This window comes from Natator depressus, chromosome 4 (assembly GCF_965152275.1).
Source record: "Natator depressus isolate rNatDep1 chromosome 4, rNatDep2.hap1, whole genome shotgun sequence".
Classification (NCBI taxonomy): Eukaryota; Metazoa; Chordata; order Testudines; family Cheloniidae; genus Natator; species Natator depressus.
In genome coordinates, this window is record NC_134237.1 from 50,041,303 (window position 1) to 50,185,481 (window position 144,179).

At 41.2% G+C, this 144,179-nt stretch overlaps 3 long non-coding RNA genes across 3 annotated transcripts in view; 1 reads left to right on the forward strand and 2 right to left on the reverse strand.

Annotated features, from left to right (window-relative positions):
* The first annotated feature begins 49,224 nt into the window (after nt 1-49,224).
* Nucleotides 49,225-101,572, forward strand: LOC141986415 (uncharacterized). The gene is made up of 3 exons (XR_012639276.1): nt 49,225-49,308; nt 81,517-81,625; nt 101,379-101,572. It is a non-coding gene; the product is annotated as an uncharacterized LOC141986415 (long non-coding RNA).
* Nucleotides 55,014-62,773, reverse strand: LOC141986414 (uncharacterized). The gene is made up of 3 exons (XR_012639275.1): nt 62,495-62,773; nt 56,312-56,714; nt 55,014-55,663 (listed from the first exon to the last, which is right to left on the reverse strand). It is a non-coding gene; the product is annotated as an uncharacterized LOC141986414 (long non-coding RNA).
* Nucleotides 101,573-128,473: 26,901 nt separating the features above from the next.
* LOC141986416 (uncharacterized) overlaps nt 128,474-144,179 on the reverse strand; it is a 16,451-nt gene continuing 745 nt past the window's right edge. Inside the window, exons 2-3 of the long non-coding RNA XR_012639277.1 lie at nt 136,440-136,529; nt 128,474-128,651 (exon numbers count right to left, since the gene is read on the reverse strand). This is a non-coding gene — a long non-coding RNA (uncharacterized LOC141986416). The remainder of the gene's footprint in view (nt 128,652-136,439; nt 136,530-144,179) is intronic.

Below are 144,179 nucleotides of genomic sequence, written 5' to 3' on the forward strand. Positions count from 1 at the left end.
ACACAAGATGTAGCAAGATAAAATGTGATTTAACACCTTTGTAACGTATGCAAAAGACAGTCTTGCCAAACAAGAGTACAATTTGAAAGGATATTTCCATCATAACGAGGGCAGAGTTTCTTTCTTTCCTTCTTTTATGAACAACATTTCCCAAAGTAAAAACAGTAGGAGTGTTTTCACATTGCCTTCTGCCTTGCATTTGCACCTGTGTGGGCTGTAAGGTGCTATTACCTCTGTAAGCAAGGCCATCATTCTGATTTGGTAATGATATACAGCCATTCACTCACTTTGCTCTGGTGCAAATGATGACACATGGTGCAAGGCGGGGCATAGCAGGCTTCATGGTTTTCCAATCATAAACTACTTTTTGTAATGTGACCTGTGTGGCGTGACACTCCATATTCTTCATAAAAATATGCTTAAGATATGAATATGGCATTACTAATATGAGGCCTCCAATGGCTCCACTTCCTCTCTACCACTACTTGGTGTGGCAGCATCAGGGAAGGCCCCAGCATCGCCTCCCAGAGAAGCAGAGTCACTAACATGGGGCCCTGTAGCACCCACTCAAGCCCAAGGGCAGCGGCCCCCTCTCCCTTTGGTGGCAGCAGCAGAAAGCCACTCATCCCTCCAGAAGGTCAAGGATGGCAATAAGAAGGCCTCCCAGGTCTTATCCCAGAAGCTGCTTAGGTGAATGGGATGAACTTACTGTATGTTTCTCCTGTGCCATGTACAGTCCTTATCTGTAGCAGTCTTGGTGGAGCTGCCCAGAGCAGTGGTTCTTGGAGTTAACACCCCAAAGAGATACAACAGCACTGAGAGGTGTGTGCTGACACATGTATCAGGCTGTCTGCAGACTCTGGTGACACTTGATGCTTTATGGTGTGCGATCATTTCCAATGTGCCTACAGCCTCAACACCCCTCCCACAGTTATTTCCATAGAAGAGGATGCTCTGGGCCTGTGTCTTTATTGTATCAAATTTCCTTTTCACCAGAGACTAACTCTTATTATTTCAATGGATTTACAGGAATAAGAGCAGAATTTGTACTATAACATATGTATATACACACATAACTACATGGTGGGTTTTTTTTAAAAATGCTAGCACAATGCAGAGCTTCAGCTGTGCAAGGAGAAGGTGGCATGATGCCACTTGAATCCTGGCACTACCCAGAGGCTGATTTGACTCCCAATGCAATATACAGTAGCCTTAGGACTGGTCTATATTATGCTCAGCTTCGTCTGGCAGACAGGAGTCTCTGGAGTACAGTGGGTTTTGGACATGTTCCTGACATGTTCTTTACAGCTTGATGTGGTAGCCAAGAGTAATTATGCTGGCTCTCTCCTCCTTGGGGAGCTAAATAGCATGGAGCAGAAGGATCTATAGCAGCCCCCACTATTCCTTTACAAGCAATATGTGAAAGATCTGTTGTGGTTAATTCTCATGTAGTCATTTACCACCTGTGGGAAATGAGTGCAACATGCTGTCACCAGTGAGAATGGGTCTGGAATAAGGCATAGGCACTGTTGGCCCATTTCTAAAGGCCCAGCTCCTGAGTCATATGAGTGCATAAGAATCCATGCTTCCTTTTAAAACAACAAAAGTATATTTCTAACCTGCAACCAAAAGATTGAAAATGTGACCCAACCGTAACTGACACATACCCTACTCACTAGTAAACCTTACTTCCCACTAATTTTGACTACACTTCTTTGGGATCTCAGAAGAGAGAAAAGGTGCCGCAGACCCAACTGGAGCTCACTGCCATGCAAGCCATAATTGATCTGCATGATGGGCCTCGCTACCTGTAGCTCTCATGGATATAAACTGGCCCATAGTAAATATTTTATTTTAGTCAAGACCAAGTCTCAGATTGGCAGAGGCATAAATGAAGAGATACAGAGCTTTTCAGAGTACTGGTTCAAACGTCCACATTAAAAAAAATCATAGTTAATATCGTAAGTGGAAGATTTAATGTCAGAAAGATGAAAGAGTAAAAAGATTAAATTTGTCAAGAACAAATCGTGTCAAACCAACCTAACAGCTTTCTTTGACAGGACGACAAAACTTCAGGGAAGTGGTAGATGTGGTATATCTTGACTTCATTAAGGCTTTTGATACTGTCTCACATAACCTTTTCAGAAACAAACTAGGAAAATACAACCTAGATGGTGCTACTATAAGGTGACTACTAGTGGTTCACAGTCATGCTGGAAGGGCATATTTAGTGGCGTCCCACAGGGATCAATTCTGTGTCAGGTTCTGCTCAATACCTTCATCAATGATTTAGATAATGCATAGAGAGTACACGTATAAGTTTGTGGATGGTATCAAGCTGGGAGAGGTTGGAGGATAGGATTTAAATTCAAAATGATCTGGACAAACTGGAGAAATAATCTGAAGTGAATACAATGAAATTCAATAAGGACAAACGCAAAGTACTCCAAACAGTTGCACGCATACAAAATGGGAACTGACTGCCTAAGAAGGAGTAGTGCGAAAAGGGATCTGGGGGTCATACTGGATCAGAAGCTAACTGAATCAACAATGTAACGCTGTTGAAAAAAAGCAATCATCATTCTGGGATGTATCTGTAGAACTTTTGTAAGCAAGACACAAGCAGTAATTCTTCCACTCTATTCCATGCTGATTTGGCCTCAGCTAGAGTATTGTGGAGTTCTGGGTGCCACATTTCAGGAAAGATGTGAACAAATTGGAGAAAGTCCAGAGAAGAGCAACAAAAATGATTAAAGGTCTAGAAAACATGACCTCTGAGGAAAGACTGAAAAAAATGTGTTTGCTTAGTCTGGAGAAGGGAAGACTGGTATAAATTGCCAAGAGAGGTTGTGGAATCTCCATCACTGGAGATTTTTAAAAGCAGGTTAGACAAACACCTGTCAGGGGTGGTCTAGATAATACTTAGTCCTGCCATGAGTGCAGGGGACTGGACTAGATGACCTCTCAAGGTCCCTTCCAGTCCTATAATTCTATGACACTGAGACTGAACTTGTTTTTGATAGTTAGAAATAGTAATTCATGTTCAGGATTGAGGTATATCACAGGGTAGTAGGCTGGGTAACTTTTCTGTGTCTTTTACCTCCCCTGCCATTAATCCACACATTTCACTTTCTCTAGTGTCACCTAAAAAAAATCTAGTTTTTTATTAAATTATATCACACTTGCAAAATCCTACTATCCACCTGCCCATAAGTGAGAAATTTTGTTGACAGGTGACTTAAAATATTACTTTTTTCATTATCATCAATCATCACATTAAAGGGTGAGTAAGCAGATTTTTCTGCTGCGTGAGTAAGTTTTCATCGCCATTTTGCAAGGCTGCATTAAAGAACAAGTTAAACCTTTACATATTTCACATGTGATAAATACTGTACCTAGATATTTTGGGGCAAGAAAATGGGCAGGAAAATGCCTGCTTGGGCAATATCTCTCAAAGTTTTACCAAACTGCAAGAGAGGAAAATACATTGGACTTGTAGTTTACCAAGCCTTTATTAAAAACAAATGCCTATATCTTTGGGCACCTCTGCATTGTCTGCAGGAATAGTTCAGCTAGCACAGAACATAATGGGAGTTGCACTGTTTGATCACTCTAAAACCAATTGTAATATTATTTGCTTATTTCCTTGTACAGACTAGAATATCATCTCCTAACTCTTTTCATCCACAATTACTTTTAAGAACAGGGAATGCCTTTTAGCACAATCAGTTTCTGTGTTTAGAAGCAAATTATTTTAACAATATATGCTTGGCTTATTTATAAAGGCATTTATATGAAGAATGGTTGCAAATTTCTATTCCGTAATGCTTAAAGAAGCAAGACCCCATTAGGAAAATCGAGTGACTACCTCTTTTTATTTCCCTTTTTCATTTTCCTCCCCCATCAACCTCAAAAAATCGTGAGGATTGGGTTTCTCCCCAGCATAACATCTGAACATTTCTGTCTAAAATGTGACTATAGAGGTCACAGAAGTCGTCATGGTTCTATCTAAAAAAATTTGTTTGAAGCACTAATAATATCTCTGCTCCATGTGTGGGATGACACTGTGGTAGCATACCAGCATTCAAGTTTCCCACATCTGGTCTCATACATGCAAGACAGCAGAGCCCACCCAAAAGTGGGGGGGAAGGGGACAGGAGCCAGGCCTCCCCGCCCCTCCTCTTCCACCCGAGGCCCCACTCCCAGCCAAGCCAGAAGCTGGAGCGGGATGGGAGCCGGGGACCCTCCACCTGCCTGGTGTGAGGGGTTTGAGCACAGCCACCAGTCCATGTCCCACCCTGCAGACCCCCCCTCCCCAGCCCAGGGCAGGTGGAGGGTGTATGGTGCGGCTCCCCACAGCTGCCAGCACAGCTCTTACCATGGCCGGGCTGTGTCCCCCCTCCCCCGGGTCCAGGTAAGAGCCATGCGCAGCGCACTAGCAGCTATGAGAAGCTTCAAACCCTACTGCCTGGAGTGGGTGGAGGTTGCGCAGGGTAGGGACTTGGTCTGGGGGCTTCTCTCAACCCCCCGACCCTGGGCAGGTGGAGGGTCCATGGTGTGGCGCCACATAGCTGCCTGGTCTCCCCAGCTGGGCTCCAGCCGCTGGCCTGGCTGGGAGGAGGTGAGGCCCCAAGGGGAAGAGTGGACAGGACAAGCCCATCCACTTTCAAAAAGTGGAAGGGCCATGCCCCCCCTATTGTGGCAGCACTGCATACATGTAAACACAAATCCCAGCACCTAAAAAATTAACATGTTCCTCATGTTTCCTTCAAGTACTTTATTACCCTAAATTCAAAAGGTTTCGGTTAGGGTTGTATTGTCGGTATCCTAGTGTTAACTACTTGTGTGGCATTAACATATTGTCCTTTCACATCCTGCTTCCCAGTAACTGACTCACAATTGTGTCCGCAAGAGCCAAATACAGATCTTTCTTGCCCTACACAAAAAGGAGACTGTAGCAGTTTTTATGGCACCTGCTTCCTAGGAACAAGTAGAGCCCTCCCCACAGGGATTGGGATCAGTGCATAGAGAGTGGGTAAGAACTGGTCAGGCCAATGCTGATCTGAGCAGTATCCCATTCCATGGGATCTGGGGGAACACATATGGGCAACCCACGAGCTCCACAGAGATTTCCAGGGAAAGATATTGCAGGCCAAAACTGTATTAGTTTTTCCAGAGTCCCTTCCACAGTGGGGAAAGTTTCCCACTTTGAACTGGGGATCCAGTGGGCAGCCATGGATAGAACAGCTTCACTGTAGCCTCACATTTAGGGACCAGAAAGGAAAAGCCAGAGGCTCAGAGGCAACATAGCACAGTGTCTCTGCATGGGTGGTCTTGGCCTCTTGTGTATCATATAAATCATAGTAATGTAGAACTGGAAAGATCTCGAGTATACCTAGGGACCAAGTATACCAAGACCATTCCTGATGGGTGTTTGTCTTATCTGTTCTTAAAAAAACTCCAGTGACAGGGATTCCACAACCTCTCTTGGATCCTATCCCAGAGCTTAACTATCCCTATAGTTAGAAAACTTTTCCTAATATCAAACCTAAATCTCCCTTGCTGCAGATTAAGCCAATTTGTTGTCCTACCTTCGGTGGACCTGGAGAACGACTGATTGCCATCTTCATTATTACAGCCCTTAACATATTTGAAGACGATTACCAGGTCCCCCCTCGGTCTTGTTTAGTCAAGACTAAACATGTCCTCTTTTAACTTTTCCTCATAAGTCAGGCTTTCTAAACCTTATATAATTTTTGGAGCGCTCCTCTATATCTCATCAATTTGTCCACATCTTTCCTAAAGCGTGGCTCCTAGAATGGACACAATACTCCAGCTGAGGCCTCACCAGTGCTGATTACAGCAGGACAACTACAGCCCATGTCTTACATATGACACTCCTGCTAATACAGCACAGAATTACATTTACCAGTTTTGCCATATCATGGGACCAAAAGGATGCGGGGGGCATGCATCCATAGCATGTTCCACAGGGAGAAGAAACCTTCCCCCCTTCCTAATGGAATAATTTGGCAGTTTTCCTTCCCCTTAACACCTTTCTATGAAAGTTTTACCATGGAAGAGCACAATCTGTACTTCAGATTCTTCAGACCAGATGAAATACATGTTGGACCATCTATACAGCAAATACCAAAGGCCTCAGACACTCTCACCTGCATGAGTTACCATGCAACTAATGCAAGGGTTTCTGCAGCTCACATCATCTAGCACGTTCTCATAAAACTTCAGACAATTATAGGTTAAATTAAAAAGACAGCTCCTCAAGCAGTTTCAGAGCCCTGCTTAATGCTGCTGGAGGACAGTGAGGGCTGATAGGAGCCACTCCAGACCCTGGAGTGATTTTGAGCAGCCTCCGGGTTACTTTTAATTATGTTCAATTGTGTCAGCCTGAAAGGAGTTCAAAAGAACTATACTAGAGCCAAAGATCTGGCCCCAAATTTTGCTGCACAGAGGACTCTTGATTCTGCTTCCTCATACACAGACAAATGGATTTTCACAGGCAAAGGCAAGCTGGCAGAATCTGGACATCTCACCACTGTGGCTTTTAGCAAATGTGCTTTACAAAGGATTGTCATGAGGGGAATAACTGTATCAAAGGCCTTCCTCCCTTCCAAAATACATAGATCAATAAATAAATAAAAATCCCAGCCTTGCTTTGAGAATTAGGACCAAAACTGTGGGGGGCTGGGTTCGGGTTTGTTTTAAAAGTAATGCATATTTGTACAGCACCACAATGAGATCGTCTGCATTTTTTATTCTTAATATTTCCGGAGAAAGAAATATGTTCTGCTGTTTTGATGTCATGGGAAAACATGTGGAAATGTAAACCTGTGGTAGGAAGCAGGCTCAGTGGGAGTTATAGGACGGAAAATTCAGGCATGGTTTATCAGCAGAATATGCAACCTATACCAAACATCCGGCTTTCTAAGTAAGTTGTTAACAGTGCTTGATACAAATGTTTCTCTTTAAAGAATCAGATGTTCCTTCTTTTTTCAATCGCTCCAATATGGTAAAACTGGTGCCATAAAGTCATTGCAAGAGACAGCAAACAACTTTGTTATCGTAATAGGCTTTTTTTTTCTTTTTTCTTTTTTAAACAATGGATCTAGCAGGTGGCATGTGGCACAGACTGGGTCTATCACTATCTCCAGGGTGCCAAGACGTCCCTCAAAGTTTCTGTGGGAGGAATTTGTTGGTGGGATTTGGATTGTAAAGGCACGCGAGCATCTGCTGCCTGCTCAGTCTCATTACCATTCACACAATTAACTCCTGCAGCTCTCAGCCCAGCAGCAAGGGCCAGGGACTCAATGTTACTGCCTTTTGACAATGCTCATTATCATTCATCTGAACTTAAGAGTTCCACTGCTTTAAACTCAGAGCAAAGTTTTCTGTGAAAACAGATCACACAGAGAACAGCTCCAGTAATGAAGAGAGAATTGACATAATAGATGCTAACAGCTTAAAATCAACTTCCCTAAACACAATGCTACAGATACAAATTCAACCTTCATAGTAGTGGCATTTATCTCTGCAATATAAATGTGTTAAGAACAGCTTTGTACATTTTATGCTCATATAGTTAGCCTTCCATAAGCATTTTTAACATTTCCCAGTGATTATATAGCTATTTTGCAGGCACACGTAGCATAGTGTTTTTGCTCCTCTCCCCAACACCCATCCAAGGGGAATGTTACCTCAAAGTGTCCTCCTCTGCATTTTGTACAGGATAAAAGTCTGTTTTCACAATCATTGTGAGATAATTTTGAGCACAGATTAAGTAGTGTTTTTTTTTGGGGGGGGGGTAAAGAAAAAGATGTAAAAGGAGGTAGTTATGACATATTCCTCTGACAGCCCCAACAGATTCAGAAATTCAGCAGGTTTGATTTGTCCATGCTAAATTACATAAACAGCTGAAAATAAATGCTGTACATTCCTTTAAGTGCTGCAACATCTGATAAATATTCAGAAAACTGCAATTAGTACCATTTTGTGTTAAATTGCAATGAGGAGATGCATGGCTCGTCCTTTCTGGTCTAACGTGCTTTTTATTAGTATGTAGTGCTATGAAGATGTGGAACCCATCTTCCTGTCAGTAAATAGAGGTTCAGAAAAGCCACACCTTTTTAAAACAGAATCATTCAGATAAAAAAAGAGGAGATTTAACCTAATCTGTCTCCAGTGTGAAAAAGGCTTCTGTATTTGGCAAACAAAGAAAACATTATGCAGCCAGGCCTGAAGTTGTGATAATCCAGTCACATTTTGAATGCTCTGCAGATGATCATTTGGGACCTCACTGAAGAATATTAAGCATAGAGGAAAAGATATTTACTTCAATGTGTCTACTAGAGACAACTGTTTATCTCAGTTTAGTATTAGAAATATTATATTTTAAGCAGAGTCAGGCAAATGTATAATATTTTCAAAAGTGTTTAAGGCTCAAGGAGATTTTATCCTTTCCATAAACCATTACAATAGGTTTACTTTCCTCAAACCTGCCACTCTCTTGTTAGAAGAATATCTCTTTGCTCCTTATCATAGTTCAAATCTTAAAAAAAAAGGGGGGGGGCTTCCAAAAACGGCACTTGTCAGAATTTGAATCTCATGGGGGTGGTGCACCTTGGCAGTATTTTAGTTTTGCAAAATTGGAGTAATTAAGAGAGGAATGATACCTGCCATTATGCAATAGTAAGTACTTTCTTTGTAGCACTGTCCCAGCCCTGGTTGTTTGTCATGGAAATATGAACTTTCAAAGAGCAGTCTATCATGTCAAATTACAATGTATATGATTGGATTTTAAGTAATTCTTTGTTTATTGTTTTCATGTTCATGTGGTTTGTTCAAAGATGATATAGCTCTTTTGGTAAAATGCTTTTAGCCAGAATGAAAACAAACCAGACAGGGTTGACTCTTAAATTAGCCATCATGGTGGTTCGTGTCATATAATTAGAGAGAAAAAATGTATAGGCAACCATCAAAATTAATTTGTATAGTGGCCGCCCCCTGAAGTAGTATATTATGTTTTAACATTATGAAATGTGTTACCTATGCATCATTAATTTATTCTAAGTTCATTAAAGCCCTATTAGTTCAAACTGAAAGTCTTGTGTTGGTTTGCCACCAGACTGCCTACCATTTTTTAAGAATAGGAAAAGATATAAAAAGTACATTGACATTGAGAATTTTTGCTGTTATTTTTTTCTATTGTCATTTAAATAAAATTTTCGTCCCCCCAAGATTTTTGTCTGAGTCATATGTCAAGTCAGAGTTATTTGTCTTTTTGTTTAAAGTCTTAATTGCAAACTCATTCCAAAATATCATTAACTTAGTGGAATGTGTTTCCTGTCCACGGTCTGTAAGTATGAAAATGTTTTCTAAAATGCTGTGCTTCCAAACATGTAACTCAAATGCTGGAATAGTTTCAGTATGATGTAATGAGGCAGCTGGCACCAGCTCCTCATAAATTCAGGAATACAGAAAACGTTACTACTTCTGTGATAGGTACTTAAAGCATGATCCTGATAACACAAACTTTCCATACACAAATGACAGATACTCATTGAGCTATATGGATGCATGGCCCTTTCACTTTGAAATATTATCTCTTTTTTGACACAAACAAAATTAGTTGGGTGGACACAACTTCTGGGCTAAACCTTTATAAGTCTCCTTCATATTACTTTACAGTTTTAAAATATTTATAATTTTTTGATGCTGAGTGCTTTTGCTTAGGCCATCCTTATTATCAAGATATTGTTCATCTGCTTTGTCCCTACAAAGTCAACTTAAATCACGAAATGAAGCCATTAAGCAAATGCAGAATAAGTCAAGCATGCACAGTATGGCATATGGGTAATTTCCATTAAAGAAGTTCAATATGTGGATAAAAGTAAAACTTGATAAAAAGAAATGCCAGAGTCTAAATGGATTTGGTATATAGCTATTGTGATTAAGTGTTGCACAAGCTAAGCTCCATGGGAATGCTTAATATCATTGCTAGGGATTGTTCCCCTTTCTTTACCACATTGTTTAAATACTAATGCTGTAGAAAATTTATATCTATATATATATCTGTGTGTGTGTGTGTTATATACTACACATACATTTATATTCTATACTTTAAAATATTCTTTTGGTTTGCATATTATTCTAACAAATGATTCAGCTGTTAACAAGAGAATGTCCTGATGGTCTCATTTGTTTTGCAAAAGCTATAAAACCAAGTGGTAAAATGGACAAAGGATGTGTCAGGAAAAGAAAGCTCATCAGCTTATTGACAGGTTTGGAGGTTTTCTTATTGTTAGCTTTGTTTTCAGATCACTTTAGATAAAAATCTACATTGTCTTTATGCCTATTAGTCAATATTTAATCAGTCATTTGTTCTCAATATAGAAAAATGAAAAGATATAGCAGAAAACAGTATCTATCTCTCTAGGTTTGTTTTGATTCAGAGTGAAACATGGGGTGACTCGCTTTTTTTTTTTAATTGAAAAGCTGTTTTTATCAAGAGGATTTTATTTCCATGAGAGATTATGTCGATTTATTTGGGGTTTGCAAAACAGCATTTATTATTTGCTGAGATAATTTTCATATTGCAAATGCTGCCACAATGGTAACATGTACTAGCTGTTTGTTTACAAATGATGAAGATACAACTCAACATTCCCTACTGTGATAATTGTAGAAAGGAAGAAATCTAGCTTGTGCTGTGCATAGACATATTAATGGATTTCCCTCAGTCAAAGCCTATATTACTGACTGACTGACTGTTCGAAAAAAGTTTTAAAAACTATAACTTCCATATTGCATATATGTCAAAAAGAAAATGCACAACCAAAATACTTTAAAATGTGTGTAAGTAAGATTTATATACCCTTTTTACCTTAAAACTCTATGAGACCAATACCAAACACCCACCTCAGTCAGACGTCACTCAATCACAAAGAGCAGATTATTAATTAGCTGATCAATCAGTCATTTAACATGGTTACAGCACTGACTTCAAGAAGGCTTCACTCTCATAACTATGCTATTCTGGTCTCAGTGCTTGAATATCTTACATATTGAAATGGCAGTTTGATGAGCCCACGTAACATGAGAGTTTGGTGGGTTGCCTCTGGCATTGATGGGTAGCAACTATTGCCTCTTTTATATCAGTTAATTATAGCAAAATGGAACTTGGAGGACTACTGAAGAAAGAGGGAGTTGGATGGTTGGGTTTAAGGGACATCTGAAGTGTGCACATGATTAACTATGATGGCTCTCTTACATGTCTAGCCTTCTTTTGAAACATGCAGCCCGTGGGCCAAATTCCATTCTTGTATGAATGATTTTAAATGAAATATATATCCTACAAGTAAAATCAGATTAAAAGAATAAATTATACATTGCAGGAGCCTACGTGACTCCTAATGTGGGCAACATTCTGATCTCAATTACTGTAAACTGGGGTAAACATGGAGTAATTATTTATTGCAATGGAGTTACTCTACTTAAACTGGTTACACAGATTAGATTTTGGCCCTGTATAGGCAGCAACAGCCCATCTGAAGGAAGTTTTATTCTAATCCATATGGAAATCTGAGAGAAATGACTGACTTTTGTTCTCAACTGTGATATTGCCATAAAGAATTTTATTATTCGCAGATTCGTAAAATGAGAAGGAGACTTCACAGACATTTGCCTTTGAAAATGACTGGTTCTGATCTTTTTTACTTTTCATGTTTCTGGGTCTGGGCTTTGGTGCCCCCATATCACAACAGAGGAACAGTGAACTATTTATTATGGATCCTCCATAATGGATGAGATGTGAAATGAGTTTCATGGAAGTGGAGCACCCTGGAGATTATTAGTTTTGCCACTATATATATATATATATATATATATATATATATATATATATATGCTTCTCAGACATCACATCATTAGCATTATTATTTTGTAGGGCAACCAACCTACTGTAAAATCTATTTGCAAAATCCAATCATTTTATCATTTATGGATCTTAATATAATGTATAGGCTTTTTCTTTAAAATTGTAAAACCATGAAAGGCTGGCATATTTTAAGTCAAATACATGCACTACATATTTAAAATAAGAATCTGACTTCTATCTTAGAAGGAAAAAAATGAAAGTAGGTCATGAGATAAAGACCCACAAAACAGTTTTATATAAATCCTGGTAAAGTACAAATCCAAAGTGAGTTTGTTAGAAGAAAAGGACTGTATACCTCTTTTCCTCAACCTCCCAGTCAAAAAGTTCCTAAAGTAAAATCACTTCTTCCCAGGAAGTGAATATTGATCTTCACTAATTGTAACTGACAGTACTGGGCCTCCAGCTGGGTGCGGCTAGCTTGATAAATATTTTGTGTAATTTTTGACATTGGACCAATGTGAATAAGACTAAATCATTTCCGTCCTATGTTAATAATCGTATAAATGATTTATCAGGAATACAAGGAAAATACTCATGGAAGGACAGACATCCCAGGAAATTCCCAGAGGTTCAACTCCCAGAATCTCTCTCTAATGTTAATGTCGATAAATGCAAAGTAATGCACACTGGAAAACATAATCCCAACTATGCGTACAAAATAATGGGAGATAAATTAGCGGTTACCACTTAAGAAAGAGATCTTGGAGTCATTGTGGGTAGTTCTCTGAAAACATCTGCTCAATGTGCAGCAGCAGTCAAAAAAGCGATCAGAATGTTACAAACCATTAGGAAAGAGCTAGATAATAAGACAGAAAATATAATGCCACTGTATAAATCCATGGCATATCTACACCTTGAATAGTGCATGAAGTTCTGGTCACCCCATCTCAAAAATGATATCTTAGAATTGGAAAAGATACAGAGAAGGGCAACAAAAATGATCAGGCGTATGGAACAGCTTTCAAATGAAGGAGGAGAGATTAAAAAGACTGGAACATTTCATCTTGGAAAAAGAGACAACTACGGGGCGGGGAATCTATAAAATCATGAATAGTGTGGAGAAAGTGAATAAGGAATTTTTTTTTTTACATCTTCACATAACACATGAACTAGGGATCACCTAATAAAATTAATAGGTAGCAGGTTTAAAACAAACATAAGGAAGTAATTCTTCACACAATGCATAGACCAACTGTGGAACTCATTGCCAGGAGATGTTGTGAAGGGACAAAAAAAAAATCAACAGCTTCTGAGGGCCTAGCCTCTGATTGCCAGATGGTGGGAGTGGACGACAGTGGATGGATCGCTCAATGATTGCCTGTTCTGTTCATTCCCTCTGAAGCGTTAACCACTATCAGAAGACAGGGTACTGGGCTAGATGGATCATTGGTCTGACCCAGTATGGCTGTTTTTATGAGTGATTTGGGGGAACAGTAAAAGGAGCAGGGTATGTAGGTCTCCAAACCTGATGATCCTGGGGATCTGTGGGTAACTTTCTTCCCAGCCCTGAGATGATGAAGTATCCTCAAAGAGGGCCTCCCCCTATGTGCTGCTCAGTAGACCTCTTCCCAGTTGCAGCACAGCTCCACCAGGAGCCATGCTGCCATTAGAGGTCCGCCTTCCCCACTCCACACTTACTCAATACAAACAGTGGGGAGGCGACCATTCAGAAAACAATATTGACTGGAAATGTGTTAACTCCCACATGGTTATCTGGAGTCCAGAGGAGATCATGCTGTAGAGTGCTCTATATACTACATGCCCTTCTCAATCAGTGCAACCTTTACCCCATGGGGTTGTGGTAGAGGCAAAAGGAGAGTATGCCATGGAGAAACTGCTCCCCCCAATGCACAGCCAGTATGCAAATCTGTCACACAATACCCTTCACTCTCCCCCATCACCACTACCCCCTGGATGGGCTAGCAGTTGCAGCCACTCTACTTCTTTATGTGAGGCACTGGGGCATAAGCACAGATCCTCAAACTCTCCACTTTCCTGCAATGAATTACTCCCCAACCTCCTCTTCAGGTAACTTTTCCCACTAGCCCTACATAGGCTGGCATGAAAACCAGTTCTGCCCTGTACAGAGGGTACATCTCTGTCTGGCTTCTCAGCTGCCAACCTGGCCTTCCATTTCACTAACAACTACCACAATCGCATAGGCGGTCATGGTCACTGAATGTGCAAATGACTCAGTACATGTCCAGCTTGTCCCCTTTTCTGAAAATCTGAAAACCAATATATTAAATGATGTTAAAGTGAAAAGCGAATAGCCAAGACATTCTTAGCTCCATCATATATGATCCTTTACAAAAGAAAAGAGATAGGAATTACCAGTATGCAGGACATCATTAAATGTAATAATGAGAATTTTAAAGCAAAAGCACAGGTGGGTAGGAAGTTAACGAACTAAAATGAAAAAAAGAGAGATGGGAGGAGGTGTCAATTTGAACAGCAAAGCAAAGCAAAAATTAGAAGTGCAACATAGTTTTGAAATGGCTGAAGAGAGAAGATTGAAAGACCAGGATTGATAGCACTGCAGAAATCTAAATGATAAATCACACACATTGATCATGATTTCTGGTAGAGTAAAGCCTGAAATCTGCCAAGACGAACCTGGGTAAATGGCAACAAGCTGAACTATTTAGAAGGTGATATCTGCAAGATTTAATAGTCTGAGTAATAACAGTGGGGAGAGGAAGATCCTGATAAAAGAACAATGCTGAAGATTCCTAAAACCAACAACCAGAATAATGAAAGTATCGTCGACCATAATAAAAGTTGGCAAGTGGAAAGGATGAAAGAAAGCTGGGATAGGGAAAATAATTTGTGGCTTGGTCATTTTAAAATTGAGAACAGGTTTTCATCCAAGAAATAACAGGGTAGAAACAGATATATTTATTAATGGGGAAGGGAAAAGAAGAAGAAATACAACTGAGTGTAATCAACTTACCTATGATATTGGATACTTTGAGCATAGATGACATCATCAAGTAGGCAATCACTTGAAAGAAAAAGAAAAGTTTAGGGAACTAAGAAGCCCTTTGGGACATCTACAGAGACAGCAATGAGATGTGAAAGAAAGGTTGTTATCCCAAGATATCCTCTTAGACACACGGAGGGTTGGGGGGAAGCTATCGTATTGGAGTGTAACTAGAAAAAACAAACATGCCTTGTCAATAAAGAAGTGTCAAAATCTGTTGATAAGTCAATAAGGATAAAAAGAAAAGGAGTATTTGTGGCACCTTAGAGACTAAGGTGCCACAAGTACTCCTTTTCTTTTTACATATACAGACTAACACGGCTGCTACTCTGAAACCTGTCAATAAGGATAAAAGCCAAAATGAAATCTCTTGATTTAGTCAAAAGCAAAGTACTGATAGGGCTGCCTTGGTACAATGACCAGAATAAAAGTGGATTGGAGAGGATTAAGAAAAGAATGGTAAGTGGAGTGAGAAACAATTTGAGACTTAAGCCTCCCATTCTAAAGGTTTAGAGCAGCACAGGAGATGAGAAATAGTGCAATTGCAATAACTGGAATTTTGGAACAGAAAGAAGTACCTAGAGAAGCATATTTTCGCTTTTTCAAAGGAGGAAGGGACTGATCTTGAGATAAGGGAGGAACTGATCTAGTAAGGAGTAAGTATGAGACCATAGCTTTTGAGACAATGAGTCTGTTGAAAGACCTAAACAAAGGCCAAATTGTGGCAAGAGAATGAAAGAAAGGAAAGAAACATCAAAGAAAGGTGGAGACAGTGGATGAGGAAGGTAAAGGAAAGGATCTGTTTTGGTGCCCTCCCTGCAGCTTCTCTCCTACTGGTTCATCTCCTTAGGAAAACCAGATGTTCAACTAGAATAGCCATTGAGTTAATAGGACACCATAGATGTTGCTACATGATTCTGTTTTAAGTAGTTTGCATTGGTTATGTCCCAATTTCTGGAGGCTAAGAGGGTGGTGCCTGTACAAGCTAAACAGGAGATATCAAAGACTCAAAGGTGAGACTTTTGAAAAGTTTTCAGTCAATGACTAGTGTATTTGTTTAGACGACCAAAGGCTGTTGCTCTTGCAAGTTCTGATTTGTGACCTGAGAAAACAGAAGACCAACTTTATGTTTCTGAGTACCTAATGTTTGTATACTACAAGAATTTATTATTGAAAACCAAAAAAAGGAAAAAAAAACTGCTACCAGCAACCCAGTCAAAGCAGCTTTTCTGGACTTGAAGCTCTAGCTTCAGCTATCCAACACTTTCTACCTGGGGACATTTTTGAAACCCAAATTCAAAATTTAGTGTGAGCCTCCAAGTTAATGAAAAATTTAGAGTGCAGAATACAGAGCAAATATCAGCATTTAGATTTAAAGTAAGAGATGTCAAAAAGTTGCTTAATGTATATGCTACTTTTTCCATTTTATTATATAAGAAAATTATGGTTATTTGTCTCTTTAACTAGAATATGTGAAGTAATTTCATGATGATCTGTATTCATCACTGAGTGCTTCCTGGTTCCTTTTTCCCTGAAGAAAAATAACTTTAATTACTTTGGTATGAGGCAACCTTCATGCTCAATGTCTAGAATAATTAGGACTTCACCTCTTTTATTTAAGTATACTGAAAAGGGTGGTTTTTTCTCATTTTTGATGAGTGTCCATGATCAGTATTAACTAAAGGTAAATTAATTTGCAAAAGAGACAAAGGACATGAAAACTATAACAAGTCAGCTGCTGCTCTCAGTCACTCATGCAACCTCGTTGACTTAAATAGGATGCACTGGAGTGCCCATATTCTAATAGTCTGAACAGGAAAAAAGGACTGCCTGAGGAGTAAATTAAATAATTATAAATATATAATATATATATTTATATGCAAGATACATACTGGGCCAAAAACTGCTTGCCTTATTCACATACTCCTATTTAAGTTAACAGGGCAACTCAATCTGTGTTTTAGGATTTTTTATAGTGGCCATCATCACAGTATCTAACCAACTACTTCCATAAGCAGTTCAGGTAGGAGTTGGCCAATATTTTGTGTGTGCATGTACCCATACACATATTTTTGGGAGAGAGAGGTAATAATTGGTATCAATATGGAAGTAATGTTTTTAGTTTTGGGAAAAAGTTAAAAAGGTGAGATCTTCACACCTACTCTGACCTCTTTACATCTTGTAAAAGGGACAGAGTGGCATAAAAGAGCCCTAAAAGTCCTGTTTCCATGCAGGGGAGGATTTCCCCAACACAGACACAGCGGAGGACAGCTATAAGGATACCTCCTGAGTATCCTCTCACAAGCTCTCATATAGGAGACATTAGGGTTTTCCTGGGTAGGGGAGACATATCGGTGGCAGGGCCACAGCAAAAGTTCTGTGGAGATTCCAGGCAATGTGACAGCTCATAGGGCCCCGGCCTGTCTAAGCTATGAGGGGGGCCTCTGAAGCCCCTGGAACAGCTTAGGATCAGCAGGATGCAGAGATGGCTTAAAGCCACCATAGCTCTCCCTCCTCCAGACTGGGAGTTCTAGGGTGCACCTGTTAGAGGTGGAGCACAGAATCTCAACCCTAGTATGAAATGTTTTTCTACCTGATGTAATGGACAGTGAGGTAGGATCAGAGGGCTTGGTTCTGGATGGTCTTTCATTACCTTTTCAGTACCTCTTTCTGGACTACTGGGAAGTGTGGGGAATGAGTACGTGTACAGGAAAGATGTCTTGATGAAAATACATTCCTTCCCATCATATTCTTGGGAATACCTTCAATTTTGCAGTTGTAAGGGCTGGCAAAAAAATTCAATTCCCCATTCATCCCACAGGGTTAAAGATATCTCCCAGGTCTGGGAGGTTCCTTTTGAACTCAAATTCACTGTACCAGGAGCATAGTGCACCGATTGTGCTACTTGCTCTGGCATAGCTTCCAGAATGCATGTCTGAGTTGGTCATCTACTCCTCACTTATTCTGCCTAGTTCAGGAAGGTAAGATAACAGTGTTTGTTATATCCCACTTATTCTCTAAATACCAAAAAGATCTCCAGCCTTCCCTTACTGTACCCATCTCCATAAGTACAGGAGTAGTCAAATCTACAAAGGAGATAGATTAAATTTGATTAACATTATACTCCTACTTTGTGACATTTGGTCTAGCCAAACAGCCATGACAGTGAATGCTTCTTTCTAAATTGATCCGGTTTGCTTGAATCCAATGTGCACCCCTACATTTTCCTTTGCAATATACAAAACAGTAACCAAAGCCATTGGAAACCCCCATTGCCTTGTTACTTTTCTTCAGGCCTAGTCTACACTAGAAAATTAGGTTGATTTAACTACATCAGTCAGGCATGTGAAAAATCCAGATCCCTGAATGGCATAGTTAAGGCAACCTAAATCCCCATGTAGACAGCGCTAGGCTGACAGAAGAATTCTTCCATCAATCTATACACTGCCTTTTGGGGAAGTGGATTACCTACACCAACAAGAGAATCCCTCCCGTCAGTGTAGGTAGTGTCTACACTGAAGTGCTGCGCCGGCTCAGCTACAGCGTTTTAAATGTAAATAAGTACTCAGTGACACACATCACCTGCTGGTACGTGTCTTCTAGGTTTCTTCTTGACAAGCAGCAGAAGAGAGGGTTATGTGGGGTAGAAGGCCAAAACTGGGTGGAGCTAGGCTTAGATTGATCTTAAACTAGTGCAAGTAGAGCTAGAAAATATTAATTTGTGAAAAACCTCAGCCTCTATATAACAATCCAGAATGTCTCATAAGTTTGAGTAGCCTAATTATAATCAATAACTCATTTTAGAGGCAAGAAAGACTATGGATCAGATTTGCCTCTCCCTTACCCCAGCTTAATTCCAGAATAATTCCTGGACTTCAGCAAAATTATTCTGGATGGACACCATTGTTATTGAGAACAGAATCTGATCTGATGAGACTAAATAAATAAATAATAATAATCGTCACTATCATGACTCAAAGGTAGATATAACTAACTAGCGTTGTCACTAATGAACTACCTCAGACTTATAATTTTATAGCATTATTTCAGATTCCATCTTTTGCTACTTAAATCTTTGTAAAAATCCTATTTCTATTTCTATCTCATATAAAATAACCCAATTTCACTTTGTGCAGGGAATATATTTATCCTCAAGAGATTAACTTTTCTGAAAGAAACACACATCCTCTTCCTTGTCAAAAATGCAAACTCCATAAGATTTAATATCTATTACTGATATGGTCTTGCCCAGAATCACTTGGAGTCTGATGACAAGAGATTCAAACAACTTTTGATATTGTGCAGATACAACTATATAATTTACATGAAAGTTACATATACATTTAGTTACTGCAATTTTCAAGCTAAACTTTTCAACATCACTTTATTGATTGCTAAAAGATATACCTCATGTGAAAATCCACATTGATCCTATGTGAATGAGATGAATGGCAGATTTAAAAGCAATCATTTCCTTTGAGAAAAATATATGGAGAATTTCTTGCGGATTTGGAAAACTTTCTTCAACTTTCTCATCAAAAAAGAGCTTATGAGACAATCAAAAGAATATAACAAATGAGTAATAAGCTGGACTTGAGGTGTTTTGCCAGCACTGACTGCATTTGAAATTGTTTCATCAGGCTGGATCCTCTCCAGCACACTTGCTAGTAAATATTATCTTCACTCTTTGTGTTGTGTTGTATTTTAAAACGTCTCAGTGACACCTTGTTAAAAGGAATGCCAGAGTTTAAGTTAAATATTTTGTTTTTACCTGTTATATAGCAAATCAAACACACCATAGAAAATTATAATAATCTTTTTTTTTAAGAAATGAAAGTGCAATGAATCAGTGTTGTTGTTGTTGTTGTTTAATATTTAGAGCCCTACAGGACAGTGAACTTGTCTTCTAAACATCCTAATTCACTTGCCCTACTGCATATAAATTGCATTTCTCCTTTTAGTTGAATTACATTAATTTTACTATTTGTAAATTTGATAACACAAAATAAAATTAGCAATATATTTTAATGTAAACATATATGATCATTTTAAACCTATGTTTCATCACCACTACATTTAATTATTGTTGTTGTTTATTATTATTAAAACGGGGGGAAATCGTGGCACGGGTTTACGAGAAAATCTTTCCAGACTATGTATCCCTTTCAGGAATCTGATTTGTCTTGTGTACCCCAAGTTTCAACTCACTTTAAAGCTGCGTGCTTACAAAATCAGACATAAAAATACAAAAGTGTCACAGTACACTATTACTGAAAAATTGCTTACTTTCTCATTTTTACCATATAATTATAAAATAAATCAATCAATTTGAATATAAATATTGTACTTACATATCAGTGCATAGTATATAGAGCAGTATAAACAAATCATTGTTTGTATGAAATTTTAGTTTGTAATGACTTCAGTAGTGCTTTTCATGTAGCCTGTTGTAAAACTAGGAAAATATCTAGATGAGTTGATGTACCTACTGGAAGACTTCTGCATACCCCCAGGGGAACACATACCCCTGGTTGAGAACCACTGCTATAGAACACCAAATTAGGAGGAGGATGTGGATGAGGCATTTCGAGAACTACTAACAAACATATCTAAAACATGAGACCTGGTATGAATGGGGACCTTAATTGCCCAGGCTACATACAACAAAACACAAGATGTCCAATACATTCTTGGAATACATTGGGGACAGCATGTTGTTTCAACAGGTAGAGGAAGTAACCAGAAGCACAGGCATTTTCGACTTGATTCTGACTAACAGAGAGGAATTGATTGGGAATCTGAAGGTTGAAGGCAATTTGGGTGAATGTGATAGATTTCATGATTGTAAGGAAAGGAAGGCGTGAGCACAGCAGAATAAGGACAATAGACTTCAAAAAAGCAGAAATCAACAGCAAGAGACAATATTAAATGGCACTACAGCAAACTATCCTGATGAGAATGAACGACATGATGCATAGTAAGAGGCCAATATGGCTCCATCAGGAGCTCTTTAATGACCTGAAAATAAAAAAAAAGGAATCCTACAAAAAGTGGAAACATGGACAAATTGCTAAGGATGAGTACAAAAGTATAGTGCAAGGATGTAGGAACAAAATCAAAATGCTAAGTCACAAAATGAATGACACCTAGCAGGGACATAAAAGTCAATAAGAAGAGGTTCTATAAATACATTAAGAGCAAGAGAAAGAAGAAGGAAAATACAAGTCCACTAGTTAGCAGGGAAGAAGTGTTAATAATGGATAACATCAAGACATCTGAGGTGTTTAATGTCTATTTTGCATCAGTCTTCACTAAAAAAGGTTAATTGTAACTACATACTTAATATAATTAATATTAAAAACAAGGAAGACACAAGACAGAATAGGGAAAGAACAGGTTAAAGAATATTTTACTAAGTTAGATGTATTCAAGTTGGCAGGGCCTGGTGAAGTTCATCCTTGCATACGTAAGGAACTAGCTGAAGCAATCTCAGAACCACTAGCAAGTGTCTTCAAGAACTCATGGAGAACTGGTGAGATCCCAGAGGACTGGAGAACAACAAACATAGGGCCTATCTTTACAAAAAGGATCCAGAGACATATAGACCAGTCAGTCTAACTTCAATACCTGGAAAGATACGGGACCAAATTATTAAACAATCAAGTTGTAAGCACCTGGAGGATACCATGGTAATAAGTAATAGCCAACATGGATGTTTCAAGAACAAATCATGCCAAACCAATCTAATTTCTTTGTTTGGCAAGGTTACTAGTGTGGTGGATGGGGAAAGCAGTAGACATGATATATATATTGATTTTAGTAAGGCTTTTGACACAGCCACAGATGACATTATCATAAAGAAACTAGAGACATATGGACAAGATGAAATACTATAAGGTTTGTGTACAACTTGTTGAAACACCACAATCAAAGGGTAGTTATCAATGGTTCACTGTCAAACTGGGAGGGTGTATCAACTGGGGTTCCACAGCAGTAAATTCTGGGTCCCCTACTATTGAACACTTTCATTAATGACTTGGATAATGGATTGGAGTGTATGCTTATAAAATGTACAGGTAATACCAAGATGGGAGGGGTTGCAAGAACTTTGGAGGGCAGGATTAGAAGTCAAAATGACTTGAACAAATTTGAGAATTGGTCTGAAATCAGTAAGATGAAATCAATAAAAATAAGTGCAAAGTACTACACTTAGGGAAAATTCAAATGCACAAATACAAAATGTAGACTAAATGGTTAGGCACTAGTATTGCTGACAAGGATGAGAGTGTTATAGTTGATGGCAAATTGAATATGAATCAACAATGTGATGCAGTTGCAAAAAAGGCTAATATCATTTTGGGGTGCATTAACAAGAGTGTTGTATGTGAGATACAGGAAGTCGTTGTCCCACTCAGCTTGACAAAGTCCTGGCTGGGATGATTTAGTTGGAGTTGGTACTCCTTTGAGCAGGGGGTTGGACTAGACGACCTCCTGAGGTCTCTTCCAACCCTAATCTTCTATGATTCTACTTGGCACAGGCGAGGCCTGACTTGGAACATTTTATCCAGTTTTGGGTGCCACACTTTAAGAAAGATGTGGACAAACTGGAAAGAGTCAAGAAGAGAGCAACAAAATGATAAAAGTTAAGAAAACCTATGACGAAAGGTGAAAAAACCTGGACATGTTTAGTCTTGAGAAAAAAAAGATGGAGGGGGGATCGGATAACTGCCTTGAGATATTTTAAGGGCTGTTACGAAGAGGACTATGATCAGTTGTTCTCCACCATGTCCACTAAAGGTAGGACAAGAAGTAATTGGCTTAATCTACAGCAAGGGAGATTTAGATTAGATATTAGGAAAACCTTTCTAACTATAAGAATAGTTAAGCACTGGAACAGGTTTCCAAGGGAGGGTGTGGAATGCCTGTCAATGAAGGTTTTAAAGAACAGGTTAGACAAACACCTATCAGGGATGGTCTAGGTATACTTGATCTTTCCTCAGTACAAGAACTGGACTAGATGACCTCTCAAGGTCTCTTCCAGTCCTTCATTTCTATGATTCTGTGATTATTTGTTTATGGTGGTGTCCACAATATGCTAGCCACTGTCTGGAAAGTCACGAAAGGATGGACCCTGTCTTGAAAAACTCACAGTCTAAGGATTATTTGCTTAAACAAATTGGCACATACTTTAGGGGTACACATAGGAATTAGTGTGGCTAAATCAATATTTGCATGCACAAATGCTAAGTTTGTTTGTGTTTTGACAAATTGGTCCTGAACCTAACAATTTTGAACAAGTCAGAAGGTTCTGCTTTTGGCATATGTAGATATGTGACTTATAGTTTTGCTCTCTGGGTACTCTATGTTTATATTTCTAGGAATCTGCTGGAGGCATCAGCTATTTGTCTTCAGTTCTGGTTCAGCTTGTTACAGAAAACATACATATTATGCTCTCTTATGGAGAGCTTGACCTTTGTTTTTTTCCCCCTTCATCTAAAATGAATGTCATTCATAGTGTTTGAAAGTTTTTATAAATATGAGAGATATTTCCTATACATATAATAAGGAACACTCAACCAGAAAAAAATGTTCCATGGTAGAAACTAATGAAGTTAGTTAGGTATGTACCTATCAGAAACAATATAGAGGTACAACTGGCTCGGAGTATTGTCCTAACTCAGCAAAGCAATTAAAACACAAACTACTTGGTACCATATAAAACAATTTCTATTGTAATTTCTATTGAGTTTACCAGACTGATGGAAATGACCACATGGAGCCTAAATTTCAAATGTCCATTTCCCAGTTTAGAAAATCATTGCATGTCTTATAAGTGTAAAAGTTCATTGTGTTACAGAAACCACATTTGAAAACTAGATTTATATTATGGTTTAGTAAGTGGTGTTTTTAAAAATGTAAATTATTACTAAGGATCATCTGAACCTCACTGATCTTTCTCACAACTCAAGATATAAAAGTAATTTGGACGTAAGTTCAAAAACTTTACAGAGTAGAAGCAATGCTTCAAGGTGAACTGTGGATGGGATCATGATTTTTCAAGTTCCAGACCAGTGAAAGCTATTTGTCACTGAGCTGATAGGTAGTTTCAAGAGCAAGGATTTAGTTCACCAGTTGCTTTGCTCTTTCTAGCAATGGGCTATGAAGTGGCATTGTTAGCAGCAGTAATCTACCTACCCACTCTCATAGCCCAAAGGCTAGAAAAGAAATTCCCCCACTGCAATCAGAGAAGGAAATACAAGATGTGAAAAGAGAATGAAAAAACCAAACAAACGAGCGGGTAGGTAAACCTTTCAAAATTCATACAACTTTCATACAGTATATTTGACTTACCTCAGTGGAGTGTGCACTGTAGGAAAAAAACATGTCACTGCTCTAAAACTGTCTTTTCTAATTCAGTGCACCCATGTATTGTTATAAATCTGTTTCCCAGTCACTAAAAGATACGAAGACAAGAGTACAAGTTAGACTGTTAGCTATCATCTCAGATAATGAAAACTTTCAGTATTCAGCAGCCAATGTAAAAAAAGACAGAATTTAGATGAGTCTTTCCTAATTAACAGTTGCAAGCACCCAGTAGAAGAAGGATTCTTTTACTCATGTCTGTATGCCCACAGAAAGTGGCAATTTTCAGTAGCTCCAGTTCTGCTCAGTGAGGTAATGAGTCTTCATGAAAAAATAAAAGAAAAAGAATCTTAAAACCTGTGTTACAACTTACAAGATATGTGGGGTGCTCATCAGTTCAAGTGTCATGACATGCAATGCTAACCTTCAACCAAAACTCAGTGACCCTTCTTTTCTGAGGTACAGAAACGTTTAAATAATATTTATATTTCATAGTTATGTGACTCCATACTTCTGAGTGCCAGCTAGGACTAAGGGCAGGAAATGTGGAGTTCTCATGGGAAAAGATAGTCTTGTGAAATATGAAGCCTCAGAACTGGATCTGAATCCAGATCTGAAGTTTCCCTCGGTGAGGGATGTTTGGAATTGAGGTTTTGGTTGAGGCCCATCTCTAGAGATTTCCAGTTCATTTTGCCCACTCAGGAGTTTCAGATAAATTTGGATAATCATCAAGATTTCAGGTGATTATTCAAATGGAAGTGAAGTTCAGTCTTCGGAGTTTCAGACATCATTATTTTATAATTAAATAAATGGAGTAATATTTGTTTAGTATAATTTCAAGTGGATGGTTCAGTATTATGGCAGCTCTCTAAAAATGTCTTTTGCCATTCTTTAACAAACCAAAGGGAGCAAGAGAATCAAAATGTTTATGATGCTTCATATCTTTGGTTACTAGGAAAGCATTTCAACTGTGTTGAGACTTGAAAAATTTATTTGCAATTGGGAATAGAGCAGAAAGTAATTTCTAGTGCAATGAACAAGTTTAACATTATCAACATTCACCATTGGAATCTCAGAGTCTGTCTCACTTCTTTAGTTTACACAAAGGATCCAGATGAACCACATCTGGAGTCCTGTAAAAAAGGTTAAAGCTAGAGTTTCCAACTATAATTCATGGATTGAAAGTAACCTAGTTAATGGAAATTGCTTGGGCTGATCCCACAACTGAATACTGCAAAAGCAGGGAAGAAAGGTAAGCAGCAGGATACGGACCCTGGACTTCAGGAAAGCAGACTTCGACTCCCTCAGGGAACAGATGGGTAGGATCCCCTGGGGGACTAACATGATGGGGAAAGGAGTCCAGAAGAGCTGGCTGTATTTCAAGGAATCCCTGTTGAGGTTACAGGGACAAACCATCCCGATGAGTTGAAAGAATAGTAAATATGGCAGGTGACCAGCTTGGCTTAACGGTGAAATCCTAGCGGATCTTAAACATAAAAAAGAAGCTTACAAGAAGTGGAAGATTGGACATATGACCAGGGAAGAGTATAAAAATATTGCTCGGGCATGTAGGAATGAAATCAGGAGGGCCAAATCGCACCTGGAGCTGCAGCTAGCAAGAGATGTCAAGAGTAACAAGAAGGGTTTCTTCAGGTATGTTGGCAACAAGAAGAAAGCCAAGGAAAATGTGGGCCCCTTACTGAATGAGGGAGGCAACCTAGTGACAGAGGATGTGGAAAAAGCTAATGTACTCAATGCTTTTTTTGCCTCTGTCTTCACGAACAAGGTCAGCTCCCAGACTGCTGCGCTGGGCATCACAGCATGGGGAGTAGATGGCCAGCCCTCAGTGGAGAAAGAGGTGGTTAGGGACTATTTAGAAAAGCTGGACGTGCACAAGTCCATGGGGCCGGACGAGTTGCATCCGAGAGTGCTAAAGGAATTGGCGGCTGTGATTGCAGAGCCATTGGCCATTATCTTTGAAAACTCGTGGCGAACGGGGGAAGTCCCGGATGACTGGAAAAAGGCTAATGTAGTGCCAATCTTTAAAAAAGGGAAGAAGGAGGATCCTGGGAACTACAGGCCAGTCAGCCTCACCTCAGTCCCCGGAAAAATCATGGAGCAGGTCCTCAAAGAATCAATCCTGAAGCACTTACATGAGAGGAAATTGATCAGGAACAGTCAGCATGGATTCACCAAGGGAAGGTCATGCCTGATTAATCTAATCGCCTTCTATGATGAGATTATTGGTTCTGTGGATGAAGGGAAAGCTGTGGATGTATTGTTTCTTGACTTTAGCAAAGCTTTTGACACGGTCTCCCACAGTATTCTTGTCAGCAAGTTAAAGAAGTATGGGCTGGATGAATGCAGTATAAGGTGGAGGGAAAGCTGGCTAGATTGTCGGGCTCAACGGGTAGTGGTCAATGGCTCCATGTCTAGTTGGCAGCCGGTATCAAGTGGAGTGCCCCAGGGGTCGGTCCTGGGGCCGGTTTTGTTCAATATCTTCATAAATGATCTGGAGGATGGTGTGGATTGCACCCTCAGCAAATTTGCGGATGATACTAAACTAGGAGGAGTGGTAGATACGCTGGAGGGCAGGGATAGGATACAGAGGGACCTAGACAAATTGGAGGATTGGGCCAAAAGAAATCTGATGAGGTTCAATAAGGATAAGTGCAGGGTCCTGCACTTTGGACGGAAGAACCCAATGCACCGCTACAGACTAGGGACCAAATGGCTAGGAAGCAGTTCTGCGGAAAAGGACCTAGGGGTGATAGTGGACGAGAAGCTGGATATGAGTCATCAGTGTGCCCTTGTTGCCAAGAAGGCCAATGGCATTTTGGGATGTATAAGTAGGGGCATAGCCAGCAGATCGAGGGACGTGATCGTTCCCCTCTATTCGACATTGGTGAGGCCTCATCTGGAATACTGTGTCCAGTTTTGGGCCCCACACTACAAGAAGGATGTGGATAAATTGGAGAGAGTCCAGCGAAGGGCAACAAAAATGATTAGGGGTCTGGAACACATGACTTATGAGGAGAGGCTGAGGGAACTGGGATTGTTTAGTCTGCAGAAGAGAAGAATGAGGCGGGATTTGATAGCTACTTTCAACTACCTGAGGTGGTTCCAGAGAGGATGGTTCTAGACTATTCTCAGTGGTAGAAGAGGACAGGACAAGGAGTAATGGTCTCAAGTTGCAGTGGGGGAGGTTTAGGTTGGATATTAGGAAAAACTTTTTCACCAAGCGGGTGGTGAAGCACTGGAATGTGTTGCCTAGGGAGGTGGTGGAGTCTCCTTCCGTAGAGGTTTTTAAGGTCAGGCTTGACAAAGCCCTGGCTGGGATGATTTAATTGGGGATCTGTCCTGCTTTGAGCAGGGTGTTGGACTAGATGACCTCCTGAGGTCCCTTCCAACCCTGATATTCTATGATTCTATGATTCTATGAAAAGCTTGTGTAAAAAATATTTCACACATTGTTAAATTTAGCTTGATTTGTTCTTACTGTGTTTTTGTTTGGACCATCTAATGGTTTAACTAAATACATTAATGAGTTTTAAATAAATTTCTTATTGTTTTAATCTGGAAAAAAGTTAAATGTAATTGTAGGTAATGTCTTCACGTTATATATAGTAGATATGTTGTCCCACTTTGTATCTCATGCTTGTTTATTCCCTATGTACCTTCTCTCTCCACAGTTACATATATGACTATGGTGTACATATACTGTACTTGGTCTGCTAATATTGTACCATATTTAAGCAAAACTCCACATGAGCTTCATTGTGGAACTTTGCTTAAAAATAGTGATATAATATGTTCCATGTGTTTCTTCAGTTAATATTACACATAATGCCTCATGTATATTTAATTAGAGGACAATTAATACAGATTCACAGATTTTAAGGCCAGAAGGGGATGATTATGATCACGTAGTCTGAACCTCCTGCATGACACAGACTATACAACTGCACGGAGTAAATCCTGTATCAATCCTAGTAACATGGGGCTGAAAATATGTGTCAGTTTATTTCAAGAGCTGTTATAAACATTATTATGGAACAGCTTTGAGATATATACCACAATGTGGTAGAGTATCATCAACTGCAGGATAAGTCAAAGCTGTGGGGCAATTAGGATAACTGTGTGATGTTTATTCTTGTTATCTGTATTACGGCAGTGCCATAGGGCCACACTGTGCTAGCTGTGGTACAAACGTATAGGAAGAGATGGTACCTACTTCAAAAAGTTTATATTAAGCAAGACAGGCAAACAGGAGGAGGAAGCCATCCAGAAGTGCTCAAGGCCAGACAGCAGGTCAGGACAGAACTGGGAATAGAATCCAAGTCTCCACGTATACCTTAGTCACTAGACAACATGGTGTATGACTCTAAGGCTATGTCTACACTCCTCAAGGTAGGGGTGTGATTCCCCTGCTCATGTACACACACTTGCACTAGCTCATATCAACCGAGCAGGAGTATAAACAGCAGCGTAGCTGTGGCAGCATGGGTAGCAGCAGCAGAGGCGGGGCTGAGCCGTGCCAAGTGCACAGCAGCCTGAAACCGGCGGGTCTGTACCTGGCACAAACAGGCTGTGCCCCCGCTGCCAGTGCTACCATAGCTCTGCACTGCTATGCGTGCAGTGCGTGCACTAGCTCAGGGACAGCTAGCGCCAGTATGTGTATCCGAGCAGGGGAATCGCACCCTTAGCTTGTAGTGTAGACACAACCTAACGGAAATGCGTTCATTTTGCTTAGAAACGTCGAGTTACATGTCCTACCCTGAAGCTGTGTTCAGCCAGTGAGAGTGTTCTGCCCTGTAGCAGTGCCCGGCGGGGGAAATACATAAAGTCAATCTGACTTTAAAAATCCATGTAATCTGATCGGGGTCCAAAGATACTAATATGCTTTAATCATAGTGGTGTGATTATTGTGTAGCGCCCCTAAAGGGCAGTTAAGGTACTTGAGTACCTTAATTGTGCATATATTATTGTAACTTGTTTGGATTTCTTTTAAGTGTAACCTTAAATCAAAATTTCCTGGGTTTATTATGCTTGGCTTTGGGATAATTACATCTCTGTAAAGGTTTCTACCTTTCAATTACTGAGATATGCAGTACTGTTAACCTTGTCTCCATCTTAACATATTTTTTATATGGACTAAGTGCTTCGTATATAACGTTTTTGAATACAGTAAAATGCTTTAGTATGAAAGATAATATATAAATGTAAAATATTAATATTAATCATTTTTATGCCTTTCTTACAAATGACAGACAACTGTATAGTAATATAACTCCACAATGAAAGCTCCTTTCCCATTTGCATACAATATGAACTTTGTAGTGAATGTTTATGTTTTGTTTATGAAGGGTTATAATTCTATGGAATGAGCTATATAGTCCACTGGATGTGGGGCACTACAATAAACAATGTAACTATCCATAAGCAGTCCACCAAAGAAGAAGAAACTATTTTCATATTAACATTTCTGCATCTGACAGCAGAGAAATGCATTTTTGCCTAATGACTAGGTCACTGAAGAGAGAGCTTATTTATACAACCTTGGCTTACCAGTTTCCTGCATAAATTGTAATCTTTTGACCTCTAAATGCCCAGTGATTTATAGTGCCACAAAGACAGCACACTATACTTAAAAGTTTTAAGTCACCATTTAAATGGAACTTTTAAAGTGTAGCTGCACTTCTAATAATATACTTGAAATTCCAAGTTCAGTCAGTTCGCTGAATCAAGAAGCACTTTTTTTATATGTTTTGAAATGAAGAATTTACCTTTGTTATAAATAAAATTTATTCAAACTTGTGGGAAACAGCTGTCAAAATACAGCTCCAACTTCATCACAGTTGGTCTTAAAACAATGAGAAGTGAAAAGAGAGAGGGAGAGATAGTGTGCAACAGATACGTGAAAGTCTGATGGGAAATGGAATGACATATCTGATGCAAAAGTACTCTAACAATGCAAACTAGGCTGATGTGCATAACCATCCTAGTGTAATGGACATCGTTTTCACTTGGACAGATAAGATGTTATTTAGATTCTGTCATGAAATGTAAGTCTTCATTTTCGTTATATGTTAAAGTAACTAGACTTTCTACTCAAAAACAGCACAGCTGGGTAAGTTAAGGCCACAGCATCAGATGCTCTAAGTTTAAATATCCTTTCTTTTGTAGGGTTGTGTTATACCTGATTTAGGCAGCTTCTTGTAGCTAATTTATCTCTATACATCTTATAAATAAGGAATTTCCCCCCTCATTCATTTATAGGTAAAACTGCTCCATGCTCCACAGTCAGAAGGGCTCCCGCTTGTATGTAGTGGCACCTGAGTGGTTCTTCTGTACGGTGGTGGGAAGGATGACTGGATTGCACACAGGCCAATCACTATGTGCTAGAATCCAGTTCTGTACTGGTTACTTCTGTGCTGCTGAGAAAGGGAGTTTAAATTTAGGTGAAACAGAATAAAAGTGGAGCCAATTACTACATGTAATCTACTATTTATTCTCCTTGCATCATTAGAGACCTGATCCAAAATATCTTTAAGTCAATGGGAGTCTTTCCATTGTTTTCAGTAGGATTTGCATCAGTCTTATAGGATGGGGGCACCAGAGTGGATGGTAATACAGGTCTGTGGCTTGGGAAGGAATTGTACCACCCCACCCAATGAAGAGTTTTCCTTTGCCATGCCCTAAACCCAGATTTGGTATAGGGGATGTTTTTACTGTTTAGCATATAGCCTTCCTTCGCAGTTGCACATTGTGAACATTGCCAGAGAGAGCCCAGGTACCCTCTTCTCTCCTCTGGCTTTCAAAGTATTTAACTGCTTTGAATGTCTATAAATTAGAAATTTCATTTGAAAGTGTTGCATTTGTTTCTACAATCCTGGGATCAAATGACTCATGAACCTCAGAGGGCAAGAGATTTCTGCAAACTTCTATGACAAGCTAATGTTATACACAGGGTATTCAGATCCATAAGTGATATGATTTTAAAAATGTATAACAGAGCAATGGATATCAGGTCACCTTCCTGTGTTAGACATGTGTTATGAATTATTGCTTACAAGCTCCAAAATCATCTTTTGAGAATTGGGAATATATTAATAGATGAAAGGAAACGGTATTCACCACCAGTTGGACAGTTACACTAGATGCATTTCTAGGTTGAACTGCTTGAACTGAGAGTACACTGGGTTCAAGACAAGAGCAGGTATGGGGAGAGAAGGGAGCCTTTGCTGGGGCCAGACTGGGTTGTGGGCATCTCCAAGAATTTACAACTGGCTGTGCAGTAAAACTGTCAGGAGAGGGTGGGGCTAGAAGGCCAGGAAGCTTTGCCAGTATACTAGCAGATTGAACACATGAGGAGATAGGGCTCTGGGGGTAAAGTATTCAGGGGCAGTGAACAGGCATGAGAGGAAGCATGGAGGAATAAAGGGATGGGGTCAAATAGCAGGCAGGACAAGCATGAGAAACAACCTGGAGGGAGAATACAAACAAAGAAAACTTCAGGCAGCAGGAGAGAAGAGTCAATCATCAAGCAGGAAAAGGGGAAGAAGATTTGAAGAGAAACCACAACTGCTCCCTGCTTCCTACCTATTGGTGACGTGAGCCTGACATAGGGTCATTCTTCTTACCCAGACGCTCAAACTCCTTTGCCATACAGTGCTTGATAGTGCTGCCCGACTACCACCCTAACAAAAGGCTGTAATTTTAGTATTCCCATTATAGATGGTCAGAACATTTTTGACTAAATGTAATTTCACTGATATATGCTATTTTGTTGAAGCTGAAATGATTCACAGAGAGGGATCACTATCAATTAAGTTTTACATGCAAAGGTTACTGACATTCAGGGCTCTCTGGTCTCTTTTGCCCAGACAGAGAGTCAAATAGCTCAGGTTTGCTAAGTGAAAACAGCCAATTGGACACATATCCATTTCATAAAGAGACAGAGACTCAAATAGCTGAGGTTTGCAAAGTGAAAACAGCCAATTGGACACACATCCGTTTCATAAACATGTTTGAAAGGATTTCATCCCATTCACCAAAGGACTAGATTATAAATAGAAGATAGGATTGCTCTTCTAGTGGGTAATCCACTATGCTTTACTCAGACAGAATTCCCATCTGCACTGAGGATGTGCAATTGTGCAGCTGCACTGGAGCAATCTACGTATGTAGACAAGCCTGTGGCCTCACTCTGCATGCAGCAGAACTACTCACAAATAATGATGAAACTTAGATATATATAAGTAATTTTTCCCATTAGTCCTTCTCTAGCTCCAGATGACTAATTGTAAAGTCAACTAAGAGAAATTAACCGTTAAAATAAAGTGTTTTCATTGATTAATTAGTTAAAACTAAATTAATAACATTTAAAATCCCCAGAAAGGGAGAAGTGCCACAGACCCCATTAAGTCCACCAGGGATTTCACTATTACTGCTGATTTCACATGAAAGGTACTCAGTTACTGTGAAGATAGGCAGACAGACAGACTTTATGAAGAGATTTGGCTGAAGGAAGATTATAGGATCAGGTCCATTTTTGTGACTTTCACAAGACTCTTCAATGAGTAAACATATAAAAGAAAAAAAATCAAAATAATATGAAAACAGAATAATAGAATCACAGGACTGTGGACCTTGAAATATCATCTAGTCCGGTCCTCTGACCTCATGGCAGGACTAAGTATTATCTAGACCAGTGGTGAATCGGAAAGAGCGAACCGCAGCCACTGGGAGCTGCAAGTGGCCATGCCTACAGATGGTCAATGTGAACAAAATGTCTCGTGGCCCGCCAGCAGATTACCCTGACAGTTGCCCACCACTGGCTTACATTCTTAAGTAAATAAAGATGAAGAGACAGATTCTTGTCCTCTTTTCCCAGCCCAGAGGTGTAAATGGGACTTAACACTCCCCCCTGACTGGTCTAACAAGCTTGAATGGGATTCAGGGAGAGAGAGAGCTATTCATATACTGCATCATGTGGAGAATAATTTCTACTGTTACCACTCTTTACTTATTCATCCTGAGATCGGGATGCACCTTTTTAGCTATAACTGAATATGCCTCATTCAGAGAACAAATAAAAAAAATTGAAGATGAAAAAGCTGAAGGAAATTGGCAGTAGCAAGGAGAACTGTAAAGTCAGATGATGCTATTAAGATAGGAGAACAGGATTATAAATGAGACACGAGACACTTCTGTAGGTTGAAACAAATACAAAAAAGAGGACTATTTTTCAAGTTTGGCAATGCAATTGTGCATGTAAGTTGCGGCTGAATAACAGATGTGTGCGCAAGTAAGGTGTCAGAGTTTACATATGAGCATTGGTTATCTGAACCCATACATCAGGAATGCACAGATGGATGTGTGCAATTGCGCATGTCTAACTTTAAATACTTGGCCCTAATTTGGACACAAACCTATGAAAGTCCACCCATCCCCAAGAAGCAGTTCTGTTCACAGAATCACAAACAGCTGGGAAGAAGCTAGTGGGACCACTGGGGTGGGGGAGAACAAGCAGGATGTCAGTGACAGATGAGTGATATTGCTGAGAGAGAGAATTAATTCTTGCTTTAGTATTTCCAAAGGAAGTTGAAGGTCACATCCTGGAGACTATAGAGGTGAAATGTTAAAAGGCCGTATGATAATGCAGATAGTTGGACAATTAAACTACCAGACATTGACTAGGCATTATAAACTCAAATGAATTAAATCCCAAAATTGTAAAGTAAACAGCATGGGGACCTTCTGATAGTTTTCTAATCCCCAGGTTGGGGAAGTCCAATAAGACTTGAGGGGAGGTAATGTTAATTCCATATTTGAGAAGGGATCCTGAGAGGATACTGGTGACCTATATACTTGATTATGTTAAAGGAGAAATATCAGTAAGAAATGAGATTATAACACATAACTTAGAAGTGTTTGAAATTGCTTCAGGCAGCATGGATTCAGGAAATCAACTGTTCCTTGAGTAAAGTGCTTCGTGGGCAGACAGCAGGAAGAATCTAGTTGGATTAAGGGGGCAGACGCATAAGAACAACACTTCAAAGGATTGAGAGGGATTGCCGCTTATCCCAACCGAGACAAATCAAGCCTCTGAACTTTTTGAAGATCACACATCACTATCTGTGATGCAAGGTTTGGAATAATTTCTGGTAGATGAATAAGGGGATGCAGTGGGAATTCTGACTTGAAACCAAGCATGACTCAGCACTCTGGTGTGCAAGCAATTCAGATAGCAATGTAGCTTTCCCAAAGGCCTTTAATTTCATTTTGCACTTTATCATACCACAGAACAGAGCCATGAAGGTTATCTGAATCTGTGTGAGCAAACAAAGTCAGATAAGCTTTATCAGTGCTGTGCCTATGAATGCTCATTTAAGATACTGTCGTTCCATATTCCTCCAAGATTATATTATGATGCGCCACTGAAAGATAACACTTCACACGCTCTCCAAAAAGTTTGCCATTGCCTTATTAAACTCAAAGTTGTCAGTTTCCATGACTTTTCTTCTTTGCAGCTTAGATCATTTCTACACAAAATACCTCTCTGAAACTGAAGAATTGGTAATACTGCAGGTGGTAAATACTAATGCCTTGCCATTATAGGGGGCCTTTCACCAGACATTCCAAGAACACTTTACAGATCCTAATGAATTAATCCTCACAACATCTTTGTGGATAAGTATTTTCCTTACTTAGAGACAGGAGAAACTGGGGAACAGAGAAGTTAAGTGACTCACCTAAAGCGATGTAATCACACAACTGAAAGTTCATAACTACACATTGTCCCAGTTTTCCTGCAGATTTTTGTAGGCATCCTAGCAGAAGAGAATTTTAAGGAGGGATTTGATGGAGAACAATGAGATAGCTTTGTGGATGTTTACAAGGAGCTACAGAGGTATGGAAACCACTCTAATGTGCACAGCCTTAATATACATAAACTAAAAAGGATTTTACTAAACACCATTCAATGGCATTATCATGTTGGCCAGCTAATGGGAAATAACAATCTGATTATCTTCCTTTTGTCTCTAGAAGTCCAGTGAGGCAGAGTTTGGACTTCCAGGATGAAATTCTCTGTTTGCAGAACTTTTAACCCAGGGGCATGTGGCAAAAATGGGGTACTTTGTGGGCTGAAGAGGCCCCCAACATAATTTAGACAGTCCTAGGAGCCTGCATGAGTTACAGCAGCCTCCCAAGGCTGCAGGATGGACTGCAGTGCTATCCAGAATCTTCTCAGTACTTCATGCTGTACCCCCACCCCATACCTCCAACTGGGGATTGTTATGGGGTCCTCAAAGACAGCCATATGGCTGTATTCCTCAGGGTCTGCACTGGAAGCTACACTGACAGAATCAGGACTTTTAGACCCCTTTACACTTTCTCAGTCTACATAGGAACACAGAAATTGCTTATCATTGAATGGGGTGAATGACAAGAACAGTTATCCATCTAGTCCAGTGGTTCCCAAACTTGTTCCGCCGCTTGTGCAGGGAAAGCCCCTGGCAGGCCAGGCCGGTTTGTTTACCTGCCGCGTCCGCAGGTTCGGCCGATCGCGGCTCCCACTGGCCGTGGTTCGCTGCTCCAGGCCAATGGGAGCTGTGGGAAGCGGCGCGGGCCGAGGGACGTACTGGCCGCCACTTCCAGCAGCTCCCATTGGCCTGGAGCAGCGAACCGTGGCCACTGGGAGCTGCGATCGGCCGAACCTGCGGACGCGGCAGGTAAACAAACCGGCCCGGCCCGCCAGGGGCTTTCCCTGCACAAGGAGCGGAACAAGTTTGGGAACCACTGGACTAGTCTAATATCTTGTTTGACAGTGGTCAGTAGCAGAAACTTCCGGGAAAAATGAAAGAATCCATGCAGTAGATAATTTTGGCATATTTTTATTGGCATTATAATACATAATATTTGTTATTACTTTGACCTAGGATGGAGAAAAATAGAAATAAAAGAAAAGATTGTTCAGATGTTCTACCAGCTCTAGCTAGAAATCCAGCAAAATATCTCTGAGTTCAAACCTTCAACCAGCCAGATTCAGTTTCTCTGTGGCATCCCTTTATCTTTCTCAAACACATAGCCTTAAAATCATATGCCTAACTGTCACGCTAAAGGACCCATCTCTGGTACCAAAGGAAACCCAATTAAAAAGTCCTACAACACAGCTGAAATAGATTTCTGCCTTCCTATGTGAGGAGGATCAGGCCACATTTTAGCTGTGTTTGCAGACTGTGTGTTTTAAAGCCATAGGACTAACTTCTCTATTCATATCAAGGTAAAACTAGGAGTAATTCCACTGAAGTCAGTGGAGCCAGGCTACTGTACAGTCATGGTAAGTGAAAAGAAAATCCGGTTCTTTGACCTTAATTTGGGATTAGAATACTAGAACTGTCTTTTAAATATGTCAGACTCCCATGCTGCAAATGAGCCTCTCACTGAAATTTGGTATTATAGTGTAGATGGGTCAAAAAATAACAGACACTTCTAAGAGCCATTGAATTATAAGAACCAACATATTATATTGAAAGGAGCTGCTAACTGGGACAGAATGGACCAAGTTTTCAAAGCACTGAACCTTTAGATCAGGTTGTTGCACAAATTGTATTTGTAACCACTGCACATTTTAAGAAGGCCACACAAGTGTCTTGTTGATGCAAGAAGTGAGAGTAGCAGGGCCAAGAAATATGCATTCACAATGGAAGTCTCAAAGGAGTACGCTTGGGGGCAAATAGTCATAGGGGAGCAAATTTATTGTACCTGAGAATGCTCCTGAATGGGTCAGCAGCAGGAAAGGAGCTTGCATTAGAACAGCTATTTTATACAAGCTAAGCCCAGAAACAAATAGACTCACCATCTGCAGCTGGTTTTGATTGGTTTGCCGAGCAGCTAATGCTTCCTGTTCAGATTTTGGCTAAACTAAGGTACAGAAAGAAACAAGGTTAATTGGCCCAGTAGCTGGTGCAGAGCCTGACTGTTTCTCCACATATGGATTTAAAGGTCATGTGTTAGCTTCCTCGATTTGCTATCACAGTAAGTGTTGGACAGGTGCAGGTCTGACACACATCCATCCTGAATTTTTATGTGGAGTTACAAGGGTTCTGCAGGAATGGGCTGCTTGGGTCACAGGCCTGAATACTATGTTACAAACACAGGCCGCAGTGAGCATGTCTCTTCCCTAGAACAAGCAGACAACCATCCTCATCACCCACCCATTAATATAGGCAAACAGCCACGCTCCTCTGTTGAGTGCAGGCAGAGACCCACCTTAAATACTGGTTAATGCTGCATTAAAGCACAGATTGAGGAACCTTACTTGTCTGTTTTTTTTTCTCCAGTGTTAATTAGGTTAGACCCTGAGCACTAGCACTAATATTGTATTTATGTCCTCTCTACCGTGGCTCTTGGGAAGGAGGGCTCTTACTTGTTAAAAGTATTTGCATGTTTTAAGTACATGCTGGACTTCAGGGGATTTGGAATTAATGAAGTAACCTCACAGCAGAGAGGTGTTAGCCTCAAAACAGTGTTTTATTTAGAAGTATGTTTCTGAAGATATCGGATCAGCTGTAGTTTTCCACAATTGTCTCTCATAGACTTAGGTGTCATGTTTTTGTCTATAAAATATGGAAATTGCTTCCAGGTTCTGAGCTGAAAATAATACCCGGGTGATATATTCAGGAGGGTGTCTGCACTTGTCACTTAGCTAGTAATCATGTTTATAAGGCTGTCATTATTCCTCTTGGTTTGAGCCCTGTTAATATACGTGTATTCATCACGAGAGAAGAATAAAAGAACATTTTCAAGTTTTACAAAGTAAACTAGCACCCATTGCCTCAGTGCTAGGAAAGGAAGAGCGAACAACTAAAAGGCAGAACAGTTTTTCATTAACTACAGTAAAATGTCAGCAGGATTATTGTGTCAGAAGAAAGAAAGATGAAGAAAAGAATTACTTAGCAAATGGGCATAAATGAATATAAAATGTGAATGGAGGATCCCAGTTCCATCTAAGGGTAAAGACAGTATATGAAACATTATATTGTGCTATAGGATTGAAATGAGTTACCTGATCCACTTGATTATGCCCTCTATACTCAGAGGTTATCACCTATAAGGTGGTATTGATGGGAGGGAATGTTGCCAGATAGCCCACTGGGGAGAGCCAATACTGGGAACTAATTTCTGGGAGCATCACTTTCATAGCCATTATTCCTGGGGAGAAATGGACATTCAAAGAGCCTTTAACATAATTAAATTTACTCTTTCCTGCAAATGTTTGCGGAATTGCCTGTTGAAAACCATTTCAGGTAACACTGTTGTACTAACTAATGCTGTTCATATTGTCTGCAAAAAATTAACAAAAACAGCGGCTGAAAAGTGTTCTGTTATGTAACACTTACCTTCTATAATCTGGGAAAAGATGGGAAACACCACCTAACCCCAAGAATAATCATTATTATAGCACCCAGAGAAAGAAAGAAAGAAAGAAAGAAAGAAAGAAAGAAAGAAAGAAAGAAAGAAAGAAAGAAAGAAAGAAAGAAAGACAAACAAACAAACAGGTTTGACTGGTCCCCACAGTTGGCCCCACTGAGTATAACTGTTACTTGAAACCTTTCCAGGAAATGATCATTTGCCTTTCGTAGGTTAGGCCCCAAATATGATTGACACTGTTTCTACTTGGTAGGCAGTCATGATTTTATCCCAAAGTTGCCTCCCTGAGCCTCAAAACCCCTCACTTTAAAGGCACCTACATTTTTCCAATCTAGACTTTTCCACTAAAGACTTGTTTCCAAACATCTCACAGGTTTTACTTAAATTGGGTTAAAAATGAGTGTAGTTAAATCCAAGCAAACCGTTTCGTGAACATCTTATATTGATTAAAAATTAGATCAGTGTAGACAGTGACTGTAAGTTTACTAACAACTTTGCCAATGACTGAAAGAATGATGTTATTCTATCTTTGTTCAGAAAAGATGATAAGGCTGAGTGTAGCAACTACAGAAGTGTTACACTGTTCTCAGACCCAGGGAAAGTCTTTGCTTCAATGTTAATGTCTCGAATCTGTGAATCACTTCACAGCAAAGGCCAGGATACTATAAGTACAGCTGTAGACCTGGTCATTCCACTCTCAACTAGATCTTTACTTTGAGATATATTTTTTAGAAGTTTGCTGAATTTAAGAAGCCATGCACAGCACTTTTTAATAACTTTCTTCAGGTCCTTAAGTGCATCAAGCACATTTGTGGGATCTGATGAGGCCACTCTACATCTCTGGGTAAGTATTGTCATTGATAGAAGAGTTTGATAATGGAACGAAAGCTTCATTTCAGTCAATGGCAGATACACAGCATGGTTTCCAATCTCCATAGAAGTTTTAGTAAGGCTCAGATCTGTTACCATTGTTGTTCAAATATCTGCATTGATTGGTTGATGGATAAGCTTGAGGAGGCACCTGTTGATGATGTTTTTAGTACACTGATAATGTTGTAGTGTTGGCTCATTTTGGTGAAGAGCCACAGCTAAAGTGGTTGAGCAAGAAGCAGCATACGTTTGTCTGGTTATTAATCCAGATAAAAGTAAGTCCTGGCCATTATCACCAAGCAGCCTCTTGCTCCAAATTACAACCAACTCAGTATTAGCCAGTCTAGATGGGACATTGATCAGGTGGTAACTGTCAAATACTTGGGAAGTGTCAGAGAAAGTGCTGGAGGATGCTTGAAAGATGTGGACATTCATGTGTCAACAGCCGCTGCCATGTTTGGGGAGATTCAGTGGCCTCTGCGGGGATGTCACGAGTCATGATGTCAATTTTGCTATAAAGCTGTGGATCTATAGAAGTCTGGTAATACCAACTCTGTTGTATAGCAGCAAAATGAGGGTGCTGAGGAAAGATGAAGAACACCAGACTGACATTTTTGATTCTTCGTCTTCCTCAGCTGCTCCATATGAAATGGTAGGACAAGATCAAAATGAGATTATTCAAAGCTGAATTCAGCAACTGCCTTCATTAGCACTGGTTTGCTTTCAGTAGCTTTCTTGGTACATATATATTATTAGGAAGGAAGGCCAACAAATTCCAAAGTGGGTGTATCAAGGAATGCTGCAAGGAATCATGTGGTCACCAAAAGCCTTGGTGGCATAATAAAATCACCAGGGACAGATATAAACCAAATATGTAGCCAGACCATCGTAGGGACCTTGCCAGGGATCCATGCACGTGGTGCTCAATCTGCTAGGAGGATACATCCCTTTGGCATGTATCATGATGATGTAAATTTTCTGAGACAAGCAAAGCCAATTGAACCAGCTGAAACCAATGTAAAAGGGTCCACACACAAAGTTGCACTTGTTTCACTAAATTGGTATAAAATCATACCTTTCATTAAACTGGTACACACAATGTGTGTAGATCAGGTCTAAAACTGTATTACATGTGGGGTGATACAGTATGCTGTGTAGCTGCTCAACAGTCTTGGAGACTGCATTGACAGAAAAACAGAGGATTGATTTTGCTGTATAAGATTATGGCTCTTTCTTATGCACATTGTGTGTTTTGTGATTTTTTTTTGATTGTTTGTTTGTTTTGGAAACATATCTCCAGTGCATTGAAAACCCTCATTCTATTATGCCTGTCTGCTGTCACGAAAGATCAGTTACAGAACATTAGTGGAAAACATGAGGCTTTTCGCCACAGTTTCTCTAAAATCCATTTTGTAGATCACATTTATATTAAAATGAGTCAGTTTTCATCAGTTTTTGAACCAAACCTTTATGCTCTCCCCATGGCTCTTTTCAATAGTTTAAGAGGAGGATTGGGAAACAGATCTGTGGCTTGTAATGATAGTTTTCCAGTATAGATGCCAATACATCAAAAATAGATCTCTTTGGATATGAACAGTTTGTCATTTTTATCTGAAATAACCCTGCCTTGTGAATTTCACCTACTCAGTTGCGTATTTCAATCTGGTCACTACACTGGTTGCCTTAAATGGCCCAACTTGATGATCACTTTAGATAAGCTATTACCAGCAGGAGAGTGGGGTGGGAGGAGGTATTGTTTCATGGTGTCTGTGTATATAATGTCTTCTGCAATTTCCACAGTATGCATCCGATGAAGTGAGCTGTAGCTCACGAAAGCTCATGCTCAAATAAATTGGTTAGTCTCTAAGATGCCACAAGTATTCCTTTTCTTTTTGCAAATACAGACTAACACGGCTGTTACTCTGAAACTTAATCCAGTATGTAGTTAAAAAAAAAAGTGGGTAAACAAACTAAACTCTACAATCCCTAAATGAGAAGAGGGTAAACTCAATATACCTGCATTGTACACTGCTGCCTTTGTCTCTCTGACCACGGGGTTAATCGCAGAACTTTGCCACCACATTTTCCAGTTTACAGAGGGAAACTTTCCTATTTTTTGCCTGGAAACTGACACACTGGCTGATCTGTTGACCTCTCAGCTGTCAGAGAAACAAAAAGATCTTAGGACTTGTCTACACTTAAAACACTGCAGTGGTGCAGCTTCACAGCTGCAGCTGTAGCACTGTAATGCTTCAGTGTAGCCGCTACTTATGCCGACAGAAGGGCTTTTCCCGTCCGTGTAGGTAATCCACCTCCCCAAGAGGCAGTAGCTAGGTCAGCAGAAGAATTCTTTGGTTGACCTAGCACTGGTTTACACTAAGGGTTGGTAGCTTTGTCTCTCAGGGTGTAGATTTTTCAGCTCCTGAGAGATGTAACTACACGGAAGTAAATTCCTGGTATAGGCCAGGCCTTAGCAGCAGAAGGACCAGCCAGAGAGGAGCACATCTCATCAGACAAAAACCTAACTTGATCCTTAATCATTTTGTGAATATCTACTTTATCCAGAGGTGCTATAAACACACAAATTTGCCACATCTAAATTGGTTAACGGCTCGTTATCTATCCTATGCTCCTCAAATGCATAGAATTCATGGATCCAGGTATCAGTTGGGTACATTCTGAATTTTCTTTGTTTTTTTGTTTTTTTATATATGATTATTATATGTGACTGCACCAATTTATCAAGCCACATACTGTACTGCACAGAAACACTTTGCATTTCTCAGCGCATACTTTGCAGATGTATTAGTCCTCTCACTGACATTAGCAGATATGTATGTAGAGATGATCGAATAATGAGAAAACTTTGTTGACATTAAAAAGCAAACTTCATTTCAACCATGGCTGTGATCGTTTCACTTTTACTTCCACAAACATTTAAGGGCAGAAGCTATACTGCAGTGAAAATTCACTCAAAACAAAATTTTAGTTAAGCTAATTCATTGAAAATGAATTCATTTGTAAAAGTGAAATTCAAAATTTTCACAGTATGGGTTAATTATCTAGGTCACAAGATGCTTTTTGTGTTCCCATAGTAGACACTTATGAAACTAACCAGTCCAGCACATATTGCTGATTTCACAATCAAATAGACACTGTGTTGATAAGTTATGATACATGAATTAGTCATGAACCCCTATTATAAAATATTTATGTATGAAATGTGTTGCAAATTGTACATTTATTTATATTCTTAGCAGTTCAAGAGATCAGCACTACTTACTGAAGAAATAAAACAATAATTCTGAATTCAAGAATTGTACATGTTGGTGGACAATATGTGATTAAATGTGTCAAATGATTAGTTATGACTATTTTGTTCATCTCTAGTAAGAATGATTGCATTAGCACTTAAAATTTCAACTAATTTTTCCTAATTTTTTTCAAAATTCTACATTTTGATGAAATTTCATCAGGAAGTTGAACTTCTGAAAATTATAACAGCAATAAAAAGTAAGGGAAAATATTTCATCAGTTCATATGCAATAAATTAATAATATAAATTACTTCGTCCTTACAGGTAAGTTACAGTGGAGCCAGAAGAATCTATCTAGTTCCACTATATAAGTTTATGTGGGAAGGGTTCTGAGAAAGACATCTGCTCACAAGATGATCTGAAAATCGCCAGCCCCCATATTCTCAGGACAGAGATGGGGAGTGGACCAGATTATTGTTCTTTGAAACTGTCAGAGAAATAGTAAGCCACAAGGCATCTCACTAGAAGACAATTTAAAATAAGCAGGGTCAGGTTATGGTATAGCTACTATAGGCTTGTACCTGCAGCCTTAGCTCGTGAAGTCACATGATTACATCAAAATCTCGGCTTTCATTTCAAAACAAAATTTCTAAACTTCATGGTTGTTAGGAAAAGTTTGAAAATGTTAAATGAATGTAATCAAAGCAGTGAAATCTGCCTTAGCATGCAGACATCCTGAAACAACAGCTATTAACGGTGTTAATTGTTTCATACACCTTAACAATGTGCTAATACCAAGACTCCCTGCTGTGGGACTGGTAGCGGTGGGGTCCCCCCACAAAAATCACCCTAGAAATGGATTCTGGGTGAAATCCTGGCCCCAATTAAGTCAAGTACAAAACTCCCATTGACTTAAGTGGGGCCAGGATTATTTCACCCTCTATGTGGCAGGAAAGGAAGAGTGCAGGAAGCCTACCCATCCCAGTAGATATATCACAACAGCTGATACAAGTACTGGAAGATCTTCCTGCAGCCATCCCTGCCTCTCTGGGAGGGGAAGTGGGCCCAACAATCACTGTTCCAAGTGAGGGGGTGAGGCCACAATGGTGGAAACATGGAAGGGCCCTGTCATAAATATAAAGGGAAGGGTAACCACCTTTCTGTATACAGTGCTATAAAATCCCTCCTGGCCAGAGGCAAAATCCTTTCACCTGTAAAGGGTTAAGAAGCTAAGGTAACCCCGCTGGCACCTGCCCCAAAATGGCCAATGAGGGGACAAGATTCTTTCAAATCTGGAGGTGTGGGGGGGCAAAGGGTTTGGTCTGTCTGTGTGATGCTTTTTCCAGGAACAGATCAGGAATGCAAGCCTTACTACTCCTGTAAAGTTAGTAAGTAACCTAGCTAGAAAATGCATTAGATTTTCTTTTGTTTAATGGCTTGTAAAATATGTTGTGCTGGAGAGAATGTGTATTCCTGTTTTTGTGCCTTTTTGTAACTTAAGGCTTTGCCTAGAGGGATTCTCTATGTTTTGAATCTCATTTCCCTGTAAAAAGAAAAGGAGTACTTGTGGCACCTTAGAGACTAACAAATTTATTTGAGCATAAGCTTTTGTGAGCTACAGTTCACTTCATCGGATGCATGCAGTGGAAAATACAGTGGGGAGATTTTATATACACAGAGAACATGAAACAATGGGTGTTACTATACACACTGTAATGAGAGTGATCAGGTTGCTTTGCTTCAGGCTGGCGGGCTGTCTGTAAGCAAGGACTGGCCTGTCTCCCAAGATCTGAGAGAGTGATGGGTCGTCCTTCAGGATAGGTTGGAGATCCTTGATGATATGCTGGAGAAGTTTTAGTTGGGGGCTGAAGGTGATGGCTAGTGGCGTTCTGTTATTTTCTTTGTTGGGCCTGTCCTGTAGTAGGTAAATTTTGGGTATTCTTCTGGCTCTGTCACTCTGTTTCTTCACTTCAGCAGGTGGGTATTGTAGTTGTAAGAATGCTTGATAGAGATCTTGTAGGTGTTTGTCTCTGTCTGAGGTGTTGGAGCAAATGCGGTTGTATCAAAGAGCTTGGCTGTAGACAATGGATCGTGTGGTGTGGTCTGGATGAAAGCTGGAGGCATGTAGGTAAGTATAGCAGTCAGGAGGTTTCCAGTATAGGGTGGTGTTTATGTGACCATCGCTTATTAGCACAGTAGTGTCCAGGAAATGGACTGCTTATGTAGATTGGTCTAGGCTGAGGTTGATGGTGGGATGGAAATTGTTGAAATCATGGTGGAATTCCTCAAGGGCTTCTTTTCCATGGGTCCAGATGATGAAGATGTCATCAATGTAGCACAAGTAGAGTAGGTGCATTAGGGGATGAGAGCTGAAGAAGCGTTGTTCTAAGTCAGCCATAAAAATGTTGGCATAATGTGGGGCCATGTGGGTACCCATAGCAGTGCCGCTGATTTGAAGGTATACATTGTCCCCAAATGTGAAATAGTTATGGGTGAGGACAAAGTCACACAGTTCAGCCACCAGGTTTGCTGTGACATTATCGGGGATACTGTTCCTGAAGGCTTGTAGTCCATCTTTGTGTGGAATGTTGGTGTAGAGGACTTTTACATCCATAGTGGCTAGGATGGTGTCATCAAGGATCTACAGCCTACCCTGAAGGATGACCCATCACTCTCACAGATCTTGGGAGACAGGCCAGTCCTTGCTTACAGACAGCCCCCAACCTGAAGCAAATACTCACCAGCAACCACACACCACACAACAAAAACACTAACCCAGGAACCTATCCTTGCAACAAAACCCGTTGCCAACTGTGCCCACATATCTATTCAGGGGACACCATCATAGGGCCTAATCACATCAGCCACACTATCAGAGGCTCGTTCACCTGCACATCTACCAATGTGATATATGCCTTCAAGTGCCAGCAATGCCCCTCTGCCATGTACATTGGCCAAACTGGACAGTCTCTACGTAAAAGAATAAATGGACACAAATCAGACGTCAAGAATTATAACATTCAAAACCAGTTGGAGAACACTTCAATCTCTCTGGTCACTCGATTAAAGACCTAAAAGTCGCAATTCTTCAACAAAAAAACTTCAAAGACAGACTCCAACGAGAGACTGCTGAATTGGAATTAATTTGCAAACTGGACATTATTACATTATGCTTGAATAAAGACTGGGAGTGGATGTGTCATTACACAAAGTAAAACTATTTCCCCCATGTTTATTCCCACCCCCCCCTTACTCTTCCTCACATGTTCTTGTCAACTGCTAGAAATGGCCACCTTGATTATCACCTTGATTATCAGGTGTTTTTTTTCTCTCTCTCTCTCCTGCTGGTAATAGCTCACCTTACCTGATCACTCTCCTTACAGTGTGTATGGTAACACCCATTGTTTCATGTTCTCTGTGTATATAAAATATCCCCACTGTATTTTCCACTGCATGCATCCAATGAAGTGAACTGTAGCTCATGAAAGCTTATGCTCAAATAAATTTGTTAGTTTCTAAGGTGCCACAAGTACTCCTTTTCTTTTTGCAGATATAGACTAACACGGCTGCTACTCTGAAACCTGTCATTACCCTGTAAGATATTTACCATCCTGATTTTACACAGGTGATTCTTTTAACTTTTCTTTGATTAAAATTCTTCTTTTAAGAACCTGACTGACTTTTCCTTGTTCTTAAGATCCAAGAGTTTGGGTCTGTGTTCACCTGTACCAGTTGGTGAGGATTATTATCCAGCCTTCCCCAGGAAACGGGGTGTAAGGCTTGGGGGGGATATTTTGGGAGAAGACATCTCCAAGTGGTCTCTTTTCCTGTTCTTTGTTTAAAATGCATGGTGGTAGCAGTATACTGTTCAAGGCCAAGGCAAAGTTTGTACGTTGGGGAATATTTTAACCTAAGCTGGTAAGAATAAGCTTAGGGGGTCTTTCATGCAGGTCCCCACATCTGTACCCTAGAGTTCAGAGTGGGAAAGGAACCTTGACAGGCCCTTACACTGTTGCTGTAACTGAGCCTTGAACACAAGGGGAGACCAGCTATGTTGGGAAATAGCGGGTGGCATCCAGTGGGCAGGTGGTGTGGGCTTGCTTGTCCCAAGAGGTGATGTGACATTCCATAGGTTTTGCCATCATGGCTGAAATGGCAAAGTTTCAAACAGCTGCAGTTATAATAGGCTTTAGAGATGGGTCCAGTAACAATAGTTCATAGAGTTTAAGGCCAGACAGGACCAAGAGATCATCCAGTTTAACCTCCTGTATATCTCAGGCCATTAAATGCCACCCATTACTGAGCCCAATAATTTGTGTTTGACTAAAGGTAACAGTGTTTTACTCCATTATGAAAATGTTTTGTAACATGCTCTAAAAATTATGTTGCAGCATTTTAAAATAATTTGTACGTGTATCTGCAATACGAAATGCAGTGCATATTAATTTGTTCAGAAAGTAAGCATTTTGAGCTACATACTTGTATTCTCACACTGGACTTTGTGACCAGTTAAGTTCTGAGTGTACAACAATTCCACCTTCTCCTCGCATTCAATTATTCAGAGCCAGGTGGGTGAGGAGGGTCTATGGAGTTGCCTTTTCCCCCTGCACAGCTCTCCTAAAATCCAGGCAGAATTGCAGCTCCTCCATGCAGAGGAACACAGAGATAGCTTGTTTGTTACTTACTTGGGGTACAGGGAGCAGGCACTGGCAGACAGTAGATAGAGCCTTGGCTTTGCCGCTGCTCCTACTATGCACTGCCTGGTGGAGCTGACCAGATGAATAAACTGCACTCCCCAGAGGGGAGCAATAGCAGGCATGCAACCCTTGAACATCTGGGAGAGCTCACTTTCATGATTGTTTTGTCGCCTTTTAATCTGAGGTTGTTTAGAAGCCCTCTGGGTAACCCATACGTACTGCATGTTAATATAACACTAATATGTTGATGGTATTTCCAAATGACATTTTATAAAATAAATAATGTAATGTTTACAACTTCAAAAAACCTGTTGGATTATTGTATCACAGAAGCAAGTCAATGTAATGTTATAAGAATGTATTGGCTCTTTAGTGCTAGGGATAAGTGAAGTCGTTCAGGTACAATATGGACTGAACCCTCACAAGGTTTGAAAAAGTGCAACTTGCATTCTCCTCCCTCCAGTCTCTCCTTGCCAGCCCTTACTAATATTAATCATTTTAATGTGCTTCTGTTCTGATTTCCTAGTTTAGACAAGAATTAGAAGCAAAACTTCTGAAATGCAGGAAGACCGACCTTTCTTGTGGTGTTTCTAACCCAAGCAAAAAGCAGAAGTCCTGCATGTTAAACAGGGAAATTTAGTCTAAGGAAATATCACTCCTAATTGTGCAGGATGAAAAAATATCTGAAATATAGGGTACATGTCAAAGCCTCCAAACACTTTAAGGTGAGTCAATCAATAATTACACAGCCTAATTTCCCATGTAAACATAAAGTAAGACAAACAACTATTTATTTTAAGAAAAAGGAAATTTAAACTCAATTGGATTGTGGAAAATATCACACTAATAGACTCAAAATCAAGAGCTATCATACCACTGGACTGTTGTCTTCAAACTAGCAAGAGACATATACATTCCAATCAAATATTTCTTCCTACTTCTTTATTCAGGAAAACGCATGATAAGGTACAGATCACAAGCCACACTGGAAATCTGGGGTTTACTCATGTAGGTAAGCATACATTTTATTTATTGTTTTATTTATTGTTATGCCTTGCAATTTCCAATTCCTCCACCCCAACAATAGAACCCAACAAAGAGAATCCGTCTCTTTGAAGTGTTACTCAGTGAGGTGGATTTTGTAATGAGCCTATTTCTAAGAAGATCAAAGTAGCAGAGCTGCCCAGAGCAGCAGCAAAGATAGTAAAACAGACAGCCCTCTGAATGAGAGAGAGGGACATAACCATTTTGCTCTCTTCCCTCCCCCACTCACCCCAAGTCTTCCCCAGAGTAAATCAAACCCTAATCTTTAAGTTAAATGTTTAAAATTTAAAATGAATTTCTCTTGTAAGGCACTAGTTAACACACACACAAAAAAAACCAAGAAAAGAAAAGGACAGGAAGAGATTTCTTGGACTGACTCTTCTAGAATGTAATAGCTGCCATTTGTTTGATGCTTCAGCATCATTTAATTAAGTCTGGTATCTCTGGCCTAAGTCTAAGGTGGTGGCAGCAGCAGGAGGGATAAGAGCCTGATACTGAGGCACAGATTCCATTCCCATGGATATGAAAATTGAAGGCAAACATAAGGCAGGAAACTGTGCTGAATGCTACAGATATAAGACAGCTTGGATGAGGAAGGTGGGGGAGGGTGGGGGAAGAGGGAGAGAGAACTGGACATGTAAATTATGGGCCAGGAAATGAATTCCTCATAGTGTTTCTTGCCAGAAGCTAAGTTCTAGTAAATGTAAGTCTTTTTTCTCTCCAAAATTCCTTTGAGAGATGCGGGAGGAAGAGTCAGGGACAGGAAGGTGGGTGGTTCAGTGTTTGCTTACTTGGGTGAATTACATTGCTGCATGAGCCAGTTTTAACATTAAAAGGCATACGGCCCCATAGAAGTGACCAACAGGGTAATATCCTGCTTCTCATTAGCCACAGCTTTTCTATTCTATTCTATTTATGTGGAACACAATATGTTCTTGTGCTGGGGCAAGTAAATGTGTTGCTGTTCTACGGTTGGGTGAGACGATTACACTGTGTTCAATAATGAAGTGTGTGTGTGTGTGTGGGGGGGGTGTTCAAATTTTTTAGCTATTAATGCAAATACTGGGTCTACTACTTGATTTTGTGTTTGTTTATGGACTGAAATATCAGCTGTATCAATGCTGCAGAGCTCTGTACCACTGACCTGAGCTTAACTTGGGGTTGAATTGAACTGCTTGTGCTTAAGGTTAAGCATGTATAAGGGAGAATCAGGGCCTACAGCTGAAAGAACCACCATCTACAGTCTCACAGAAAAATAGAAATCCTTAGCAGATAAAATGTGGCTGCTGAGCAAAATATACTTTCAGCTAGAGAGAAACCAGTGCTATGTGATGCACAGAGCAAGCTGACTAATAAAACTGGATGGAACGTAATTAGACAAACGATATATTAAGATTGGGACATTTGGCATCAAAAGCATTTCAGACTTTTTTTTCTTCCCAAAATGCTTATTCACAGTCATGTATGTTCTATTATATGCATTCAGCACTATTCCTAAACAAGAAACAAAGTTTTCCTTTTAATTGCACTTGAAATTATTACATTGGTTCATTGCAGATAGTCCTTGTCAGAATTGTGTCCACAATTATACAAAAGGGTGCCTAAAATTGGGCTTGTAAATCCATATTTAGGTCTCTAAACAAGCAGTCTGATTTTTCAAAGTGCTGAGCACCCAGCAGCACCCACTGGGGTAAACAATTTTTATGATGTACAACCCCTAGTTTCCCTCCCCTATGGCAGACTGTTACACAATCAAAACTAGGTGTTTCATGCTATAAAGCTGCTGCCAAATTGTCATACATTGAAGGAATGTAAGTTTTTATACATTTTTATATCTTATAAAAGCTTCTCTATGTTCAGGCCATTTTTTATATTTAGGAGTATTGGGGTGTCACTAAAAGCAACTAAATATCAAGGCCCAAAAATTGAGACACCCCTGAAAATGCACTCACAGGAAAATTTCTAATGAAGTTTTCTTTGTAATGATTCACCAACAAAAGTAGACTTGAATGAAAAAGGCCTTTGAAAACCCATATTTAAAGAAGATAAGAAAAGTTAACATTAAAGAATCATTGTTTTCAAGTATATGCTGGGGGAAGGGAGAGAGTTAAGGGAGTCTGATATATAATATATACATATTGAATATTATATTGAAACATAAAAATGCAGAATTGTTAAATGGTAAAGGTAAAAACTGTGATAGCTATATTTATATGTAATTTATATATAATATGTAATTATGAATAGTGAATGAGTTTAGGTGAGGTAACATTTAGCCAAGACTTTGCTGGCATAAGTGTGGGTTTGCCATTCTTCTTTTACATAGAATTGCTCGTCTGCTTAAAATGATGTTATTGCTGACACAAGAAAGGTAACATGTTGTGTTGGAAGTTTCAAGGTAGAAACACACAGACCTGTAACCAGAAGAAGTCTTTTACTGGGAAAACCCAGTAGCAGGGTGGTACACAAGCATATGACATGAAACACGCATAAACAGCAAAAATTAAAAAAAGCACAGTTAGATAAACTGAGCTTGCACATGTGTAATGTATAGCTTTAAGAAAATGTCTAATCTGCTAAAGCTGATTGGAGAAAGGTTAACTAACCTGGAATGTGGAAATATATAAAAAGACTCAAGTGAACAAGGCTCAAATTGGAGAAACACCAGACGAGAAATTGAGGGATGGGATTAAAGGATCAGACCAGGAGATCAGAGGAGGCAATGACCATCTTGGAAGGGGAAGAACTTCCCACTGTCCTGGAATGCAGTAACTTGGGCCCATTTACTTATTCTGTTTTGTCTATTATTAATGTATGGCATAAATATATGTTCAGATACTGTAAGTGACAATAAATTCTGTCTGAAATTGTATAACGAAAAGGTGAATAATGATTCAGCCTAAATTGGGTAGACTCATGAAGCAGTTTCCCAATTTACACCCCTACCCCACCCGCCAGAGTAGGTATCTAAATATGGACTCAAGTGCCTAACCCATGATAACTATTTTTAAAATCTTCACCAGTAGGACTCCACTGTTTTATTAACAGAATATATGCCTTCCAAAGTTGTACATACAGCATAATTTTTTCACGTAGCTATATGTCGCAATATGTATATGACATTTGTAGCAGGTTCACCCCTTTTGGATTTCTCCAAAAGATTTGATTTTATGAGTGAGAACAATATGCTTAGATGATATTGCCCCCTTATACTCCTCTTCTGCCTCTCCCTGAATCCTCAATCAGAATAAATATGATTTTAAAAGTGGCATCCTTTGCAAATCAGGCAGATGGTAGATGATATTTAAATACAACAGTAAAGTGCAGAAGGAGATTTAAAGAATTTCAAAGCTCATACATTGGGTTGGGTTATTGAAGGTTAACATCACCAGGGGTACCAGACATGTCTTTGATTGTTAGCAAGTACTTCTGGGAACAAGGCATACAGGTCACTAGATGGGGAAGAAATCCCTTAGTTTTCAGCATGTGGTGTGAGAAATGTTTGATTAAAAGTAGTTGTTTAAGGGGATCTCATCCTAAAGGAAGCCCAGCTATAGTGTGGTATAGTGTAATGATAACTGAAAGGTCATTTCAAAGAATTACTTCCACTTCAGGTGTTAAATTGCTTTGAAATTGTGGCCCTTCATCGTGCTAAACATAGTTCTTGCATTGATGTCTCACCCAGGTGCTTCACTGGCTAATACAAAACATAAGAGTTTGTAGCCTATAAGAGGTATGCTTTATTTATCAATGCAACCACATGATCTTATTAGCATAATCCCTTCCTCCCTTCTCCTGGTCCCTATTTTTATAGTCATCACTCACCTAAGGGTATGTCTACACTACGAAATTAGGTCGAATTTATAGAAGTCGGTTTTTTAGAAATCGTTTTTATATAGTCAATTGTGTGCCCCCCCCCCCCAAATGCTCTAAGTGCATTAAGTGCATTAACTCAGTGGAGTGCTTCCACAGTACCGTGGCAAGCGTCGACTTCCGGAGCGTTGCACTGTGGGTAGCTATCCCACAGTTCCCGCAGTCTCCGCTGCCCATTGGAATTCTGGGTTGAGATCCCAATGCCTAAAGGGGCAAAAACATTGTCGCGGGTGGTTCTGGGTACATGTTGTCAGGCCCTCCCTCTTTCCTTCCCTCCATGAAAGCAATGGCAGACAATCGTTTCGCGCCTTTTTTCCTGAGTTACCTGTGCAGACGCCATACCACGGCAAGCATGAAGCCCGCTCAGCTGACTGTCACCGTACGTCTCCCGGGTGCTGGCAGACGCGGTACTGCATTGCTACACAGCAGCAACCCATTGCCTTGTGGCAGCAGACGGTGCAATAGGTCTGATAACCATCATCATCATGTCCAAGGTGCTCCTGGCCGCCTCAGTAAGGGCATGGGCAGTCATGGGCGCAGGGACTAAATTAGGAGTGACTCGACCAGGTCATTCTCTTTAATCCTGCTGGCAGTCCTATTGCACCATCTTATGGTAGGCAGGAGATGAGGATGGCTAGCAGTCCTATTGCACCGTCTGCTGCCAGCCAAACTTGTAAAAGATAGATGGAGTGGGTCAAAACAAGAAATACACCAGATTTGTTTTGTATTCATTTCCTCCCCCCTCCCTCCCTCTGTGAAATCAATGGCCGACAATCATTTCGGTGAGGTCTGTCAGGGGCACCTTGAAAAGTTTAATGGAGATTCAGTCCTGCCTGAAATACTGGGGGGAGGGATAGCTCAGTAGGTTGAGCATTGGCCTGCTAAACCCAGGATTTTGAGTTCAATCCTTGAGCGGGCAGTCTGTGTGACAGTTTTTTTTGTTTCTCCTTGATGTAAAGCCACCTCCTTTGTTGATTTTAATTCCCTGTAAGCCAACCCTGTAAGCCATGTCGTCAGTCGCCCCTCCCTCCGTCAGAGCAACGGCAGACAATCATTCCACACCTTTTTTCTGTGCAGACGCCATACCACAGCAAGCATGGATCCCGCTCAGATTACTTTGGCAATTAAGAGCACATTAAACACCACGCGCATTATCCAGCGGTATATGCAGCACCAGAACCTGGCAAAGCGAAACCAGGCGAGTAGGCGACGTCAGCGCGGTGACGAGAGTGATGAGGACATGGATACAGACTTCTCTCAAAGCACGGGCCCTGGCAATATGGGCATCATGGTGCTAATGGGGCAGGTTAGTGCAGTGGAATGCTGATTCTGGGCTCGGGAAACAAGCACAGACTGGTGGGACCGCATAGTGTTGCAGGTCTGGGACGATTCCCAGTAGCTGCGAAACTTTCGTATGCGTAAGGGCACTTTCATGAAAAACTTTGTGACTTGCTTTCCCCTGCCCTGAGGTGCAAGAATACCAAGATGAGAGCAGCCCTCACAGTTGAGAAGCGAGTGGCAATAGCCCTGTGGAAGCTTGCAATGCCAGACAGCTACCCGTCAGTCGGGAATCAATTTGGAGTGGGCAAATCTACTGTGGGGGCTGCTGTGATGCAAATAGCCAACACAATCAAAGATCTGCTGATATCAAGGGTAATGACCCTGGGAAATGTGCAGGTCATAGTGGATGGCTTTGCTGCAATGGGATTCCGTAACTGTGGTGGGGCCACAGACGGAACCCATATCCCTATCTTGGCACCGGAGCACCAAGCCGGCAAGTACATAAACCGCAAGGGGTACTTTTCAATAGTGCTGCAAGCACTGGTGGATCACAAGGGACGTTTCACCAACATCAACGTGGGATGGCCGGGAAAGGTACATGACGCTCGCATCTTCAGGAACTCTGGTCTGTTTCAAAAGCTGCAGGAAGGGACTTTATTCCCAGACCAGAAAATAACTGTTGGGGACGTTGAAATGCCTATATGTATCCTTGGGGACCCAGCCTACCCCTTAATGCCATGGCTCATGAAGCTGTACACAGGCAGCCTGGACAGTAGTCAGGAACTGTTCAACTACAGGCTGAGCAAGTGTAGAATGGTGGTAGAATGTGCATTTGGACATTTAAAAGCACCCTGGTGCAGTTTACTGACTTGGTTAGACCTCAGCGAAACCAATATTCCCACTGTTATTACTGCTTGCTGTGCACTCCACAATATCTGTGAGAGTAAGGGGGAGACGTTTATGGCAGGGTGGGAGGTTGAGGCAAATCACCTGGCCGCTGGTTACACGCAGCCAGACACCAGGGCGGTTAGAAGAGTACAGGAGGGCACGGTGCGCATCAGAGAAGCTTTGAAAACCAGTTTCATGACTGGCCAGGCTACGGTGTGACAGTTCTGTTTGTTTCTCCTTGATGAACCCCACCCCCTTGGTTCACTCTACTTCCCTGTAAGCTAACCACCCTCCCCTTCTCCCTTTGATAACCACTTGCAGAGGCAATAAAGTCATTGTTGCTTCACAATCATGCATTCTTTATTAATTCATCACACAAATAGGGGGATAACTGCCAAGGTAGCCCGGGAGGGGTGGTGGAGGAGGGAAGCACTGGGAGGGGTGGTGGAGGAGGTAAGGACAAGGCCACATAGCACTTTAAAAGTTTAAATCTTTAAAACTTATTGAATGCCAGCCTTCTGTTGCTTGGGCAATCCCCTGGGGTGGAGTGGCTGGGTGGCCAGAGGCCCCCCCACCGCATTCTTGGGCGTCTGGGTGAGGAGGCTATGGAACTTGGGGAGGAGGGCGGTTGGTTACACAGGGGCTGTAGCGGTGGTCTGTACTCCTGCTGCCTTTCCTGCAGCTCAACCATACGCTGGAGCATACTAGTTTGATCCTCCAGCAGCCTCAGCATTGAATCCTGCCTCCTCTCATCACGCTACCGCCACCTTTCAGCTTCAGCCCTCTCTTCAGCCCACCACTTACTCTCTTCAGCCCGCTGCCTCTCCTCCCGTTCATTTTGTGCTTTCCTGCACTCTGACATTGTCTGCCTCCACGCATTCGTCTGTGCTCTGTCAGTGTGGGAGGACAGCATGAGCTCAGAGAACATTTCATTGCAAATGCGTTCTTTTCGCCTTCTAATCTTCGCTAGCCTCTAGGAAGGAGAAGATCCTGTGATCCTTGTGAAACACATGCAGCTGGTGGAGAAAAAAAAAGGGACAGTGGTATTTAAAAAGACACATTTTATAGAACAATGGGTACACTCTTTCACGGTAAACCTTGCTGTTAACATTACATACATAGCACATGTGCTTTCGTTACAAGGTCACATTTTGCCTCCCTCCACCATGTGGCTAGCCCCTCACTCCTCCCCCCTTTCCTTGGCTAACAGCGGGGAACATTTCTGTTCAGCCACAGGCAAACAGCCCAGCAGGAACGGGCACCTCTGAATGTCCCCTTAAGAAAAGCACCCTATTTCAACCAGGTGACCATGAATGATATCACTCTCCTGAGGATAACACAGAGAGATAAAGAACGGATGTTGTTTGAATGCCAGCAAACATACACTGCAATGCTTTGTTTTACAATAATTCCCGACTACGTGCTACTGGCCTGGAGTGGTAAAGTGTCCTACCATGGTGGACAGAATAAGGCTCCTTTTGCAAAGGCTTTGGGAGTACATCCAGGAGAGCTTTATGGAGATGTCCCTGGAGGATTTCCACTCCATCCCCAGACACATTAACAGACTTTTCCAGTAGCTGTACTGGCCGCGAATACCAGGACAAATTAATCATTAAACATGCTTGCTTTTAAACCATGTATACTATTTAAAAAGGTACACTCACCAGAGGTCCCTTCTCCACCTGGCGGGTCCAGGGGGCAGCCTTGGGTGGGTTCGGGGGGTACTGGCTCCAGGTCCAGGATGAGAAACAGTTCCTGGCTGTCAGGAAAACTAGTTTCTCCGCTTGCTTGCTGTGAGCTATCTACCTCATCATCATCATCTTCCTCATTCCCAAAACCTGCTTCCGTGTTGCCTCCATCTCCATTGAAGGAGTCAAACAACACGGTTAGGGTAGTGATGGCTGAACCCCCTAAAATGGCATGCAGATGATCATAGAAGCAGCATGTTTGGGGCTCTGACCCGGAGCGGCCATTTGCCTCTCTGGTTTTCTGGTAGGCTTGCCTCAGCTCCTTAAGTTTCACATGTCACTGCTTTGGGTCCCTGTTATGGCCTCTGTCCTTCATGCCCTGTGAGATTTTGACAAATGTTTTAGCATTTTGAAAACTGGAACGGAGTTCTGATAGCACGGATTCCTCTCCCCATACAGCGATCAGATCCTGTACCTCCCGTTTGGTCCATGCTGGAGGTCTTTTGCGATTCTGAGACTCCATCATGGTCACCTCTGCTGATGAGCTCTGCACTCACCTGCAGCTTGCCATGCTGGCCAAACAGGAAATGAAATTCAAAAGTTTGCGGGCCTTTTCCTGTCTACCTGGCCAGTGCAGCTGAGTTGAGAGTGCTGTCCAGAGCGGTCACAATGGAGCTCAGGGATAGCTCCCGGAGGCCAATATTGTCTAATTGCATCCACAGTACCCCAAATTCGACCCGGCAAGGCCAATTTCAGCGCTAATCCCCTTGTTGGGGGTGGAGTAAGGAAATAGATTTTAAGAGCCCTTTAAGTAAAAAAAAAAGGGCTTCGTCATGTGGACGGGTGCAGGGTTAAATCGATTTAACGCTGCTAAATTTGACCTCAACTCCTAGTGTAGACCAGGGCTTAGTAACTAAACTTAAGTTACAAGGCCCTCAGGGCAGAAGCTCTGTAAATAGCCATTCATATGTAAATAAGTCTAAAAGGATGCTACAGGTTTGATTCTCTAGCAATCCTCTGGCAACCAATGTAGCACACATTAATTTTTAAAAGTTACACCTGCTGATTTAATTTAGATGCTTAGTTTCCACTGACTTTTCTGCACAATCAAATTCCTAAAGTCTTGGTTTAACAAACTGCTGTCTTTCCTTCAAGATGGCAGTTGGCAATATACTCTTATTGGAAATTCCGTGTATGAAATCTAAAGAGACATTCAGTATTGACCATGTGATTAACCAGAGTCAGACTCTGGCACATATTCCTTCAAATCTGTCTCCAAGGACATGACTGCTTAGCTTACTCAACAATACACAGATATTGCCTGAGATCTTGCCACCTTAATTCAGATCAGAGGATGACGACAACATATAGCATTAGGCACTCTCCCTAAACAGTGCCATAAAATCTTCAGAGTACTGTAAAACCAACTTGATTCTTCCCAACAAATGTCTTTTTAAATAGACTTTGTTCAGGTATTGCTAGTCACAGCCTTTGAAGGCTTCTCTGATAAATTAGCAACAACTCAGCCCTTCATGGCAGTGAATCACCCTTTCCATAAGTCAGAAGTTCCCAAACTTGTCCCACCGCTGGTGCAGGGAAAGCCCCTGGCAGGCCGGGACAGTTTGTTTACCTGCCACATATGCAGGTTCGGCCGATTTGCTGCTCCATGCCAATGGGAGCTGCTCCAGGCCAACGGGAGCTGCTGGAAGTGGCGCGGCCGAGGGACGTACTGGCTGTCACTTCCAGCAGCTCCCATTGGCCTGGAGCAGCAAACTGCGGCCACTGGGAGCCGCGATCGGCTGAACCTGCAGACACGGCAGGTAAACAAACCAGCCCAGCCCGCATGGGGTTTTCCCTACACAAGCAGCAGAACAAGTTTGGGAACCACTGCCTTAAGTTATAGTGTACTGGGCCACACTCAGACTGACAGGATGGTCAAAATATAAAACAGGCCTATACCTATGATCTACACTAGATTTTAATTAGTAGTTATTTCAGTTGAACAAAACTTGTTCATAGATTAGTTACTATATGGTGTACTACAAATAACATTTAATCCAAACTTCAAAAAGTGCACCTTTCCACAAAAGAAGTTTTAGCCAAAGGTCACAGATTACTATGTACCTAAGCCTGCTCCTACTGAACTCAATAGGGCTTTTAGCCACAAAGTCAAGACCCATATGATATGGTCATGTCTTCAGGATTTTACACACTGCCAAGACAATCTGAAGGATAAATTATTGCAGTAACATATGTTGGCATTATATTATTGCTAAACTACATGAGGACATGAATTAAGATGTCTGAGCATGTATCTGCCAAAGCTGTGTAAAAGGATTTCCTAAAAATTGGAATCCTCTGAAAATCAAGATAGATTCAATGGTCTCGTGGAACCACAAACATTAGTCTAATTCCCCTCCAAGCTCAGTGAATCTGGGCTGATGTAGCTAACACAGCCTACCCTTTCCAGTACCATACAAAACATCTTCACCAAACACCACCTCCTTTAAAGTGTGAAGCAAACTCACCTCCCTCAACACATACAATTACCATTGATTTGGAAAGGTTAGCAAGGAGGGATTCCTAAGACAACCACACACTAAACTTTATTGGGAGCAACTGTTCCACTTTCAGTTGGCAGGTGGCTGGATCAAGAGTGAGAATGTTTTTTGCTCCAGCTGCCTTTTTGGGGGTTGGAAATATAGCTGCCTTCTCCTCTGGGAAAGTCTTATTGTACTAGAGTCCAGTGACTTTTACTGGATGGTCCCCAAAATATAATATTGGGGTAATCACTACAAAATACCCAGAGAAGACCCCGAAACGAAGTGGAATTTGTTTTCTTGTCTCTATTATATTCTGTGTCACCATGAAAATCAGATTGTAGAAAACATTGTGTTGTCCCTTTTTGAAACATTTCAATACATTAGTGTTTGTATATTGTAAACAATATGATACTGTGCAACCTGTTTACTCAACATCCTGCAAGGTGTTGAGCACTCTGGCCTCAATCCAACTAAAGTAGTGGTGGGCAACCTGCGGCCTGCGGGCTGCACATGGCCCATCAAGGTAATCTGCTGTCAGGCTGCCAGACCATTTGTTGACATTTGCATGGCTGCCCGCAGCTCCCAGTGGCCTCAGTTCGCTGTTCCCAACCAATGGGAAGCGGCACGGGTTAGGGTTAGGTTGCCCACCACTGAGCTAAAGTCTTAAAACATATGTTTAATTTTAAACCTTGTTGAATCATGGCCAGAATGTTCAGCAGGATTAAGATCATGGCTATGTTTTAAAAAGTTTTTAAAAAGTTAAAAATAATTAATCTAAAAATAAAGAACTCTGCTGACACTAGCATTGAATTAATCACATCACAGTCATGTTTGGATGCTTATCTGAAGCATAATTAAAGATCTGTTGGACTAGTAATTGAGCAGGAATTTTTGAGAGAACAGGTTTTCTTAGTGAATTTCCTTTACATCCTCATTCCTCTGTCTTTAAAATATTACATGAACAGACTGTCGTGCAGTATTTGGTACTTACACTTCCAGCTCAAATCCCAAAAGCAGAGAGTGAAAATAATATTTAAAAAAATGAGAGAAACATTAACCAACTTCCTGTTCTTTTGCCATAGACTTGTATTGGCTTTTTATTGTAATTACCATTAACTAAGGGCAAATTCTGCATAAGAAGTGCAGATGTATAACAATTATTTGTAATTCAGGGTCAGAATTTAACCAAAGGTTATTTTCTTCTAGTCAGAAACAAGCATCAAGTAGTAAAGGGACTGGTAATTGCAATGGCTCTTCATTTTACAATGTGGCTCATCACTAGTTTGGGGAGACAGGACAAAGGCAAAAAAGAAAACTATAAAACAATAGGTCAGGGGAAAATTATCTGCTTTCAAACAGTAACTCTGGTGCCACCTCCAGAAATGCACAACCTTTCTTTTGTGGGTTTTTTTGTTTTGTTTTGTTTTTGTAAAAAGATTAGATGTGACTATTCAGATAATTTAAGATACAAAACTTGAATGACTCAATGGAAAAATCTCAAATTAGCTGAGCTGATGTGGTTTTATTCATCTCATTCTATTTTTCTTAAGGGCTGACACGTGCATAAATGGGGAAACATGATCCCATGCACATGCTTTCCATGAGGATTATGTGTAACACAATCACTGACTTAAAACAAGCTTTGCTGCCTCTTGTTCAAAAGTCTTTTTGAAACTGAGCCAAAAGAAACAAGACTGGCATTGCTTAGTCTGCTCTGGCTATTGGAAGAAGTTAGGGGCACATCCTGTTTCATTGCACAGTGTGATACAGAGCTCATTGGAGCTACATGGTCCAGTGTGAAACTGTGGCTTTACTGTGCAGGCCAAATACTAAAGGTGACCTCCCAGTCTGGGGCTGCTGCACGTTGGCTACAAAGCACCCAGACCACACTGTGCAAGGAGCAGGGAAAGAGGGCTCCGTTCCCTGCTATTAACAGTACCAGCTGATAGCTCAGAAATGTAGCTGCGAGCAGGGCTGAAGACCTGATCCTACCTCAGATAACTGGGTGTGATACAGCCCTCTAGTCCCCAAGACCAGTACCAAATTCCAGGTCCCTCTCCTTCCCTAGTAGCAGCTGCAGTGGTTATATTTCATTTTTTTTTTAATTACTGTCCGTTTCTCCCCTCTCCTTTAAGCCCACCATGCTTGTCCTTAAACTTAAAGGAGAAGAATCACTTCCATGTTAAAACAATAGACTGTGTTCAGCACCATTTCAGAAAGAGTGGTTAAAGTCTGCAGGGTTTACCCATGCTGTTATAGGCTGCACACAGGAGGCCATTTACAGTGCATAGTAATTAGAGCTAGGTCAGGAATTTTTCATCAAAAAGGAAAATTTTAGATTTTGTTGACTTTTCCAATGTTTGTCCCCAACAGGTTGACCTGAAGCAAAACACCACAACAATCTGGTAGAACCAGAGCGGTGGCTTATGGGAGTCACATGACCATGGTGTGTTATGGGAGATGTAGCCCAGCCAGAGGACCCAGGTCACAGAGAACAATGAGGGCTTGAAATTCCTGAACTACAATTCCCATGTAACACTGTATTAGGTCAGAGGGACACAGGTTACCATCAAGACAAGCTGAAACAAAACATTTAATTGTTCCCAAATAGATTTTTTTAACATTCCTTCCCATGAAAAAAATTGATATTTTGACACTTTGTCTCAATTCAGGATGAAAACAAATTTCCAAATATAAGAATTTCCCATGGGACAGAAATTCCACTTTTCAATCAGCACTAATAATATGTTTTCCACAATAGTGCTGAACAGTTTCTCCTTCTCTACACCTGCTGCTAAACCACAATCAGCATCAACTGTCACTGACCTACATTGTCACACGTGAACCAAGTTTAAAGTTTAACTTAGTCCAAAATTAATTCCCCAGGAACTGTATTGGCTTTTAAACAAATATGTATTCCCCTGCATTGTTTGTAGCTCTGAAAGCCTGAAAGTAAAATTGATTGTAGGCAAAAGTGAAGCTAACTTTTTGTTTTCATTTATTTTCCATTGTCCAACCTGAATGAAGTGCAAAAAGGAACAAAGAGCAGAAATACTGAGAAGTAAATTAGCTTTTTAAAATGTTCAGTTTTAATCAGGTGTTCTTAGTACCATTGACAAAGACATTTGTTGGTTTACAATATTTCGGACCAAATTTTCTCTCACTTACACCTGTGTAAATCTAAAGTAACTCGGCAGACTTTAGTGGATTTACACTGGTGTAACTGAGGACAGACCCTGACGTTTCTACTGGCATATCCCTTTAAAATTAATGTTAGAGACAGATATTTCCTGGAAACTCCTAAAGTTGTCAGATGGATACTTGACAATTATACACATATGGCAACCACATAGATTTTGTTCTTTTTTTAAAAAAATTACAGAATGAAATGAAGTCGCCAGAGTCCACTGTCAAGCCACTGGGGCTACAAGTCATTTTCAGATAGCATTACTAAGATAACAAAAATGTGTATGCTTATTTTCAAGTACTGTGTTTGGAGAACAAGCACAGCACGGCTGTCATATGAACAGCCTGGTTGCCTGCTCTGTGGAAGATTTTATATTCCAAGACATCCCCCTTCCCTCCGCCCGCCCGCCCCCCCCTCCGTCTTACTCACTTGCCCCTTTAGCTCTGAAAATAAATCAATTTCATCTGCTGTAGTCTGACTTCTTTCTTCTCTCTGTCTCACCCTCTCTTTGTAAGCCTGTTTCCACTGCACCATATGGCAGCTGAGAGAAGGGTAGAGCAGTGATCTAGCTCTTAACAAAAGAGGCTGTGGTGTCAAAGAGGCTCATGAATGCATGAGACACATTCATGTATAGAGAAATGCCTGGAGCCCTGTCAGGGAGGACTAAAGAGAAGGCTGATAGACCTGACATCACTTTAGAGTAAAGAAAGGCAGCAGTTCTCTCTGCAGCTCATCTCCCTCTCCCTCCCTCCTTTGGTTTTGTGCCAAAATCCTATTAGCTCTATTAAGGCAAAGTCATAGTGTGCAGCAAAACAAAAAATTAAATTAGGCCACCTTATTTATTCACTGTAAGTTGTTCCAAGACAGCATCTTATCACTAAAAAAAAATTCATAGGCTTTACTAGCATACCTAGGAATAAATAAGCAAATACCACCCTGAAAGAGGGTATTGCACATTCTCAGCTCTTTTCTCCCACTGCATTAAGCATTGCCTATGCATATATATTTGGAGAAGAACTACACAATGCAAAAGCGAACATCTTCAAGATAAATCTGCAACCGAAGTGCTTAAAAGATGCTCCTTTCCATGGTCTTTATTTTAACACTGACTTGCCCAAGTAACCAGTTTGGCAAAATAGAGGAAAAGATCTTGAGGATGGAAAATTAAATAGGCTTAATATAGTGGGTGTCACAGAGAAACATTACATATATAAGAACTGTACTCTATTTTTAAATAATGGTAGAAGCACAGATTAGCATGTACAGGGCATACACTTTCTGCCCTCCCTGCCTCATATATCTATTTATGTGTGTTTCATTCAGCAGAAAAATGCTATAAAACAGATTCATCATCTTTACTGGAAAAGTGAAAATAATGTTAGAAGAACAGCCCCAGCTGCAAACTCTAGACTTCTTAAAGATGCATTTGTTTCACTACACGAGGAAAATAAGAATGCTGCTGTGCAGAAGAATTTGGCAATATATATTTATGAAGAACTATTTCATTTGATTTTAGCCCAGAGGAAGTGTTGCTGCCTTTCTTTCAATGAAAATGAAAATACTGTAAACTGTTAAACTGAAACTGCACCACTATTCCTGTCTCTTCCCAAAAAAGGCTTCAGAAATCACAAAACCCTGTGTCCCTCGGGTTATTTAAAAGAACCTGGGCAAACTTCCAAATGCTGGTATCTGTGACCTTTTACAAGTGCTCAACAATAACCGTTCCCTATGAAATAAATCAATGAACATGTGTACAGTACCTCAGCAGTGGCATGATAGTTTCAAGATGAAGTTGTAACAAAACAGTGGAATCTAATCCATGCAGCTCGGTCTGGCAGATTTCATTAGGTATGTGGCTAATATGTATGCATGTATGTATGCATATGTAACTTTACAAAATACGTTAAAGTTTAAAGTCTGAAACCTTGAACACAGCAATCCCTCACGACAAATCTGTCTCTTAAGGATGCCCTTAATGTAATAATATTGCAATAGATTAATTTCATAACTCTGTTTAAACCCACTATGTATAGCTCCTTTATAATACACACACAATCCAAAAAAGAATTTGCTATAACAAGAGCCTCACATTCTTCGAAAGGAGTAACAATTATATTAGAAAGATTTATCCTGATATTATACACCAGTTTCCTTTTAAATGCACTTCATTACCCACAGTAACAAGTTTTTTAAGTGCTGCTCTTTTCTGCCATCAAGCAATGCCTCTGTAACTGGCTCTGGAGTGGTAAAGTCTACTGTTAACCATATCTCATGCACTTAATATTTAAATACTGTTTGGTTGTCTGAGCTATAGCAGCCAGGCTTTAAGCCTTCATCTGTCAGCATGACTTGTGTTGAGGAGACCTTGTGCAGTGTGATCAGAAAGCAAGCAACAATGCAGCTATTCAGTCTTTCCCATTCATTGCAACCACATCTGTTTACATGGCCTGTGCCCACTACTGAAAAGGCTTGTCCTCCCACGTCCATTTTATCTCACACAGCTCAGAATGGCTGGCGACTTGGAAGCTTTTCTTCTGAAGATCTGCAGTTTCAAATTTATTTTATGAGAAAAAGTTGAAAGAAAGTCGAACAATAACATTTGAACTTTCCTCTAGTCTGATCTGAGTTTTATTGTAATCTGAGAATAGCTCTAAACTCTCCAAACTACCTATTAGTTTTCAAAATAAATTTTGCACATAGATTAGTGCCACTGAGTTTGTAGAGGTTGCTTTTTCCATTTCATTCTTTCATTAAAAATAATTTCAAGGTTTGTTTGTTTTTTAAATGTAAAAATATTCTGTATCAACCATTTTAAATACAACAGTGAAAGTATTCACAGAAGGAACAGAATTCTTGTGGTAGAGATATATTATATAATACTCTGTTTGGAGTCTCTACCTCTAGATTCTATAGTACCCTAAATAGCTTATCTAGACATATGGTGAGAACAGTAAGATTTTACTTTTATTTACAGTCAGATTCTGCCATTTTCAATCCAGGTAATACCTTGTTTGGTGGATACTGCATTTAAATCAATGGAATAAGATTCTCTAAACATGAGCTGAATCTGTCCCTTAAATAAATGCCAAATCCTGTATTATATACTCAGGTAAAACTCCCATTAGCATGAAATTAAGGTCTGATTTTCACCAACAAATCCTATTGAAGTCAATGTAAGCAGCAGCTGTTCATCACCTCTGAAAATAAAACCCTAATATTTATGAAAGTCTATTGGCAAAATTCTTCCCTCATGTACTTCTTCTTTCTCTGTATTTACAATGAGAGTACAATTTGGCTCAATTGATTCACTGTGGTCAATGAGTTTAGTGACATCAATTGGAGTTTTGCCTGAGTAAGGATTGCAGGGTCATATGTCTGCTAGAAGCCACCACAATGTCTGGGGAAGGAACTTGCAGTACATAATTATATCATAAAATGAATGTGTCTGTAAGCGTATGGATGCTCACTTCATATCTGTTAGATAATACAGAAAAGGAAGGAGGAAGGAGAAATGTATTTAATGTATTGTAGAGAAAAAGATAGTCCACTTTTTGAAAAAGTATTAAATATTGGAAGATTAGATTGAGGGGGAAATGACACTGAAAGAAACAGAAGAAAAGATAACCAAGATATTCATGTTGATTCTCATGTTGTGGGCTGTGAATCATTGGTAATCTGCGGTCCACTTGGTGGTTGTCCATGGAGAGCTATATGATCATATGATTCTGACCCCCCTTCCTCCTTCTAGCTGCTAAACTGCATTAAAAGACAGCAAAAAAAAAATACATTCCATGTTGTCCTTATGTTACTTTTCTATGGCCATATAGTTCCCACAGTGATGTTAGATCATTTTGAATGGGAAGGGACATAATCCATGAGGGTCACACTGTGGAAAAATTTGAAAACCCTTCCACTAGCAGGAGGAAAGGCAGAATGTAAAAAGGGAAGAAGTGAGAGTAAAGAGAAGGGGGATATTATATTTGGGGTTTTTTAAGTATAATATTAGATTTTTAAAAAATCAATCTTGTTTGGTGATTGCCATCAAAATTTTTGAGTTTCCCTTCTTGAACCAAACTACTGATTAATGTCTCAACTGTGCTATTTAGACAGAGCCTCACGTTATAGAATCATACCACCATGAGAAGAGTCCCTGCAGAAATTCTGACTAGCCAGCCAGCATTCCTCTCAGAGCTCCTCAATGTGCAATGTGAGCATGTCCCTTGCTACTTTCCTTTAGGAAAACAGTATATTCCCCTACTGTGCTTGATCACCCTTGCCGGCCAGTAAAAGGGGTGGGGTGGGGGGGGCAAAGTACAGCCTATCACTTTCCCTCCTGTGCTCCCCCCATACATTTTATGGGGTAACTTCCCAGGGGACATATGGAGAAAGCAGTCCCTGTGTTCTGGAGAGTGCAGGTGCTGTCATTGTGCCCAACTGGAAAGGGGGTCTTTGTGCCCTCGTCTATCACTTGCCCAGTCTGGTTTGGAATCTGGCCCTAAGTGACTTACCCAAGGTTACAAGAGTCAGTAACAAAGTAAGGAACAGAAACCACATGCGAGTCCAGTTTTTATACTGAACCACTATTAGGTTGTGACATAAACCAACAACTACAAACTTAAGTCTCACACTTCATCCTTCTCTTGTACTGTTGTTCGCAAATATTACAGCATACATGGTCAAAAAGTACTATATATTTAGAGACAGACGAAAAGTACTGGGTAAATTCCCATGGTATATAAGTCATGCTGAATTTATTGGGTCTCTAGGACCATTGCATATCATCATGGGTCCTAAAGATATTCATGAAGGGTAAAATCCTGGCCTATTGATGTCAATAGGAGTGTTGACTTCAATGGGACCAGGATGTGACCTTAGAAGTTCAAGAGTTTGACTTAAAAGGTAAGAAAAGTTAAATATTTCAACATCTACCACATAAATCAGACACTATACTGAGGTTGCCTGCAATAACAAGACACAAAGCAAGTAATCAAGAAAAGGGAGAGAAGCCCAGATTTGTATCAATGTTGTAGAATAAAATCAGATGATTAAACACAACCCTAGCATTTTTCTCGTTTGCATTTATCTTGTATTGAGGACAAAATGCTGTTTTTACTGAACAAGAGAGGTTGAAGAATTATTGTTGAAACTCAGTAGAGTCTGACCAAATGGAAGTTCCAAACTGCACATACATTTTTAGAATTAACACGATGGTATACAAGAATAGATGGTACAGTATGTTCTGGATTTTATACACAGGTCTCAGTGGCTTTTACCTTGCTCCCGCCATTTTGCTGTTAAAACATTGTTTGTATAATTAGTTTCATTGAATGGGCAAACACTAATTTCAACATAGGGTATCAATGGTTAATTTTAATTATTGTTTTCTCATGTGCCTTATACCATAAATTATATTGAGTTTAGTCCCAGGTGAATTTAGAACTTTGCAATGTGTCAAATCGATAATCCCGAAGACAAGATTAAAGTCCTATATTTATCTACCAAACAGATACCACATGGTCAGGGGAAATGCAGGCATCTCAACATTTCACCACTACTGTGCATCAATCCTGCCTCCCAGTGGGTAAGGATTGAGAAAGTTGTTCCGTCTCCATGCGGCCTTACCAATGAGATTTGCAGAAAGGTCATCACAAACCAAAAATAGTTTTTTTTATGACATAGACATGTGTCCCAGTAGGACACCACTGAGACCACAAATTCATAGAATCATAGAATCATAGAATATCAGGGTTGGAAGGGACCCTAGAAGGTCATCTAGTCCAACCCCCTGCTCGAAGCAGGACCAATTCCCAGTTAAATCATCCCAGCCAGGGCTTTGTCAAGCCTGACCTTAAAAACCTCTAAGGAAGGAGATTCTACCACCTCCCTAGGTAACGCATTCCAGTGTTTCACCACTCTCTTAGTGAAAAAGTTTTTCCTAATATCCAATCTAAACCTCCCCCATTGCAACTTGAGACCATTACTCCTCGTTCTGTCATCTGCTACCATTGAGAACAGTCTAGAGCCATCCTCTTTGGAACCCCCTTTCAGGTAGTTGAAAGCAGCTATCAAATCCCCCCTCATTCTTCTCTTCTGCAGACTAAACAATCCCAGCTCCCTCAGCCTCTCCTCATAAGTCATGTGTTCCAGACCCCTAATCATTTTTGTTGCCCTTCGCTGGACTCTCTCCAATTTATCCACATCCTTCTTGTAGTGTGGGGCCTAAAACTGGACACAGTACTCCAGATGAGGCCTCACCAGTGTCGAATAGAGGGGAACGATCATGTCCCTCGATCTGCTCGCTATGCCCCTACTTATACATCCCAAAATGCCATTGGCCTTCTTGGCAACAAGGGCACACTGTTGACTCATATCCAGCTTCTCGTCCACTGTCACCCCTAGGTCCTTTTCCGCAGAACTGCTGCCTAGCCATTCGGTCCCTAGTCTGTAGCGGTGCATTGGATTCTTCCATCCTAAGTGCAGGACCCTGCACTTATCCTTATTGAACCTCATCAGATTTCTTTTGGCCCAATCCTCCAATTTGTCTAGGTCCTTCTGTATCCTATCCCTCCCCTCCAGCGTATCTACCACTCCTCCCAGTTTAGTATCATCCGCAAATTTGCTGAGAGTGCAATCCACACCATCCTCCAGATCATTTATGAAGATATTGAACAAAACCGGCCCCAGGACCGACCCCTGGGGCACTCCACTTGACACCGGCTGCCAACTAGACATGGAGCCATTGATCACTACCTGTTGAGCCCGACAATCTAGCCAGCTTTCTACCCACCTTATAGTGCATTCATCCAGCCCATACTTCCTTAACTTGCTGACAAGAATACTGTGGGAGACCGTGTCAAAAGCTTTGCTAAAGTCAAGAAACAATACATCCACTGCTTTCCCTTCATCCACAGAACCAGTAATCTCATCATAAAAGGCGATTAGATTAGTCAGGCATGACCTTCCCTTGGTGAATCCATGCTGACTGTTCCTGATCACTTTCCTCTCATGTAAGTGCTTCAGGATTGATTCTTTGAGGACCTGCTCCATGATTTTTCCAGGGACTGAGGTGAGGCTGACTGGCCTGTAGTTCCCAGGATCCTCCTTCTTCCCTTTTTTAAAGATTGGCACTACATTAGCCTTTTTCCAGTCATCCGGGACTTCCCCCGTTCGCCACGAGTTTTCAAAGATAATGGCCAAGGGCTCTGCAATCACAGCCGCCAATTCCTTCAGCACTCTCGGATGCAACTCGTCCGGCCCCATGGACTTGTGCACTTCCAGCTTTTCTAAATAGTCCCTAACCACCTCTATCTCCACAGAGGGCTGGCCATCTCTTCCCCATTCTGTGATGCCCAGCGCAGCAGTCTGGGAGCTGACCTTGTTAGTGAAAACAGAGGCAAAAAAAGCATTGAGTACATTAGCTTTTTCCACATCCTCTGTCACTAGGTTGCCTCCCTCATTCAGTAAGGGGCCCACACTTTCCTTGGCTTTCTTCTTGTTGCCAACATACCTGAAGAAACCCTTCTTGTTACTCTTGACATCTCTTGCTAGCTGCAGCTCCAGGTGCGATTTGGTCCTCCTGATATCTTTCCTACATGCCCGAGCAATATTTTTATACTCTTCCCTGGTCATATGTCCAACCTTCCACTTCTTGTAAGCTTCTTTTTTATGTTTAAGATCCGCTAGGATTTCACCATTAAGCCAAGCTGGTCGCCTGCCATATTTACTATTCTTTCGACTCATCGGGATGGTTTGTCCCTGTAACCTCAACAGGGATTCCTTGAAATACAGCCAGCTCTCCTGGACTCCCTTCCCCTTCATGTTAGTCCCCCAGGGGATCCTGGCCATCTGTTCCCTGAGGGAGTCGAAGTCTGCTTTCCTGAAGTCCAGGGTCCATATCCTGCTGCTTACCTTTCTTCCTTATCTTTCTATGTGAAATTCTTTTCACATAGATCACTGAAGAACTGCTAGATGGTAACAAATTTTGGCAACTATTCCTTTTTATTCTGGTCCCTTCCATGTGTCAACTTATCATTGGATTTTTCACTGTGGTGGGATTTCATACAAATGATCATAGTAGGAACTGATCATCCTTTGATGCCACAGTAAAATTGTGGGAGATGATTTCTTTTAATTTATTTTTAATAACTTCCCACCAATGAATTTGAAAGTGCTAATAAATTTTCACAAGATTGACTCAAAAATGCAGCCATCAGACAATTGTATGTCTTTAGCAAATTGGAAAAATAAGTAAAATTGCTATATGCTTGGTATGCAAACAGTGTGAGATTTACAAGTTGGCAGGGATACTGAAATACTCACACTATTTGCGCTTTGGAAAGGTTTGTTCTGAGGGATTACCTCATTACCCTCATATCCCAAGAGGTGAGGTTTGGCTGTTCAGTTCATGAAGAAATTACATAAGAGAATTAAGCACTACCATACTGGCATGAAGGATAAAGAGAGAAGAGATTTACGAAAAAACCTCAAAACACTCCAGTAGGTGGAAATAAACAAAAATCATTATTAATTGATACTGTGAACACTGTGTGTGTGTGTGTGTGTGTGTGTCCCCTCACCCTCCTCTGCTTTTTTTTCCTCTACTGCATCCTCCTTCCAACCAATCTTCAATCAAGCAAATAGCATATGGTATGTTCTGTAGAGTATCAACAGCAGATGGGTGCTGTAGAAACACAGTTATAGGAGATAAGAAAAAATTATAATAGACACAAACCTCATAATCTAAGGTATAAGCCAGCCGCAAATTGTCAGAAACCTCCCTTATTGGCTAGTTATTTTATTATGGAATTTCTTGTACCATCCTCTGAAGCATTTTATACTAAGAACATAAAAACAGCCATACTGGGTTAGACCAATGGTCCATCTATCTCCGTATCCTGTCTTCTGACAGTGGCAGTGCCAGATGCTTCAGAAGAAATGAACAGAACATGGCAATTATCGAGAGATCCATCCCCTCTCATCCAATCCCAGCTTCTGGCAGTTGGAAGTTCAGGGAACCTCGGAGCATGCGGTTGTGTCTCTGACTATCTTGGCTAATAGTCATCGATGGACCGATCCTCCATGAATTTATCTAATTCTTTTTTTAATCCACTTATAGCTTTTGGCCTGCACAATATCTCATGATAATGAGTTTCACAGGTTGATTGTGTGTTGTATGAAGTATACTTCCTTTTGTTTGTTTCAAACCTGCTGCCTATTAATTTCTTCACCACCAGAAACTGGAACTGGACCACAGGGGATGGATCACTCAATAATTGCCTTGTTCTCTTCATTCACTCTGATGCATCTGGCACCAGCCACTATTGGAAGCCAGGATACTGGGATAGATGGCTCATTGGTCTGATCCATATTGGGTCTTATGTTTTTACATGAAGGAGTAAATAACACTTTCCTATTCACTTTCTCCATACCATTTATGATTTTATTGACCTCGATCATATCCCTCCTTAGCCATCTTTTTGCTAAACTGAACAGTCCCAATCTTTTAAATCTCTCCTGTTCCATACCCCAGTCATTTTTGTTGCCCTTCTCTGTACCTTTCCCAGTTCTACTATATCTTTTATGAGTCCCTTGCAGACAGAAAATGGGAATAAATGGTCTGTAGGTTTGCTGCAATACAGCTATAGAATTACAGTAGATCCTCCTAGAGCTGAAGGGAGAGCATGGACCTGTGAATGGCTGAGCTCCACCCCTCCAAGATCAATCCAAAGCCTATGCAGAGACTTGGAATAACTCTCTGCATCCAAAGGGTATAATTACTAGACTCTTACAAGAATCCTTTGAGGAAGAATGAGTGCAATGGTGTAGCAGCATTGTGGAGCACACACCACCCTAGAAAGAGATATACTTGGCTTCCTAGAGGTTAGAAGTATGGGAAGATCCAAGAGAACTTTGGAATCAAAGGCTCTAAATCATCCAAGCACTTCCTGAATGAATCTATGATGCTATTTTCTTCGTGTTTGCTTCTGAGATAGTTCTGAGTCTCCAGACAAGACAGCAGCAGTATTTTTTCTTTTCCCCCATATTCTTAAAAGGTAGAAAAGAGCAGAACTAAAACCTCCACTAAGAATGGGTTTACCTTAGGTCCTGGAGATGTTTAAGCTGTCTCTGTAGCAAGAGAGCTTCCAGGACGGAAAGGGTTCTCCAACCAATTCCTGCTCAGGAGCAGGCTTCATTTGTGCTAAGGGAGTCTCTGGTACCAAAGGTGCTACTCAAAGTAAAAGTGGCAGAAGTTGGCCCTTTGTCAGAAGCTGCAGGGTGTCTGTGGCCGGGATTTTGGTTTATCCCCTTGCAAAATTCAGATCCTAAAGTGTGAGAGTGCTTAGAACTAGACTTTTTGTTCAAGATCATCTCTGGTTCTTGCACTGCCAGAGAATATCTGTGTACAAAGATGCTTACGCAAAAACTAAACACAGGTTTTCTACTCTGTGTTCTGGATCAGGATGTATGTTTCCTTTCTTATGACTGTGGCGTATGAGTATTGTAGAGCAATGAAATCAATACAAATATATCAAACTTGCATAACTATTATAAAATGATACTCTTTCCCTTACCCCTTAATACATTCTTCATCAGGAGCCTACATTCTACACTGTTATCCAACAGATGTTTTTCTTTTCTAATACTGTGAGCCTGCTATGACTGCAAAAAAAAAAAAAAGTCACTGCAGCAGTTCATAACTTAGATAGTGAGCTGCTCAGAGTAGAGACCATCCTTCTTCAGTGTCTGGAAAACACTAAGGAGAATAAATAATGAAAGCTAGTAATAAAAGAAGAATGAAACAAAAAGTCACCACCCTCTCCGCATATGGAACACAGAGTATAACGTACCCACTGCAGTGCTGCTACATTTAACAGTAGTTACCCTGGAACTCTCAGGTTAAAACAATAACAGTGGAAAAACTAAACTCTTTTGACAGTTTTTTTCCTCTTGAAAGATCCAATTAAAAAAAACAACAACATTTGCATAAGGAGCTATTTTGGACTGGTCAGACATAATTTTAACAGGGTGGCAATGGGAGTCAAGCTGTTAGGCTTGCCAGCACTCTTCTGAAATCATAGAGAGATCCCATGACAGGACCGGGGATGAAGCCAACAGTAGCACTATTCATTACATTTTAGTTCACATGATACATTCAGCTCAGCCCACAGGGGGTAAAATTTCAAAACAAAGCACTGGAGATACGCACCCAAATCCCATTACCTGATAATGGGATTTGTGTGCATAAAGTCCCGTGTACTGAAAATTTAAATTTAGGTGCCTAGTTTTCCATGTGACCCAGCAAGTCACTAAGTAGAAAACAGCAAAGTGGAGTTTCTGTTTTGGGAACTTTCACAATGCTTCCCCTTCCCTGGTTTGTACATTTACCAGATAGATCCCATCATCTAAAATGTGATTTTTCAAGTATGATCAGGAAAGCTTGTGCATTTGCAGACAGATACGAGTGATGTAGTCAAAGAAATATGGAATAATCATTAAAAATAGCTGACATACTGTATCAAACTACTTGATGTTGAATTCTTTCTCTCTGAATCTTGCGGCACTTTCTGAAGGGATGAAGGAGCTAGAGACCAAGTTTAAAAAAGGGTCATGCAGCAAGAAGAACCCTTTATAAAAGCTGCTACTGATTTCTTCTGCCTAACCCAGACAATTAGTTGGCTCAAGGTGGCGTGCACAGGTGAAACATTACCAGCCTTGCTGCAAGGAGTGAGAAAACCCATAAACAGATAAAATACTATGAAAAATAGATCCAGGCAGCTGTGGTTTTAGAATTGTTTATAAGCTGTCTTCCAGCAGATGTGTGTTCAGGTAGACATGCACTCCACACTCCATGAAATAGAACTCACAGAGCTACTATCATGTCATCCCCTCTGGGAGAATGAGTCTGGACCAACAAAAAGGAGGAGAGGGAGGTGGCCATTAAAGCCGCCTGATTCAGTAAATAGGAAAGTTTGTTCAGAGCTGCTTGGACTGCAGCCTATCCTTGCCAAAAGCCATCTCCTCCGCATGGGTCTGAGACACAACCTAGCAGCACAACTACATTGAGAGTCATTCGACCAACGACCCAGGCCCCTGCATCCTATCACCTCTGGAGTGGGGTCAGGCTGGCTCTAGGTTTTTTGCCACCCCAAGGTCCGAGAGTGCTACTGCCCAAGAAAAGAAAAAAAAAAAAAAAAGGAAAAAAAAAAGGGTGGCCAGAAGAACGCCGCCCCTGGAATTGTGCTGCCCCAAGCACATGCTTGCTTTGCTGGTGCCTAGAGCCGGACCTGAGTGGAGTGGTAAATAAGGAGGGCTGATACTGTTGGTTCCCCTAGCAGTAACTCCAGCATAGATTTCTGGTTTCCATGTTCACTGACTGCACCTAGGAACCTCACCCTTGAAATGCTTCTTCAGTGCCTGGGGAAAAACTAGTCCTATGGATCTCACAAGGAGGCTTTTCATTGGAGTGCACTGAAGGAAAACGTGCTATGGAGTTGATCCTCTCCTTTCCACAGATTTGGGGATGGGAGAGGAGGAGTCAAGAAGGCCAATGGCATTTTGGGATGTATAAGTAGGGGCATAGCGAGCAGATCGAGGGACGTGATCGTTCCCCTCTATTCGACATTGGTGAGGCCTCATCTGGAGTACTGTGTCCAGTTTTGGGCCTCACACTACAAGAAGGACGTGGATAAATTGGAGAGAGTCCAGCGAAGGGCAACAAAAATGATTAGGGGTCTGGAACACGTGACTTATGAGGAGAGGCTGAGGGAACTGGGATTGTTTAGTCTGCAGAAGAGAAGAATGAGGGGGGATTTGATAGCTGCTTTCAACTACCTGAGAGGTGGTTCCAGAGAGGATGGTTCTAGACTATTCTCAGTGGTAGAAGAGGACAGGACAAGGAGTAATGGTCTCAAGTTGCAGTGGGGGAGGTTTAGGTTGGATATTAGGAAAAACTTTTTCACTAGGAGGGTGGTGAAACACTGGAATGCGTTACCTAGGGAGGTGGTAGAATCTCCTTCCTTGGAAGTTTTTAAGGTCAGGCTTGACAAAGCCCTGGCTGGGATGATTTGATTGGGAATTGGTCCTGCTTTGAGCAGGGGGTTGGACTAGATGACCTCCTGAGGTCCCTTCCAACCCTGATATTCTATGATTCTATGAGTCAGGCCCCTTGTTCTCCCCTTGATACCTAATAGCAGAGACGAGCATATGTACATGCCCAGGAGTTACTGATTCATTACCTATTCTACAGCAGCCTGTACAGAACTATCGTGAACTTACAGTATAATATACCAAGTTTTAATTTTGTTTTTGGGAGTTTCAATCTCATATTGCAACATTTCATAACTATATTTATCTTCTACAGCTATAAACTAAGTCTCTTTTGGGACAACAGACTATCATTGTTTATTAATATTCATTGTGAATTCCCTCCTCTGGTTTATGGAACCTTAACTATGTGCAGTTCTTCAACTGTTTGTGGGGATAGCAGGAAAAAACAAGACTCATTCAAAGGAGTACAGTTTACAAAGTAAAGTCACTAAATACATTCACTATCTGATTTAACTGTAATTGCTCATTTAATTTAAAAAAATGCCATTTCTTGGGATCTGCTTCATTCATACCAATCCTCCTCCTATGCAGGATTGCTCACTTTAGTAATAAGAAAAGGAAGACTTGTGGCACCTTAGAGACTAACAAATTTATTTGAGCATAAGCTTTCGTGAGCTATAGCTCACTTCATCGGATGTATTCAGTGGAAAATACAGTGGGGAGATTTATATACACAGAGAACATGAAACAATGGGTGTTACCATACACACTGTAACCAGAGTGATCAGGTAAGGTACCCAGAAGTTACCTACTACAGGATAGGCCCAACAAAGAAAATAACAGAACGCCACTAGCCATCACCTTCAGCCCCCAACTAAAACCTCTCCAATGCATCATCAAGGATCTACAACCTATCCTGAAGGATGACCCATCACCCTCACAGATCTTGGGAGACAGGCCAGTCCTTGCTTACAGACAGCCCCCCAACCTGAAGCAAATACTCACCAGCAACCACACACCACACTACAGAACCACTAACCCAGGAACCTATCCTTGCAACAAAGCCCATTGCCAACTGTGCCCACATATCTCTAAGGTGCCACAAGACACCATCATAGGGCCTAATCACATCAGCCACACTATCAGAGACTCATTCACCTGCACATCTACCAATATGATTTATGCCATCACGTGCCAGCAATTCCCCTCTGTCATGTACATTGGCCAAACTGGACAGTCTCAACGTAAGAGAATAAATGGACACAAATCAGACGTCAAGAATTATACCATTCAAAAACCAGTCAGAGAATATTTCAATCTCTTTGGTCACTTGATTACAGACCTAAAAGTTGCAATTCTTCAACAAAAAAACTTCAAAAACAGACTCCAAGGAGAGACTGCTGAATTGGAATTAATTTGCAAACTGGATACAATTAACTTAGGCTTGAATAAAGACTGGGAGTGGATGGGTCATTACACAAAGTAAAACTATTTCCCCATGTTTATTCCCCCCCCCCCCCGCTGTTCCTCAGATGTCCTGGTTAACTGCTGGAAATGGCCCACCTTGATTATCACTATAAAAGTCCCCCCGCCCACCGCTCTCCTGCTGGTAATAGTTCACCTTACCTGATCACTCTCGTTACAGTGTGTATGGTTTCATGTTCTCTGTGTATATAAATCTCCCCACTGTAGCTCATGAAAGGTTATGCTCAAATACATTTGTTAGTCTCTAAGGTGCCATGAGTCCTCCTTTTCTTTTTGCGGATACAGACTAACACGGCTGCTACTCTGAAACCTGTCACTTTAGTAATGTTTTTCCCAGCATGCTTTTCTGGATGGTGGCTTTAAATTTAGTAGACACTAGGAGCTGTATTAATTCCTGTTATGCTTTCCCTCCGCTTATTCCTGAAGAGCTAGCACATTGTGGAGAGGGCTTCATTAGCATGGAATCAGGGTGGGTCCTCTTCGCGGGGAGGGCTAGATTTAGAGTGATAGGCAGGGCAATAAATTGAACACCAAGACCCAGATCCACAAAGGTATATAGGCTTCTAGTTCCCATAGATTTCAATAGAAGTTCGGAGCCTAAAAACTTTGTGGATCTGGGCCTGACAGCATGCCCCAGAATGGGCAGGACTGGTCTATTTGCCATTGTCTGAGTCCACAGTCTGTTACCCCCACATAATGAGAACTTGGGCACCATAGACAGCTGCAAAAGCAGCTGCACAGCTGTTCCATGATCTAGCTAAGGAGTCTAGGCCCCCTCACAGAGTACCAGTGTACCACCCACTACTTGTGCTATATACAGATTCCGAGGCTGTGGGCCTAAAAATAATCAGATTAGGAACAAACATTCAGATTGATCAAAAGGTTCTTCTCACATAGCAAAGAATTCTGCAAAAATTCAGAAGGTGCCAACCTGGTTGTTTTCATTGATAGAGACATTAGTAACACTATTCATTCAATTTCAGTTCACGTGATGAAATGTAGCTCAGTTTGTAGGGGGTACATTTTAAAAGTGGGGCATGGAGTCATGCACATAGATCCTATTCTTTGGTAATTGGATTTGTGCATGTAAAATGTAGTGCACCGAAAATGGACATTTAGCCCAGTTTTCCATGTGACCCAACAAATCTTTAATGAGAAAACACAGCAAAGTCCTGGGAACTCTCACTTGGCTTCCCCTTCCCTTGTCTGTGCATTTCCAGAAGTGCCACATTATTTGGAGTGTGACTTTCAAACATGGTCAGATCATCTTGTGAAGTCCAGAGTGATGGGGCAGGAAGCAGAGAGAGGAGGAGTGAGCCTACAATCAGAAATATAGCTGATATTGTTTTAACAAACAGATTTATGTGGAATTCTCTGTCAGTCTAATTCATTCCGAAGGGATGAAAGAGTTATACATCAAGTTCTTTTAAAAAGGACTTCTGTTTTAATTATTAAAACAGTGCTATCAAAGAGCCTGTCTATAGGGAATTGTTTAATTTCGTGCTTTTGGGGGGGGCAATAGGGGGACCACTTATAAAATATAAATGTGTTATTTTATTTCTTCAGAGTGCTTTCAAAACGACCCTTACATTTCACATAGATTTCTTTCTGTCCTCTTTTCTCTTTGTTTCTGGGGGTGGGTGGCGCAGGGAAATTATTTATTTATTTTCAAAATGAGATTTTTTTTTCTTTGCATTCATTTCCGCTGAAACTGTGCCAAGCATATTGTTAGAAAGAATCTCTTATGTATGTGTTCTCACAGGAAGACTCATGCGTGAGAAGCTGGAATTTGACTATCTGCACTACTTCCGTGGGGACAACACCCACACTCCTTATTACACGGATAGTCATTTTCCGATATCCTGTTTTATGGGCTACTTCTGCAAGTGATATTTCAGGATAATGGCTTAACAAGACCCTTCTTTTACTGTCTTGGTCCATCTGCAACATGTTAGAGTTTTAAGTAACCTCAGCACCTCAAAGAGCCAAAAAAAAATACTATGAGCCTGGTGAAAGAGCTCAACCCCCCGAGAAAGGACCGAAATCCACACCACTGAGTGTTCCATTATTCATTAATAACAGTCTCTCTATTCAAATACTGACAATATAGTTAATGCAAACTTTGACTTGCATTTTGCTTATTGCAGTGGTTTTCTCAGATAAAAATATAGATACACAATGTGTAAGTAAATGCTTAGAAGCAAAGGCTACGTAGTTCAGGCTTTGTAAGCATATATGTAAAACAACAGGGTCTGGAATCAAGCAAATGAACACATGAAATTATAATTTTTGCATGTTTTTGACATTCAAATAGCAATAGTGCAATTTTGACAAAAAAGCAAAAGTTCAGGATTGTAAAAATGCCAGAAAATATAATTGAGTGTGTATGTGTGAAACATCATGACGCTTTAACCTCTTTTGTACCTTTCTGCTACACACTCACATTTAAAGTACTGGAAATGTATAAAAACCACTTATAATAGGAATCATTTTTGGACACATCTGGAACACTCATAATTATGACCAGAATTTTTCAGAGACTGTAAAAAAAGTATCTTTGTTTCTATATTTCCTTCCATATTGAGGATATTTGCAAAGATATGGATTGCTAAGAAATGAAGTCTGGGGTTTTCAGATTCTGTATCTGATCACAATTCTGAAATAAAACATATCAGACTGAAGCAACAGAATGCTGAAGCAGATGTTTCTAGCTTCATTCTGCCCAAAATAGAAAAACAAAACATTTTGGGATTCATGTATCTACAAAGAGTCGACAAGAATGGGTACAGTTTGCAAATGCACTTAAATAACTTAAGAGCCTAAGTTCCATTTTCAAAATAGATTTATACATTAAGTTGGTCTCATCATTCCAGAGTTTGCTCAGGTAATCAGCACTCAGGTTGCTCAGGTGAGCAGCCACACTGCAAAGTCATACCTGAGTTACTGTATCCTCACTGGTGTTGTACTTGCCCATGTGTTGCTATGACTTCTGGGTACATATGAAATACTGACAGACCCCACTCGTCAGGATCAAACCTGTGACTTCTGAAGCTTAGTGTATGAGCCTCTGCTGAATGAGCTAAAAGCCATATAGCTCTTAGCCAAGGCTGTAGCATACACACTCTCTAAGTGGTCTAGGTGCCACAAGAGGAGGACAGAGAACCACACGCAGTAGGCATGGCTTTCACATAGCCCATGGTTCTTTGTGCTACAGTAAAATGAGCTGCTCTATGGTTCTTTCCCCCTGAATTGTGGGAAAACTTGTCTGTCTTTCTGGGCACACAGGGAGAACTGGGGGGAGGCATTGGAGGACTATAAGCACTCAAATGATTTAGCCTGCATCCTCAGTGCAAAGTGGGTTACCAGCCCAAGTGAAAATGGAATGGAGAATCTAATCTAGGGTTGCCAGGTCTCCAGTTTTTGACTTGAACTCCCAATCAAAAAGGGACCCTGGTGGCTCTGGTCAGTACTGCTGACTGGGCCGTTAAAAGTCCGGTTGGCCCAAGGCAGGCTGGGGCGCGGAAGGGGGTTCAGGGTGTGGGCTCCAGGCGTCACTCACCTCAGGCGCCTCCCGGGGAGTGGAGACATGTCCCTGTGGCTTCTAGGCACACGGGTGGCCAGGGAGGCTCCGCACACTGCCCCCGAGTGCTGGCTCTGCCCCCGCAGCTCCCATTGGCCGCAGTTCTGAGCCAATGGGAGCTGTGGAACTAGCACTCAGGGTTCTGTGCACTCCCCCTGGCTCAGTCTCCACAGCTCCTATTACCACAGTTCCCGGCCAATGGAAGCTGCGGAGGCGGCACCCACCCTGGATGCCACTGCGCCCAGGAGCCACAGGGACATGTCATCGCTTCCCAGGAGGCACCTGAGGTAAGGGCTGCCCAGAGCCCGCACCCCCTCCAGCGCCCCAATCCCCTGCCCCAGTCCTGAGCCCCCTCCTGCACCCAAACTCCCTCCTGGAGACTGCACTCTAACCCCTTGCCCCTGCCCTGAGCCCCCTTATGCACTCCAAACCCCTCATTCTGGCCCCACCTCAAAGACCACACCCCCAGCCAGAGCCCTCACTCCCTCCCACACCCCCCAACTTCCTACCCCAGCCCAGAACCCCCTCCCGCACCCTGGACCCCTCATATCTGGCCTCACTACGGAGCCCACACCCCCAGCCCAGAGCCCGTACCCCCTCCCACACCCAAGCCCCAGCACCAGCTCAGCCACCCGGAGCCCACACCCTAAACCCTCCCGCACCAAAAACCCCCTGCCCCAGCCCAGTGAAAATGCACAAGTGAGCAAGGGTGGGGGAAAGTGAGCAATGGAGAGAGGGGGGATGGAGTGAGTGGGGGGCAGGGCCTTGGAGAAGGGGTGGGGCAGGGCAAGCATGTTTGGTTTTCTAAAAATATAAAGTTTACAACCCTAATGTAATCCATACTCCCAGCTCTGCTAGCTAGCCTGGGTGGAAAGCACCACTGAACTTAGGTGAGAGGGTTGGGTGTGTGAATGGGAGGGGGGTTATGAGCAAAACCCAGGTATAGAGCCCAGGCTAACTGTGCAGTTAAGACATACCTTAGAAGTAGGGTGACAATTTTGGTTGGACCTATTCCTAAAGGTTTCATCATCTGACAATCTTTAAAGATTAATCTTTAATTCTTGGAGACTTCAGGACATTTCTGCAGGGTTGGCAACGCTACTTAAAAACTTAAATCTCAATAAAGATAATAAGACTTCGGTTAGTTAGATGCTTTTGAAAATTTTACCAAATAACCATATTCAAACTTAAGAGTTGTTTGGTCTAGATTTTTTTGGTTCAGCTCAAAACAATGATAGGGTACAGCTACAAAGTTCAGTCTCTGAAACTTAAGGAGTGTTCAGCTGTGTAGTTTTGCATCATCTCATCACTATGCTCACATTGTTATAAATATGTTTAGGTTGTACTATCCTGAGGAAATCTAAACTATGGACCATTCCAGAAATATAGCAAGAATTGAGAGCTGGAGCTACCAATATTGCAAGAGTCCCACTCCCAAATACTAGGAGGTGAGTAACTTATAAGACAACAATACACTATATAAAGCAATGTTTCACTCATACAACTATCTCACAAGGAACTAGACTTATAGCACTGAAAATGCTATACCACCGTATGAAGTTAAGGGCAGACAATAGACAAGGAGAGGGAGGTATAAAGGTATTCTAAGCACCAGCAGAGGACAGCATCAGTTTACGATCAGTATTGAAGAACTTAGTTATAAGACAGCTTTCAAGAAGGATTCAGTTACCAGTCTTTAAGCACAACTACGTGTGTATGCTGGATTGTGACAGTTGCCACTGAATGAGAGAATGCCCAACCAGACATGAGTCTAAGGGCACATCTGTACGTACAACACTGCAGCTGCACCACTGCAGCACATCTGGTGAAGATGCTCTATGCTCGTGGGAGAGAACTCTCCCATCTGCAAAATAAAACCATCTCCACGAGAGGCAGAAGCTATGCTGGCAGGAGAAGCTCTCTGGACATAGCACTGTCCACACCAGCATTTATGTTGGTGTAATTTATGTCACTCAGGGGAGTGGATTATTTACCCTCCTCAGCGACCTAAGTTATGTTGACATAAGCTTTAGGGTAGACATAGCCTAACTGTAGCTTAAGTTTGTGGGAAGTGATTTTACTTCAGTACATGGGTCACAGGCTTAGCAAAAGTAACAAAAAAGTTGGCAAAAGAAAATGTGAAAAATGAGTGCATCTAAGACAAAAAATCTCCTTCTGAAGAATTTAGCAGTACATATATACAGATCCTCCACATGACACAACAGATACATTGTGCTGTCAGAGAAAAAGAAAATATGCTGCCACATACAAGTTGCTTGGCAGGATTTGGCTGACTGCACGTTTCAGCATGTACAGCAAGGACAAGGAGAAACCCCTTGGGTGACTGTATAAAGTAACTTTGCAAGTCCATAGATGGATTCATTGCTTTACACCATATTCAGCAATACTGAAATAACCTCTGTCAGCGCTGAAGACAAGATGGGTTTTGTTTGTTTGTTATTTAAGAGAATTGGGTAACTAGTTACTTGAAAAACAATGTGTTTATTGTGAGACTCTTGAGCCTGCTCATTCTGTTGTCCTAGGAACTATATCTTTGACATTCTCCCCAGATGAATACTCTCAGAGACTATGATCAAGGGTAGAGAAAAGCAAGAACTGGATTTCCAAACTAGTAACACCCAAAATGTTGAGGAACTTTGGATCCAGATTATTTGGGTCCCTCTCTAATCATAGGAGAAAACTACTAATCACATAGGAAAAAAATCAACTTTATTCCCAAAACAATGGACCTGCTGGGTCAGACAAATCCCCAAAGACTAGTGCTGTGCGGAACTGAAGTGTGGGGGTGTGTTTTAGCACTCTCTCCCCCCCTCTGAATGAATCTTTCGGGGACTTGGTCCAGGGAAGAGATTAAATGTAAAAATCTAAAGAATAAAAAATAGTCCTTAAGTAGGCGTCAGAGTGTTGCTTGGTAGACTGAGGTGTATGGTGGGAGTGAAAAGGCTTTATTAGAACCGCACAGTCATAGCCTTAAAAAGCCACTTCATCCTTCTAAAGCTGTAATAACATAACCCAAAGGATCAGACACATACCCCAGGCATGCTACTCACTGTGAAGGCCTCAAAACCCATGTCTCCGTCTGCTCTGCCTGGACACTAAAATCCCCCTGGCAGGTTTTATAGTGGTTTGTGCTGGGTCTTGGCCAAAGTTTCCAGCCCACCATCATATGGCGTCTGGTTGCCATCACCGTGCTTTGATGTGTCTGCATTTGAATGGTGCTGTATTACAGTATACATTACAGTTGCACAGTGCTTTGAGATCCTGAACAAGGAAAGGTGCCATGTAAAAATCTTCCTTAATAGATACTTTTGCAAGGGGCTTTATGACGCCTAAGATGATGGGTGTGGGTTCATTTATTCAGCACACTGTTCAGCTGTGTGGGAAGTATTAGCTGTTTAAGATTTCTCATTATTGCTATGGCAACCTCCTTTCTCTACTAACCTCTTAGAACAGTACACAGAAATGCATTCACGTCCCAGGCAAACTGCATACCACATTTGAGAATTAGGGCTCTGTTCCCCTATTGAGATGCACACATAACTCCCGTTACTGTTAATTTGCCTCATGACTGCATACCAAGTTATTCTGTAAAATGTTTCTGTTAGCTTGCTCTGTGACCTTACAGCATATTCCCAGTGCATGTAGCCACACATGCCATTTAGGATATGTGTAGTTATAGTCTGAGAAATGACACTATAAAAATGGCAGTCCTGAGCTGCTTCACGCACCACATGAGGTACAGGAGATTCTAAAGGGAATGGGTAGGATGCAGAGCCATGGCCCTGTCTCTCTTATGTACTGGCAGTATTCTGCACCCTTGAAAAGGTTTATTAATAGGTGGGAGTCCCTCTCGTGAGGTGAGGTACCTCACTGCTCCCCAGATGGGCCAATGGCTAAATATTACAAGCTGGCCCTCTGGAAATAAGCAGATGGTTTTCCTATCTGCCAGACCTGTAAACTCAGCCTGGCATGTGAATGTTGATAAGTTCTTTCTGGTTTGTGCTTCATCCTCAGTAATAAAAGATTCTGCAGACCAAATTCTGCCTTTAGTTACACCTGTGCTACCACACTGTATGGCTTCTAGTTCTTAAAAATCAGACCTCCAAAAAAATCCTATACAAATTTAAGAATGTATGTTCTTCAAAAGCAACATCCTGCTTGTTTCAGATCCATGTAAAATCAGAGTTTGTGAATTTATGCCCTAAACCAATCAAATGTTAATCGGCAAAAATCGGATCAAGTAAGAGTAGAACCTTTCCAGCAGAGAGGAGGAAAGTGAAACAATGGGTTGCCAGCCCCAGAAAGGTAATGAAATATTTAGCTGGAGCCAGGAGAATCTTCCCTACCAGAAACAAACTCTCATGCTGCCAGGTGAATATGAGGATGGTTATAAATTAGGGATTCTTACTGGCACGTGACATGTAGTCTGGGGGAAAGGAGGAGTTCCCAAGCATCTCCACTTATAGCAGCAACTTTGCCAGTGACCCTAATATGTAGCAAATTAGCACAATCAGTCTTCTGAGTTTGCTGTCTGAATTTTCTGCCCACAAAATAAGCTTCCTGGATAACTTCTTTCCCCAAACATTGCTCAAAGCAAATACCACAGGAGATTCCTGTGACCTAGTGAGATATTCAACTCATGACTTCCTCCTTCCCTGTGCAAGTTGTTTCTGTAGCTATTTTAACTTGGAGTAAGTGAAAGAAAGGGCAGTAGAAGCTAAGCAGATGGCTGTTAAATCACTAAAGTAAAAATACCAGGCAAAAGGTGGGCACTTCAAAGAGTTCTACTGTCCTGTGGGAGTGGGAAGAAGTCCACCAACATGCACAGGCAGTCATGAAGCTGTATTTGTCACAAAGTGTGTCAGTTTCAATTCACTGATATATTTGAGGTAATAGCAGATATTCAATTAATTTTTTTAAAAAGTAAGACAAATTTCTTTTCAAAAAGACATTATCCAAATGTTTTGCAGGGATAGACAAGGATAAAATGGAGTCTGGATTTACCAAAAGATTGGTCTCAAAACTTTCCAACCTTCTCCTGTATAAAGTATACTTTCCAGACCAGACTTTGCACCCACCAGAACAAGTTCTGTCACCTGGAAGGACTCTGACACTTGAATGGACATGTTTTCAAATGAAAAACACCTTCACTTTCTCAAAAAATTCTCATTTTCCATAACATTGTGACATTTATAAATCAAAGTGTTTATCAAAAACATCAAAACTATTAGTGACTTTTCAATAACCATTTCAGTAAAAAAAAAGTCATACAATATAAATGAAAGTCCATTTTTGAGCCTGGTGAAATACAAACATCAAAAATTTGATTTTTTTCATATTTAAAAAAAAATTATCCAGCAGTATTTCACCATAGCTCAGCACAGCAAGTAACTGCTGTCAGCTGCCTTCACTCAGGTGCTGCTTGGCTCTCTGCCTGCCTCATTGTTCTCTCTAGGCCTAGATACAGTGGATATTGCTTGGATACCTGACACTTGTATGTGTGGCAGCATTGTCACACATTTCTGCAACCAAGCTGAGATGTCACACATTCAACTGCACTGCAGAGATGGGCTTGCAACTCACCCAGTCAGCTTCTGGGGCTGCTCTGCCTCTCTCTGGCTAAGTCCCCTACTGGATCTAGGCTAGGAAGTTACAGGGACAGAAGATGAAGGCACTGGCCCCAATCTCTCCCAGTTTTGTCCCCCCACACCCCAACTTCCCTATTATCCAGACCCCAGCCAGCACCCCCCCAACAGCACCCTAGACACCTAGCACCATGCATCACCCTCCCACGTATCACACCTACAGCTCCCAGGGTCAGTGCAGGCCCCTGAGCTAGCACAGCGCTCCTTGGGCCAGGGTGTGCTAAGGTGTTTGTAGTCATGTGCAAATCATTTGTAAATACGCAAATTCACTCATTATTTTGCGTTAAATGTCACATTTGGAACAGCACAAAAAAACATGACCAATGACTCTCTGAATCCTCCAATTGTGAAGAGATGTTTAGCAGTCTACTCCCTTACAGAACTACAACTGGAGCTGTCAGCAATGCAGCAAACAGCGGGAGAAAGATGCTGTAGTGGTTAGGGTGCTAGGCTTGGACTTGAGAGCTGGGTTCAAATTCCTGTTCTGCCAAATATTTCCTGTTGGGATAATAATTCTTCCACCCAGAGAGGCAGTGAACATAAATATATTCAAGATTGTAAGGCACTCAGATATTATGGCAATGCGCGCTGTATAAATACACAAGATACCTAAAATAGATAGGCCACATGACAAGGAAGAAGGAGGCCCTTCAATCACAGGAAGACTCATCGCTAATGAGGGCCTGCAGCAGCACGTGACCAGTTTCCCACCACCAAACAAAATCTTTGTTTTTAAAAATCTACCCAGATACTACTCTCTTTCTTCCCTAAAAGAGTTTATCACCGCACAACGGGTTTGCTGCTCAGCCCTGGTAGGGATTCAGAAGGGAATGCATCCAATTAGAAATAGCATACGTCACATGAGCTCCCTTCCTACAGCAGCTCCACTAAGAGTTCTTTGGCAATGGAAACTGGAAAAGTCTTTTCCTTAAACAGGTTGGACCATATGTTAGCCCAACGCACTGCCTTCTAGGATGCGTACGTACCATCATGGTTAGCTGAATATAAATAGGGATCTCATGGTGTGTGTGCGCGTGTATATATATATTTATTTTTGATGAGGTAATATCTATGTTTTACATTTTTCTTTACATAACTGCTTTTATAAAGATCCAATAATGCTTACCAAGGGCCGGGCGTTGATAGTGTGTGCTTTCTTTTGTGTCTATGCTTGTAAAACAAACAAATATGGTTAAAAAAGTTAACTCTACAGTCAATTGATTTTAGGTAAGGGGCCAAATTCTGTTCAGTTGAACTGGTGTAAAGCTGAAGTAACTCCATACACAATATCACTGCAAACAAATATTTATTTATTGTGTACTGAAGCGAAGGAAACATTAAACAATTTTGCATGAACATTCATTCAGCTTTTGGAACAACTTTGGCAGTTTTGTGTTTGATTTTTAAAAGTTGTTCTAGAAAATGAATGTAATAGCAAATACTGCAGACTATTCACAGAAAGGCAATATTAAATTCATAAGCATGAGTATTTGCATCACAAAACATACTAAGAGCTACATTCATCCAGTTAAGGACTAGAAACCATATCTGTGACTTGTGTCCAAGCCAAGCTTGAATGTCAGATACTCATAAAAAAGCTGCAAAGGACAAATTATTCAGGCAGTAATTTTGAATTTTGAACAAATTCAACAACACTGGGATGTGACTGTGAGCAGAAAGAGGTCAGATTCACTAATTATCCCAGCTCTGTTATGACTGAAAGAATGAACTGAAGTTTGCACCTCTCTCTCTCTCTGTTAGTTAGATATTGCCATAAGATGGACTTTCCTCTTTATGGCTTTAGCCAAGTCTCTCAGTATGCTTTTAGGCTGCACATGAAACAGGACATAAAATAATTGTCACCTTACTTTAACAGGCCATTATGTGTAGTCGTCTGGGCCAGCTTTGATTTGGATCTGCCACTCTTGGCAAACTGAAATGTTAACATCCCTTTGATATTCTGCAGTGTTTTTGCCATAATAGATGAAAACTCCCATTGGAAATCTGGATAACAATTGTTTGCTAGGGACAGCCAAATAAGGGTGGAGGGGAATTCATGGCTTGTGAAATTTCAGCTAATTCTAAATAAAAAAAAAAAAAAAACTATGCAGTTAATAAATTATATGGATAATGAAAAGCAACTAATCTATTTAATGTATAAAGGCAGGGGGAAAGAGTCTTAGGAAACCACCACTGAAATACAACACATTGTATTGCAAAGCTGGGGTAAAATATGTTGGCATGTATTTTAACATAACAAACTAGCAACTATTGGCCTACTACTTCAATCCTTACTCACATGACTAATCCTTACTCACATGAGTATTCCCATTGATTCCGTTGAGCGTTCTTACATGGGTATGAGCCTTCTGGACTCTATGAATAAAGGTTGCAGTGGGTTGCCAATCCTCCAGGATTCTCCTGGAGTCTCCAGGAATTAAAAATTAATCTTTAATCAAAGATTATATCATGTGCTGAAACCTCCAGGAATAGGTCCAACCAAAATTGGCAACCCTATTGCAGAATCATGCCTTTAATGTTTAAATATAAAAAGTGTAAAGTCTAGCGCCAGCTTTCCTGCAACTACAACTACGCTCTTTTTGTAGTTCATTATGTATTAAAAAACCCATTGGGTTAATTGCGTTTCTGTCGTTTAAAATATTTACTGAAAATAATTTTGTAAATATCCCTTAAAAGTGAAAAAAAAAAGAGAGAGAAAACAAACCTTTGCAACTTTCAGATTAAAGGAAATAAGACCTTCATTTCCTTTAAAAGCAAATGGCCAGAAACTACCATAACCACATACAATGTAAAGCAGTTTCAATTTGTAAAGACAATGACCATTTCAGCTTTGGATAATGGACTAGAAGATCCCTTCTAACTCCATATATGTGCCTGAAAGGCATACATATAGCATTCCATGATTGAAGGATACTCAGTACAGCAGCCTTTAATATACATACATTGGTTTTAAATGAACTATTTTTCTCTCGTTTGTTCCTTTTTGTCAAGAAAAAACCCTTAACTTTTTTTTTTTTAATTTAAAAAGGACACTGTACTTCCCTGACTTCACTAGCAGTCTCCCAGACTTGAAAAGTGTAGAGATTTGCACTTCTGGCAAGATGCTGGGATCTAAAGCACAGCAGCTATGTGGTTTAAAATAAGGTCAAAGAACCAAGCAACCTTAAACTTTTAACTATTAATATTCAGAGCAATGATCTTCTGCACCCACACTGCTTGAGCTTTGTGTGTTCTCTGCAAAGCCTCGCTTTTCAAGATTGGCCTTAGAGGGTGGAGTTACTTTCCGTAGAGTGTTAACAGAATGACATGAAATGGCTGACTTACTTCTCAATGTTTGGATTAACTGGGCTGTGGTAAGGCCTTAGCATGAAGTGGCTTGGAAGTTCCAGTGAGGTTAATACTTGGATCTCATAACAGTCCCTTGTGAGCCATCTGTAAATGATCATAATGCAGCAAGAACCTGTGAGCAGGAGAAAGCCTTTGTTGCTTTATTTAGAGCTTTGGCTAAACAAAACCTCATCCAAAGTTACAGTTCTCTTTTTATTCTGCTCTTCAAGCTCCACTTCCTGTTATAAACAAACCCACATACCAGATATGAACATATGGAAAATCAGAATGGTCCCTTTTACAGCAGCCTGACATGGATTATGAAGTTCAGCAAATGTATTAAAATATGTTTATAAACAATTTTTTTCCTGACATTCTCAGGACATTTAGAATTGAATGCTTTTAGAACAATAAACACTGGGAGCTCATTTCATCCACTTTAGAAGTAGAAAGAAATAACACATGGAAAAAGATAAACTATTCCTGACTTGTTTAACATGAACCATTGAATTCTACAGACTGATTTTGCCAGCATAAAAGCCATACCCTGGAATAACTACTAACTCGCTATTAATGGCAAAGAAAGCATTCATCTTTTACTTTCTAAGAAAGAGGTATGCATCTTCAGACAGTTTGGTTTTGTATAAACTTCCTAATAAACACTAGAATATTTGAAGCTGACCAAATGAAGCTCATCTGAATTTCCTGAGGTATTCTTTCCCTCCTCCATGCCAAGCTTTTCTTTCCAACAGAATGGAATCCCCTCCCCCCACCTCCCATGTCTACTCCCATCTTCTTCAGTACAATTTGATCTCTCGCTGATTTCTCTACCTAGACCGAGTGGCTCCTTTGTTCATCTGACACCACAATCTTTACTGTATATACCCACTTGGTCTCCTTTGATATTGTTTAAATGGGAAGTTACAATTTCACCAGTAGGTAGCACTATTATTTTCTACACACAGATTCTCATTATGTTTGGTTGCCTTTAAAGGAATACCTCTGTGCTACAGTCTAATAAAACTACAGTGTGTGCATGTGATATAATACTTGGTTCATAAATCCCATTGTTAGATACACAAGTATTTATACTAAAAGACAATGGCAGGATTAGAACATAAAAAATAGTGTATTCAGTAAACACTTCACTAAAAATCATCCATGCATGAGAACATTTCAGTAAAGACGACAAGTAAAAATCATACTTATTAAAGCTTAGAGCTCATTCTCTATGAGTTATAATCTATTCTCCTGTGAATCAAGAGGTTATGACATCTGGAGGTTATGGGAAAGTGTGTGCAAGGGAAGCTACATGGCTTTGTCCATTAAAGTCTTTTATATGAGAAGGTTACTCACTTTGTGCAGTAACTGAGGTTCTTCGAGATGGTTGTCCCTTTGGGTGCTCCACTTTAGGTGTCTTGGCACCCTGTGCTTGTAATCAGAAATTTGTAGTAGTAGTGCACCGATTGGCTGAGCTGCTCCGAGTGGCTACTTAGCGTGCGCAGCCAACCATCCCTCAGTTCCTTCTCTACCCCAGAGAGTCAGCATGAAGCTCTGCGGTAGAAGGGCGGAGGAAGGGTAGTGACACAGCAACAACCATCTTGAAGAACCTCAGTTACTGCACAAGGTAAGTAACCTTTTCTTCTTCTTCGAGGAGTGTCCCTGTGGATGCTCCACTTCAAGTGACTATGGAGCAGTACCGCTCGCTGGAAGGAGAGGCTTTGAAGTATCTTTGTTGACGGTGGACAGCACAGAGTGTCCAAACTGAGTGTCAGCAGAGGAATGTTGTTCCAGGGCATAGTGTCTGATAAACATGTGGGCCGAGGCCCAGATATCTGTCCTGCAAATGTCTACGATAGGTATGTTATTGAGAAATGTCACTGATGAGCATAGCGCTCTGGTAGAGTGCGTATGAACCCCAGCTGGAGCTGGGATGTTTCTCTGATGATAGCACAGGTGGATATAACCAGAAAGCCACTTAAAGAGTCTTTGTTTAGAGATGGCCTCACCCTTCAGTTGCTCAGTGACTGATAGAAAAAGAGACATGACGATTTTCTAAATATCTTTGTTCTTTCTAGGTAGAAGGCCAGAGCTCTACGGACGTCGAGAGTGTGAAGGAATGCCTCATTGGCGTCGGCGTGGGGTTTCGGAAAAAACACACATAAGTAAATGGGTTGGTTTAAATGACATGAGGAGGCTACTTTAGGTATAAATTTAGGGTGGGCTCTTAGCATCACTTTGTCTTTATGGAATGTGGTATAGAGCGGGTGTGCCATTAGTGCCCCTAGCTCCCCTACTCTTCTTGCTGAAGTGATCACTACAATGAAGGAAACCTTCATTGACAGATGTAGCAAAGAGTAAGTCTCAAGGGGTTCGAATGGTTTCCCCATGAGGGTGAGTAGCCCAAGGTTGAGGTCCCAAATAGAAGTAGGGTGTTTTAGGGGAGGGTAGATGTGGTCATGCCCTTTAAGAATCGTTTAGTTGTTGGATGACCAAAGATTGTGGTTCCATCTACCTTATGTAGTGAGGTGATAGAGGGTAAGTGCACCTTTATGGAACTGTTGGAGAGGCCCAATTTTTTAAGGCCTTGTATATAGTCCAGGACCCTAAGTTGAGGAGCAGAATGAGGAAACATGTGATTAGCCTCACACCAGGTGCAGAATTGTACCCGCTTTTGAGTGTATGATTTCCAGGTGGTCGGCCTGCAGCTATTTATGAGAATGTCTTTAACTTCCTTGGAGTAGTCATTATCCAGCCCCTTTAGCCATGGAGTAACCGGGCCTTGAGGTGGAGAACCGATAGGTTGGGGTGATTGACTTGGCTATTGTCCTGTGTCAGGAGGTGAGGAAGTAGTGGAAGAGTTAGAGGCGGTTTCACTGCCATCTATCATAGGTATAGGAATGACTTCTGTCTGGACCATGTGGGTGTGATGAGTATGACCCTGGCCTTGTCCTATCTGATTTTGTGCAACACCTGGCTCAGTAGAGGAATCGGGGGAACACGTACATTAGCGGTGCATCCCATTTTGTGAGGAGAGCTTCACCCAATGAGGGGTGTCCAAGCCCCTCAGGAGCAATATTGAAGGCATTTCGTAATGTGAGCTGTTGTGAATAAGTCTATAGAAGGGAACCCCCACCGGTTGAATATGGTCATGAGGGTTGGATAGTGCATCTCCCACCCGCGGGTTTGTGAGAAGTGTCTGCTCATTTGGTCTGCTGTGATATTCTGAAGTCCTGGAAGGTAAGCAACAGAAATGTCTATCTTTTTTGGATATGGCTCATTGCCATAGGTGTAGTGCCTCGATGCAGAAAGGGTATGACCGGAGTGCCCCCCTGTCAATTTATATAAAACATGCAGGCTGTGTTGTCCATGAGGACTTTGATGGTATTGTTGTGGATGAGTGGAAGGAAATGTTTGCATGCTTTCCGGACTGCTCGGAGTTCTAGTATGTTTATATGTAGGTTGGGGACCAGCATCACTGGATGGTGTTGCTGTCCAGATGGGCTCCCCCTCCCATGAGGAAGGCATTTGTGGTGATTGTTATAGTGGGAACTTTTTGTTAAAATTGGACTTCCAAGCAGATGTTTTGCAGTTGTATCCACCACTTGAGGGAGTCCTTCACTCTGTAGGACATAGGGAGCCGTTTGTGGCGGGAATGCTTGTGTGGTATATAGCAGGTGAAGAGCCAGGCCTATAGGCATCTCATATGGTGTTTGGCATGTTTGACTACATAAGTTGTAGCACCCATATGCCCAAGGAGCTGTAGGCAGGCCCTGGCAGATGTTTGGCGGTGTCTGATTGTTGTTATCAGCCTGGTTAGGTTGAGGAATCGCTGTTGGGGTAATCTTGCTTGTGCTGAGATGCAGTCGAGGTAGGCCCCTATAAACTCTAGTTGTTGGACCAGGACCAAGGTGGACTTTTGGATGTTTATTTTAAACCCTAGGTTGGTGAAAAGGGTTATAGTAGTTTGTGTGGCTTGTACTGCCATGTGCTGAGTTGGTGCTCTTATAAGGCAGTCGCCCAAGTATGGGAAGATCGTTACCCTTAGCCTGCAGAGGTGAGCTGCAGCAACGGCTAGGACCTTGGAGCTGTCAATAATCCGAAGGGTAGTGCTTTGTATTGGTAATGTTGATGGCCTAGTGTGAAGCACAGGAATCTTCTGTGCCCTGGATGAATGGTGACATGAAAGTATGCATCTTGTAGGTCAAGGGACGAGAGCCAATCTCCTTTCTCTAATGCTGGAATTATGGTTGCTAGGGTTACCATTTTGAAGTGTTGCATCAGTACAAACTTGTTGGGTCTGTGTAAGTCATTCTTTCTCTGTGGAGAAAATAATGGGAATAAAACCCTCTTTCCCTCTGTTGGAGTGGTACTATTTCCATGGCTCCTAGTTGCAGGAGATGGTTTATTTCCTGCTGCAACAGGGTCTTGTGAGAGGGGTCCCTGAAGAAGGACGGGGAAGATGGGGGGAGTAGAAATAAATGGAATAGAGTAACCCTTCTGGCCGATTTCCAGCACTCATTTATCCATAGTGATGTTGTTCCAGACTGGGTAGCGTGATACCAGATGGTCTCCAAAGAGACTGGAGGTCATCTGATAATCCGGCATGGGAGAAGATAGAGGTCTCGAGCCCTCAACCAAGACTTCAAAAAGACTGACGGGATGTTGAAGATTGAGATGTTGAACCTGGTTCTGCTTGTGCCTCACTTGGTTTTGATTGTGGCGTTGATCATATTGTCTCCAGGGTTGCGAGTATGGGGGGGGGACGGACTCTTTGAGTATAGAATCTGCCCTGTTTCTTCTTGTTCGGGGGAATGTAAATACCTAAGGTCTTCAAGGTTGTTCATGAATCCTTTAAGGGCAGGTCCTCAATTGTGGCTTGTACTTCGCTAGGGAATCCAGAGGGGTGGAGACATGATGCTCAACACATGACAACTGACATGGCCATGGATCAGGCTGCCATGTTGTCAGAGTCAAGGGAGGCCTGCAGGGCTGTTTTGGAGATTAAGGAGTCCTCTGCAAAATTGGGTTTGTATTGTTCCTTTGCTTCCTCTGGCAGTTGATCAATAAAGGATTTCAATTTGTTGAACAAGTTGTTGGTGTACTTTGCTATAAGAGCTGAATAATTTGCTATACAAAATTGCAATGAGGCTGAGGAGTAAGATTTGCGTCCAAAAAGGTCAAGCCTTTTAATAAGGCTTGTTATAAGGTGTAGTTTTTGATTGGGGTTGTTTTCCTCTTTGGTGCACCGCCTCTACAACCAGTGAATTAGGAGCCGGATGAGTGGATAAGAACTCAGCTCCTTTCACTGGTACATAGTATTTTCTGTCTGAGCATTTACAGGATCGTGGGACAGTGGCAGGTGTCTGCCATATTGTCTTTGCAGGGTCCATTATGCCTGAGTTAATGGGCAGAGCTATCTTTGCTGATGGGGATGCCTGCAAGATGTCAGTAAGTTTGTGCTGGGTCTCTGGCAGCTCTGCTAAAGAGATGTCCAGGGATTCTGCAACTCTTTTGAATAAGTCCTGGAAGGACTTGAAGTCATCTCCTGTGGTGGGAGGTAGTGGTATAATTGTTTCGTCTGGGGATGAGGATGAAATATGGGTGAGTGGTAGTGTATCACCTTCAGGAGCCTCTTCTGGTTCCCCCTCTTATTCCTCCTGGGCCTCTGATAGTGATGGGTTAGAGGGTGAAGGGGACTGGGTGGCCCTTGGGTTGTGGGTGTTTAAGGTTCTGGGCTCTGTAGATTGCACATGGGTCCCAGTATGGTAAATTGGATGGCATGACAATGGGCGGTGACATCCATGGTTGTGTCTGCCAGCTTTGCTCTTGCAAAGACAGTTGTTTGTGAGAGGGTCCCAGTTTCGGGGAGGAATGATGAGGGATGTAAAGGCTTGAGTCATCCTCATCACTGGATAGTGGGGGTGCAGATCTAACAGGAGTACCTAGTTGGCTCGGTCCTGGCCTGATTGGGGTGCCGTCGGTGCCGAACAGAGGGGTTCCTGGCATGGAGGAGATTGCCAGATCTGCCTCTGTGGTGAAGGGTTGAGCTACCGGGAAGTTCGGTGATGTGGATGGCAGCGTAGTATGCACTGACGGTGCCGAGGTCTTGTTAGGCTGTGAATATGCAGCAGGTGGCGCCATTACACTAGCCGGTGCCAAGGAGTACTTCGGCACTGTTGGTGCTGAGCTAGGGAGCTTAGCTTTAGCTCGTGCAGCTGAGTGAGAGCATGGTTGCGTCGGTGCCTTGGCTCCTCAGGACATCTCAGTACTGGACATTCCCAGTGCCTCTCGGTCCAAGGTTCTCAGTGCTATCAATATCGGGGAAGATTGTTAGGGGGATCTCTCAGTGGCAATGACTGCGACCAACATTTGGTTGCTTTCCTAGGTGCAGGGTCCTGAGCCACAGTTTGGGTGGAGCCCTTGTCTGAGGCTGTTGCTGGAGACCATTGGCTAGGAGGCTGGACTCTGGGTCAGAGGCTGGCCCGAGGGATTTCTCTTTGTTGGATGTCTCTGGCTTTCAGTGTCCTGGCAGATAATTTCTTGCAGTGTGGACACTTCTGTGGTATATGGGTTTCCCCAAGACAGCAGATGCACTGAGCATTACCATCCGATACAGGAATTGATAGCCTGCAGGTCTGAGAAGGATCAGGACTATAGAAAAATGGCCATAGTTCAGTCACCGTCGGCAGAGACCTGCCGGTGGTGGGGGAAAGCAAACGGTTTTTTTTTTAAGAGGGTAAATAAGGACAGGGAATGGAGGAAAACCAACAAAAGGGATAAATAAAAGTGGGATATAAGCAATTTATGAAATAGACAGGGGCACTCTGTTGCTCCGACTCAAGCCAAAGATGGTAGAGAAGGAACTGAGGGACAGTTGGCTGTGCGTGCTAATTAGCTGTTCAGAGCAGCACGAGACGGCTGCCACGCATGCGAGGCCAACCAGGGCACTGCTACGACAGATCTCCGATTATAAGCACAGGGCACAAAGACACCTAAAGTGGAGCACCTACAGGGACACCATCCCTTCCTCGCCTCTGAGGTAATAGTTGACTTTCCCTCCCTCCAGGTATTGAACAGATGCATAGACTTTAAAACCTATGTAGCATAGTGGGTTTATTCCCTTCTATTCCATGTACATTTCATAGAATCATAGAATATCTGGGTTGGAAGGGACCTCAGGAGGTCATCTAGTCCAACCCCCTGCTCAAAGCAGGACCAATCCCCAATTAAATCATCCCAGGCAGGGCTTTGTCAAGCCTGACCTTAAAAACTTCTAAGGAAGGAGATTCTACCACCTCCCTGGGTAACGCATTCCAGTGTTTCACCACCCTCCTAGTGAAAAAGTTTTTCCTAATATCCAACCTAAACTTCCCCCACTGCAACTTGAGACCATTACTCCTTGTCCTGTCATCTTCTACCACTGAGAATAGTCTAGAACCATCCTCTTTGGAACCACCTCTCAGGTAGTTGAAAGCAGCTATCAAATCCCCACTCATTCTTCTCTTCCGTAGACTAAACAATCCCAGTTTCCTCAGCCTCTCCTCATAAGTCACGTGTTCCAGACCCCTAATCATTTTTGTTGCCCTTCGCTGGACTCTCTCCAGTTTTTCCACATCCTTCTTGTAGTATGGGGCCCAAAACTGGACACAGTACTCCAGATGAGGCCTCACCAATGTCGAATAGAGAGGAACGATCACGTCCCTCGATCTGCTGGCTATGCCCCTACTTATACATCCCAAAATGCCATTGGCCTTCTTGGCAACAAGGGCACACTGTTGACTCATATCCAGCTTCTCGTCCACTGTCACCCTTAGGTCCTTTTCCGCAGAACTGCTGCCTAGCCATTCGGTCCCTAGTCTGTAGCGGTGCTTTGGATTCTTCCGTCCTAAGTGCAGGACCCTGCACTTATCCTTGTTGAACCTCATCAGATTTCTTTTGGCCCAATCCTCCAATTTGTCTAGGTCCCTCTGTATCCTATCCCTACCTGCCACCGTATCTACCACTCCTCCTAGTTTAGTATCATCCGCAAATTTGCTGAGAGTGCAATCCACACCATCCTCCAGATCATTTATGAAGATATTGAACAAAACCGGCCCCAGGACCAACCCTTGGGGCACTCCGCTTGATACCGGCTGCCAACTAGACATGGAGCCATTGATCACTACCCATTGAGCCCAACAATCTAGCCAACTTTCTACCCACCTTATAGTGCATTCATCCAGCCCATACTTCTTTAACTTGCTGACAAGAATACTGCGGGAGACCATGTCAAAAGCTTTGCTAAAGTCAAGAAACAATACATCCACTGCTTTCCCTTCATCCACAGAACCAGTAATCTCATCATAGAAGGCGATTAGATTAGTCAGGCATGACCTTCCCTTGGTGAATCCATGCTGACTGTTCCTGATCACTTTCCTCTCATGTAAGTGCTTCAGGATTGATTCCTTGAGGACCTGCTCCATGATTTTTCCAGGGACTGAGGTGAGGCTGACTGGCCTGTAGTTCCCAGGATCCTCCTTCTTCCCTTTTTTAAAGATGGGCACTACATTAGCCTTTTTCCAGTCGTCTGGGACTTCCCCCGATCGCCATGAGTTTTCAAAGATAATGGCCAATGGCTCTGCAGTCACATCCGCCAACTCCTTTAGCACTCTCGGATGCAACGCATCCGGCCCCATGGACTTGTGCACGTCCGGCTTTCCTAAATAGTCCCGAACCACTTCTTTCTCCACAGAGGGCTGGCCACCTACTCCCCATGCTGTGTTGCCCAGCGCAGCAGTCTGGAAGCTGACCTTGTCTGTGAAGACAGAGGCAGAAAAAAGCATTGAGTACATTAGCTTTTTCCACATCCTCTGTCACTAGGTTGCCCCCCTCATTCAGTAAGGAGCCCACACTTTCCTTGGCTTTCTTCTTGTTGCCAACATACCTGAAGAAACCCTTCTTGTTACTCTTAACATCTCTTGCTAGCTGCAGCTCCGATTTGGCCCTCCTGATTTCATTCCTACATGCCCGAGCAACATTTTTATACTCTTCCCTGGTCATTTGTCCAATCTTCCACTTCTTGTAAGCTTCTTTTTTATGTTTAAGATCCGCAAGGATTTCACTGTTAAGCCAAGCCGGTCGCCTGCCATATTTACTATTCTTTCGACACATCGGGATGGTTTGTCCCTGTAACCTCAATAGGGATTCTTTGAAATACAGCCAGCTCTCCTGGACTCCTTTCCCCATCATGTTATTCCCCCAGGGGATCCTATCCATCAGTTCCCTGAGGGAGTCGAAGTCTGCTTTCCTGAAGTCCAGGATCCGTATTCTGCTACTTACCTTTCTTCTCCGTGTCAGGATCCTGAACTTGACCAACTCATGGTCACTGCCTCCCAGATTCCCATCCACTTTTGCTTCCCCTACTAATTCTTCCCGGTTTGTGAGCAGCAGGTCAAGAAAAGCTCTCTCCCTAGTTGGCTCCTCCAGCACTTGCACCAGGAAATTGTCCCCTACATTTTCCAAAAACTTCCTGGATTGTCTGTGCACCGCTGTAGTGGTCTCCCAGCAGATATCAGGATGATTAAAGTTGCCCATGAGAACCAGGGTGTGCGATCTAGTAGCTTCTGCGAGTTACCAGAAGAAAGCACCCATCCACCTCATCCCCCTGGTCCAGTGGTCTATAGCAGACTCCCACCACTACATCACTCTTGTTGCTCACACTTCTAAACTTAATCCAGAGACACTCAGGTTTTTCTGCAGTTTCGTACCGGAGCTCTGAGCAGTCATACTGCTCCCTTACATACAGTGCTACTCCCCCACCTTTTCTGCCCTGCCTGTCCTTCCTGAACAGTTTATAACCATCCATGACAGTACTCCAGTCATGTGAGTTATCCCACCAAGTCTCTGTTATTCCAATCACGTCATAATTCCTTGCCTTCACCAGGACCTCCAGTTCTCCCTGCTTGTTTCCAAGGCTTTGTGCATTTGTATATAGGCACTTGAGATAACTTGCTGATCGCCCCTCATTCTCAGTATGAGGTAGGAGCCCTCCCCTCACAGACGTTCCGGCCTGTGCTTCCTCCCGGTATCTTGCTTGCCCACTTACCTCAGGGCTTTGGTCTCCTTCCCCCGGTGAACCTAGTTTAAAGCCCTCCTCACTAGGTTAGCCAGCCGGCTCACAAAGATGCTCTTCCCTCTCTTAGTTAAGTGGAGCCCGTCTCTGGGCAGCACTCCTCCTTCATGGAACACCATCCCATGGTCAAAGAATCCAAAGCCTTCTCTCTGACACCACCTGCGTAGCCATTCGTTGACTTCCACGATTTGACGGTCCCTACCCCGGCCTTTTCCTTCCACGGGGAGGATGGACGAGAACACCACTTGCGCCTCAAACTCCTTTATCCTTCTTCCCAGAGCCACGTAGTCCGCAGTGATCCGCTCAAGGTCATTCTTGGCAGTATCATTGGTGCCCAGTAGAGAAGCAGGAAGGGGTAGCGATCCGAGGGCTTGATGAGTCTCGGCAGTCTCTCCGTCACATCGCGAATCTTAGCCCCTGGCAAGCAGCAGACTTCTCTGTTTTCCCGGTCAGGGCAGCAGATAGATGACTCAGTCTCCCTGAGGAGAGAGTCCCCGACCACCACCACCCAGAACATTAAAAGGAACAGCCCCCTTTTTTGCAGGCTACAGACTTTAGCCCAGAGATAATTGGTGACTCTTAATCCTGTTTAGCACTTGAATTCTAGTCACTCGTTTGCTAAGTACATAACTATTATTCCTTGAGAGTGAATCCTCACTACTTATATGTGGACTGGTTTTGTTATGGAAGGTGCAGAGGGTCAGGAATAGGGGAGGCCAGAAAGGGATTGTGCTATGCAGTCAGACCTCAAAGGGGCTCCTTAGGCAAGTAAAAGGACTGGGATTAGAAGAAAGGTTCTGCTTCTACATGGATCATATGCTTTACCTCCCTTTCACTCACATGGAAAGGGGCCCACAAGGGCCACACAGTCAGAGACTACTTAAGCCAATAGTTATATTACCTTCTTGCTTATTACACAAGATGAAGTAGCCTCTGTGAAGGATATCCAGTACTATTCTGCAGTTGGGGAAGGGAGTATTCCTTTCTCCAATCCCCTGCAGCAACCTCCAGGATCTCCACAGTAAACTTACTCAGCCTGGGTGCTGAGAAAGGGATTTCTCCAATAAAGCTAAAGCTTTATTTCCCAATTTCATATGAAACGGGACAAAAATATGAATTGGAGACAATGATAACAGAAAAGGCTCATCGGGTTACAATTTCATAAACTAAATCACACAGGTTAACACACAGTGGAATCTTTTGCGCTCTCCCCAACATGTTATGCATGTGAGCTAAGTGGAGATTATTCCAGAGTGCATGAACATGTCTCTTACTCACCAGTACCAGGGTATCAATAGATGCGCAGGCACTACACAAGAAAAGAGCAGGAGGGAGAAGTTAAAAAGGGTAGAGATGGTGTGAAATAGAAACATTTTCAAACAAGCCAATTCCTCTTATTTTCCCCCTCTGGCTGAGAAATTTACATATAAATGCCCAGTATATGCTAAACTAGCCCATGGAGAAATTAATGTAAGGGTTATTCCTGTGAGTTGCAAAGTGTCTCCCTCGAGGCACTGAGCATCCTGTTGTCAGTGAAAGACGTTCAGTACCTCCTAGGAACACTGAACATCTCACAGGATCAGCCCATCTCTCCAGCTATAGGATCCAGTGTAAATTCAGTTATTTTCAACAATTGCTTTATTCCCTAGCCTTAAAAGTCAAACAAAGAAATCCCCATAAATATTAATATAGATGCTCCCCACCTATATTCGTTCTCTATTAGGATCGCCACATGATTTTAAGTACTTTAAAAACCAATAGATAAAACATTTTCTAATTAAGCAAGTTTCATAAAGCCAAATGTAATCATATAATTGCTTTTTTCCCTAATTCCTGCCATTGACAGTTGCTGGTGAGGTTACTGCTTCATTATATGGCAGCAGTAATGGATCACGGGGCTTGTTAACTTCACACCTCAAGGAACGTTTGCCTATGAACACAATACTCTAACATGACTTAATATACGTATGTTTTCTTTGAAAAAATTCTCTAAACTCTTGATAGGTGTGCAGAGTCATTGCTGTTACTGTTTATCACTGCTGCAGAAAGTAATATTAAACTCACTTTTTTCAGCTGAACTTTCCAACAGCAGCAACTAAAAACAAAGTAGAGAAGAGGAAAGCGGGGAGAAAAAAGAAGAGGTAAACAAGAAGGAAAAGAAAGGAGGAAGGAGTGGTAAGAGATGAGAAAGAAGAGAAAGAAAAGAGGAACTTTTTTTTAAAAAAAAACATGATTTCGTATCTGGTAGAAAAGTGGAAGCCTGTTTGAAGCATAGAGAAAAATAGATGAAGGCATGAATCCAAGAATAGGATGAAGAAACAAAAGGGAGAAGCAAGGAGAGATCATTGGAACCCCTACAGGCTGCAAGAGGGGGCAATTCTACTATACATATAGCTTGATGAATGAATGAATTTGGTGTCCATCTACGACTTTACAAAATTGTTTAGTGTTCTTCAGGGAGCAATTAACTATGGGATTAAGAGAAGGGAAGAAAAGTTTCTGCTGATATCAACTGACATTAAAAGTATCTTCAAAACAAACACTGATTAGACCAAAAAGAGAAAAGGTTTCTTCCCATTGCATGTCATTAGGCAATTATTTACCATTGGGAAAGTTGATTAGACTAAAGGTTCAGCTGTTTTAGATTAAATCCAGATTGGACAAAGTATTTGGGAATTTGTCCTTCTGATATATGTGGACAAATCATCCTTTTTAATGGGTTCACCAGCAGTCTCTTGAGATCACAGTCTGGCATTTTGCTAGGTCCTAAGCTACTTTTAGATGATAAAGTAGCAGTAACCAGGACTAGGGCCAGAGGCAGTTTAGGCCAAAGGTTTTTTGCAAAAACTGGACAGTGAATCAAAGCCCAGGATCTATGATTAAGATTATATTTCTCTAATGGCCAAGGAACCTTTTTAAAAAATCATTCAAATGTTAGTTTAATGACATTTTTTTCCCAGAGCGGTTAGGATCACGCTGCTTGCAGCCATACCACTTAATCACAAACTAACAGTTCTGAGCCAAACCTAAAACACCTGTAGCAAGTGTGACGAATACACAGGCTCAGTGCTCTAGTACTGCTCTGAATGAAGTCAGATAGGACCCCCTGGCAGTGCCTTCCCCTTCCCCGGGCACACTCTCACTAGGGCAAGCCTACTTGGCTTCAGCACCTCCTTGGGTCTGACCTCACAGCATTCAGCACCCCTGTTCACACCGTGAGCTTCCCACAGTGAGTCCACCTGAAGGGGACACTTACGTGTCCCCCAAAGGAGCCATGCACCCCAACTCAGTCAGCGAGGTAGAACAGAAGGGTTTATTAGTTGTCTGGAACACAGTGTAGAACCGATCTTATTAGCACAGAAAGCCGGAAGTTACAGCAAAGTCCTCTTGGTGTGGGGGTGGGGGATCCAGAGCTCACCCACCTTAAGTCACAACCAGGAGACTGACCAGCTTCCAGCAGCCCAGCCTCAGTCACGCCCAGCTGTCCTTCTCCTTCCTTTGTCTCTTTCACAGGCAAACAGGTCAGCTGGCCTCCACCTCTCACTTGGTTCTCCAACACCTCCGGCTGACTCTTGCAGAGGATTGGCCCCCACCATCAGTTGCCAGGATACAGAGTTTCAGTTATTCTCTGTACCAGGCAGCCAGATCGGCAATGCTCACACACCCTGTCCCATCACCTAGCTACTTGAGTAATACATAGGTGAAACTGAGGCACACAGTATTCAGATAAAACATGAAGAACATTCGCACTTCAACACAGCAAGTATTTCAGGAAATCATGATGAGCATTGAGAAGTAGGCCAGGCACCAACTCCCACTGGCATTCATTTTCATTGGTCTGCAGTAGTCCTTCGAGCTCATCAATCCAGTTCCTTCCAGCTCTGAAAGAAGAGTGTTCTGTCTGTCAGGGAAGCTACTTTCTGAAGCCTGCTTCCTTTCCTTTATTTCCTGCTATCTCCTGATTATTTAATATAGCTAGGTTTTTCTCTCCAAGCTTGGTATTTCTGGTATGATTATTTAAAGTCCCTCTTGTTGGCTCAGACAATAATTCCTCCCTGACCTGCCCCACTCTTGGGTTTACATACCCCAGTTCCCAAACAGAATGCCACTTAGAATGGCATCACTGGGCCCATTTGGGAAAAACAAAATTCCTCCCTTCCAGGGAAGAGAAACACATTCCACCACTATATTGCACCTGGAAGAGTAGGACTGAGGGGCCAAACCATTATTCAGGTATTGACATTTTTCAGGCTATTCAGACATCTGAGAGAGTCATAGACCACAACTAAGGTGAACTGGTTATTGAAGAGACCGTAATAGTCCTTTCACCTGCAAGGCATCCCTTCTCAATCACAGAGCAAGCTTTGTCCTTTGGAAATGATTTGGAACGGTGATAGGTGCTTCTCTATATTGTCCTCCTAGGAGAATACAGCCCCTGTTCCTCCTCAGAAGTGTCTGTAATAGGATTTCCTTATTGAAATAACATTTATACAAAAACTTACTACACAGGTAGTCCTTAAGAGCCTTTTCACAGGCTTCTGTCCACTGGATCTTTTTAGAGGCTGCATTCTGGGTTAAGTCAGTAGCAAGGCTGCTACATGAAGTCTGGCACAAATCTCCTACAGTAACCTACAAGACCCAGGAAGGAGATACCCTCACAAAACTGGCCAAAATCTGATCATTAAAGTACAAGTTAATAGAACAAATATCAGAGCCCATTTTTTTTTACTTGTACTTATTGTATATGTGGTGGGATTAGTCATCACATCCTCCTTCTTTAACTGGCAGAATATTGCCCCATTGTTAGACTACCATATAATCCAAATTTGTTGCAGTATATTGGCTGAGTGGTTAAAGAACTTGTCCATTAACCTCGGAATGGTTACAGGAGTTCCATGCTGCCCAATAGTTTGTGAAAATGAAATAACCTCCATAGCAAAGAATGCTGTTTTCTACCACTATGAATGGGGTCTGCCAGTAACCTGGGGCCAGATCTAAGTAATGAGGTACCATGGTTCTCCAGCTTGTTTATCAACTGGAAACATTGGGACATGGAGTATACAATCAAACAGAGATGGTATTTACTTTAATCTCACGTAGCCATCTGGGTTAGAAACAGAGACAATAGGGCTTTGCCATACATTTTGGGATGCTTCAGTGATTCCTAGTTAAGCATAGACTTACCACCACTTGGATTTTTCTCAGGAGTTGGTGGGAATTCAAATGTTTCTTTGTCTTGCAGAGGGATTTTGCCTCCCAAACTGTAGTTTCAACCCACTCAAAAGGGCGATTATTGCAATGTTTGCCATCCTATCCAACTGTACTAGGCACTCCTGAGCGTGGCTTGCTCCAAGTAAATGTGTAAATGAAGACTGAAGGTACTTTGAACTGGGAAGCATTGAGCACTTCCTGAGCTGTGTGTAGGTGGCAAGAAATTAGTTCATGGAGTCTGCCTGTACTCAACACAGCATGATGGGAGCACTGCCAATTTTATCATTGAACCACAAGAATTAATGTAAAGAAACTGCAATGGTAACGAAAGTGACTTTTCTTCATCCAATGAAGTGAGCTGTAGCTCATGAAAGCTTATGCTCAAATAAATGTGTTAGTCTCTAAGGTGCCACAAGTCCTCCTTTTTTTTTTGAGAATACAGACTAACACGGCAGCTACTCTAAAACTTTTCTTCCTTAGTGACATAAACTCTAAGATAGTGAAGGTTAATTCTGCACAAGTCTCACACCTGTGCTTCTACACCACGGGAGTGTGCTTGTTAGAATCAGTTTGCTGTAAAAAGTACACGTTGGACAAACAAAAAAGCTGAAGTAAAGCATATTATTTGAGAAGAGCCCTGCTCTCCACCTGTTTCCACTGAGATTGTTTGCAGACTTATGCTGTAGCTCTGCTAAGGGAAAAATAGCTGAGTTTTCAACATGCATCTATATGATCATCATTTCTATAATATTTCATGACCTTGATTAAAAAAGCCTAGTCAGAAAAGAACAACCCTAAACATTATTTTTCTTTGCTGTAAATGTACACTGCTCACACTGTGTCAGCATTTCAGTAACAAGGACTCAACTCAGCACTGGCAGAGAAGCCTAGCATACAATTAACTGTTGGACAGAGAAAAAAGGCTCCTTATATATGTAAATGTGCAAGTAAGCATGTCAGTCCTACTGGCACTTTATAAATTGATTTCCTTGGAAAATACAGTGGGCTCAGTGTCACAAACGCAGAATAGATATATAGCATATGTGTTCACATCATCCCTCCAAAGTATCTTAACCCTTAGATTCCTAAGGGCAATTAGGAGGCTTGCAAAGAATGACTCAGACCTCTCCACTGCCCAGAGTGGCCTCACATCCCCTCACCCTTTGGACTTGCTCTGGGAAAGAGTTCTGACCTAGTTACACATTGCAGTTACCCTGAATCCTCCCCGGCTTGCAAGAGCACTCCCAGCAACTCTTATCCAAACCATGGAAACCTTCCAGCCCTTGAAATCATTAACACCTATAGATTGATCTGTCCCCTAAGGACTAAAGCTTCATGTTTTGAGTCTTGAATATATCTATTTCAACTCATACTCACTGAAAGTTAGTCTCTGTATTGCAAGATTGTGGTATGTGAATTATTCCTATTGTACACATCCCTGGGATGTGTGTGCAGGGCCGGGACATAGGCACTGAGTTTCTATCTGCTGGGTGGTGCTTCCCCCTGGCTCCGCCCCCACTCCACCCCTTTCCCCAAGGCCCCACCCTACCCCACCTCTTCCCGCCCAGTTCTGCCCCCTCCCCGTGCATGCTGTGCCCTTGCTCCTCTCCCCTCCCCCCACAGCAAAACAGCTGATCAGCGGTAGGTCCTGGGAGGGAGAGGGAGGTGTTGATTGGTGGGGCCTGCTGGCAGGCAGGCAGCACTGGGGGAGCGGGGGGAGGAGAAGAGGATGTAGGGGGCTCCTCCTCCCCCACCCCCACCTCACCTCCCTGCCCACCTCCTCATAAAACACAGGGTCCCCCAAAACACGGGGCCTGGGGCAGTCGCCCCGATTTGCTATACCCTAGGGACAGCTCTGCTGGACGTTAGCAATTATTTACTGTCCTTGGGCCAAACTGTGCAGTACTTAGTCATTAGTGTTGACAAACACCTACAGAAATCAATGGAAGTTTTATCTGAGGAAGGAGTACACGTTTCACTTGGATGCAAAATTGCTTACAAGATTGGATTCCACAATGCCTGGATTCAAAACTTTAAAATTTCAGTTCAAAATTCCAGTCGGCATGAATCTGGCTGAGAAAAATAATATTTAACAAAGTCTTCGTCTGTGCCATATGACTACTATTATAATTACAAACATAAGTGGCTGGAGCAAAATGATTATATAGATTATATGGATTATATGTAAAAGCTTTAGTTGAGTATACTGAAATAATGTGATTCTGAATGAAGCTGTCCAAGTATTGTACATACTACTGAAAGAAAAGGAATGGGTGGTGGAGCAAAATACCGTATTAACTAGTGATGGACGAAACAATATATTTGCAGGCTTGGTTTCAGATAAGACTGAACATTTAAATGGTTTATTGAAATTTTATCCAAAATTTCTTGAAATCAGTTTCTTTTCTTTCTTTACCTTCCCTCCTTTGAAACCAACCACATTGTCTCCCATCCCCCGTCACCCTCTCTGGAATTCCCAGCTCCATTTCTTTGACCTCAGCTCCCTTATACCAACTTCCAGGAGATACTCAAGCCGACAGTTCCTCCTCCTGTTTCACTCTCAATAAGCCCAAATGACCTTCCAAGTTAGTTTTACTGAACTCAACGCCGCAGCAACGGCTCCTTGATCAAGACAAATCCCCATTACTACTTCTGGCAAGCTGTGGTATTTTAATTCTGTCTACTTCAAGACTCCCCGGGTCAAAGATGGCCTAGCATATACTGTTCCCTGTCTGACCTTGAGGAATTCCAAACCTTGCAGGATTTTAAGAGAAAATCCAACCCAGTAGAGACTGGGAGACCTATTGTGACTGAATATGGATTTTGGCAAAGGTACAAAGAGGATATAGACTGATCCAAAACTAATAAAAAGGCTTGTTGAAGGTGCAGGTTAAGGTGCCAGCCAACTCTTTTTTTAAAAATCCATAATTCATCTCTTTTCAAAGAAAGGTAATTTTTGTTAGTTTGATACGGTGTGTCAACCTGCATCTCTTACCACCAAAATAATTTGGCTAGACATAAAGTAAGCAGCAACACAGTATCCAACAGTTATTACCAGTGTCTATGTTTATTTCTATCCACTGGTGCATATTTGGTTTGTGCTCACAAACTGTCTGAACTGCAGAACTAAAATGTATACAGTACTTGTGAAATAATTTCTATGTATTTTGTGACTTCAGGCTACCACTTGTAATTTTAGCTAACAGAATGAAATGTAATAACCTATAACAATTGTAATAAAAAACACCAACTACAAACACATTCAGATCAGATACCTAATATGCAATCCAGTTTTTAAGCAACTTCTGAGAGAGAGAGAGAGAGAGAGAGAGAGAGAGAGAGAGACTTTATTTGCCCTTAAGCCTATAATGAATTTTCCATCTGACCCCCTACAATGCCAGATTCCTTGGATTCCAAGATCTGTACACAGAAAGAAAAGAAAGAAAGAATGAAAGAGCACACACTAGCTTTAGCTCTCTCTACTTGTACAGTAAACTCTGTGTCCCTGGAGCCTTATTCTCCCACCACAGGATACTGAAATCTCAGTGGGGGATACTGTGGATATAAAATGGGAGAATTATTACACAGAATATTAGGGTATATGAAAGAAAGTGGATTTTTCCCCCAATCTGGATTTAATCTGTAACAAAGTAAAATATTTTGCTAAGTGAGAAGAATATGAAACCAATCATGAAATCTTAAATACTGCGATGACATATGGCCGGATGCAGTTCCCAAGTGATGTCAATTGGAGATTACCATTGACTCCAGTAGGAGCAAGATCAAGCCCTTCTTGAATAGATAAGGCTCACCCATTTAGCACTTATTTCTAAAATGTTTGAAAATGAACAGAAAAGACCTCTAGCTCTCTTTTTCTGAGAGGGGGATCACTGCAGCTGACAGCACCATGAAGCCTACTCTACCTTCAAAATGATTTTTTCTCTGACTCTCTACATATAATCACTTTATCTTTAGTGGTTCATCAGAAGAAATAGTGAAAATACATGTGTTACTGAAAAGAGTTTAGAAATATATATTGTAAACCGTTGGCTGAATGGTGGTCAATTATGGGACCTTGTGGCAGATCAGTTTCCGTTGCTGGGGAGAAACTGAGGACAGAGAAAAGTATGGTATAATTCATTTATTTACACTACATATGAGAGTCATGTTATTCTTAAACCAACACACACACACACACACACACACACACACACAGAGGCAATCCTGAAAACCCTAGCTCAGTCACCCTGATCCACTACTAGGAACCCCTGCCTTTTTTGTGCCCTCTTCCTAGGTCTCCAAACATCTTCCCACATGCTATCGAACTTCTCCCACTGGCGGATCTATCACCGTCCAAACAAAAGCCAGAAGAGCAGCACTAGAGTCACTGTCAGCAGATTCACTACAATAGAATTTGTTTGATGAAACACACAAGAAAGTCCAGCTCAGCTACATTTTCTGTATGGGATACATGTGCACAGTAACAAATCAGTTAATTTATTTAACTTAATCCTCTGAGATGGATTTTATTTTCATTATTCCCATTTGTCATCACCTTTTCTTTGCCATAGATTTGAATTATACAGAAGTTGTGAACTAATCTCCAGTTGAAGTACAAATTCGATTATGTTTCTATAGTGTGTATCACTATCTCTCCCTTTCATTCAAACATAATTTTCTCTGATAATCTTTCCTCCACAAGACAAAACATTCACAAAAACAGATTTAAGACAGTGCAGAAGAATAAAGCATTCTTAAAATAATTTCCCCTATGATCAAGAGAAGCTCCCTTATAAATATATAATATTTATATAGCACCTTAAAGACAAGAGTGGCATTACTTAAATGCAGCCCCTTCTGGAGTGAAAAGCAACAAGCAAGGGGCACACACACAACACACTGCACAACAGAATGAGGGCAAATTTGGTCCATGGACTCAGGTGCAAATCCTATTCCTATGAAAAGCATGTCTTCCCTATGGGGGGCATTAAGGATCAATCTGTAACCTGAGAGATACTTGGTTTATCTACTCAGACCTCAGGAAGATGAAAGGTTGAGTTGACACTACTGCAGCGGTGAACCGGTTGTTAAATTTAGAAGCCCTTTTAGAACCGGTTGTCCCACAAGTGTAAACCAGGTATCGCAAGGGAGTTGTTAAACAGGTCTGCACTAGATACAGGAATGTTTACACATCTCACTTTACATATAAGCAGTAAACCAGGATCAAGACAGCAGTGGGAGGAGATTAGAGGGAAAGGATAATTTTCATTTCAGCAAACACAGGTGAGGGAAGAAAGAGCGTGGGGTTTTCTTCACCACCAAACTCCACATCACTTTTCTCTCAGCTCGAATAAATTTTACATTGATGGGTAACTCTCAGAAGAATCTATTTAAAAGGTTTACTGATCTATAAAATAGAACAGCTGCCTCTCAGATCATAAGCAATTGAATCAATTGATTGTATTATAAAAGTGCATCAAGTGAGGTCTTTCAGAAAAGCGAATGACACCCTGGTGATTAAATAATTATGAAATGTATGTATTTAACATTATATGAAAAAATAGAATCATAGAATCATAGAATAACAGAGTTGGAAGGGACCTCTGGAAGCCATCTAGTCCAACCCCCTGCCCAGAGCAGGACCAATCCCAACTAAATCATCCCAGCCAGGGCTTTGTCAAGCCTGACCTTAAAAACTTCTAAGGAAGGGGATTCCACCACCTCCCTAGGTAATGCATTCCAGTGTTTCACCACCCTCCTAGTGAAAAAGTTTTTCCTAATATCCAACCTAAACCTCCCCCACTGCAACTTGAGACCATTACTCCTTGTCCTGTCATCTGCTATCACTGAGAATAGTCTAGAACCATCCTCTTTGGAACCACCTCTCAGGTAGTTGAAAGCAGCTATCAAATCCCCACTCATTCTTCTCTTCCGTAGACTAAACAATCCCAGTTCCCTCAGCCTCTCCTCATAACTCATGTGTTCCAGTCCCCTAATCATTTTTGTTGCCCTTCGCTGGACTCTCTCCAGTTTTTCCACATCCTTCTTGTAGTGTGAGGCCCAAAACTGGACACAGTACTCCAGATGAGGCCTCACCAATGTCGAATAGAGGGGAACGATCACGTCCCTCGATCTGCTGGCTATGCCCCTACTTATACACCCCAAAATGCCATTGGTCTTCTTGGCAACAAGGGCACACTGTTGACTCATATCCAGCTTCTTGTCCACTGTCACCCTTAGGTCCTTCTCTGCAGAACTGCTGCCTAGCCATTCGGTCCCTAGTCTGTAGCGGTGCATTGGATTCTTCCATCCTAAGTGCAGGACCCTGCACTTATCCTTGTTGAACCTCATCAGATTTCTTTTGGCCCAATCCTCCAATTTGTCTAGGTCCCTCTGTATCCTATCCCTACCTGCCACCGTATCTACCACTCCTCCTAGTTTAGTATCATCCGCAAATTTGCTGAGTGCAATCCACACCATCCTCCAGAACATTTATGAAGATATTGAACAAAACCGGCCCCAGGACCGACCCTTGGGGCACTCCACTTGATACCGGCTGCCATCTAGACATGGAGCCATTGATCACTACCCGTTGAGCCCGACAATCTAGCAAACTTTCTACCCACCTTATAGTGCATTCATCCAGCCCATACTTCTTTAACTTGCTGACAAGAATACTGTGGGAGACCGTGTCAAAAGCTTTGCTAAAGTCGAGGAATAACACATCCACTGCTTTCCCTTCATCCACAGAACCAGTTATCTCATCATAGAAGGCAATTAGATTAGTCAGGCATGACTTTCCCTTGGTGAATCCATGCTGACTGTTCCTGATCACTTTCCTCTCATCTAAGTGCTTCAGAATTGATTCCTTGACGACCCATATAAGGGGAAGGAAAGTAGACAGGAAGGGAAGAACAACATGAGGTCATCCTGCCTCCTGAAGCAAGGTCTCTGAACTTTGGAAGATATAAGCAAGGACAAAAGTCATCATTGGCATCCATCACAAAACAGACACAAGGGAACAGAGCTCTTGCAAGCCGAGAATGATGGGTCCTTCAACCAAGGGGCAGTGCGGGGTTGAAGTCTCTGGGAACTAAATATACATGAGAAAAAACCCATCTTGAACAAAGCCTGTAACTTGCTAGATAAAGTTTTAGATGAGTGTTTTCACTCACTTGCTTGCAACTCTTTCCAACTTTAGTCCTTTTACTTGGCATCACTTAACCTAACTGCTTTTGTTAATAAACTTGTTTTACTATTAATATAAGCCTACCCAATGCAGAGTTCAAATGGAAGGTGTATTTACCTCAGTTAAGTTAATAAGCTGTGATGTGTTTTTGTCTCTTTAGAAGAACAAGTAAACCATATTATTTCTCTGAACTGTCCAGGAGAGGGTTGGACATTGAAGAGCAGAGATTGGGCAGGAATTCAGGATTGGGAACATGCTCGAGTCACTAGCTGGTTGTAACCAAGGCTAGTGAAAGCCAGAACAGGGCTATAGACAGGCTGCTAGGATCAGAGCTACTGTAGCAAGGCATTTTAAAGAATCAGAGGTTGCAGAGCAAGGGGTGCCACAACCCCTTACTGGTCTGAATATCACACAGATATTCTCTAGAATGAGGTCATTTTGTTATCTGAGGATAATTTTTCTAATGAATAGTACTACAGCCTATGTGTTTTTTTATATTTCACCCACCTTAATAGCTACACAGTTTGGACATGTGTGTCTGAAGAAAAGTGTAAGATTGTACTGTTAATAATTTTTACAGTAGTTCGTGGTCTCAAAAAACTTTTGAAATCCTGCATGTCTGAAATCTCCTCAAGAGTCAAGCATTTTCTGTGTTATGCCAAAATGAATGTTACCTATTCTTTCCCCTTTTTCGTGATCCAGACACATATTATTAATATTATTAAAGGACTCTTTACAAAACTGTCTGGTTAAGTGTTTGAAGATGTTCATCCTGCTTTTGAGGCTATAGCCATTTTCCACAATAGTGGAATTTATTACATGACCATGTGGTATTTGTAGATCCTGATCCAAAAGACATACAAGTCCACATGAGACTTTCCATAGACTTAAACAGGCATTGGATCAGGACCTAAAAATACCAAAGGAGTAGCCATCTTTTTAAAGACTTACTGAATGCCCTCTTGTCATAAATGGATGCCTGAATGTAAAAAAAGACTCAGGACCCTAATTAACTGTCCCTACATTTTTAAAGCAGTAAGAGTAAGTGCTGCATTATGCTTGACATGTCAAAAGTGTTTTGTCGTGTATAATTACTTACGTGAAAAAGTGGACCCAAATCCCAAAATCAAAATGTTTTTGACTACATAAACATTATGACCAGACTATATCACTGTAATGGGCTAAGACAAAAGAACAGGGTAAAATTTTCAAAAGAGGGCTTGGCTACACTTAAAATGCTACAACGACACAGCAGCACTGATGGAGAGCTTCAGTGTAGACACTATTTATGCTAACAAGAGAGTTTATCCCACTGGTACAGGTAATCCCCCCCCCCCCCCCAAGAGACAGTAGCTAGGTTAACAGAAGAATTCTTCTATTGACCTAATGCTGTCTACATGGGGACTTAGGTTGGTTTAACACCACACAGGGGATTGGATTTTTCAAATCCCAGTTGATGTAGTTACATTGACCTTATTTCTAGGTCAGACCAGGCCCAAGTCCCATTTTCAAAAGTGGAACGGGGGGCTAAATTTTTTAAAGATATGTAGGTTCCTAAAGATGCAGATAGCTGCCATGTGAAAAATTCACAAGGGGGGACTTAGGCATTGCAAGACTGAGCATTGCAGCTCTCAACTTTATTCATTGGCCAGAGAGAGAGAGAGAGAGACTAACTCTAAAACACAGTGATTAGTGCACTGCACTGGCAGTACATTCTTCCAAGTCATTTTTATCTATGACTGGAAGAAAAGAAAATCTCTACTAATAAAGTTTGCAGATGACAAAAATTCAGGAGTGGTAAATAATGAACATGACAGGTCAAGGATTCAGAGCAATCTCAATTGCTTTGTAAATTAGGCGCAAGTAACATTTTTTTTTAATACAGTTAAATGTAAATGTATATACCTGGGAACAAAGAATGTAGGCCACTCTTACAGGAAGGGGGACTCTGTCCTGGGAAGCAGTGACACAGATTTGGGGGTCCTGGTGGATAATCAGATGAATACAAACTCCCAATGTGATGTTGGGGCGAAAGAGATAACATGATCCTGAGTTGCATAAAACAGGAGAATCTCAAGCAGAAGTACAGATTTTACCTCTCTATTTGGCACTAGAATGACTGCTGCTGGAATACTGTGTTTAGTTCTGGTGTCCACAACTCAAGAAAGCTGTTGATAAATTGGAGAGGCAAAGAGCCACAAGAATAATGAAAGGATTAGAAAAGATGCCTTACAGTGATGACTCAGAGCTCAATCTATTTAGCTTAACAGAGAAAAGTTATGAGGTGAGTTGATTACTGTCTACATGGGGAACAAATATTTAATCATGGTCTCTTCAATCAGCAGAGAAAGATGTAACAATCCAATGGCTGGAAGCTGAAGCTAGACGAATTCAGATGAGAAATCAGGTGTAAATTCTTTAACTGTGAGGGTAATTAACCATTGGAACAGTTTACCCAGGGTTGGGATGTATTCTTCAATCACTGACAACTTTTAAAACAAGATTAGATGTTTTCCTAAAAGATATTCTCTAGGAATTATTTTGGGGAAGTTATACAGGAGGTCAGACTAGATGATCACAATGGTCCTTTCTGGCCTTAGAAACTATGAATAGGCACCTGCAGTGTTAGAGAGCAGCTGAGTTGCATTTTGCGAATGCTAGTAGTGTCTAAAGTTCAATATAGGCACCTAAATTTCTGTTCAGCTCCTAAATCTCCCTTGTGAATCCAGCCCCCAGTGGGATCTTTAGAAGTCATTTAGGCAACGCTGAAAATTTTTACCTCCGATCCACAGCCCCTCAATTTGTACATATTTTTACCTATCTGCTACTTAAAGCTAATGTTTCTTTGTTTATATATAAAATGAGAATAATATTTAGTAATAACGATAGGTTGTATTTTTGTATTAAAATAGCATGGCTGCAAATCGCAGGTTGGATTATAGTGTAGGTCAGATGGGATTTTCAAAGGTGCTCAGTACTGACTTAACTGTTCCCACTGAAATTAACAATGAAGCTCCCATTCACTTTCATTAGAGCAAAGTTAGGTCAATACAGAGAGCTTTTGAAAATTCCATCTTAAAAGGACAAAAGACCATCTAAAATGTATGTTACTTTACTCTAAAAAGGCCCTGTAAGCCAGAAAAGAAAAAGAAGTCACCTTTCTTACAACATGTTATCATTAAAAATGGCTGCTCTGTAAACCTATTGCTTGACAATAATGAGAAAGGCTCCCAGGCACAAGTACATACAAGGTTTGAAACTAGAAAATTAAAAATATTCAAGCTGCTCGATCGATTGTACTCTGCTTCCACATAATGAAAAGTACACCGCTGTCTGACAGTTATATATGATTCTAAAGTATAGTACCAATTTTTTGGCTTTTGATTTGGAATATGAAACAGAAGTCCCAGAAGAATATTAAATATTAGAATTTGACACATCACTATGAACATTAGGCAGCCACCCACACATACACATGTAAAATGTTAGACATTTTTTAACTTGAAAACATTTCTAACCATGTATTTAAAAAGAATTAAAATGTTCTCTTTTGTGTTGTTACAAAGAACTTTTTATAATGGAAGCATCCTTTTTGCATCCAAAGGTGCCCTGATACTTAGACAATTGATTTTTATGTGATTTTAAAAAAACCCACAAATGGTCTTGTTCTAAGTAGCTCAATCACACAAAATGCTGGCATGAACCTGGCTTATGTAGCAAAAAAAATCCCTCTGAAATGCAAAAAGTTTACCATGTGCTCTCTTAGTTGTTCAACTAGGCTGTGCCTGATGCTTAGAAGGCCTCAGTCCAATTCTCAAACAAGAATTCTACCTCAGTGAGTGACAAGTTGTCACGGACTGACTGTTCCTTCAGACAGGCTGTCTTCATAGAGATTGAAGGCAAGACGTCACACCCTGTCACAAGATAAAATGCTGCTTTTATACTCCGTTATTCTTTCTAAACAAAAAACTCACCACAATCCGGCTAGTGTACTTCAGTTCAAACGTCACTACCAATAAAGCCATTCATCTAAGCAGACGTGGTTAAACTTTGAGGCACAGACAGCCCAATAGACTAGAAAGAGTTTCTGCAGAAAAATGGCAAAATAAAGATGCTCTCTGAAATACTACCAAAAAAGTTAATATCACTTAAATAGCAATCTATTTACTTTTCAAGTATTTTTTTTTCTTTTCTTGTCTCAAAAATTGATAGTCAATCACTAACACAAGCTTGTGTGTTTAAGAGGCTCTGGTAACTTCCGTCTTTCCTCCAGATAATTTAGTCTAATAAAATCAGATAGTGAGAACTTACCTTTTCAAAGTTGTGGCATATGGAATTGGTTATGTGATAGCAACGTGCATGTATTTGCCTGAATGCATCATAACACCTGTTCAAAATGTTTGTCTGTTCTGGAAATGTAAGGCGGGGGAGGGGAACTGGAGTGAGTGACTTATGATGTTGCTCTCCCTCTCACTTTGCAAAGTTAACCAGGGCAACATGAATCAATACTGAACAAAAAACACACCACCCCGATTTAGTGCATATATCTTTAAGAGCAGGATTTCCAAAAACATTGGCCTAATACTGCTCCTTCACTAAAGTCAAAGGGATTTTTACCATTGACTTAAATGTAAGCAGAGTTAGACCAACAATGAGGGCTTTTGAAAATCCAATCGTAATTATAAAATGGTGTACAAATATCAGCTAATTCATCCTCCTAACACCCTTGGTGTTCGTTTGTTTTTTTAATACGCACAGGAGGACAGGAAATGGAGAACTGAATTTATTTTCACAAGCAAATGATCAGAGCTAAAAATTAGCTATGAAACCTCTCCAGACTCCCAACCACATTCTTATTCCTCCAGACTATTCTGCATCCCAGATCTACACGATCAGAAACAATATGGCCCTTTTGTAAGGACAAACCAAGTTACTACTTAAAAACAGAATCTACTTCACAGCCAGAACAAGAGAACTGTTGTTTGCATTACTGAAGTCATAACAAATGACATTATCTGAGTTGCATTAGCAAATTGACATATTTTTCAAGTGAAAATTAGGCAAACTGTTTTGATCAAAATAAAAACCAATCTAATCCCTCATCTCTCTTCAATCAAACTTGAAATTAGCATTTTTATTATTATTCTTAAGGTGAGTGAGTGAGTGGTCAAGGGAGGGTTATTTCTTCTTATGCTTGAATGCACATGTAACCAGGTATTTGTTTGTTTGTTTTAAACTAAGCCTGCCTTTACCAAACAAAACAAAACACAACACACACACACACACACACACAGACTGCAGAAGGGCTGCCTAGAAGATGGGACTTTTAATCTTTTAGTCAGTAAAATATCAGAAAAGAGCTCACCTTTTCCAGTGTCCTTTGCAAGTGCAGCTACCCTGTTTTGTCATGCAGCTGAAGCTCAAGGCTTATTATATGCCAGAAACGGTGACCTTTTGTTTTTGTAACTGTTTAGCTTGGGGATGGTCAGTCCTGGTATGGATTTGCAGAGGATGCTTTGTTTCTTTTCTTCTTGAATGTAATTTTGTCCTTGAGCATCTAAATTGCTTTAATTAGATGTGCACAAAAGCTTTAGCAGTGCTGTAGCCAAATAAGCAAGTTGTAACACCTGCTCTGCCATGGTGCCTACAAATGTAAAAAGTGAGTCATTTCCATTGTCCACTGTTCATGGAGCTTCACAGAGACTGCAGAGTCACTGGAAGCCCCTGAGACTGTGATCACCTCATATTTCTGGGTTTAGGCACCATGACCAGAGCCACAGATGTGTGATGACCCAGGGGTAAAGTTATTCACATTCAGCTATTCATATTCACTCCTGGTTGCCCACAGTAACGGGAGTTCAGTTTCTTACCACAGAATGGAAGCAAGCACTGGGCCTTCTGAAGGAGTTTTGCAGACACATATCTAGTGATATGAGGCAGTCTCTCCATCCAGCATCTCTGCCAATTCAGACATCACTGAATAGTTGTTAGAGAGGAGAAGAGAAACTCAAAAGTTCAAATATAAAACTAGTGAATAAGGTCATGAGAAGTCAGTAAGGCAGATGGAGCCATTGCTGGATACAGCGCAGGAGACCAGGCTGGAAGAGAGGCATGATTCCTACCCAGGGCCTCAGTGAGGAAGGGGGTGGGGGTGTCATTCTTAAAAGAAGATTAATCACTGAGGAAAGCTAAACCCTATTTATAGAGGAGGATCTGAAAAAGGACTCTTGGCATTAATGACATGCTCCTCGCCATAGCATTGTGATTACCTGATTTCCTCTTAGTTGTTGTTGGATCATATTAAAGAAGTTCTGTATTAAAATCACAAATGAGTTTGATTCCCCATAGTTTAAATTCCAGGGTATTACTAATTAAGAGGTCTCTTGGGTTTTGGTACTGTTTCTCTCCCTCTATGTGTGAAACTTGCAAGCTGCTAATTGTGTTAGTACATTCTAAGACAGAATCTGTTCTCAAAGCAATTCACAGAGACTCAAAGCAATACTCTAACAACAGAAACAGCACCCAGAGACTCCCCGCCCTTTTGTTGTATTAACAATTGTGATTAAAATAGAGATAGAGGATGTATGTGGACGGATGCTTGGTGTGGATAACAACTGAATGATCAGGGAGGTGCCAGCCTAAGAATCCAGTGTCCATCGGCTGAAGAAGGCGTCAAGTGGAAATAACCAGAGGACCCCCGGAGGGCAGACTGGAATCCACCCAACAGCCTCAAGAATGGGAGAACCAAAGAACAAGATAACTTCTTGGAGCCGTCAGGAATGTGCTATCTGCTGATTGATTCAGCAACAGCATGATGAAGCAATTCCCATAGACTGGCATAGGAAGAAATTCCTATAAAAATAGACTCTTAAAAAGTGAGAACTTTGGGGTCTGATTCTGCAAACCAACTTCCAGGAGCATCAGATGAGCATCTGACAAGGCCCTGCTCCCTCCTCATGTCCAGGCCACCTGGCCAGTGGCTTGGCATGAGCAACTCTAAGGCTGGTAACTATGATGACAACCTTGCAGAACCTCTGTGTGTGTGTGTGTGTGTGTGTGTGTGTGTGTGTGTGTGTGAATGTGTGAATAAATATGAGATTGAATGGAATGTTATAGCTATAACTAACTGCTTACTATGATAACAACCTTGCAGAACCTGTGTGTGTGTGTGTGTTTGTATGAATGAATGAGTGAATAAAGATGAGATTGAATGGAATGTTACAGCTGTAACTAACTGCTTACTATGATTCTTTCTGTATTCACAATAAATGTGGTATTTTGCCTTTTTCCCTTTAATAAGATCCTGCTGGTTTTTAATTTATTGGTACAACATTTTGGTGGAGAATTGCGAAAGGGGGAATATTGGTAAAAAACCTCAGTTATTGTAAATATTGGTGTGCACACCGCCAGCTCTAGTGAGCTAGGCATTTCTATTAGGTTAACCAGACCTGCTGGCCTCCGAGAAGGTAGCAGGGGACCTGCTGGCCTCCGAGAAGGTAGCAGGGAAAACAGATTAAACCAGACCTGCTGGCCTCCGAGAAGGTAGCAGGGGACCTGCTGGCCTCCGAGAAGGTAGCAGGGAAGAACAGATTAAACTAGACCTGCTGGCCTCCGAGAAGGTAGCAGGGAAAACAGATTAAACCAGACCTGCTGGCCTCCGAGAAGGTAGCAGGGGACCTGCTGGCCTCCGAGAAGGTAGCAGGGAAGATCAGGTTAACCGGACCTGCTGGCCTCCGAGAAGGTAGCGGGGAGAAATAGGTTAACCAGACCTGCTGGCCTCCGGGAAGGTAGCAGGGGAAAAACGCATAGATTAAGCTATGATTTCAGAATCTTGGCTGTGTCACTTGCTAAGTAATACCAGCAGTGACAAAGAGATTGATATATCCATGTTAAGATGTTTAAAAGAAAACAGGGTAAGCCAGTACCAGAGGGAGGAATGGAGTCAGAAGGAACTCCAACCTCACCTTTTGTTAAAGAAATTACACCTTTTAAACAAAACCTTCAATAATTTGGGCACAGTCCTTGGACTAAACAAGCCCTAGCTGATGTCTGCACTATTTCGGACCTGGAGGATAGATTGGCTCAGTATATCCTCATATACAAGCCTTCTAGTGCTGCCAAAAGAGATGCAGCAGCAATTTGGTTGTTGTGTGAGGCATGTAAGGATTCTTCCCTCCGCTTGTCTTCATGTAAAGAGGAAAAGGCACAAACGGAAAAGGGAGCAGACAATTGGAAGGTGCTGGCTACAAATACCCAAAGCCAGCTGAAAATAGTGAAAGAGGCACTCCAGGAATACAAAAAGAGTGAAAAAGTTAACTCTGCAGAGGCTGGAGGGAGGCAGGTAAAGGGGGAGAAGGTCCTATGTATGGCACCCCCAGGCATAATTACAAAGAGAAAGAGTAAAAAAAAAAAAGTTAACTCTGCAGAGGCTGGAGGGAATTAAGCAGCTAAACTTTGTGAAAATGTTAAAAAGGAAAAAAAAGTGTTAGAGAAAGAGCATTCTTGGTTTCTTTGCAGCCATTCTGAGGGAAAAATGGGCCCTTTTCCAAAGGAATGTCTGTAAATTAGCCAGGCAAAAGAAACTGATTAAAATCATTTGACTGGACAATTTAGTCAAATTTGCTAAAAGAACAAAAGGGGGTTCTATTGGAACTTAACTGCCTCAAATGTATAAAGGGAATGTAAGATGTAAAAAAAAAAACAGAGCAACGTGGAAGGGATGTTAAAGAAAAGAAAATGTGTATGTATCTATCTGTGTGTGTGTAAATATGTAAAGTTCTAAGGACCAGTTGGTTTTGTTTTTGTTTTAAATAATGCCACTAAAAATCCATTTGACTCTTTAATTCAAAGTTGCAAAACTGACAGACCTTTTTGCTAGACACAGGTAATTAGTGCTGTTTGGCTTTGGGATTTGGCATTTAACCCTTAAAAGGTAACTCAATGCTTTACAAAATTTAAAATGTTTTTAAGTTGTGGCTGCAGCAGGGCAGTCAAAATCTGGAGAATAGAAAAAAAATTGGATTATTTTTGTTTGGTTGGTTGGTTTTTGTTTGTTTGTTTGATTTTGTAACAAAATAGCAGATGAGAGCTGTAGTAAAAAAAAATAAATAAATACGAAATTTAAAAAAGACAGTGGCCCTCTGAAGCAACAGCAGGGGTGAGGTGCACAAAACAAAAAGAAGCAATGTTAGAAACACTGAGTCTTAAAATGGCTCTGAGTAATCAGACTGTCACTTTGATAAAGGTACATGAAAACTCTGTAAGCAAAAAAAAAAGAAATAGTTACACCTTATGTAAAAATTGATATGGATAATGTTATAGAAGTTAAACTATGGAAGGAATGTGCATTTGCCCCAGAACATGTGCAGGGTATATTGTAGAAGGGGCAAAAGAAATGCAAACATACCATGCTACTTAATTAAAATGCTATTAGGGCTCCAAAGGGAGCCACAATAGGTTGGGTTTTCTTTTTCAGATTGCTGTGTGTTTTGGAAGCAGAAGTTAAAAGTAATCAAAACTCTGGTGAAAGTTGATGGTGTCCCTTTTAGTGAGCTGCTGATGGCTTTAAATCCAAAAGCAGGAAGCTTCTGTGAAAATGCAAATTACCTAAATGATAAAGGAAGGAAAGAATTAGCAGCACAAAGGAGCTGCAGATAAAGGACATACCTGGTCAGCAAACAAATTGTCTAAATAAAAGGCATGGGATAACAAGATAATTTTAATAAATTTAATGATAATAAGTATCCCTGTAACAATGTATAGTGTGTATGATTTTTGGAAAAACCCTTTAACGTCGTATGGTAATGATGCTTCTCAGTTATTACCTGTAAATAAAACTTAAAGCTTAACACAGCAGGAAAAACATTATTAACTTGGTCTGCAGTATAAGAAGGAAAACTCAGGGATTTAATGACTAAACAGTGGGATAATTTCCCCATAACCCTTAAAAGATAAAAGCCATTGAAACCTGGCCTGCCTATAGAACAAAAACAGGAAAATGTGGGGGCAATTCCTCTGTTTTGCCTGCAATCAGCAAGGGTATTTGTAAAAGAAATATTTTAAGCAATAATCTGCCACCCCAAAAGGGGTAGAAACATGTTCTTTTTGTCTTTCAGAAAATCAGGAAAAGCTAATGCCAGCTGAAAAGCAACCCAAAACCATGAATCTACTGTCACAATAGAAATTGTGTTTTGTGTTCTATGTTTTGTCTTGTGTTTTGTCTTGTTGCTAGCACTGTTGTGTGTTTAAAAAAAAAAAAAAATACTGAAGACCTGCAGGAACTTAAAAATAAATTAAGCTTTCTGTCCCAGCTACAGGACAGCCTGATACAAAAACAAGTACATGCCAACGTAGACTTGGTCCAAATTGGTCTGGGTAACCTAAAAGCCCGATGGAATCTTTGGCAATGGCTTAATACTACCACATGGCTTATGCATAAGAAAAAAAAAAAAAATTAGAAATAGGAAACTACACAGCCATAGCTATGGGATGCACTGAAATGCAGAAACTTGCACTAGCTACTTTGGAACACAAAATGTTCTGGGTCATATTGGGAAATATTAAGGTTTGATGCATTTGTTAAAAAAGAAAGAGATCATTGTTTGACACTTATCAATATGAATGGATTCAATATGTTTCCAGTATTGTAAAACCAGACTTGTTAATGGGAGAAATTGTTGTCAAAATTGCACACCAACAGTCCCTGGAGGCAAAGGTATTGAAGGTTAGCCCACTCCCCATATTACACATGGGATCCTTCTGGCTACCCTGGACCTTGAGCCAGTGGGCTGGGGAGGGAGGGAAGCTATTGGACACTAGAGGTTGTACCGAATGGACTCCTCAAAAGTGGGTGTGCCTCACCTTGCCTGTTGCCCCAGAACCTTGTAGTAAAGATACATCACTAGGATCGTGTATGTGGCATGAATTGGAATCACAAACTCAAATTGCCTCACAGTACCTTCTCTTGAATAGGCTACATAGAAAGTGACACTGACGATTATAAATCTTAGTGTCAAAAGGGGGATTATGTTGGATCATATTAAAGAAGTTCTGTATTAAAATCACAAATGAGTTTGATTCCCCATAGTTTAAATTCCAGGGTATTACTAATTAAGAGGTCTCTTGGGTTTTGGTACTGTTTCTCTCCCTCTATGTGTGAAACTTGCAAGCTGCTAATTGTGTTAGTACATTCTAAGACAGAATCTGTTCTCAAAGCAATTCACAGAGACTCAAAGCAATACTCTAACAACAGAAACAGCACCCAGAGACTCCCCGCCCTTTTGTTGTATTAACAATTGTGATTAAAATAGAGATAGAGGATGTATGTGGACGGATGCTTGGTGTGGATAACAACTGAATGATCAGGGAGGTGCCAGCCTAAGAATCCAGTGTCCATCGGCTGAAGAAGGCGTCAAGTGGAAATAACCAGAGGACCCCCGGAGGGCAGACTGGAATCCACCCAACAGCCTCAAGAATGGGAGAACCAAAGAACAAGATAACTTCTTGGAGCCGTCAGGAATGTGCTATCTGCTGATTGATTCAGCAACAGCATGATGAAGCAATTCCCATAGACTGGCATAGGAAGAAATTCCTATAAAAATAGACTCTTAAAAAGTGAGAACTTTGGGGTCTGATTCTGCAAACCAACTTCCAGGAGCATCAGATGAGCATCTGACAAGGCCCTGCTCCCTCCTCATGTCCAGGCCACCTGGCCAGTGGCTTGGCATGAGCAACTCTAAGGCTGGTAACTATGATGACAACCTTGCAGAACCTCTGTGTGTGTGTGTGTGTGTGTGTGTGTGTGTGTGTGTGTGTGTGAATGTGTGAATAAATATGAGATTGAATGGAATGTTATAGCTATAACTAACTGCTTACTATGATAACAACCTTGCAGAACCTGTGTGTGTGTGTGTGTTTGTATGAATGAATGAGTGAATAAAGATGAGATTGAATGGAATGTTACAGCTGTAACTAACTGCTTACTATGATTCTTTCTGTATTCACAATAAATGTGGTATTTTGCCTTTTTCCCTTTAATAAGATCCTGCTGGTTTTTAATTTATTGGTACAACATTGTTACCTTACTTCTTCTTGAAGGGTAAGGTGACTACTACACAGAGACAGAACAACAATATGGCTTTATTCACCAGTGGGTAAACCAGGGGCTCCAGGGTGCTGGTTGTTCCTCACTCAGTATCTCATTTGGTACAAACTAGCCCAAAGCTCCCCTGGCACACTGGACAGAAAAATTCCTTAAAATATTAAATGAATTGAGAAAGCTTTAGTACATGAGTTTTTATTTCAGGTGAACAGTTTGAAAGGTCTGACATTTAATCCCACGTGACCTTTATTAAGGACAGTACAGAGCATACAGTTTCTGCCTTAATAAAGTGCTGTAGCCAGGAGTCTGTGACTTTGATAAAGGTCATTTGGGTCCAAAACACTAGATGTTTTGCAGCTGTCTTCACTTGAAATAGAAAGGGCAATTTTACTACGAGAGCTGCACTAATTTGTATCATTACTAAAATGATATTCTAGTTCCAGGAAAAAAACTTATTCTTGCTATTTTACTTAACTCATGCCTCATTCTCTTGTGCCTGTTTAATGCTGCATAGATACTTTTCTCTGCTCAGATACACTGATCTGTTTGATCACACAGATCATGTGAACAGAGCTTTACCAATAAGACTGAACAGAAACAAAGGTCTAAAAAGACCACAAACATCTTAGTCAATTTTTAAAATAAATCATTCTTTATGCCATGGAACTAAATAGAAAAGCTGGCCATTTGTGCAAGAAGTCCCACTGTAGTTAGGGTAATAGGGACCAGCTGTTATACTCTTCAGTTTCTGGAAGCATAAACCATTGCACAAGGGTAACACAGCAAGAGGACAGACAATGAAGAAAAAATGTTGGCACACGTACTTTAAGCCGCAGTAATTGTGCGTGCTCTTCTGTGGAAAGGTTCTTTTTCAGACTACGAAAGCCAACGTGAAAGACGACTTTCCTGAGTGATACATTTACATTTTCATCATAATTTCCACATACTCTAGCAATCAATCATTCTTGCTTCCTTCCTCCCACCCCACCCCCCCCCGGGCCTGGATTTTAAGGGAAACCACCTTGAATCAATTAACTACATGAGTAGCATAGACAGTATATTCAAGGAGTTTGCTTAATTATCTAAGGGGGAAGAATCATGCTCTGGAAACTATTTTCTTCTACTAATGCCTAGAATTGCACACACTCCCCTTCAAAACCCTTCTGACGCAAAGGTGGTCACATGAAAAAAAGAGCATGACTTAGAAGCACAGAGATGTTATAATGGAGATTGTGGTGTTTGTGCAACAGAAGAAAATACTGATTTGGGCAGCAGATTGTGATCCACTGTATGTATCAGTTCAGGGGGTAAATAAAGAAATGCAAGACAGCCTGAATAATGGATGTAGGGGTAATCTGTATTGCAGGCTATGGGTAGGGTGGGGGGAAGAGTAAAGATTCTATATCAGCCTATGCAGGGTCAGTTCTCCCTCTCCTGTGGAAGTAGATAGGATTAAGCAGACAGGGGTGGGCAGAACCTTGATCCTTGCCCCCAGCCGAGCCATCAGGGAGGGGGAACTAATGTGGATCATACAGAGGGCTGGTGCAGATTACTTCGTCCCTGGAGCAACTATGGATTTTGGAACCAGGGAACACTCTGTCACAATCTGATCCCTGATTGTCTCCCGGGGCAGTACAATGACACATTGCTTCTTGCAAAAGGATTGTGGTCAAGTCAGTCTAGCCCATAGTGCCTTTGCTTCAAAGTTTCCAAAAGAATTCAAGAACCTTTACAAGGGATTACTCTATCCATCGCTGAAATGTGCCTCTCTGGGGTGGAAAGTGGCAGCTCTGAACATTGCACAACAAATGCAAAACATCACTTCAGAGCTGTGTGCTTGCTTTAGTTTTTGTCAATAATCCCTCCTTGGACACGGTCCTCCCAGACCTCCAGTGGAAAAATAAAAGATTAAAGTTCGAGACTGGCAAAAGGCAAATCCTTCACTGTTCCACTCACAGGAGCAGGAAAGCAGATGATATAATAATATTCAGGGGAGGTTCTATGGAGTCCAGAGCCACTGATCCTTACTCCTGTTGAAGAGGAGAAGGTGTAACAGCCCTCAAAGCTCCTCCTGGCATTAGGTTGAAGTACCCATGTGAAAAAGCCCTGCTGCCACTCCTTACTGTTGGGGCAAGGATTCTTTCCCACAGATCTATCCCCATGGATTTCCACAGCACCTAGCCAAGATACCTGGGTTGGGCACGTGTGTAGATCTGACCCATCGTGTAACAGAAACATGATCAAGCTAACTAGGAGACACGGATTTGAAAATGGTTATATTTTTTGCCTGCAGAGATTGACTAAATCAAGCCGGATTAAAGCACTCAACTGCAATAAAAACAGAACCAACTGCAAGGTGTCCCGGTTAGCTATCCAAAATCTCTCTACACCATCTCTCTACATCTTCTATGGAGACAGATTTTTGACATATCTCCAGGCCAATATGATTCTGAGATTTATTTGAAAACAGGGGAATGGGAGACAGTTCTGCCTCAAATAAGTGAATTCTACTACCTCCCCATGCAGCAAGTTATGTCTACGGAGGGAAGAATCTAAGAAACATTTCTGGACAAAGTTTTAGCTGAGCCTGAAGGTAACTGCAAAGAATCTGACTTCAAAGTTCAATGAAATATATTTCAAAGCTTGCATTGTCAAAAATGTGTTCTTACCAGAAATGTTTTTTTACTAGCACATTCTTAGCTGAAGTTACCTCCCTCCTATTCAAATAGTTTTAGGTCAGAGATTACACCCAAAACATGAAGGCTATAGATTTGACCAGCACAATTGGTTTTCGTTTTACATATTATTGAAGGAAGCGAGAGAATCATCTGGGAACACCAGTTTCTTCATTCCCTTCTTCCTTTATTTCACCAGAAACCTCTTGTGTTCATCTATATCCCCAAGCAGCTCTGTCTGTTCCCTCCAAGGAGTCCCCCACTGTTCTCATTCCTTCCATTTTCTTCCTTGGAAATACATTTCACTTCTGCCACTCGCAGCTCTAGTATTTAAATGTGAGAAGGCCCCAGTTCAAGGGCACACCACAGGTCCAATCATATCTGCCACAGATGCCTGTGCAATGCCCCACTGATTGCATTTGACTTCAGAGGAACAAAAACACACTAGCTAATCTACTTGGAAGGATGGGGCCTAAGCAAGACCATATGCTGTAGATGACCCTACAGGCAACTCTGAAGAGGATGGTGCAGCTTCACAGGAGAAACTAAACTATTCACAATCCCGGGGAGGAATAAATCTACTTTCAGCTAAACGTATTTTATAGTGGTTATTTTATAAAGAAATATTGCCAGTTATGCCTTGGAAGTATTTACTATTCCCTTGGATAGTCCAAAATAACATCACCTTCTGTATCTGGCTTCCAGCTTTATGATATTCGTAATTCATAACACATGGATAGCTTCCAAAAAAATGTCACAGACAATGGGACAAATACAGCAAAACAAGCAGGGCTCAGCTCTCCCCTATTCCTCAGTTTTAGTCAGGTAAGAGGAGCAGAGTAGCCATCAGGAAGCAGGTTGCTCCTTTGCCACCCAAACTCAGAGCTACCAAGGGTCTTCTCTAAATTTCACTACTAGTTTCACTACTATTGGATGCATGACACTTGGCAGGTCTGAGTATTTTGTTAGAAATATCTGTGACCCAGATTCTGATACATTTACACTGAGCAGCTCTTTAATCTATAAGTAGTCCTATCCATTTCCCTGGGGATGCTCGGAGATTAAGGCGCCACACAACATAAGTAATAGTGGCAAAATCTAGCCCTATGTAGCTATCCCACACATTATCTTGGTTGCTGAGCATGTATTTATTTTGTATATAAACACCTCAGACTAGAAATACATTTATTATTTTAAACATCCGAAGCCAGATCAGCTAGTGTAACCAGGTATAGTTATATTGACAGTGGCTATGGAGCTGGTCCCAAATATACTTTTTATATTCTCTATAAATGGAGAATATAAAAAAAAATATATCTAAGTATACTTCCTTTTTTCAAATTTAAACAAAGAAACAAAACAAAAATTCCTGCCCTTATATAATTTGCAAATTATAATCCAGCAATTAAAAGGTGGCCTGAGATGATGTAGACTAATTAAAGGAGAAAGGGAAGGATGGTATTTATGTGTAAATGCTTGCCTAAAAAGAAAACGGTATCAATAATGTAGTAGTAAAATACATGAAAGGAAATGGATTTTTGATTAAGTCAGTTTTTCAAAGTCTGTCCCCAGAAAAGAGAATAATGTCTTTAAATTGCTATTAATGATTATGACTGCTACTACTGAGTAATGTTTTGCCCTTGGGAGAAAATAAAACTCAGTAATACAAAAGCTACATAACAAGCATCTTTATCTCTTCAGAATTCACAGGACCTCAGTTATTTCCACCCCTCCATCCCCCCAATCTTCCTATAAACCAAATACCATTTGAGCTGATTCACACTGATCCTTCAGAGGAAGAGACAGAAGAACAGTCGATTTTCTCATGAGAAGCTCAAGATGGCAAAATTCTTTTTTCATTCCAGCAAATCTTATGATGTTTTGCACCCAGTTTGACCTGACAGATGTAACTCTTCTGCTCTCACTCCCTAATTTGTCCGCATTTGGCTCAGGTTCATAGCTTTTTAGAGTGCCCGATGGTTTTCCTGGTCAGAGAGGCTTAGGAGCTGTAAAAAGTCTGGACCCACTCAGGCTTCAGCACAAGGAAAGATAGCAGATTCTCCTTTGAACCCATAAAAAGACAGGAGCAGATGAACGGACAGACAACAGCTTCTATGCTGCCAGCTTGAAGGATCTTGCCCACAGCCAGTCACCATATGTTTGGCTCCAAACTACAAAACAGACAGGCCAGAATGATACACAGAATTCAGATGGATTGCTCTTGCTGTCACTCACTCTGTCTTTCAAAGGGAGGGTGAGCTTTGATGCTTGCAACCATCACCTACATTCTCGGTCTTTCGGAAAGCAACATGTAAAAAGACCAGTTTTAGGTAGATGTGATCTTAACTTTCTCAAATCAATATAACTACTATTAGGAAAGAAAAGCAAAGATTGGTGAAAGGCACTCTTTTCTAGGATGTGCCATAAAAATATGTTCTTGACATTCATTTTATAAATAAACTTCAAACATAAATGAAATCCTACTCCATTGAAATCAATGGCAAAATTATAATTTACTTCAGTAGAGCCAAGATTTTACCCACCATGTTTAGTGGGAGATTTTTCTAAAGATAAGGAATGGTCTACACGGGACATTACTGTGTGGCAAACCAGCATGTGAGCCTCCAGCTCACCAGCTTGCCGCGCTGTAACATTCTCTGTGATCACTGCTATGGTGCACTGAAAAGTCCTGGAGTACAGCTTGGCTTACTACCATAGTCATTACTTGCTGCTCACTAACTTGCCATGGAGACAAGTCCAAAGACAGAGTTAAGCATCCAACTCCTAATGAAAGGCACTGGAAGTTAGGCACATAACTGCTATCTGTGCCTTTGAAAAAAATCTCCCCTCAAGTCTTTTCAAATCATGTTGTTAACCAGACTTTTTAGGTTCACAAAATCAACACTCCTTTAGTCTTAGAAAAGACTCTGAAAACGGTCATTAGAATACTATAGGTTCAATATTGACTAACAAGAGCTAGAATAGTAAACATGTAGTTATTTTATACTGTATAATCCTCACACACACATAACCAAGACAACAACATTTATTTAAATAAATTTGAAATATAAAATCAGGACAGTTTAAATGAATTTCAGAAGTCTGCCTAGCTAGCAAGATATGACGTGTTTTACTTCAAGGTTATCTGTTTGAATCTAACTCAAGTAAATAGAGACCAACATTTAATACTGTATTGTTCAGTATCTTATGTGATATGAGTTTGATGATTTCAGTACAGTTTGGAGAATGTGGGTACTTCTCCAAATGCCATCACAGTTGGCTCCTTTGCAAAAAATGTCAGCAGAAAAGTACCACTGAATGGGCATCAAAATTGAATCACCTGATTATTAAAAGTGGTCTCTCCTGGTCAACTTCGAGGCAAACTGGTGTGGTTATGTGGAGAAACTTGACTGGCTGATACAGAAATGCTTCTTCTCCAAGAAAATCACCGTTAGAATCATTAGCAATTTTTAAATTTCCTCAGTGCCATGTTTCCCAGAAAAGAGGGAAACAAAAGACATGTTAAGCACAAGAAGAATGATTGGAAATTTGTCTCGATCCTTAATAAAATTAGACGGAGTCAGACCCAGAGAGTTTTAGAGTATCTGGAGGTGAGTTTAGGGGAGAATGGAGAATAGGAGTGCAGTTTAGGGGAAGGTGTGGCGACTTTAAAAAAAAATTAAAAACAGTTTCTCCATTTTTCTCACTCCAGTAGTGCTGCTACCACATTCAAATGATTACAGCTTATGCTGTTTTAAAGCAGCTCCATCAGCTGTTACACAGCAAACATATGTTGGTTACCAATTTGTGATCTTAAAGAGTTTATTAATGTAAAGCTTTGCTGTGAAAATAGAAAAGGTGTTTTAGCCTGAAGCAGGCTGTCATTGGGTGACTGCTCCATTTCAGAGGTCAGCTAGTGCAGCAGGCCGAAGTTAGTGAAAGGTGACCTGGAAGGCAAGGGGGGAAAAAAATGGCACTTGTCCTTTTTTTATGATGTTAAACAGGGCACAAAAGGTTTGTTTTAAGGGATTTTTTTACCGTACAAATCCAGATAGCATATGTGGGAGCAAAGAATGTTTCTCACACAACTAACCTTTAAAAATTATCTGTCTGTATTTAAATTAATTGGGGCCTAAGCCTCAGACTTGACAATTTTCTTACACAGTGTTGGCTAGGAACATTACTTCCATCCTACAGTTGTGGTAACATGTAGGCCACATAGTGCTCTTAGGGTAACATGGGAATATCAGTGTACAAAGCGTCATTAGCTGTGAAGCAGAGTTTTTGGGTACAAAGTGTCCTTGATTGTCCATAGAGATTTTGGCAGAGAAGACATGTTCAGCTGTGTTTATTTCTCCTTTCTCCTGAACTTTCCTTCTCTGCACTTTCCCCTAGTCAAGTATTATAATTTTTGGTTGGCATTGCACCTGGATGGTGGAGGCAGGGCACTTTGCTGTGACAAAAATGTTATTCTCTGGGGAGCTGTTCTGCTCCAGCAGACTGTGCTTTGAACAAAGATTTCCTTCTCCTTCAAGAAAAAGGTAAGCTTGGAGGGGAAAGGAAACACCAAGAAGCCGCAAGAAAGACTTAATCACATTAGGAGAACTAACCTTGCTAAACTGGCAATTTTTAGTTTATCTGCCATACTCATAGGACTTCAAGCAGCAATGTGGAAATATCTAGGTTCTGAAAGCTGTAGAAAATTCACAGTACTTTTTTAGCTTAAAGAAATAAAAAGTGTTCATATTGAAGGAAAGGGGAGAAAGTCAAAATATTCCCAAAACAAAAATGAAACAACTCTGGGATTATATGACTAAATATAATACAAGAAGCAAAGATTACTTTAAAAAAAATCAGGACAAAGACCTCTGAAAATCAGCCACAGAAAAATGGAAAAGAAATAAATCTTGATTAATCTAAACCTAAAAATGTGGTATAATTTTAAAAAATTATATAGAGCATAATTCAACATCAAATGTTTCAGCATTGTTGGCTTTCTCCCATACACATCCTCGAAGATATATTGTAGGAAAACTTTGAACACAAGCTGCTCTGGCTGCAACACAATTAGTAGCTGCCCATGAATTTAGCAGTTGTAATACTACTCTAAATAATGTTCCAAAAATATCCCTCTATAAAGACCACTGGATATGAGACAGGAAAGTTAAGAATTGTTGCCAGGAGGTTTAATTTAGTTTGTTTAGGGGCTACATTTTCAAAAATGCACATGTGCAATTGTGGGTCTAATTTGAGTGCACATGACTGCCGTCAGTTGGACTACTCACATGATTAAAGCAAAGTATGTGCTTAAGTGCCTTGCTGGACAGGGCCAGAGTGTTCAGCATTCTGGAGCATGGGGCCCTAGATAAAGGGGTAGGGTATATGCCTATAAAACTAGACTGACACCAGAATGTGTCTTTTATGTTTATCTATCTATCTACATATCTATCTAAATCTATCTTGCATTCAGTTTTTCATTAATTCTCTCCCTTCCATCCCCTCCTCCCCCACGCCCCCATTCCTTTTTTCAGACACTTTTTAAATTGGATTTATCACTAATGCTTTTTTCACTCTAAAAATAGAATTTATGCCGAATGTTCCATATCCGGAATATTCCAATCTGTTTAAAATCAGGCAAAGTCTCTTCCAAAAATTTGCACATAAGTTACTATTTTTTAATAAGTAGCATTTCAGTGAGCCCAAATTGCAAACACGAAGGCCTTAATAGAATGTCAAGATCCCACAGCTGGGTATTTAAATAGACATTTATGCAGCTAAATTCAGATTTGTATGCCCTATTAAGGCCTCGTAGTTGAACATTTCACTCCCTCAATTTAGCTCATACAGATGAGAGAATTTATAGTTAACAGCAATTGTAAGTTAATTTTCAGCACAGATGACAGTCTCATTCGCTAATGAGTTATTTGTTGCTTATAACTCAATTAAATTCCATAGTTACCTACTTAACAATAGTTTTGCTAACCTAGAGCCTAATCTCAAACATTACTTACCTTACACACAAGAACAGTCAAACTGCACAGAACAGGTTCCCAAACCAATGAGGCAAAGTATACATTCCTTTTACCATCAGCCATCATTTTGTGATAGATTCTGCTATGCTTTTTCACACTAAGTACTGTAGTACTTTACTCCCTAGGTAGTACCGATTATTTCCCAAATTGTCCCACGGAAATTAAATTGATACTCAGCATTAACAATGGTGGAATAAATTGACCCTTTGTCAGTCATCTGCAATCTGTGCCTTTGTTAAAAATAGTTTGGAGAACTAATATGTGGTGAAAGTTTCCCATACTGTTGCTGCAATTCATTCAGATGTAAGGGATCTAGTTTTTCAAATGCTGCAGCAAATCTTATAACTGCCCAATTATCACTTCAGACCCACCACCCTCTGGCACTCTAGGGGCAATGTCATTGAAGATAAGCTCTGTTTATGTTAAGTTAGTGTCAGGATGTACAGCATATGTCCATAAAGCTGGATGAATGCCCTTCTGTAGGATGTTCTGTACATTCACATAGTGCAGACAAGGGCCCTGAAGGTGTTGGAAAAAGAGGAAAGAGCCTTTCATAGAGCTTAATCCAATTAAAGCACATTAATAAAGGTTAAGATCATCTGTCACATTATCCAGAAAGATCTCTTCATGCATCATCTGATTGCAAAGTCTGACTTTTTTAAAATCAGTCCTTTCATCCACATCCAGAAAAATGTGGGAAATGTAAGATTTTAAATACTGAAGGTTTGGGATGATTATTTTTAGAAAAGCAGCAACATACATTTGGAAGCTTAAAAATAGTCATCTAGACCCTCAGCTGGTATAAACTGGAGCGGCTTCATTACAAGTAGCAAAGCTACCCCAATTTACATCAGGTGAAGTCCTGGCCCAGGAAATCTAAAATCTTAGAAGAAGAGATGGACACAATGGATTGAAATGTCACTTGCTGGGTACAAACAAAAGATTTCGATTTCCAGTGCATTGCATTTGCTCAGATGGCATGCTTGGTGCTTACCAAACAGCTGAAAAGACTCAGTTCCTGCCCTGAAGAGCTGCAATGTAATGGTTTTCTAATCCGAACATTTATACACATCTACCTGGATTCTCCAGCTTCCATTTCTGTAGAAGGTGAAGCATGGCTTAGGTGAGTAGAGTCGGGTGCCCTACATACCTGGACCCCCAGGGTGTATACCCTACACAGTTCTGTATATGCCCAAGCAGTACCTCTCACATTTACACTGCTATTTTTAGCAATTCAGCATCCCATTGCCAGAGCCTTTCCCGACCTAAATGAACATCTCAGGAAGTGGGGAAAGACTCCGGTAGGAGGGATGCAGTGGGGAAAGATATCCCCCTTCTGGAGCCTTTCACTGATGTGTAGCTATACGCTGTAGTGAGTGTGGACAGAGCCTGCCTTTCACTGTGGTATGTAACTACACACACCCTATACACCACCGCAAATATAGGCTTGTGTAGATAAGAGCCAGAACGAATAGCTCTAAGACATGTGCAGCCTGAGGAAAACAACACTGCATAGATTCATTTGAAGGTTTTCTTCACAACCAAAAGGGCTAAAACTATTTTTCTTGAATTCTGCAGAATATGAAAAAGTCACCATTGAAGTGCTTGGATAGTGCATCATAGGCTCAATCCAAATCTACTGTTGCCATGCCCCAGGCACAAATTCTGAAGTTTGTGCAATCTGTACTCTGAAATTTGCTGTGCCAAGGCTTAGCACTAAGGCTGGCAGCCAGACCTGCTGGGCCTCCTTAGATAGAATTATTAATGGTATGAAAAGGTTCATAGAATATGCAGTGAAGAGATGGTTTATTAGAATTCAAGGAGTGTCCAGAGCCCACAAGGAACGTTGGGATTAAGGGCTACCTTAGTTTTGGGTTTCTAAGCTTGCTATGCAACGAGGCAAGCAAAGCAATGAAGTGTTCATGACTACTGTACTTCATTTCTCAGATGGTTTTTTCAGTATTGCTGAGGACAACACCCTCATGAGGACTATCTACATGCCAAATGTTCTGCTTTAAATTCAAATAGCTATTTTTAGCCAAGCACAAGGACTTCTTGAATCCTACTGTTTTAGTGCTTAATTGTTTTGAGTTACATTTTCTTTAAAAATAGTGTCACTGTTTAAGAACATAAGAATGATAATACTGTGTCAGACCAATAGTCCAACTAGCCTGGTATCCTATTTTCCTACAGTGGCCAGTGCCAGATGTTTTAGAGGGAGAGAACAAAACAATCATCAAGTGATCCATTCCCTCTCATTCAGTTCCAGCTTCTGGCAGTTGGAGGTTTAGTGACACCCAGGGCATAGGATGGCATCCCTGATCATCTTGGCTAATATCAATTGATGGACCTCCATGAACTTATCTAATGCTTTTTAGAACCCAGTTTTTGTTTTTTGCCTTCAAACATCACCTCACAATCAGTTCTACAGGTTGATTGTGCATTGTGTAAACAAGTATTTCCTTGTGTTTGTTTTAAACCTGAGGCCTATTTACAGTAAAACTGTTTTATCTGGTTTGTTGGGGGAATGAGGGGTGCCGGCAAGTGAAAAATCCTGATTAACTAAGATGAGGGAGTTTGAGTGCAGGAGGGGGTGTGGGGCCGTGGGCTGGGGCACAGGAGGGGGTGCCGGATCCAGGGGGTACTCACCTCGGACAGCTCCCTGCAAGCGGTGACCTGTCCCATCTGCTCCTAGGTGGAGGCATGGCAGGTGGCTCTGCCCACTGGATCTGCCTGCGAGCGCCTCCCCCACAGCTCCCATTGGCCGCAGTTACCGGCCAATGGGAGCAACGTTACTAGCACTTGGGGCAGGGAAGGGCAGGGGCAGCCAGCAGAGCTGCCTGTCATGCCTCCACCTAGGAGCAGATGAGACAGGTCACCGCTTGCAGGGAGCCGTCCGAGGTGAGCACCTAGGAGCAGCCAGGACAGGTTGCCGCCTGAGGTAAGCACCTCCCGGATCTGGCACCCCACACCCCCTCCCACACCCAAACTCCCTCCCAGAGCCAGCGCTCCACACTCCCTCCCGTGCCCCAACCCCCTGCCAGCCCTGCGCCAACCAGACTATAAACCAGAATTTCAATGAAGATCAGAAATGCTGGTTGGTGAAGTGCTGGACAAAACAGCTTCTACAGTATTTCAGTTGGGTGACCCCCCCCCCGGTTCTTGTGTTATGTGAAGGGGTAAATAACACTTCCTTATTCACTTTCTCCACACCATTCATAATTTTATAGACCTGTATCATAATCTGCCTAGTCATCTCTTTTCTAAACTGAAAAGTCCCAGTCTTGTTCATCTCTCCTTCCCTAATCATTTTTGTTGTCCTTCTCTTTTCCAATTTTAATATATCTTTTTTGAGATAGGCCAATGAGACCCATATGCAGTTGTCATGAATATAGGACAAAGGATCTGGTCTGTGCTCACATTGCTAAGGCAGCTGGTTGGTATATTATTCTCAAGCCTCCCCAGGAAAGGGGGTGAAGGGGCTTTGGGGGATAGGGATTCCAAGTGACCCTTCCCTGAATTTTTGTGTAAATTACTTGGTGGTGGCAGCAATACCATCCAAGGACAAGGAAAGGAATTTGTGCCTTGGGGAAGTTTTAACCTAAGATGGTAGAATATAAATTTAGGGGGTCTTTCGTGCGGGTCCCCACATCTGTACCCCAGAGTTCAGAGTTGGGGGGGGCCTCACATCAGTATTCAAGGTTTGGGTCTACCATGGATTTATTTTGTAGCATTATGTTATGTCTTATTAGCTATCCTTTCCTAAGGACTTCTGGACTAATTGTTCCTTTGATACCCCTCCTGGTCTTCCTTGAGGGCACCCATTTAAGATTTTCCCCAACTGTCACCTCTTTTGGGGCAGAGACATACCTCTCCCCCCATCAGACTGTGGGTTGCACCTCACTGCAATTTCCCTTCAGATCTTACCAGGATCCAGCATCTGTGATTAATTCTCCAGTGGCTATAACAGCATACACCAGCTACCGACTAGCCTTCACAAAGCAAACTGCATTTATCCTTAGGGCAAAAGAATGAGAGAAAACATATGAACAATAAAAGAACCCACACACATGCTAAAGATTCATCAGAGGTCACCCCCAACACCAAAATAAGGCTTTGGTAGGAGTCAATCTTTCAAACCCCACAACTGGGTTTTACCCCTTTGGTTTGAGTTCATAGCTGTTTTTAGATCAGGAACCAGATCCCAAATGGACAGTTCCTCTGTTTCTTTATACAGATTGGGCCTATGATCTCCAGTCTCCTGGAACTTGTAATCAGCCAATGATCCTCTCCGCAGTGTATAGCTTAAAAATGCTGTAGTTTTGCGTAACTGTGTTTGTGGAATTTGCAAAAACCACTCGCCAGGAATTATCCACTTAACACTTGTTGTCCCAAAAGTCCATGCCTAACTGCTACATTCCCGTAAAGTTGTTTGAACTCCTTACACTTCCCAAGTATCACATGTGTCAAAGACACCACTAATCCCTGTTTCTGGGCTGAGAACACACATGAAAAATTGTAGCCACAAATGTTGTGCAGCAAGGTACAATACAATAAAAAAAGGCCTAAGAATGAAAGCACTACTTTATCTCCACACTAACTATAGGGCTGCAAGACGCTATAATAAATCTGTGGCTGATATGTTATAACTTAGAACACTGTAGACATTGTCTAAATACAGTATATTGACCTATTGTGGACAAAGATACTCATCTGTATATGGATGAAACTGCTAGAATACCCTATGACCAATTTTCTGAGCACACCCTTCCCACCCGGTCCAATTTCCAAACTTATCTGCAATCCCACTGAACACTGTCTGATCCACTTCCCATATGCCTAATCCTCCAGAAAAGTTTAAAATTGAAATAAACCTTAATGCATGCTTTATCTGATAAGCTTTAAGGCCAGTCAGATTTCAAATTCAAAGTAAATATACAGACATCTAGGAGCATGAAGAAACCTGCTATAAAAAATCCCTTTTTGAATATGCACATTCAATGCCTTATTGAGAAAAATGGCAATTTTATGCAAACATACAAAGAGAATTTTACCCTATTTGTTATAATTATTGTGCAGCCATGTCTATATTCCTTCCTGATGCCTCTAGTGATAAGCTAGTTCCTGATGCGGAAGATTTCATAACTCCTAATTTAGTAAGAGTAACTACTGTACAAATGTTTGAGATGGGCCAGAATGAAGCCCTACACTCAAACATCACTAAACTTTGGGAAAGTTTGTATCCAGATATCAACTTTGTGGGTTTGGGCTGTCTTTAGTTATCATTGGTTAGATTGATTATTTCAGAAATCTAATTATTAAATTGTCAGTGTAAGAAATAGAAACCATGCCCTTGTGACAAACTCGCATTTCCATGTGGCCTGTTTTATAACAACATTAGTAGACTTAAAGAGTATGTGACCTGATTTCCAAGATGTCTGTAAATTTACTTGGCATGGAATTTTAAATGACTGGCTTTAAAGCTCTCAAATAAAACATGACTAAGATTAACTTTCTTTCCCCCCCCTTCCCTGTGTCTGTTCTTATTTTTACTGTTTCATGTGGTTTATTCAATATCCAAATTTGCTTGTTTGTTAGAGTGCATTACATTTTCCAAATGCATTTTCTAGTCTGTCATATTTGAAAACAGGAAAATAGCATAAAATCTCTCGTGAGCTATTTTTTGCAGTTAAAGGAAAACTTAATTAGAAAAACATAGAAAGAAAATTTGCCTCTAAGCTTCTACATCATTAATAAGGGCTCTTCAGCTCCACCACAAAAATAAAAATACCATTTCAGTGAATTTAGTGCTTGCAAATGACAAAATATGAATAACCCTGAAAATCCTCTTTACAAGGAATGTGTTGGGGTTAGGGCACATGACAGTTAGGAGACCTGGGTTCCATTCCAACTCTATCACAGCTTTACTATGTGATCTTTGGTTGGTCACTTAGGCCATGTCTACCTTGAAATTTATAAAAACAACTCCCACCAATTCAGCTGCAGGAGTGCTAGAACCAATGGGAGCCATAATTTAGATGAGACCCATTTTTACCCCCATTTCAGTTAAGTCTGCTGAAATTAAGCCAAATCAAGAGGTAGTAAAGTGGATGTTGCCCCAGGAATCTTTTCTATACTATAACTCTGATTGTAACAAACCAGAAGAATATTTTTTGTTAAGGTTCTCCGGTGCAGACAAGTCTTCAGGGCCAGGGTTTCAGAACTGCACCTATTCAATTGTGCACAAAAAGACACTTGTTATGCATAGTTATCTTGTATGTAAAATTAAGTTATTGTGCAAATGAGCATTAGATGCATAGATGGCTCTTTGTACACAAAAATTACCAAGAGCATCCATGCAATTAGGTGCACAGAAGAAACTGACCCTTAATGCCTCTTTGCCTCACTGTACTCAACTATAAATTGCTGATACTATTTCTTCACATGGGTGTTACAGGGCTAAATTTATTAATGTTTACAAAGGGCTGTGACTTCCTAGAGGGAACTAGAATAGTACAAAGTATTAGCATTATTTTAAGCCAAAGCACATGCATGGCAAACTTCCTCAAAAATATCTTACCAGTAGCACTGGAGTTGTAATAGAATCTACCAATATACAGTTCCAGGAACAAATCTGTGACTAGAATTGCTCACAAACATACAGTCTTGCCACCAGTTACTGTTCGGCCCATTTATGTTAGTTTTTGCTTGCTGCCTCCTCCCTTTTGGCTGAAGAGGATTAGGGGAAGATTCGCTCTCACAATGGCAGTCAATATTAGATGCCCCAGAAGCATATATGGGACAACAAGACCTACTCTTCTTCCCAGGCTTGATCCCTATCTTCTGGAGTCATTCCCTGTTTGGGTCTTGCTGCTCATGGTAAACAAAGCCAAAAAAGCAACCCACTAATGGATAGCTCACTGGACCAAAAAGATCCTGAATGAAAACATGGCTTCACAGAGCAGGAAAATGGCAGAGAAAACTTCCACAGCCCCTGCAGGGAGGGATGAAGGAGTGTGATGGAGAGCCACTCAACAATGCCCCAGCACCAGCATTAGAAGTTATAGCTGGAAGGAGAAAGGAGACAGAAGAGATTCACTGAATGGGCAGAGGGGGGAAGGAGGGGTGAGAGAGTGTGTTCCGGTTGTAGTCCCCTCCCCTCCATTCCCTATGGCTATATTTCAGTGTATCAAAGGCTACAGCTCTAACAAGCAAAACAGATTTATTTTATTCAGGGCACAACTAGACCTGGTTCTCCATATTTATGTGCACCTGACTCCCTATACTTACCTCACCCCACGAGCTTTTTAAACATCAATCATCTACACTACAGAAACAATCAGTAGACCAGGTTACAATGCAGATGTCATCTGATCTAGGTAGAATATGAGGTGTTGACAGGCCTCAGCTATGCTGTAGCTGGATCATGTAAAAGAGTTAAAGTCTTGGGTAGTTTGTGTGGCCTGATCTCACTGTAGTTAAGTCCCACTTGTACTAAAAACTTTAACCATACGCTAACTAGATCAGGGACAACTCTGTTGTAACAAGGTCCTGTGACTCAGTTGTTTTAAAAGAATAGGGAATCTTAAACTTCAGGCCTGTCCAATACTTGGCTTCTCTACTGAAATTGCCAATAAGGTATTAGTTCCAATGATGGTGCCACATAGGCCAAAAACACAACTGAGCCATCAAATGCCAAAAAGAGTTCTGGCCAATACTAATCTTAGGTGAATGTCACTCTGATCAACCAATGTATTGTTGTGTGTCCTGTTACTAATCTCCAGAGCTGCCCAGTCTTTCATAATAATGCCTTAACATTTTGCAAGTCATTTCAGTTCTCCAGACCTTCTTTTAGGGTGAAATTTTCAAGACTGCTCAAGTGACTTAGGAACTTAAGTCTGGCTGAACGTCAATAGGACAGAGGCTTCTAAATTCCCAAGTCATTTTTTAAACAGAGGCCACGTCTACCATTACAAACTTACAATCGATATAACAACAGCGCTTGGGGGTGTGAAAAATCCACACAGCTGAGCAATGTAATTATACCAAACTGACCCGCGGCGTATACAGCACTATGTCGATAGGAGAGTTTTTCCTGGCAACATAGCTACCACCTCTCACAGAGATGGATTCACTATGCTGATGGGAGAAGTTCCCGATCAGCATAGTAGCATCTTCACTAGAGCACTGCTGCAGCACTGTATGTTTACACGAGCCCTGAGACTTCGGAACCTAGGTCACCTTTAAAAATTTTACTCATGACTTCCAAGAGCCAGATGCATTGCAGTTAGGGAGGCTTATGTTTCTCTGTACAGGTTCCTGCAACATAGCAGATGGACAAAGCTGGTATTGAAACATGTATCTGCATTGATGTGGCTTTGCAAATCACAACACAGTCTATGGGCCCCAAGCTTTCCCTTTTATTTCTGACCATATAAGGAAACAAAAGTAAACTTTAGCTCTGCATGATGCTCAGTCACTAAGGAGCAGCTTGTAGTGCACCCTGTACTGAAGGGCATGAAGATAAATGCCCTAGTAATGTTGGATTCTGGGACCACTCTGGTTCTTTAAAAGCTGCTGTCCATATTTTAAGGGTTTCATTTTGCAGCATGCTTTCTTTAGCTTGAAGAGCACAATGCCAATGCAATTGCTAAAAATAGTAAATGAGCTTTTGAAAGAAAGTGATGCATAATCTGCAGCTTTAGAGAAACTGCAGTAATAGGTTTTTATAAAACAAATTATTGACACTCGGAGAGTATTGTGTTTTAGGTTGTTGTTTTTTAAAAAAATGTCTATTTATGTTCCAGACGTGTCATCTGTGTCTGAGAGGACTGGGAAGGTGTAAATAAAATGTGAGAGTTTTACCAAAACTGGAGAGACAGCAGAAACAATATACTTGTTTGTGTGCGCGCATGCACATAAATTGAGGGGTTGGGGGGAGCGAGCAAGCTGGGGAGTATTCCAGGGTAGGTGTAGGATGAAGAGGGGAAGCAGAAGGGAGTATGGCAGGAGTGATATTTTATTTCAGACATCTGTCTGGGAAGTGCTTAACAGATGGAAGGTCTGCAACATTTGACATTCAAAGAGAAAGTCAATATTTAGCAGGAAAGGGGGTTCTTTTTCTTTGTCTTTCAAAATATTGATTTTTGAAAATAAAGTCTTTAAGGAACACACACACACAAAATCAAAAGGAAGCCCATTGAGGTTCTGGATCTTTATGCACTACACAGCTGTCTCAATTGTGGTTACCAGCTGACCCAAGGGCAGACTTAAAACAAACGTATAAATTGAGGCACAATTGTCCCAGATTTCAGGTCATATGTGGAAGCACTCGTGATTACAGAGCCTCATTTTAACCCTGAAGTGTATCTGCAGTTCCTACAGCCATAGTCAGAATGTGTGGCAGGTGAGTTGAAAAATATGGGAATTCCATTTGTAGCCCTAACAAGTAAAGCGATATGTAGTGCACTGTGGTCTACAGAAGCATCAGAGGAGGAAATGATAAACACCCACCCAGGTTTATCACCGTTGAGATGAAAGGGACATTCTAAGCATTGTGTCGAGCTGAAAAGTGAACTGGCCTCACACCTGTCATGCCTCCTGCCTCTCTCACAAACAAGGATGTTGTGATTTAGCAAATGATTATCATTTTCTATAATTCAAGTGTTTCCTTCTCTCTTTTCCTCCATCCCTACTGCATAGGACAGGATGGAACAGAGTTGCTCAAAGCTATGGCAGGCAGGGTGACCATATGTCCCACTTTGGCCAGGACAGTCCCTTTTCTTAAGCCCTGTCCTGATTGTCCTGACTCCTCCCCCCCAGGAGGCATTTGTCTAGTTTGCTCTTGCGGACTTATGAGTTGGCAAGAGCAAATGGGACATATGCCCACTTTTGTCGAGATAGTGGGGAGAAGAGATGCCAGCCCCTGCAGGGGAGGAGGCAGAGCTGGGTGGGGAGGCAGCATTCCATTCCAGTGAGGGGCAACAGCCTCCCGAGGGGACCCCCCCATGCCAGGGGAGGGTGAAGGTGTTCTTCAGGCAAGTGGCTGGGGGTGTCCCACTTTCTCTTTGGGAAATATGGTCACCCTAATTGTAGGGGAAAAGACGCATGTAACAGTCAATAGACCATCTCATGGGCGCTTAGCCCATGGAGGCCCTGTTTGGTGACAGTTGCAACACAGGATACAGTGGTCAGTCTGAAAGTTAGAATCAGGGACAACTGCAGGGACAATGTGTGGCCAGGAGCCTCAGTAAAGAATCTTTCAGTAGTAAATCACAGCTGAGTCCTGCATCTTCTCTACTTATCTGTAGGTGTGCTACAAAGAGAAGAAAGGACTAGCTTTCACTCTTCCCTGTCTACATGACCACCAAGTGTGGTGAGGAGCCATGCCAAGTCTCATATACATTGTCTTATGCAACTCTGTGAGGGGCCCAGATCATGCTTGTTTAACCAACAGCCCAATCCTTACTTGCAATAAGTGGGAAGACTCATGAAAGTGTGATTGCTCTTGTAAGTGTTTATGGGATCAAGCCCCAAAAATTCAAGGTCACAAATTGCATATTTCTTTAACTTAATGTATTTCAGTACTGTATTTGAATTTTTACAGGACATATTAATTCATCTTTGGACTCTGAAAACTAGTGGGTTAAATTCTCTTTCCATGCAGGCACAATACATTGATTATAACTAGGATCACAATTTGGCACTACAGTCTCAAAACCTGATGTGCTAGTGCCAGAAAAACGCCAGTTGAGATGTGTTATATGTATCCATGCAAACATGGAACAGATATTATGATTCTGTTTTTCTGTGTACTAACTTAAATACAAAAGAGTCTCTCTCTCCCACATCTACCATGGGGGAAACGGCACCATATAATTAAAGATGGCTGTTATAGGGGGCATAATAGACCAGATACTCTCTCTTTCGAAAGAGAGAGTATTTTCCTTTGCTTGCTGTTTTCCTGAATCTGGAATATAAAATCCATCCCGATTAAAGATCATGTGTGTATAGAAAACAGGAAAAGTGTTGGAAGGAGCCACAACAGATCACAAGAAATTTTGCATTCAGAACTATACAAGGAGAAGATGTGCCCTTAGCTTGTCATGGCCAGGTAACAGTCTTGTAGGTTGCTGGAAAATTCTTAAACAAAATTTTAATATATGCCTGAATGGAAATTTACATTAAAACCTACACTATGTAGCAAAAACTATGGAATAACCCCTAAAAGTTCATGCCCACAGCTATAAACCAGACAAGAGCTACTTCATTTCATATGCTATATGATTTATGGCTTTTCCACATTTTCCCCTTTCCTTTTTTAAATTAAAAGTTTCAATTGAAAGTTTTTCCTAGCAATATCATCTTTAGCCACGTCATAGGAATGCAAGGGATGGAATTCTTTGATTGCTAACACTTATTTTGTGCAATTCATCACTATACCTTAATTTAAGGCACAAGACTAATGTAGAAAATTGAATACAGAGGATGGAAAAGTTTACCGCAGTGGTGTGTAAATACTCCACACAGAAGGAGAGCTGGTTACAAGTTCAGTCTTAAAATGTTGAGATTTGAAAAGTGGGAAAATTTTCAACAAAATGTTTGCAAAAAATATTTCCCCCTGCTTTGAAGCAGCTGTTCAGCCTCTTGATTTTGTCTCTCTCTTTT